This window comes from Hyperolius riggenbachi, chromosome 12 (assembly GCF_040937935.1).
Source record: "Hyperolius riggenbachi isolate aHypRig1 chromosome 12, aHypRig1.pri, whole genome shotgun sequence".
In the NCBI taxonomy this organism is placed as follows: Eukaryota; Metazoa; Chordata; class Amphibia; order Anura; family Hyperoliidae; genus Hyperolius; species Hyperolius riggenbachi.
The window spans coordinates 148,391,834-148,536,012 of NC_090657.1; the positions used below are offsets into that span (position 1 = coordinate 148,391,834).

Below are 144,179 nucleotides of genomic sequence, written 5' to 3' on the forward strand. Positions count from 1 at the left end.
TCTGCAGCCACACTAGCTCTTCAGTGACACCCTGCCACAGGCCTAATGGCAGTCCTAGGCCACTCACCTTTCCAGGCCTCTCCTGGATTATACGTACTGGAATCTAACTAACTTCAGCAGCTTCTCTACTGCACACAACCTTTGCAGCCTCTCTGCTGCACAGCTCCTCAGAAGCCTACTTGCTCCACACACAGCCAGCTGCATGCTGAGGAGTGCAGCCACTTATGCAATTCATGCACGTGAGACAATTAATCCCCTCTGTGCCAGACTCCCAATACATTCCAGTCTTGAATCCCAAACAAAACTGCATAACTGTGGTGTTGCTAACTTGCAATAACAGTAGCAGTTATTATCCAGGACAACTTCCAAATTCATACTCCAAACAAGCAGACATCTGCTCTGAATCTCACAGCACGTACATAAAAACTTGTAATAAAAGCAAGTGTATATGTTTGCGATACCTCTCTCCCAGTGATAGTTTTTTTCAACTTGCTATGGCGGCTGCTTTTAGTTGGGCAAATACTTATACATTTTTTTCGACCTCCTTTTGTGTTGAGTCACCTAACCATTGTGGAAGTGCATGCACCTTACCAGATAAGTGGATTCATCCCACTCCAGCCATATACAGTGGTTGCCGTTACATCAAACAAACATAATTGCAAGGTAAAAATGTTTAATTAAACAATTTAGTGTAAGGTCGCATTCACAGTGGGACGTTATGGTCGTACGCTATAAAGTCTTATAACGCAGCTTACCGCACTGTAATGCTAATTCTATGGGCCGTTCACAGTGCGACAAAGTCGCGTTGAAAAATGTTGCGTTGTAACTCACTGCTTGCAGTGGTTTACCTCTTAACGCAGACAAGTTGTGACTTTAACGTTGCGACTTTCATGTTGCATTAAAACGCAACATCCCACTGTGGATACAGCCTAAAGCTACACAAGCTACATACACACCCAGAATACATATTGCCTGAAATGGTAATTTGTGATGGTTGGAGGTGCAAGATTAGGAACAATTCTTCTGCATGGCAGCCTGTTCTGTTCTATGGAGACAGGAGTGTAAGGATGAGCAGAAAGTGTTTGGCAGTGGGCACAACACAGCGTTAACCAAAGATTTTCTGGCCTGCCCAATTACTGAAGGGGGTAGTCACAGATGTAAGGGGACTCCTCTGCAAATTTAACGTTAATCTGAAACAATAATTTGCGATGAGAAAAATCTAAGAGGTATATGTAGCTTTAGGCTACTAACGTAGTACAACAAATAAGAATTAATCTTTTACAGCCCTAGAGCTGCAGTAAACCCATATTTGATTGGATGAAGTGAACTACTGCGGTATTTAAATTAGCATATGAACCGTCTGAAAAAGGATGGTAATGGTAAAGGATGGTAATTAAAACTTGTGTTTCAAATCTACTGAGAAATAAAATTATTAAAGTGTAGGAGAGCTAAAGAACTGTGCAAAAAGAAAAAAAAAATCTGTAGGGGACTTCCTCTCAAAGACTATTCCATAAATAATGAGAGGTGGCCAGGTGCTGGAATTTGGATGACGAACCCCAGGAACCAGGAAAAGAAAACAGAAAACACCAGGAGTGCCAGATAGTGCAGTATTTCCAGGCAATGATATAATATGTAAAACAGATACCGTATACCTAAAAGACACACTGGACTACAAGACACACCCTAAGTTTAGAGGACAAAAACGAAGTGAAAAAAATTATATTAAACTGGTGCGTCCATGGTGCAGAGGCATCTTATGGACCTTCCCTCCGCCAATTATTTTCCCCCTTGTGCCTTTCTTGTAACTCGTGTCTTCCTGTGTCCTCTGTCCCCATGTTTTCTTTGTCAGGTGGTGCTTAGTGGGTCTGGAACATAGACCATATATGCATTTAAAATCAAAGCTGTGGGGACTGCATAGTTGCTGATGGAGACCTAAGAGAGTCTGCTAGGTTCCGGATGACCTGTGTTGGCATAGGTCCTGGCCTGCAGTCATCGCTGGTTGAAGATGCGGTGTCCTGCAGCTGGAGAGCTGTTGTACTGGCTGGCAGGTAGGAGTGGGCATGTAGGCTGCTATGTAGAGGCAGCTGCGATGTCCAGCAGCTGGATGGATAGCCAGACTGGTGTCCTCTGGGGGCCACCAACTTAGCTTCTGGTTTGAGGCCTAGCACGGGGCTGCCGGGGGGAAGACATGGAGGTGGGGCCTGGATGTGCAGAATTCAGGCGGCAGGCTTGTGGTGGTATGGCCAATCGACAGCGGTGTCCAGGGTATTTTCCGTGCGGCGGCAGGGGGCCAGGTGACAAGGCAAGGAGATGTACGGGAAGCCTCTGCAGGCAGGGGCGCTGTCGCTGACCGCCAATCACAGGTGTCTCCTCTCTGATAGCAGCCGGGGTCTCGAGGGCGGGACAAGTCTCTGTCATTGGGGCCAATCCCTGCACTCCCTGCTACTGAACAGTGATTGGCCCCAATGACAGAGACTTTTCCCACCCTCGAAAACCATCGGGTGCCATCAGCAAGGGAGGAGGGAGCAGGGAACGCTGTAATTAGTGGTCTAGGATTTGCTGACATTTTTTCAAAGCCATGTGGCTACTTTGTAGCCACTTCACGGCAACTGCAGCCTTCATCTTGGGTAAGTAATGGACAGTTGAGGGGGAGCATGGGGTATACTCACTAGAGGGGACATCGGGGGCAGGGACAGCGACACTGGAGGGGACATAAGGGGCAGGAGACAGCAACAATGGAGGGGACAGAGGGGCAAGGAACAGCAATGGGACTGAAGAGAAAGCACAGCGGACACTGAAGGGCACAAGGGAGACAGAAAATGTAGTATTCTGACTATAAGATGCACACTTTTTTCCCCCCACTTTTGGGGGCGAAAAAGTGTGTCTTATAGTCCAAAAATACAGTATTTCTTACAAACCTGGGTTGCTATTAGACAACCACAGTATTAGGTAGGTGGAGAATTCCATCTCCACACAGATTGGGTATCCTCTTCAGGATAGGTTGGGTCACAGTCCAGAAAAAGAACCACTGAGCAATTATCTCAGGGGACACCCCTGGGGGGAGAGGAAAATTTACACAAAATGAGAGGAGGCACCCCAATGTTGCATGCATTGGGTAAACGTGGGTAATGAAACAGCCTTACCTCAGGTAGGAGGTTTAAAGATAATTTTATTGGACAAGGAGAAATAAAATCATGAAAGTGTAGAACTTACAAGACACAGAACATTTATATCGCACTTTTCTCCTGGCGGACTTAAAAAGGCCAGAGCTGCAGCCACTAGGGGGCGATCTATAAGCGGCAGCAGCGTTAGGGAGTCTTACCTATACAGCTCAGAGTCCTCCGTTCCTTACTGAATAGGTGCTGTCTTACTGAACAGGAAGAGCAGAGATTTGAACCCTGGTCTTCTTATCCAATACACTATCCAGCTTAAGAACAACTGTGCAAAAACAAAATAAAAAAAAAAATCTATAGGCAACTTCCCTTCAAAGACTATTCCTTACATATGATTTGTTTGCACATTTCATGTAGTTTTTAGAACATTCGTTACACCGTTCCACATGCACGGCTATGCTTTCTTGGTCCTCTCATTCTAATATTTGTATTACGGTACATATTAGTTGTATTGGCTGCATTTCTCCACAGTAGAGGTAAGTCAACCACTACCTACTTTTTAAATGATTTTTTTTTTTTAACTTATTTTCAGGCACCTCCATCCTTCAGTGACTACTGAAGAAAGAGAAGTCTAGCATCAAAATACCGATAGAGATAAATTATAGCAAAACTCTTGGATGAATTGGGCCCATTTAGACTTCCATAGCAAAGAGCCGTAGAAGTAAACAATGCAAATTCACAGACTGAACTTGCTGTGAAAATACTTATTGGCAGCAGCAATTAAGATTATTATCGTTTACATAAATTGGAATTTTTGTGCTACCATTTTCCTCTGAAATGCTTATTCATGAAGTTATTACATCTGGAAGGCAGTATTTACTGGTATGTATGCATGCGTGCATACATACATACATACATACATGAAAAACAGTGTCTGGAAGCCGAAAAATGTCTCATCCTGCTCCTGCAAAACTTAAGGCGTTGGTAATTACTATGCCCCCTCCAGGCCCCCATGGACTTATGTGAAAGACTTAATTCGGCTGCCAAAGTACGTTGTTTATAATGTAATTTGGGCTCTATCTTTTGATAACACCCAAATTACTGTCTAAGCGCCACTATAGCTGTAATTCACATTAAGGCCTATGGCGGGGGCATGGTGCACCCTTATTTCCCTGCGCTGTCTCGGTATGCAGGTAGCATCAGTTACTCAATATTGGAAGGAATGCATCATGCTGTCATGGTGGCACACGTTTGTGAGCAAATTATAACTCGGATCAAAGCTTGCTGTAAAAACCATGCAAGAGATGAGGTAAATAGAGATTTTAATATTTTAATAAATTAATTAACAGACCACAATTTACCACAACCCACAATATAATTTGCTAATAAAGTAAGTCGGCTGACAGCTGTTCTTATGAATGAAGATGGTCAGAAATAGTAAAACTGGTTAGTTTTAAGAAACAAACAAAAACAATGCACTATTGTGCATTTTAGAAGTGCAAAATGTACGCATCACGACTCATACAGCTGTCATTTATGGAATTTACAGAACGCATTATGGTAGCCCCTATGAAACAAAGAGTTAAGTATATAGAACATGGCAGAGATGGGATTAAGCGATGGAAAGAGGAGAACATTTTTTTCTTTAAACGCTTAACTCTGTATAAGTCAAAGCAAAATAAGTAATGAGGAAGGCCATGGTCTACCATCATGTACTGTACTATGGCCTCTCTCTACACTGGTGCAAAGCCCAGAGGATGGCATTGAAGGAGAGTTGCTGGAAAATAGTATATAATCGTATATAAAGCTCCAATGAACAGTAAAAATGAATAATCCAATAAAAATGACTTATTTCTATAATAATTTCTGCTGGTTTCCATCTTCACTGTTTCTCTGTGATGCCAGAAGCTTCATCACTTCTGCCCTTTTCATTTTATTTTTTTCCCTCCCTACTGCTCCAGCTTACTGTCCCTCCCACAGCAAACATTATCATCTACACAACAGGCTTACATCAGTGTTAACTCTCCTAAAGGGAGGGGGGATTCATTTAACTTCTGGTCATAGTGTCTGAATCTCTTATCTGAAATAGGAAACTTTCTGTTATTTGCACACTGAGATAAGGTGGTTATTCTAGCTGGGAAAAAAAAACTTCCCACAATCCAGCGGGCATTGCACAATTCTGGCAGTTAGGCAAAGGCCCCCTGAACAGGAAAAAAATATTTAAATTATGGGACATATAGGGGGTCCCTATATATCCCACAATTATTATTATTATTATATTTATTTTTGGGAACTAACTTTGTTGGCAATTTTTTATTTTGGGATTCTAAAACATTCTGCCTCAAAGAAACTTAAAAAGCTTTAAATACCTTTAAAACTTTAGTTCACACTTTAATATTTAATTGCAATTCATGCAATTACCATATACAGTATACCCACATTTAAAATAGATTCAAGTATAAACTAAGCCCCACATTACCTGAGAAAACAACTGAAAATGATCAACTATAAAACGAAAAGGGGGCATCACTACCCCACCTCCATAATCACTCTACAACCACATGCAGAATACACATATGAAGCACACTAGTGGTATATTGCTATACGTTTGATTGTTCCATTTATCTGGTGTCCTCTGTTTAGTTGTTTCCCATCTGCTTGTCCTACCACCACCAATCTTTGTTCTGGATTCTGTGGTCAATGATAAGTGACAGAAGGTGGAGCTCAAAAGGTGGCTGAACAGCAAGAGTGCAAAAAAAACACATAGGAAGGCAAGAGACGAACAGAGAATTTGGACTGAAATATAGCAAAACCAATCTCTCTCTCGCACACACAATGTTTCATTTGCATGTGCAATGGCTGGAGAAGCATTGGGGTCAGTGGGAAATCCAGAGATGCTGCTCTGGCTTGACATGTACACATTGCATAGGAGCTGGGGTGGAGAATTTCTGACGCAAATATAAGTTGAGAGTTGATATACAGTGCTGAGGGCCTAACACCTCAGTTTATATTAGAGTTTACATTCCATTAAAATAATGCATTTAAAATTATACTGGAAAACTGTGTAGTGACTTATGCCAACAAAGGGTGGAGGCTGGGGGTGCAATCATAGTGCCGACAGAAAGACTGCTGGGGAAGGGAGAAGGAGAGTGCAAGGAGGCTGCAAGGTGGCAGTGATCAGTGATGAGGAGCTGCCCATCTGTGATCTGCTGCTAATAGTTTCTGCATTATCACTTCACAGGTAGGACTTACAAACGATGAACCGATATGAACGGCATGAAAATGTGAAATTTGATTACGTGGGAACAAGTGACTAATTTTCAAAGAGACCTTGTAGTGTTTGAGAAAATCAATTAAAAAAAATTGTTTTTCAAACCAGTAAAATTACACTTTGTCACACTACACGGAGGGCAAAGGGGGGCAGAGGTGACACAGTGGAGGGCCAGATAAGGCACTGGGAAACAGCTAAAGGTTTTGATTGGCTAAAGGCAACACCCTCACTTGGTCAGTGCCGATTTGTACATTAGGAAAAGTTTGATGGATTACAAAAAAGACCTACAAATCAAAGAGTCTATGGAAGTCCATGTGAAAAAACTGCTCATTGTTCTTGGTCTATCGAGTGGAGCAGAAATGGGTGATAAAGTTGATGTACGGAGGTGCCACTTCTTCACTAAAGACAGATGCCAGCACCTGCCAGTCCATGTCCATACACAGGAAGTAAACAAATGCTGCAGAGCCCAACAGGATACAGAAAGGATGATAGCCACTGGCTTCAACACAGCAGTTTCTTAGCCCCATAAAAGGTTTCGGCAGCATCTTCCTTCCACGCAGGATGCACCTCAATGGTACCATCTTCATATTGAGCTTGGGAAACACTGGTAGTTGGCCTCATTGATCTGTAGAAGATCACCATGATTTTAACACTAAAGTTCTGAACTGTTCAGTCACGTGTCCTCCTCTTCATCATCATCATCATCCCCTCCCCTGAGTAACATCTCCATGTCTGTGCTCAGAGATATCCTGTGCTCTTTGTGCATTTCCTCTCCTGGGTAAATAAGAAAAAACATTTGCATGAATGGTGATCTGTATCTCCTGAACAATGTACTGTAAGCAGAATGTCATATAAGCTTTAATATGTCTTAAAGGAGAACTCAAAGGCTTCAATTCATCAACAGGGATTCGATAGCTGAAATCCTTTCATTAAAAGTCCACTTTCGAGGGCTCAGTCTTGGGTGGTGAGAGTGCCTGGGGCCTGCCTGTTTTTCCTCTGCTGTATTTTTCACATATGTAAAGCTCAGCGATTTATCTTAGCGGTGATCAATCTGCTAGATACAGAGGACCTCAATTAAAGTCCCTGACAAAATCACAGGAAAAAGTCCACAGGAAGGTCAGCACCACCGAATTATAAAACGCTCTTTTATTGGAAAAAAATCAAAAAGCTATGATGTAGTTATTTTTGGCTCCTTGTAATGTTGAAGCCCTATTTAGTAACCATCAACCTTATTTTGGTGGAGAGACTTTTTGCAAATAGGGTGGGTTCACCATTCATGACAAGATCATATTATTTCTTTATTTAGTCTATTATAACGGGGCAAGCATGATGTTCCAGCTTTGACACTATTGAAGACATCCCACAAAGTAATCTGCAACGTTACTTAGATCATACACTTTCATAAGGCACATTTCTTAAGCACCAGAAGTTTAAGCAAAAATAGCAACTACTAATTAAAAAGACAAATATAATTCAAAGTATGACAGCAATAAACAGTTCTCATTCTATCTTAAGAATAAGAATGACATCTGCCCATTTATGCCTTGTGCTGGAGAATTATTTCCCAACATGTTAATTAGATTCATATTTCTTAACCTCTTGAGGACTGCAGTGCTAAACCCCCCTAGTGACTAGGCCATTTTTAGTGAAATGTGCCACTGCAGCTTTAAGACTAAGCTGCAGATGCGCACAACACAGCACACCAGTGATTTCCCCCCCTTTCTCCCCACCAACAGAGCTCTCTGTTGGTGGGGTCTGATCGCCCCCAGATTGTTTATTTTTTTTTTTTATAAATATTTTTGTTACTGTTTTTTTATCAAAAACAGTATGTCTCTTTAAACCTATTCCCTCCCTCCCTCCCCACAGCCAGTCAATTATGGCGATCGGCTGTCATAGGCTTCTGCCTATGAGAGCCGATCGCTCTCCAGTGTCCCAGGGGGACAGCCGTATCACACGGCTGTCCTCAGTACAGCGCTGCTGACGATCGCAGCGCTGTACATGCAAATAGACGGCGATCACGCCGTCTAACAGTCTCCCTGAAGGCGGGGCGGAATTCTGCCCCCCAAGCAGGAGATGTGCGCGCAGCCTGCGCGCGATCTCCTGCATTAGCTGGCCCTAGGACTTTACGCCAATCGGCGTTAGGCGGTCCTGGGGCTGCCGCCGCGGCCACGCCAATCGACGTGACGCGGTCGGAAACAGGTTAAAGAGACTCTGAAGCGAGAATAAATCTCGCTTCAGAGCTCATAGTTAGCAGGGGCATGTGTGCCCCTGCTAAAACGCCGCTATCCCGCGGCTAAACGGGGGTCCCTTCACCCCCGCAAAACTTGGTCGTAAAATTTTCTCTTCCTGGAGGCAGGGCTAACAGCTGCAGCCCTGCCTCTCAGCAAGTCTATCAGACGCGCATCGCCGCCTCTCCCCCGCCTCTCTCAGTGAAGGAAGACTGAGAGGAGCGGGAGAGAGGCCGAGTTACGCGTCTGATAGACGCGCATGAGGCAGGGCTGCGGCGGTTAGCCCTGCCCCAATGCGGAAGCGCTCCCCGGCTGTACGGAGGGGATATGGGGGTGAGGGGACCCCCGTTAAGCCGCGGGATAGCGGTGTTTTAGCAGGGGCACACATGCCCCTGCTATCTATGAGGTCTGAAGCGAGATTTATTCTCGCTTCAGACTCTCTTTAATGTCCCCAGGAAATTGACCTCATAACAAACCCTTGATCCATATAGCAGTAGAGTTTGAGTATGCTAATTTTTCATATTAAAGTATCTGGATCTATCCATATGGACTTACGGTATTTGAAGTAGTAGAAGATGCCCAACCTGTAAGTATTGTTTTCCCGCTAGACAGTGTTTATCGGGACGTGACCCAAAAATCATGGAGAAAGGATGTGCATAAGTGAAGCTCCCATTTCTTTTACCATATTAGAAAATCTAAACTAACTCCACATCTGTCCCATTTGCTTCTACAACTGACTGGGTAAACAACAAATACAAAAATGCCCACCATAAACACCAGGAACGTTGCATCGGTGGAGAGGAATCGCATCAGGTACATCGTATAGGGGAGGAACCACTAGACACCAGGAACACTGTACGAGGTGAGGAAGCAAGGACTCCTGGAAACCAGGTAAGCTGTATGGGGGCAGGGACCTTGACACCAGGTACACTTTCTGGTTGGGGGAGGGAACCTCAAAATATTAGGTACACTGTATGGGAAAGGGAGGACAGAGATGGCACAGTGTTCCAACTTAATTAAGAATGGTTTCAGGTTAAGAAGGCACCTACAGTACCTATTCGGTTTGTTAACTGGGTACTACCTGAATTTCGGTTAATACTTGGATTGGTTTATATTCAAGGACACAATAGGTTTATTTTCAGTTCAGGTTTGCTTTAAGTATTTTGCAGTGTCACAATGGGGATAATGTGGTATCTGAGTTGCTCTACCAGATTTACAATCCTAAATTACTTAATTAACTTCTGATGAAATTATACTTTCTTGTAATAACACATTAACTGTCCGGAGTTGGAATGTGTGGGGTTACACGAGGTGAAGAGGCACACAGTAGTCAACTACATCAATCACTACAAACCAAACATTATTGCATTGCAGGAGACATGTGACAAAGTGAAAGCCTTGGTTGGGCCTATGATGTCTGTTACTCACAATATTCTAGATTTTCAGATAACCTAGCAAGCTCATGGTAAACCAGAACTCCTAGGAGTGTGTAAGGGGCTATAAAGGACAAAAAAAAAACCCTCTTACTAAAATGCTATTAAAAACAGAAATTTGCTTTCTTAAAATAGAATGTATTTGCAATTATTCAGGATGGAGGAGTGTAGAGATGCTGAAATCCGATCTTGGATGAAATCCGGATAGTTGTTATTATTATTTAGTATTTATATAGCGCCGGCATATTACGCAGCGCTGTACAGTGTGTATATATATATATATATATATATATATATATATATATATATATATATATATATATATATATATATATATATATATATACATACTGTCGGCGCCTCCCACAATGCGGTCCAAGTGGCGGTCACGTGATTACAAAAACGTCCTCCTTCAGGTTGGAAGGAGGAAGTGTTTGTAGTCATGTGACGTGCGTGGACCTCATCCTGGGAGGCCCCGAGGGACGGACCTAAGAAGACGTCAGATAGGTAAGATTAACCCCACAGTACAGGTGATTTGATTTAACAGGATGATATCCGGATAACAACTATGCGGATTTCATCCAACATCGGATTTCAGCATCTCAAGAGGTGTCGCACAATGCATTACTTTTTGAATATGCAAATTATCACTTTGTTGTCCCTGATATCTAAACATACCGCCAGAACCACCAGAATGCAATGATATGTCAGCTTGTCAATTGTACAGCGCAACAAATAATCCAACATGTATCCATGCCATGCACTGTTGAGGACCAGCGGCTCTGGAGGTGTGTTTAGTGTGTTTTGCCATGCACTGTTGAGGACCAGCGGCTCTGGAGGTGTGTTTAATTATCATGTGTGTTTAGTTAACATGTATCCATGCCATGCACTGTTGAGGACCAGCGGCTCTGGAGGTGTGTTTAGTGTGTTTTGCCATGCACTGTTGAGGACCAGCGGCTCTGGAGGTGTGTTTAGTTATCAGGGACAACAAAGGAATGATCTTCATATACTGCAGAGATGCAATGTGGGAGACCTCATATGCTCACTCCAACATGAACAACTGCAAACACCATCTGTTATAAGAAGGCAATATTCTAGAGAAGTCTTCGTTTTAATTAATAGAACCACCCTCTTTCAAATACTAACTACAAAAACAGACCCTAAAGGGTACATATGTGTTTTAAAAGTGCAACACTGCAGGTGAACCATGATTCTACTTTTCTCATTACCTAAATATTTTTTACCTGTGAAAAAGAGACTAGAACATGTGCAACCCAGCACCAGTTCATTGTCCCAGCCTTAACAACAAACCTACTACTTTTAGGGCCCATTTCCACTATCGCAAACCCGCATGCGTTGCCCGCATGTGGATTCGCACAGCCGATGCAAGTGGGTGGCCCTGTTTCCACTTGTCAGTTTTGCTGTGCGTTTTTCTGTGCAGGATTTTTCTGCACAGCACAGCCCTCAGAATTCGCCTGCGTGTGGAATGCAGGCGAATCGCACGCAATGTATTTAATAGGGAAAGCGCATGCGTTTTCCCCATGCGTTTTTTGCCGTGAATTCGCATGCGATTTCGCATAGGTACCCATGTTAATTCACACAGGCAGTGACATGGTTAAAATCGCATCACCCTTACCTATGCGAGATCGCGGCAAAAAACGCATGCGGAATCGCAACTGCATGTGATTTGCCTGCGGTGATTCGCCGGCGATTCCGCAACGCAATAGTGGAAACGGGCCCTCACACCTTTGATGAATGAACTCTCCATAGTGGCTATCTAGAGACATCTTAACCACTTCAACCCAAAGCAGTTTTTACCTTAACGGACAAGAGCGATTTTCACCTTTCAGTGCTCATCCCTTTCATTTGCCAATAGCTTAATCACTACTAATCACAATGAAGTGATCTGTATCTTGTTTTTTTCATCACCAATTAGGCTTTTTGAGGTTGATATTTGTTTACAGCAATTACTTTATTTTCTATGCATTTTAAAGGGAAAACAAGCAAAACATGAAGAAATACACTATTTCTCCAATTTCATCCCTTATAGTTTTAATATAAACACTGCTACTGTACATAAAACCCACACATTTTATATGCATATTTGTCCTGGTTATCACAACATTTTAATTATGTCCCTAGTACAAAGTATGGTGACAATATAGTATTTGGACATACAGGTGTATTTTTCTATGGTGTTATTTTTCCCTCACTAATCTCAACTCTGCTTGTCATTAAGTGGTTAAAGTGAATCTGAGGTGAGCGTAATATAGAGGTTGCCATATTTATTTCCTCAATACCAGTTGCCTGGCAGTCCTGCTGATCTGGCATCAGTAGTAGTCATAACCCTAAAACTAGCTTGCGGCTAATCCAGTCAGACTTGAGACAAAACACCTGATCTACATGCTTGTTCATGGCATATGGCCTCCAGATTACTCTCCCCTTGGATTCCCTTTAAATCACAGCACTAATTTTAGACACTTTTCTTATCTACCCAAACGCTATGCAGATTCAATTTTTTTTAATTTCATTTCTACAACTATACACCCTCCTCCCATTGCTCTCTTTCTTAAAGCGGATCCGAGATGAAAAACTAAATATAACAAGTGACTTGTCTATACATCTTATGTAAAGTTTAGATAGTTTACACAGCAAATCTATCTTCAAACAGCTTCAACAGTATATTAATATGTTTTCCTGTGATACAATGGGAGCAGACATGTTTTCTGCTTGTCATTATTACACAATTACACACACAGGCAAGCTTATCTGTATCTAGGCATGCTAATCTGCATATTCTGTGAAAACTCCACTCTTATCTCCTCCATTACACAGGCAACTGATCTGTATCTGCACTGCAGCTCTCAGATTGTGAAAACTCTGCCTCTGAAATCTATAGCTAGCAACACCTTTTTCACCTGCCCAGACTGAAATCCCACAATCCCTTGCAAGCGCCAAGGCACTCTGGAGAAGCTGTGGGTGTGGTTTGTTTAGTTTATAGGAAATTAGGGTATTAAAACAAAACAAGTATTTGGCTTGAGGAATGCCCTATAAACTATATGTAAGGAACACAATTATGCAAGGAGTAAAAGTTCATCTCGGAACCATTTCTCCAAATCTTATCACCTCACACACTCCCTTCCTCTCTGTCTTAGGCACATATCCAACTTCAATTTAAGTTCTCCTGATAACCTTATTTCACTTCTTTCCCATTCTCCCTCACTTATATATGATTCCCGATGTAATGCCTGCTCTGTCTGTAAGAAATTCTGCCACATCCACAAGCCTTACATTTTGCTTAATGCTTCATACACACTTGAGATAAAAGTCTTTGGAAAAGGCAAGACACAGATCGATTTTACCCCCTTCCATGTAGTATGAGAGCCATACTCTACACAGTCTATTCTATGGAGCTGAACTCCCCATCAGATCAAATCTTTGCAAGATGTTGCACACACTCAAAAGATCAGTATCTGCAAAAGATCTGTTCCTGCAAAAGATCCGTTCCTGCAAAATGCATTAATAGTCTGCAGATCCTCATACACACCTTGTTTAACAGACAATCATCTGCAGATCATATCCACCAGGATGGATTTTCAGATCTGCAGATGATTGCCAGATATGCAGATGAAGTCTGTTAAACAAGGTGTGTATGGTGATCTGCAGATCTCATAGACTATGAATGCATTTTGCAGGAATGGATCTTTTGCAGGAACAGATCTTTTGCAGATAATGATATTTTGAGTGTGTATGGGCATCTTTGTGTGCAGCATCCTGCAAAGATTTTATCTGATGGGGAGTTCAGCTCCATAGAATAGACTGTGTAGGTATGGCTCTCATACTACATGGAATAGGGTAAAATTGGTCTGTGATCTTTCATTTTCCAAAGACTTTTATCTCAAGTGTGTATGAAGCATAAGGCTGTTACTTTCCTTGGAGTCTTTGAAACCTCCCTGACTCCATCTGACACTGTCTCACCTGCTGTGCTGTCTTAAAGAGACACTGAAGCAAAAAATAAATTATGATATAATGATTTGTATGCGTAGTACAGCTAAGAAATAAAATATTAGGAGCAGAGACATAAGTCTAATATTGTTTCCAGTACAGGAGGAGTTAAGAAACGCCAGTTATCTATGCAAAAAAGCCATTGAGCTCCACGTCTTTCAAAGTCGCAGAGAGCTCTGTCTTTTGAAGCTTGTTATCTCAAGTGTCTTTCAATACTTTCTTTTTCTCTGCAGAGATGCAAAAGTTCACTGGCCTGCTCTGCAAAATCATTTAGAATGCTGAGTAGTGTGTAAACTGCAAATATTAGAGAATGATGCAATGTTATAAAACACTATATAACTGAAAATAAAAATATGAGAAGATTTTCTTTGCTACTAATATTCTAGTAATTATCCATACTACACATACAATTCATTACATCATTTTTTTCCCGCTTCAGTGTCTCTTTAAGCAGGGTTATACTTTAGTCATACCCCTAGAAATGTAAATATAGTGGTGGTCATTCTTCTTTCTGATCACTGCTCACTCAAACCTGTTCTTTCTTACATCTATATATATCTGGCCAGCCATTGTGCAGTGGCTTACTCACATAGCCAATATGTGAACAACTATTTAAATAAAAAGAACACTATCAAAGTTTAACTTCTTTTCCTGATCCCCTTTAACCACTTAAGGACCGGGCTCACTTTCAGCTTTCTGTGCTGAGTGGACTCTACAGCCCACAGCACAGATCGTAATTGAGCCAGGGCGACCAGACTTCCCCCCCTTTTTTCCCCGGCTATTATGGTTCAGCGGGGGGGGGCTCCTCAAAGCCCTCTTCCGCAGCGATTTCCGCCCTCCCTCTACTTCCCTACCTCTCCCGTGGCTTGTGGGCTGCGCAGGACGGATATCCGTCCTGCGCCGTGTAGTATAGGCTTTAGCCTATCAGAATGCGGCGATCCCCGGCCAATCAGAGGCCGGGGATCGCCGATCTCATACGGCGCAGCAGCGCAGTATGATGTAAACAGCAGGGATTTCTTCCCCACGTGTTTACATTACGCGTGCGAGCTGCGATCGGCGGCTCGCACACTGTTCACGGAGACACCCTCCGTGAACTAGCATGGAAAGGCCGCTCGATCGAGCGGCCGTTTCCATGGGAAACCACTAACGACCCGCCGACGCCTATCGGCGTTAGGCGGTCGTTAAGTGGTTAATAGGCAGAAAGGACTTAGTAAAGATACATAGATGTATTTTTTTCTTTTACTACCACTGTCAGATCTTACATACGCAGTGCTAGGAGTGGAGTCTTGTGACGAGCTGTGCGTGGTAAGGCAACAAGAATGTTTAAGAAGTTCTCTGCCCTGTCCTGCTTGGATAAAAAATCTATGCTATGCTGCGGGCAGGCAGCTCTATTTAGATTTTCATTGAATGGTGAACTTCTTACACAGTCTTATGCAGGAGAACAGAGGCGCCAAAAGGATAAAAGGAAGCTAAATGAGCTTGAAAACCAAATTCTTGGTAAATAGAGGAGGTAGTGGTGGACTTACATCCTACAAGTAGACACACAACGACTGTAGCAAAGACAGTCAATATATTTTATTTATGAACTCCAAACATGCAACGCGTTTCACAGGTTTGATCCCGCTTCATCAGGCAATAACAACGGAGCAATAGCATATGTGGTCAGTAGAAGAGCCAGGCACCTCTTCTACACCTCTTTTTTCTTACACAGTCTACATGCAATCTGCCTCCGCCCACAGCATATCATGGATTGTTTATCCAATCAGGACATGGCAGAGGTAGAGAGCTTCTTACACATTCTTGTTGCCTTGCCACGCACAGACCGTCACCCGACTCCACTCCTAGCACTGCATATATAAGATCTGATAAAGTGACAGTGGTAGTAAAAGAAAAAGAAAATCTGTGTGCCATTACAAAGTCCCTTCTGCCTATTAAATAACAGCTGAAGTGAGAGGGATATGAAGGCTGCCATATTTATTTCCATGTAAGCAATGCCAGTTGCCTGGTCCTCCTGCTGATCCTCTGCCTCTAATACTATTAGCCATAGCCCCTGAACAAGCATGCAGCAGATCAGGTGTTTCTGACATTATTGTCAGATCTGACAAGACTAGCTGCATGCTTGTTTCTGGTGTTATTCAGATACTAGGGCAGAGAAATAGATCAGTAGGGCTGCCAGGCAACTGGTATTGATGGAAAGGAAATAAATATGGCAGCCTCCGTATACCTCTCCAGTGTTCTCCCCAGAATTTTTTTCCAGCTGGGTGGCATGAAAAATTAGCCGGGTTGGCGTGATGAAAGAATGCAGGGCCGGTGAGCCGATGACAGCCAGGTGCTCACTAAAACTAGCCGGGTGGAGCACCCGGCTAAAAGAGCCTAGGGAGAACACTGCTCTCACTTCAGTTAACCTTTAAAGAGGATCAGGAAAAAAAAGTAAAACTTAGATAGTGTTCCTTTAAATTTTTAGACTTTGTCCGGGTAGAATGTGAAATAACAGAACCTAGTTGGCCAAGTTCCGATGCCGTTTTCAAGAGTAGCAGAAGCGGCAAGAGCCAGCTGAGAGATAACTGAAGAGAAATGGTGAAGAGCTGGGACCTGAAGTCCCGAATGAGGGATCATAATAGGACAGAGCTCACAGATGAAATTTGAAGTGGACAGGTGAGCAGACATCAGACGAAAACAAATGGCATGGAGAGAAGGAGGTGCAGAGCAGAGTCCGGAAGGGAAAAGAGGTGAGAGAACGAGAGAAAGAGCGAGATTGAGAGAGAAAGAGAGAGAAAGAAAGAGCGAGAGAGAGAGAAAGAAAGAGTGAGAGAAGAGAGAGAGAGAGAGAGAGAGAGAGAGAGAGAGAGAGAGAGAGAGAGAGAGAGAGAGAGAGAGAAAGGAGGGGGCAGAGGATCTGGTATCAGTGGCCCTTCATGCCATGTCCTCTCCACCTGCTTACCACAGCTGTACTTTGCTCGCCGCTGCTACTGAAAAGCTTTGTTCGGGAGTTGGCCGGCTTGGTCCAAAAATGTCAATAAGCAGAAGTTGTGTTTGCATATTGGCCAGCCAGATCCTGAAATGGCCAACTTCAGGTTCTGACAGTAACATATACAATACGTATAGCAGGCAAACAGCCAATGAGATATGCTTTGTAGACCTCTCAGTTTAATATCATAACATACATTTTAAAATACACAGAAATGAACTGGACACTATGGTTTGGCGGAATGAAAAAGGGTTCAGGAATTTGTTACCAATCTGCATGCAAAATATAGTGTTATTGCTAAGGAAAGGGATATTGGGGAGTTTTATGAGATTCCTTTAAGTGTTTTCTTTCCATTATTCTGCCAACTAGGGGGTCTGATGAACAATAATCAATTCTAGAGAGTAGGGGAGAAGCAAAAAGGAAAACCCTGCAAGCAAGATCTGGTGTATTATCATTCACAGTTTTTCAGTTAACTATCATATACCGAATATACACATCAGTTATGTCAGGTTTCCTCTCCTCTGGTGTACCTATTATTCAGCCACCGGGAGATTTGGGCGCAGGGTAAAGCCGATAAAAGGCTCCTGCACAAGTCCCGGCAGCGTTAATTACTATTCCCCCTCCAGGTCGCCATGGTTGGTGGGGAAAGATGTAATTCAACTTCCAGCTATTGCTGGCGGTCAAATTAGTGTTTTTGTAAGTAATTTGTGCTCCATTATTTGACTCACAAATTACTCACTGAGCGTCGCTATAGCCGTAATTTCTATTACGGCCTATGGTGGCACCAGCTGCGGCCCAAATCTCCAGCGCTGTTTTTACAGTGCTCCCTCCTCTGATCTGAATGATGATAGCTTGTTTGCAAAAACATTACCAACACCCGCCGGTTATATGTGTGCAAAGTCTTGCAATTGCTTGTGAGGTTATGCATCGAGGAGGGGAGACTTTGCAGTTTGCAGTAGGAAAAGTGTGTGAGCAATTTTAAGTCACCTAACTTTGGTAACAGGAAATAACAGGCCTTATAGGTCATTAGTCTATATGAGCAGGTGCACAGATGAAGCCAGCACATCTACACAATTTCTCAATCTGAAACTAATTTCCAAAATGTAATACTTGCAATTTACGCCAATCGACATGATTGTTTTCAGAATTTGCTCTGCTGAATTCTGGGTTTAGATTGGCCTTAAGCTCATGTTTACCTTTGGAATTGGTGGTCTTGAGAGCGACATGCAAACCGATACCAGAGATACAGACTGCAAACCCCAACCAGTTAAGTAGACTCATTTTATCTCCCAGCAAATGTGTTGCCAAAAGCAGAACACAAAGTTCCTGAAAAAAAAATACAGAGTTATCAGTTCAACTTTATACCGTACAGGAAAATACGATTGTGGTTTCAGTGAAGGCTGAGTCTGAAGGCTTGCTGCAAGTTCTAGGTGAAAATAGCCTTGATAGTTTCTAGTTTGCTTAAAAGAACAGTGTAAAGTCCAGATGCAAGATAAGCAAGCAATGCAAGATAAGTATGCAAGCATACATAGTGCAATTGTCTTCACTGCTATAGAATGTTTGGTAAGGTAGATTCCTATCAGGAAATTCTGGCCATGCTCCTGCATCAGCCACTACGATGATAGGTCTACCCAGAATAGCTATTTTTAATATTCTGAATAGGATTAGGTTAATGTAAGTAGGGTGAAAAATATTATTACGATTTAGAATTTATATAGAGCTGACATATTTTGCAGTGCTTTACAGAGTACATAGTCACATCAATATTTTTCAGTTTACAAGGGTTCACAGTCCCTGGCCAACCAAGTGCCTCCTCACTGCACGTTTACACAAGCAGTACGTGAAAATTGGGGCCGCGAATGTGCAGTAGCCTCCGATTGGCCGTGACTGGCTACTTGATGGAGGGACTCGGACAGATGGCGCGGGCACAGGATGACTCTACGGAGCTGCAAGAAGCCCCAGGTAAATTAAACTGACTTTTATTTTGACTTTAGTAACCCTTTAAGTACACACACACACGACTATCCAGGTAGTCAGACACACTCATGCCTTCTCCTCCTTGGGTGCCCTGATTCTTCCAAGCTGCAGCACCGGTCCAGGATGAGAGTGTCATCTCTTGTCGCGGTGGTCATGTGGTAATGACTTGCTGTCAGCAGCAAAGGAAACACAGGACACCCAGGAGGTATCAGGTGATCGGCAGTGTCTCCAGCCTCTCTGTTCTCCGGGTGCATGTCTCTTCAGGAGAGGTATAGGTTCTTTGCCTTCTCCATTGCCTAGCTTCTTCTCTAATTCTGCTTGCGCCCCCTGCTCCACCCACTTTGCCACACTGCGCCCCGGGAGGTCCCACACTCCGCCAGCCCCCCAAAAAAGGCCCTGACCCCAGCGGCTAGCTAAAGAGCTACACACAGCACAGGAGCCACAGATTCCGACCACTGGCCTAGGCTATGATGTCATGCAGCCTTATTGGCCAGCACTCTGTGAAGTGGGCGCATGCATCACATGATCTTACAGAGGGGGAAAAAAATCCACAGTGACTCACCTTACCAGCAGTAAAATCGGTGGCATCACTGATAAATTTATGAACGTAAATAAGACTGATGCTAAGTTTTACAATGAGCAAACAGATTGAGTAATTTATAAGTGAAATAATAATATAAAAAAGCAATTTTAATCATTTATATTCAGTTGAGTTTAGGTGTGTATGCCGGTCCAATGAAGGAAGGAGGGAAAGAACATGGATCACCGTGCTGAATAGCAGAAGTCAGGAATGGATGCATTTTACCTTAAATATGCCAGCTATGGAAAGGGTGAGGCTGGAGGTCTTTGAAACTAGCAGAAACTCGGAATATCCCAGACCGAAAGCCAGCAGTCCACCTGCTCCAAGGGCTGCTAAAATAACAAACAGGTCCTGTACATCATCATAGCGAAACAACTGCTGGGATGTGGCCACATGCAGACCTGCAGAAACAAAGCACAATATGGAATCCGGGACCAGAAAAATCAAAGCTTCTAGTAGCTAACACACTGCACAAGCAGCTGTGTCTAGAGCTTCAGGTTGCTGCGTACATGAATATATGTGTGTGAGTGAAGGCCCATACACGCGCTTAATCAAAATGCCTAATTGTGGATGACAAAAGGTTTGTGGACGCGCGAAACAGACTAGACGAACAACTGGTAACAGGCGGTTTGCCCGATCCAACCGTCGAAACTACTCACATTACTGTTGTGCTGATATAACGCAGTTGGCTGTGTGTGTACTTGTTTTGAATGCGGCCATATCGTGCAGTCCGTCACTGCGCTTATGTGCGCAGTATGTAAATGAGTTGATTGTTTAGCTAGTTTAGTCGTGCGGACATACAAGTCTCGTTAACATGTTGTCGTGCAGTTCGTCATGTCGTCGTGTTGGTTGTGCGCTTGTTGAACGTGTACAAGGCTTGAGAAAGAAAAACAATAGAGTACTGTGCAAGACACAGACCTCAAGAACTATGCTAAATTGGTATACAACCCATGTATTGCTATGACAGAAACAATAGAAAATGGCTGTTTCTCACCTTCAATTCCTAAGAACAAAGGGAAAAGGCTGAGGAACATGAGTGGCTGTAAGTGAAACATGGTGTCTATTGGATTCTGTAAACCTGAAAAGTAATTGAAAAAAAGAGGATTCAAAAATAAATAATTTGTAGGCTTCTATTTCATGCCTTTTGACAAGGTATAACACAATAACACAATGTCAACACAATATTCTGCTTACTTTTTGACAAGGTCTGTAAACACAATATTCTGCTTTTGTGACACTTTCATGACAGAAAGTCACTTATTACTTTTGCTTGTAGGGCTTGGATAGCAACCTTCTTCTTATGATGTACCCAATGCATGCTTCCTGCCCACCCAATGCATGCTTCCTGTCCATGCATGGCTAGTTCCTATGTAACAATACTTCCCACAATGCTTCTTGGGCAAAGATCTTGACATATCTTAGACTTCACTGACAGGAGGGTTGCTTTTTACTAATAAAACCTAATATTATTGGTGTATTTTATGATATGATCACAATCTATCAAAATGCAAAATGAGTTTAGTTGTAGTATCCAATATTAACATTTTAGCAGCTACCGTCCTGGCTTGTAATTCTCTCTTCACCTCTGGAAGTCCCTACAGAGGAAGAATCACATGGGCTGAATGACTAGATGAAAAATAATAAGTAAAGGGAAGTCTAACCTTGCTGATCAATACACCATCAACATATATTTAGCGACAGGATACCAAGCTTTGGTCAGGGGCACCTACGGGCATTTTAATTGTTGCCTGATCTCACAACTATCTCAATATTATTTGGCAGGAAATATAAAGCACATCCATGATTAGAACTTGCAATGAATAGCTGCACTTACAGGATTTATGAGAAGAGTCCTAAAGCCTACACTAAAACTGTATTAAAAAAATGCTTTCTGTCCACTTTCCTGTACTTACCCAGCTCTGCCTTCTGCATGAGGATCTGAGTCAGAGTCCATCTGATCCCACCAAGACAGGAAGCAGCAAGGACCAAAAAGAATCCTCTGGTGTCAAACTGTGTCGACCTGAAAGTGAACATGAAGAGGCCTCCGGAAATGAGTAACACCACCAGGATAAGGGCCGGTCTCTGCAGAAAACAGCAAGCATCTTTGTCAGTAGATTCAATTCATTGTGTGACAAGCTGTACAGAGAAAATAAAAGATCAGCTAGAGAGTGAAAACAAAAGGATGCAATTTTTCTTTTTTTTTTTTAGAAGAATTATAATGGACTCCCCCCCCCCCCCCATTTTTCTTCAAAAGCTTACAATCTAAAAAGAATATTTGTACTAGAATAGCACTCAGAAGAAGCACACAAGTCAGTGCTAACCCCGTCCTCCACACTTTTCAAAATTATTAATCCAAATATAAAAATGTAGATGTTAAAAATAGTCAAAGTTGGTGATCATATGACTATAAAGGCCTTATACCTTCAACCCAGCTTGGACAGGAGATGCTTTAAAAAGAGCCCGAGGTGGGCTCAAGAAATTACAAGACAACTAGGCTACCTGATCCGGGGGGCTGAGCGGATCAGGTAGCCTTCAAAACCGCCGATTCTGTGGGTCGCAATGGCCCATTTTCACTTTTGTGACCTCTGGGTCACGACGCTGGAATGAGAGATCCGTTCTCTCAGTCACAGCGTGCAGGGAGGCGGGGGAGTGGCAGGGGGTGCGGCTTGAAAGAGAGCTGCCCAATAGCAGCTCTGGAAACCCTACAGGAACGCCCCTGGTGGGCGGTTTGAACAGGAAATCCCTCTCTCACGTTTACCTCCAAGATAGCGACAAATATTGTTGCCAATGGTGCGGCAGAGAGCAGAGGTGAGGGGACACAGAGGCATGACATGAGGCAGAGAACATGCCTCTGTGTCCCATCTTCCCCCCCAAAAAAACCACCTCAGGTTCTCTTTAAGGGGAACTAGAAATGAGAAGCATATGAGGGCTGCCATATGTATTTTCTTTTAAACAATCCCAGCTGCCTGGCTGTCCTGTCAAAATCACACACTTGTAACAAGCATGCTGCTAATCTTGTCAGATTTTTCTCAAAAACATCTAAGAGATGCTTGGTCAGGGTCTATGGCTACAAGTATTAAATGCAGGACAGCCAAGCAATGTGTATTGTGTGTATAAAACTATATAAATGTTATATACCTCTCATCAGGTGCCCTTAAAGAGAACCCGAGGTGTGTTTAAAGAATGTTATCTGCATCTGCATACAGAGGCTGGATCTGCCTATACAAGCCCAGCCTCTGTTGCTATCCCAAACCCCACTAAGGTCCCCCTGCGCTCTGCAATCCCTCATAAATCACAGCCGTGCTGTGAGGCTGTGTTTACATCTGTAGTGTCAGTCTCAGCTGCTCCCCCGCCTCCTGCATAGCTCCGGTCCCTGCCCCCGTCCCTTCCCTCCAATCAGCAGGGAGGGAAGGGATGCAGGCGGGGACTGAAGTTCTGCAGGAGGCGGGGAGAGCAGCAGACTGACACTATAGAGATAAACACAGCCAGTTCTGACAAGCTGTTTGTCAGCAGCGTGGCTGTGATTTATGAGGGATTGCAGAGTGCAGGGGGACCTTAGGGGGGTTTGGGATAGCAACAGAGGCTGGGCTGTATAGGCAGATCCAGCCTCTGTATGCAGATAATATTCTTCAAACCGACCTCGGGTCTGTAGCGGCGTCGGGGGAAAATGAATTAACCACTTTCCCCACCACTACAGTATATCTACGTCAGCTGTGGCACTCTCCAAGCCACAGCGACGTAGATATACTGACCTGCCTTAAGCCCGTTTGTGCAGGAACAGGTGCGCTTCAGAGCGCACCCCCCGGCACTGTCGGTTGCCTTACTAATTGGCAAAAGGGAACATGTTCCCTTGTAGCCAATTAGTGACCCCCCCCCCCCCCGCGGATGAACGATCACCGCTGTAGCAAACAGCGTGATCCTTCATCTCCCCCTCCTCCGTGCACAGATAGCTAAAAAAAAATGTAAATAAAGCCGCCTCTCTCACCTTACCTCGTTCCAGCGATGAGCCTGCAGCCTGAGCATCCGATCCCAGCTCTGAACTCAGCCGCGTATTGCCGGTGACCCGGGTCCCGGCTTGATGACGTCATAAGGTGAGAGAGGCGGCTTTATTTACATTTTTTTGGCATCTGTGCACGGAGGGGCTGCCTGATGGGGGGGGGGGGGGGGGGAGTGGACATACATCTGGCTATCCACACTGGGAGGGGGGGGGTTGGGGGTGTTGGGGGTGCAAAACAACTGCCAGGCATCTGGGTAACTGGGGGGGATGACATCTGACAATGGGGGATCATTTGGTTATCTGGGGGGGGGGGGGGGTAACCTAATACTGGGGGCACATCTGGCTATAATTGGTGGGGGGGGGGCAATTCTGGGGGCACATATGGCTATAATGGGGGGAATTTTATCCTGGGGACACAGCTGCCTATAATGAGGGGTGCCAATCCTGGCGGCGTTACTGTCTCTCTGTACTGGGGGGTGGTAGATACATGGGACACATCTGACTATATGGGGGTGCTGATATTGGGGTCACATCTGGCTAAACTGGGAAGGTTGGGCTGATACTCGGGGCACATCTGACTATATTAGGGGGGACATTAACTGGTGGAATGGTTTTATCACTGTGGCACTTTTTATTTTTAAACTGGAATTGTTAAAAACTGAGAAATAATGCATTTTTTAAAAAAATGTTGTTCCCTTTTTTCAATTAAAATGCCTAGAAAACAAAATTGTTCTTGGGACTAAATACCCCCCATTGAAAGCCTGGTTTGTCTTGAAAAAAACGATATATAGATCATTTAGGTGTAGTGAGTAGGGATAAAGCTATTGCTGATTGAATAGGGACACCGCTAAAGCGTCAAAACTGCTCTGGTCAATAAGGGGAAAACAAGGTCTGGATGCGAAGTGGTTAAAGTTACCCGGGGCTTCTAATGGTCCCCCACAGACATCCTGTGCCCACGCAGCCACTCCCCAATCCTCTGGCCTCGCCTCTGGTTCACTTCTGGAATTTCAGATGTTAAAGTCTGAAAACCACTGCGCGTGCGTTGCCGTGTCCTCACTGCCGCTGATGTCACCAGGAAGGTACTGCGCAAGCCCAGTATGGTCTGTGCCTGTGCCGTACGTTCCTGGTGACATCAGGGGGGGCGAGGACACGGCAACGCAAGCGCAGTGGTTTTCAGACTTTAAAGTCTGAAATTCTAGAAGTGAACTAGAGGCGGGGCCAAAGCATTGGGGAGTGGCTGCGCGGGCACAGGATGTCTGCGGGGGACCATTAGAAGCCCCTTGTAAGGTCAACTCATTTTCCCTCGACCCCCCTACAGTATCCCTTTAAGCAATCCCCTAAAGATGATCACTTTCTCACATGTATATTCTTCTATATGTGAAACAAGTAGATTAAAACAGGAAGTGGCAGTGACATATGAGCAGTCTGTAAACCTGACTGGCTGTTCCCAATCATGTTTCCCTCCTGCTTCTTGTGTAGGATAAAATGGAAAGCAGAAATTAAACATGATAACCTGATCAGCATTATGGAAGATGGGAACACTATATAAATCAATGATAATCAATCTGAAAGTGTAGGATTAGCTGAACATAATCACATGATGATTTATCACTTCTGTTTCCTGTTTTATTCTGCATGATTTTGTTCATAGGAGAATCTTCTGTAATCTCCATACTTGCAAAGCATCACTTCTATGAATGCTTATGGCATCAGTGACTTACCAGCTCCTCTAGCTTGAAGATTAGTGAGAAGAAAAGGATGAAGAGGACGGCTGAGGACTTTGTCATGGTGTACCTAGGGTAACAACATAAAAACACATGGAAAACTTAGGCACACAAAATATTCTTTTAACCTTTTTCTGATTTAAAGTAGACCTGAACTCCGAATTCACACTCTGCTCTAAAAGACACGCAACAGCATAATAACCTTTAAGCCCCCTTAAAGTGAATGGGAACCGCATTTAAAAAAATGAAACAGATACTTACCCAAGGAGAGGGAAGGCTCTGGGTCCTATAGAGCCTTCCGGCTCCTCTCCTGGTCCCCTCGATTCAGTGCTGGCTAAATTAGTCAAATACTGCTTTACCCACCCAAAGGAAGCTTCAGAAGTCTTCAGGGAGCCCGAGTGCTCCTGAGAAGGGCGGCCCTATATTGCACCTGCGCAAGCACGCTCTCTTGCGCGCTCACGCCTGTGCAGTATGGAGCCGCACGTCTTTGGGAGGACACGGCTCCCGAAGACTTCCAAATACCCTTTCGGTGGGGGATTGAAAACGAGGGGGAGCCAGCACAGGATAGAGAGCACTGAGAGAGGAGACGGAAGGCTCTATATGACCCAGAGCCTTCCCTCTCCTTAGGTAAGTATTTGCTTCATTTTTTTTTAAAAATGCGGTTCCCATTCACTTTAAGGACCAGAGACTGCTGGTACAAAAATGGCGGAATCCTGCCGAATCGCCGCACATACCCGGATCCTGGGCCACCCACTCTGCCGTCTCTATGACGGCAGAGCCCTGTGAGTGAGTCAGGAGCCGATTTCATTGGCTCCTGGCCCTGTCTTTATATGTAAGCGGCTTACATTGAAAGACAGGGCCAGAAGCCAATGAAATCGGCTCCTGACTCGCTCACAGGGCTCTGCCGTCATAGAGACAGGCAGAGCCAGTGAGCTGCGGCGAAGGACTGCGGGGAATAAGCGGCGAGATCGGTGGGAGCGACAGAAAAGGTGGATGCACGCAGCGGCGGCTAAGTGCCAGCCAGGTGACCACCAAAACAGGGCGTAGATTTCAATTAGCTCTGTCCTTAAGTCGTTAAAGAAAAAAATGTCCTTGCTACAGCGGATACAAATCCTGCAATAAATCTGCAGTGTGTCTACTTCCTGCTTTCATTGAAGCAGACATATTGACATAATTTGGGTAAAGAGGCACCCCAGTGTGAATAAAATTGGATTAAAAACAAGATAAAATCATAAAAAAAATAAAAAATGAGGTGGCTTACCTCAATGAGATCTTTTTATAGACAAATAAATATTTAGCACAAGCACCACGTTTTACAGGTCTACGCCCGCTTCCTCAGGCCAATAACAGTGCCAATTGCAAATAGCTGATCAGCTAAGGGAGCCTGCCATTTTTTCTGTCTCCTGTCTTTTTCTAGGGTGCTGAGACACCCCTACTACTCTACATATTGTTAACATCCTGTGTTTATAAATTCGCTGACTCAGCTGAGAGATCAAAGTATAGTGATGATTAGGCACAACTGACAGGGAATTAGATGGGAGATGGTTGCGGCTAAAGGTGTCACTCATCTTACCACTGTCAAGCAAAACTCTTCAAATATATAGGCCTGGTGCACACCAAAAACCGCTAGCAGATCCGCAAAATGCTAGCAGATTTTGAAACGGTTTTTCTTCTTTTTCTGTAGCGTTTCAGCTAGCATTTTGCGGTTTTGTGAAGCGTTTTTGGTGTAGTAGATTTCATGTATTGTTACAGTAAAGCTGTTACTGAACAGCTATTGTAACAAAAAACGGCTGGCAAACTGCTCTGAAGTGCCGTTTTTCAGAGCGGTTTGCGTTTTTCCTATACTTAACATTGAGGCAGAAACGCCTCCGCAATCCAAAATCTGCAGCAGCCCGGGAGTATGCGTTTCTGCAAAACGCCTCCCGCTCTGGTGTGCACCTGCCCATTGAAATACATTACCCTAGCGGATCCGCACCCGCAAGCGGATCGCAAACCGAAGCAGAACCGCTCTGGTGTGCACTAGGCCATACAGGGTGCATTTTTTAGGTTTCCCTTCTGTCTTGTGCAATAGTCCAGGTCCATTTTAACCCTCCTGGTGGTATAAAAAAATCCGCCAGGAGGGAGCGCAGCAGTTTTTTTTTAATTTTTTTTTTCTATATCATGTAGCGAGCCCAGGGCTCGCTACATGATAGCCGCTGCTCAGCGGCATCCCCCCGCCCTCCTCGGTCGCCTTCGGCGATCTCCGATCAGGAAATCCCGTTCAAAGAACAGGATTTCCTGGAGGGCTTCCCCCGTCGCCATGGCGACGGGCGGGATGACGTCACCGACGTCGGGACGTCATTGGGAGTCCCGGGCCACCCCTCGGCGCTGCCTGGCACTGATTGGCCAGGCAGCGCACGGGGTCTGGGGGCGGGGCCGTGCGCCGCACCGGATAGCGGCGATCGGGCGCGCGGCGGCGGCGATCGGGGTGCTAGCTGCGTCCAGCAAAAAAAAAATTAAACAAATCGGCCCAGCAGGGCCTGAGCGGCACCCTCCGGCGGCTTTACCGCCAAGGAGGTTAAAGCCTTCCAAGAAACAAAGCATTCCGCCACCCTCAGATAAATATCAGTTAAACGTTATACATATACTTGAACCCTCTTTAAACGTTGGTACTTGTGTAACCATTCCTATTATTTATTGTATTTATAAAGTGCCAACATATTACGCAGCGCTGGACAGTAAATATATACAATGATACAAGAATGACAGACGTAATAAGGTTATACAACATAGGTCAAAGTTATACAAGGAAAACAGTACAAAATACATGATCATGCGATATGGGCTGGTTAGGTAGGCCCAGTAATACAAGTACCAGTACATGCTGTCATAGGAAAGGAGCACATGACCCTGTAGATTACACTAGGGACGGGAGGACCCTCCAGAGGCTTACAATCTAAGGGATTCCTATGATTAAACTCACAATTTTCCTCAATCTCTGGGTGCTTGGCTGATCGGACTGTGCCCCAGATCCACCCATTTCTACAGCCCAGTACAGGGCAAAGAAAAAGACTGACAGGTCACCCACAATGGACTTCTTCTCTCAGAATCTCTTGTGGTTGGAAGTCTCCGTGGCAGTCTCATCTCCTTCCCATTCAGAACTGACAGAAGTTGAGTGACACCCTTAGCTGCAACCATCTCCCATCTAGGGCTGAGGAAAAGTGAGCTGTGGTCAAACCCCCACTCATTCAGAACTGCTGGTGGAAGAGCTGCAGCCTCAATCATGACTTTCTTCACAGCAAACTTTGGAAAGAGTAGCATCATGGACCATGGCCTCTTCAAGTCAACACTGGGAAACTCAGTTATCCACTACAATCACCCATCATACTCAACATCCCTGACTACGTCATGTTCCCTAATGTTCACTTCGTGAAAATGAAATGAATCAGTGCAGCAACCCCATGGGCAAGGCTTAATCGTCAATAGAGGTGATAGCAACAAAGAGTAGTGTCCTGCGCACAACTGGTCCCAGTACAGTAATCCAGACTCTGGGACAGCTCAGACAAAACTGAGGAAAAGCAACAGTGCCTTGTGAGGCCCGCCCTTTTAGAACCCCTAAATTTAGAATTGATAAGTTTTGTTGTAAAATCTGAAGTTCGGAATTGTGCAGTGTGGTGAATCAAAATAGAGTAGACTGCTTCTGGTGAAATCCAGCACAAAGGATGAATGCACTTACTTTTTCTAAACTTGTATATTGCATGTAACAAATGGTAACAAATGTTAACAGGAAGTAAGTGCATTCATCTTTGGGGAGGTTTCAACCTGAAGCTGTGCTGGATCTTTCCTTGGTTTGTGAGCGGAGGTTTCTTCCATCAGCCTGCTTAACCTCCTGAGCGATAATCCCGAGCTGAGCTCGGGGTATATCGCGCAGGAGGATTTCTCAGGCCCCGGTGGGCCGATTTGCATAATTTTTTTTTTGTTACACGCAGCTAGCACTTTGCTAGCTGCGTGTAACTTCCGATCGCCGCCGCCGATCCGCCGCTACCCGCCGTGCCGCGCAGCCCCCCCCCTCCCCCTTGCGCAGCCTGACAAATCAGTGCCAGGCAGCGCTGAGGGGTGGATCGGAACTCCCTCTGACGTCACGACGTCCATGACGTCGGTGACGTCATCCCGCCCCGTCGCCATGGCGACCGGGGAAGCACAGCAGGAAATCCCGTTCTGAACGGGATTTCCTGCTTACTCTGATCGCCGAAGGCGATCGGAGTGGGTGGGGGGATGCCGCTGCGTTGCGGCCATCATGTAGCGAGCCCTGGGCTCGCTACATGATTTAAAAAATAAAAAAATTTAAAAAAATAGTGCTGCGCCACCTCCTGGGCGATATAATTGTATCGCCCAGAGGGTTAAGTGCACAGACGGAAACTACAAGGAGACGTAGATTAATCAGGAAATTAAGCACAGCGCACCATTATGAACAGATTGAGCAGTAAAACTTACTGTATTATTACAGGGTTCTAAAAGGGCAGACCTCACAAGGTACTGATAACTTTTCCTCACTTTTGTCAGCAACTTTTCCCAGAGTCTGGGTCACTGCACTGAGGTCTATTGTGGGCAGGGACACTATTCTTTGTTGCCACGACCAGTGAAGTGTAGAAGAAGATTCCAGAAAGTATATTCATGTCAATGACAAAAGATGTATTGATTTAGGAGATGCTGTAATGAAGGTTCCATCCAACTTACAGTGACACAGTGATGTACAGGAAGCTCCAATTGGAAAGTCCAATATCCAGAGCAGTGGCCAAAGCTGAAGACAAGGAAAAAAAAAAAGAAAACACATTATAATAATAATTTGGACTGTGGCCGGCCAGAATGCAACATGACAAGACTCGGCTGGCCAAGTCACATGCTGGAGGAAAAAAAGATGGTGGGGAGGTCAACTGTATCTCTCAAGGGACACTTGAAACTATCCTATACAGCAGGGGTGCCTATTGGGTAGATCAGGAAGGACTTCATAGTAGATTGCGACCAGGGCTGTGGAGTCGGAGTCATGGAGTCGGGCAATTTTGGGTGCCTGGAGTCGGAGTCGGGAAAAAATGCACCGACTCCGACTCCTAATGAATTTGTAACTGTAATTCAAATAGAAAATATGATAAAATGTTCTATTTCTATGATAATGGTCATTAAAAATAATGTATATATACAGTGTATATACAGTAATAGCTGTGCTTAGTCCACAAAAATGAAATAAACCAATCAAAATTAGTTACTTGTGCTGCTTCAATAAGGCAGTCCCCGTATTTTTAAGGTCAGATATACATATCTGATTGTGACTGTATATATGATGTGTACACAGGAATCTCATATATACTAAATAACATCTATGCTGTAAGAATAAAGCCTGATGTGTAGCCGTGTCACTAATAGAGATGGTCAATGAGATGGAAATAATTCTGCACTGATGCTGATTTATGCAAATGTATGCACTCTCTTTGCTGATGAAATCAAATAATTTGATATGTTGTTAAAATTTGGTTTGGTGACTACAAATTAAAGGGTACCTGAGACGGATGAAAAGTAAAGTTTTATACATACCTGGGGCTTCCTCCAGCCCCCTTCAGGCTAATCAGTCCCTCGCTGTCCTCCTCCACCACCCGGATCTTCTGCTATGAGTCCTGGTAATTCAGCCAGTCAGCGCTGTCCGGCCGCATGCCGCTCCCACAGCCAGGAACATTCTGCACCTGCGCAATAGTGCTGCACAGGTGTAGTATGCTCCTGGCGGCGGAGTGTAGGCCTGAACGATTTTAGGAAAAGATTGATTTGAACGATTTCTGTTAGAAATTGCGATTTCGATTCGATTCACGATTTTTCTTAAAAACTACCGGTAGTCCTCCTCCTGCCGTGCTCTGTCCTGAGCTCGGCCACAAGGATCAGTTTGTGTGAACAATAGAGTCCTTCCATAGCTCAGCACTCCGCAGGACAGGCTTTGGCAAGATATAACACACACACTCACACTCACTGTGGTTCCATTCCTGCCAGGCTTGATAACTGGCCAAAGCCTGTCGTGCGGAGTGCAGAGCTGTGGAAGGACACTACTGTTCACACAAACTGATCCTTGTGGCCGGGCTCAGGACAGTGCAAAGCATGAGGACTAGATTTGAAGAAAAATCGTGAATACATATAAAATCGCATCACACAGTCCAGCTCACAGTCACCTCAGCTCAAATTGCCCACTGCCCAGCACACATCATCCTGTACACATACAGAATGGATGAGGCACACACAGGGTGTCAGCGTGATGTGCAGAGTTGCACTGATGTAGAGTGGCAAAGGAGGCGGAGCAGTGGTAAATCTTAGCCTGGTGGATGGCTGGTAGTAATATATATATATATATATATATATATATATATATATATATATATATATATATATATATATATATATATATATATATATATATAATTGTCGTGCACTACCTGGCCAAACTCTTTAGTGACAGTCCTGTCGCCTGCCCCAGCTGATGACACGCTAGGCGGAGGGAAACAGAGCGAGAGCCTGTGGGCGGAGTCTGCCGCCCACCCAGCTGATGATGTACTAGGCTGGGTGGAGTGAGAGTGAGTGAGAGCCGTGGCGGCCACCCGCCCAGATGATGACTCGCTAGTCGCTAGGCAAGGCGGAGGGAAAGAGGCAGTACCTGTGGGCGGAGTCCACCGCCCGCCCAGCTGATGATGTGCTAGGCTGGGCGGAGCAAGAGTGAGTGCCTGCTGCTGCAGCCGCCCGTCCACCGATGATGAAGATGCAAGGCGGAGGGAGAACACACTGATGACGTAGGGGGTAGAGGCGGCCACTAGGAAGGAGCTGGTGAGAGCTACTAAGCTGCCGCTGCAGAGCGGCAAGCAGGAGATGGACTGCCGGGCTGAACTAGTACACTGTTGCCAGTAAAATCGTGAAAAATCGTCACCTTCACGATCACGGAATCGTTGTTTCCGTGATCGCGATTTCGATCAAAAAACGATAAATCGTTCAGGCCTAGCGGAGTGTGTGCATGCGGACTACGCCCGACTGGCTCAAGTACCTGGACTCATAGCAGAAGATCCAGGTGGTGGTGGAGGACAACGAGGGACTGATTATCCAGAAGGCGGCTGGAGGAAGCCCCAAGTATGTATAAAACTTTAATTTCATCTGTCTCAGGTTTACTTTGTTACACAGTAGTACTATACTCTACATATGCACTCCCCACAGAGCTGCAGGGAATCCACTGAGAATGCTGTGCACATTGAACACAGAGGTGTTGTCTGTCACCCATAAACCTTGTTCAGATTGTGCATGAAGAATGTGTAATAGAGGAAGAATCTCCTCATTCCCCTGCAGAGTACCTGCACATCATTCTTACATGTACCCACACTTACATTGCCTAGGGCCTGATAGATGTTCTTTGTTCCGGTCTGTACCTTTTACAAGTACTCTTACCAAGGACTAGTTTTAGTCCAAAGGGAATAAATATTGCAGTCTACATAACCTTCTCACTTCAGTTGTCTTGTAAAATTCCTAAGCGTTTGCAGTTAAGAGACGAATTTCATGTTACATACTTTTAATCAACAAAATTGTAATATGCAAATTAGAGGAGTCGGAGTCGAGGAATCCATAAATGAGGAGTCGGAGTCGGTGGATTTTTGGACCGACTTCACAGCCCTGATTGCGACTGCACTACATTTTCCATTCTGTATATACAATTGTGCTCCTAACATTGTACATAGGTAGATCATTTTGACTTGCTAATTTGTAAAGTAGCTCACAAGATGAAAAAGTGTGCACACCTCTGTTATACAATATAAACATGCCTTTATGAGCAGAACGTTGTATTTACCTGTGGGGGCCACTTTTTTGAGGTAGTCTGACCACGGCAGGATTACTCGCGCCCGGCCGCTGTAGCAGGTCATCAGTGCCCGGCTTAGTGCTGACATGATGAAAATCATGAGGAGATGCACAAGTGTCATAAATAAAGGCAGGTGAAATCTCTGAAACAGGACCAGACAAAGAAAAATATAAACTTGTCCAATTTTTACTTCACAGAGTAAAGATACACACACACACAAACATAAAAATGTTGCATGTTTTTGTAAACTTCGGTTTTTAAAGAGAACGTAGAATTTTTGCCTGTTACATCCATAAGCAGAAAAGTTAATTTATTTTTATGGAAAGTTATATTTCAATAACCCAAATTTTCAAAAGGGATAGGTCAAATCCAGATAGAATTCATTAATGAGGACCGGTCCACAGAAAATCCTAACAAGCAAACAGATAAGCCGATATGGCCATACCAGGATTGAACATGCCCAAAATCATATCAACCATAGAGTGCTGGTGGGTGTAAAGGAAGAAGTCGCACAGCTGGGCATTTTTTAACCTGCACTCACCAGCACTCGATGGGATGTACAGCAAGTTTGATATGATTGTACATACATGATTTCATATTTATATAGCAATTTGATATGATTGTACATATACGTATATACTCGCATATAGGCCGAATTTTTCAGCACAAAAAATGTGCTGAAAAGTCACCCCCTCGGCCTATATGCGAGTCACCAACTTACTAAGTTGGTGTCTGTGGTGAGGAGTTGACCAGGCTGACCTACGGAGGAGATCAGAGAGCGCAGCGGTAAAGGCTTGAAGGCTGTGTAATGTCTGGCACACAGCGGAGCAACCTGCACTGTGGGCGGCCGAAAGGGGAGCGCAACATCTAATCTGCAGGCGAACGTCCGGATTACCTTATGGCAGGAGGGATCCGATGCCCAGGGGTGAATGCTGCATCAGTGGTCCGCGAGAGAGCAGAGCTGGATGTATGGACGGCTGGCCACATTCATAGCAGAAGCGCTCCCTGTACACATAATCTCGCTTGGCTGGGCAGAATCATAGAGGAGCACTTCTCCGTGCACTTACGGTAATCTTGCACTTCAGGAACTGCGAGATCATGTGCAGGAACCGCATATCGAGTGCATGGAGGAGTGCTCCTCTATGATTAGGGCTAGCCAAATGCGAGATTATGCTTTCGGGGAGCATATCTGCTATGACTGTGCCAGCCATCCATCCAGCTCTGCTCTCCCCCAGGTTTCTGATCACTCCAGCAGCATTCTCCATCGGTCCCCTCCTGCCATACGGTAACCCGGGCATCTGCATGCAGTTTAGCTGTTGCGCTCCCCTTCGGACACCCACAGTGCAGGTAAGCAGCATTTAACAGAAATTCAGCAATACCACTACTCATAATCCTCCCATATTCACTTTAATTAGAATGTGTTCTGTCATAATTGTACAGATTTAAATTTGCAATACCTCATTACCCCCCTGGTAAATTTGTCTGAATTTGAAAGTTGACTTTAGCTTAATTTGACTTCACTTTCCATTTAGCAGTATAACTGTACAAGATAAATGATAAGTCAGCCCAAGCATGTGAACTGTACACATGCACCTTCTGACAAAGGCCATGTGGATGGAATTCTGTGCGCAGGGTGCAGAAACAAGGTGCAGAGTATACAATTACCCCGATATGAAATGCAACAACCAACCCGTTGTCAGGAGGCACTGCATTTCCTACCCCCGGCTTATATGCGAGTCAATTATTTTGTTCTAATTTCTGGTGTAAAAGTTGGGTGGGGGGGGGGGGTCGGCTTATATGCGAGTCGGCTTATATGCGAATATATACGGTATTAATATTTCATATTTATATAGCGCTGACATCTTCCGCAGCGCTGTACAGAGTATATATAGTCTTGTCACTTAACTGCCCCTCGGAGGGGCACACAATCTAATCCCATACCTGTGTCAGGCTTGTCTGGTCAGTGACTACAGGTCAGGCTGTATGCCCATATGACCGACCTATAGCCCAGCCCGTAACACCCGCACAAACTCCTACCTAGCACAGAACTACAATAACCCTGCAGGTAGATGTAGCATACAGACTGACAGATAGTATCCACCAATCAGAACCAATAACAATCATACAAGGCGCAGTATCACAAGTGTAATAGTCACCTGAGGCCTGGAGGATGAGGCAATCCAGACGAGAGTTAGAGGACGGCAAGCAGGAGGAATGGTATGCAGTTCAGGCACTTTAGAGATAGCGTGGTCAGTACTAGTCAGTTGTCAGTCCAGGCAGCGTTCTTGCAAGTCCTTATCCAGGCAGAGGTCAATCCAGGCAGCGAACAGGCAAACTCCAGGTACTATAGCAGAGTCAGCAACGGGTGATCCAATAGAGCGTGGTCAGGATACAAGCAGAGTCGGCAACAGGAGTCAAAAGGTTTGTGAGCGCATACCCAGCAACAAGCCAAAAGCTAATGCTATCACGGGCGATGTCTGAGGCGCTCACCATGCTTAAATACAAGGACTAACCAATCAGAAACAAACAGAATTGAAAACAACCAATAGAGGCTCAGCATGTCAGCTAATTAGCTGACACGCAACACACACACAGTTATTGTTTACTGCAGTGGAGCGTGTACTGAAAGCGTGTCCGCCACCTATCCAATGGGAGCTGAGCGCCAGGCTGCGCTCCAGTGACGTAAGCGGTCTGCCGAGACCCGGAAGCTTGCGCCTCAGCCGGTTCTTGGCATTCCGCCGCCATGAGTGCCCTAAAGAGCTTACAACCTGAATGTTTTTGGGTTGTGGGAGGAAACCCATGCAGACACAGGGAGAAACTACAAACTCCACATATAGTGCCCTGGATGGGAGTCCCAGCACTGCAAAGCAAGAGTGCCAGCCACTACTCCACCGATCTGCTCCATGCTCTAGGTACAGTGCACTGCAAAAAAACAAAGCTCAATCCTAGTAGTGTCCTATCAGCCTGTTTGCTAGGATAACTACTCTATACACTGAGATACAAAGCACACCAGGTAATAGCCTAAGCCCTCTAAGCCAATCAGTCCCACTGCTGGTATACTGTGCACTGACAGCTGAGTACCTGACGCTTTGTTGTTCTACAACGCTTTCGTCTTAATCCAGTTTAATAAACTGAGAATGTGGAGTCCGAGTTGGATGATTTTTGTACCGACTCCACAGCCCTGCATCCTCAGGGGCTGAACTTTGATGGGCACAGTGCTTTTTTCAATCTAGATAACTATGTAACTATAAACATAGCACTGTCGGAATCTTAAAGAGAACCCGAGGTGGGTTTGAAGAATGTTATCTGCATACAGAGGCTGGATCTGCCTATACAGCCCAGCCTCTGTTGCTATCCCAAACCACCCTAAGGCCCCCCTGCACTCTGCAATCCCTCATAAATCACAGCCACGCTGCTGACAAACAGCTTGTCAGAGCTGGCTGTGTTTATCTCTATAGTGTCAGTCTGCTGCTCTCCCCGCCTCCTGCAGAACTCCAGTCCCCGCCTGCATCCCTTCCCTCCCTGCTGATTGGAGGGAAGGGATGGGGGCAGGGACCGGAGCTATGCAGGAGGCAGGGGAGCAGCTGAGACTGACACTACAGATGTAAACACAGCCTCACAGCACGGCTGTGATTTATGGGGGATTGCAGAGTGCAGGGGGACCTTAGGGGGGTTTGGGATAGCAACAGAGGCTGGGCTGTATAGGCAGATCCAGCCTCTGTATGCAGATAACATTCTTTAAACCCACCTCGGGTTCTCTTTAAGGTTCATACACACATCCAACTTAATGCACAACACCACCACCCACACAACAATTTGTCTACCTGACAAGTACGTACACGCACGCCAACCAAATAAACAACCAACTCACTTAAATACTGTGCACACAAGCTACATGACAAACTGCATACAAAAGAAAGGAAAATTGGGAGCCCTGAGTCTAGGCATATGTCGCTTTAATTAATCCAAGTATCAAAAAAGATCACAATCTATATATATCAAATTCATAAAAACCACCCCGATTAAAAAAGATGAAACATATAGTGGTATGGACCTGTAGACAAAAAAAGTCCTTATTGGAGTGCACTCCTATTCATAGACTTTTTGTATATATGCATATATTTCCCAAATCTTCAGGCCCAGTGAGTATAATGCTCCACATACTTGTATATTGGATGGAAAGTGCCCTGAGATAATTTTCATTACTGACCTTTTCAGCTAGGTGAAACCTCAATCAGATTACTGAGACAAGCGTTGCTTAGTTAGACTCACGTGACCCCCACTATTTTCACTGGAGTTCCTCTTTAACCACTTCACCACTGAGGGGTTTTACCCCTTGAGCAATTTTCACCTTTCAGCGCTCCTTCCATTCATTCGTCTATAACTTTATTGTTACTTATCGCAATGAAATGGACTATATCTTGTTTTTTTCGCCACCAATTAGGCTTTCTTTAGGTGGGACATTATGCCAAGAATTATTTTATTCTAAATGTGTTAATGGGAAAATAGGAAAAAAATGCGGGGAAAAAAATTATTATTTTTCAGTTTTCGGGCATTCTAGTTTTTAAACAATGCATGCTACTGTAATTAAAATCCATGAACTTTATTTGCCCATTTGTCCCGGTTATTACACCATTTAAATTATGTGCCTATCACAATGTTTGGCGCCAATATTTTATTTGGAAATAAAGGTGCATTTTTTTTTCAGTTTTGCATCCATCCCTAATTACAAGCCCATAGTTTATAAAGTAACAGTGTTGTACACTCTTGACATAAATACTTAAAGAGTTCAGTCCCTAAGGTAACTATTTGTTTTTTTTTATTGTAATTATTTTTTCTTTTTATTACAAAAAATACATTGGGGAGTGTGGGAGTTAATGAGTTAATTTATATTGTAAAATAATGTACCGTATATACTCGAGTATAAGCTGACCCGAGTATAAGTCGACCCCCCAAATTTTACCTTAAACCTTAAAATTTTTACCTTAAAATTCTGGGAAAAATGACGGACGCGAGTATAAGCCGGGGGTAGGAAATGAACCAGCTACTGGTGAGTCTCAATAGTCAAAATGAATAAGCACAGTGTACCAACCCGTACTTGCCAGCTGCTGTTTACAGTCGTGTGGGTGGTATCCATCTCCCCCTGCCAGAGGCAGAGTATAAGTACAGGCCTGCCCCATCCTTCCCAGCAAATACAGAGTAATTAATTAATATGTGAAGCTTTAATAACTGAAACTTTGCATGACCTGTGCTGACATGTGTACCAATAGAAGTTAAACTGTGATAGAGACACGCTGATTGCAGAAGTAAGCTGAAAGTGGACCTGAACTCTTGCGCAGGACAGAAGGAAAACAGAGAGAAATTCACCCTCTTTTGAAAGCACAGGATGTTAACCCTATGTCTGCTTCCACGAAAGCAGGAAGTAGACACACTGCAGACTTATTGAGGGATTTGTATCAGCTGAAATAAAGAAATGCTTTTCTTTAAAGGTTATTATGCTATTGTATATGTTTTACAGCAGAGAGGAAGTTCTGAGTTCAGGTCCGCTTTCTGATTGGCAGTGTAATAAGGCGCACCCCCACCTGGAGCTGAGCGGTGACGGCTTTTGTGAGTAAAGATTGATTTTCTGTGTGCCACCGTCCCATCCCTCCAAGCAGAGCAGAGCGAAGCAGCATGTATAGTGTGCAATGGTGAGCAGCAGGCTGCATTGCTCCCACCTGTTGTCTGTTGCTCGGGTCTCGGTATGTATGGTGGCTGCTTCCTCCTGAGTGTCTCCGCTATTTCTCTGTCCCCTCATGTCGCTTTCCCCTGCTGTCAGTGCCTCGGAACTCGGGTCACATAGAACGGGGCAAGGAATCCTCTTGAAACTGCTGGTCATAGCGTAGTCTTACTGCTATGGCTCCCTCTAGTGGCACCAATCTGCCACTGCAGGAGTCATAGCAATTAGACTACAACGAACAGTTTACAGAGGATTCCTTGCCCCGTGCTGTGTGACCCAAGCTCCGAGGCACTGACAGCGGGGAAAAGCGACATGAGGGGACAGAGAAATAGCGGAGACACTCAGGAGGAAGCAGCCACCATACATCCTGAGACCCAGGCAGCAGACAACAGGTGGGAGCAATGCAGCCAGGCTTCAGCTCAGATGCCGCCAGCTGCTCACCATAGCACACTATACATGCTGCTTCGCTCTGCTCTGCTTGGACGGGATGGGACAGCGGCACACAGAAAATCAATATTTACTCACAAAAGCCGTCACCGCTCAGCTCCGATGAGCCTGTGGCAGGTGGGGGTACACTTGGGGGGGTTGCTGTTTGTTAGAGACTCGAATATAAGCCGAGACCCCCAGTTTTGGGCCACTTTTTTGGGCCCAAAAACTCGGCTTATACTCGAGTATATACGGTATTTGTATAAGAAAAATGTTTTTGGGTGTAGTTTTACTTTTTGACCACAAGATGGCCACAGTAACTTTTTGTAAATGCGTCCTGTAAGCGTAAGAAGTTCAGGGAGGCCTTTTTTTCACAATGATCGCGCTGCTGCTCATAGAAGCAGCCGATCATTGCTGGGGGGCTGAGATCAACAAACGGGAACGGTTTTTCCCGTTCATTGATCTCCGGGCAAGTGGCCGGCGACGTACACGAGCACGTGAGCGCAGACAGCGGCGGGAGGTGCGTATATCTACGCCCCTGGCGGGCAAAGGGTGTAAAAGGGAGCGTAGATATACGCACCGCTGGTGGTAAAGTGGTTAAATTGACCGGGAATCTGCCTGTGGTTTATGGCAGCAAACAGATCTCTCATGATCAGAAAGAGATCTATTTCTTGGTTGATTGGCCGCCAAAATCGCTAGATGTATGTGTCCCTTTACACACGTGTTGTGAGCTCTGTCGAGGTTAAGTATTGGCAGTTATGGGCAACAAAATGTTTATCTTCTCATAAATCTGCTCTATGTACCTCATGCAGTATGTAGGGGAGCAGAGCTAGATATATTAAGAGAAACTGTCTGCAGATATTAAACTGTTAGTCATAACATTCACCTTCAGTAGCCATTTGTTGTAGAAGGTGATTCCAATGGAGAAGCAGTAATAGAAGAGGACCAGCCCCACCGTGAGGAAAACCTTCCATATGATGCCCCAACAGGGTAAACTCATCCTGTTACCCCCGTCAGCTCTTCCTCGCTTTACAGTGCAAGGCTGCAGAAAGCTGAAAAATAGACAGATTAAAAGGCAGATTATAAGCAGAAAAATACCCCCAAAAACCCAAACTGTTTGAAATTGAGATAACTGATGAATTAAGAAACTGTAATTTGCAACCGCACTGCACTCAGGATTTTTTGGTAATTTACACCAAGCAGTTTCATTTACGTTTTCGGCACAATTTTTCACGCAATCATTTGTTTTGGCATTGCTTAGCGTGGTTTGCCTTCTTAAAACAGAAGGCATTTGCGATAATTCAGATTTGAGTGTGTAACGGTGGTTACCCACAATGCACCACCGCTGAATATGCAAATGTATGCCCCTGAAGCCAGGCTTACATCCAGAACCACTGGTGTATAGCAAGCCCATAGCTTTAACCACTTAGAGCCGCCGCAATAAAATATCCTGCTGGAGCCTAATGGCCCCAGGATGTTTTAATGTGTCACTCGTCCTTGCCACCGCTGTGCACACCCACCGTTCATACCCACCATTACAAAGAGATTCGAGGAAGGGGAACAAACATTCCCCTAACCAATCGCAATGCCTGAAATGAATGGACATGACCTCGATCAGGGGCCATGCCCATTCATAAAGACAGGAAGAAGTAAAAGCATGAGTTAGTTTAAAAAAAAATAAACACTTCCTGAAAATCAGGATAGTGTTTGTAGCGCTATCTGGTGGCAAAAAGTTAAATTACACACACACTAAATATATTTATTAATAACAAAAAAAAACATTCCAACAGACCAGCGTTCTGGCACTAATAGGATATGCTGCTGTTCCGCCTGTGTCAGCTCAAGCGTGAACAAACCCTGAGTGGAGATTCAGCCCGCAGGAGAAACATGCTGAAATTGCAGGCGTTTTGCCGCACCGCGAAAAGAAAAGTAATGCTTTCCTATGGAGTTGCTGCATCTTCAAGAGCCATCTGAGATTCTGTATAGCGTATAGCGTTCAAAGCAACCCTGAAGTGACTACGAAACAAGCATTACTAAATGTTGCAGAGGGAAGTAGGGATGGGCTTTCGAGTCCAGACGGACTGGAAATCAGAATTCTAAGGAAGTCTAATGACTTCAGGTATGAAGGTATGGGTTTAACTTACCCAGAAGTCTTTAGGACGTCTGCGTTCCATTACGCCTCATGGGCATAATAAAAGCCACGTTCGAACACTCACTACTGCACATCCTACTTCCGGCTTAAAAGAGGAAGCACGGCAGTGAGTAACGCAATGCGGCTTTCATTTCGGAAGCACACGCGACCCTGAGTGCTTCCGAATACGGGTGCATCCGTACTGCATATGTGCAAACTTGGACTGGTGAGTACCCAGTACTGATCCACCAGTCTTCCTAAGTACTGGACTGGAGTGCATCCAAAGCCTGCACAAGGAGTCTCACAGGTGTATTCAACCTGCAGGATGAATAACTTTAGTGGGGAGAAAGCGGAGATACGAGGGTACGGAGAGAGGACCGGGAGGGCAAAAACCGGCTCATCCTGCTATTGCTAATTTCCCTGCAGCGTAGATGACTATTTCCCCTCCATGCCACCATGGACTCGGGGGTAAGATAAAATTCGGCTGCCAGCTATTGCTGGCGGCTGAATTGTACTGTGGTTTTTTTTATAACCCTTTGAGCGCCGATATAGCCATAATTCACAATGCAGTCTATGGCAGTGGTCATATGTCTGGCGCCCTTTTTTATATGTCTCGCTCTATGGAATCCACAGCCTTTCCTCTATGTAGGGGCACTATCTAACTTTTTTTTTGTCACTTCACGGTTGCCTGCAGTCAAATGCACATATTGACCACTTGCAAGAAATCGTCTGCCTTTCATGCAGATACAAGAGTGAGCTCTTACTCCTAGCTGAACATGAATTTTACAAGGACTGGTCAGATGTGGAAGGGCAAATGGTTATACCAGTAATCCACAATAGCCGTTACTAAATTCCCAAGAACTTTTGCTGTTGCACTACTAGCTAGTGTTGCTGTTCTAGTGATTATTATCCTGAATTTTTACTGTTTCCGTAAAGATGAACTCAATTCCTGGAGCCACTGTGCCTGAGTTTGCATATACATTTAAAGAGGAACTGTCACAAAAATCTTGAAATGTAAAACACATACAAATAAGAAGTACATTTCTCCCAGAGTAAAATTAGCGAGAAATTACTATTCTCCTATGTTGCTGTCACTTACAGTAGGTAGTAGAAATCTGACATTACCAACAGATTTTGGACTAGCCCATTTTCTCATAGGTCTCAGGGTTTTCTTTATTTTGGCAGTTGGACGGAGCAACTGTCATTCACCAAGTGCATTTAATAATAGTGTGCAGCGAGCAGGGAGGCTGGCCAGCATCTTTGTATTAATAATTTTCATAGAATGTCTTTATAAAGAATAAAGGCCATGCCAAGAATCCCCCATGAAGAAATGGACTAGCCCAAAACCTGTCGGTAATGTCAGATTTCTACTGCCTACTGTATCCAAAAATAGCAAGATGACCAACACCGGCCGTATTTTTAAAATACAGATGTTTATTCACCAAAAACACGGGAACAAAATGTAGCCAGCAACATCCAAAAAAGCTCAAGGATGTAAGTATAGCTAATTAGTATCCATTGCTCTTAGCTGCAGAAAAAAGCCAAAGACATCAATAGGACCTGGAATGTGCCTCCACTGCAGCCTAACCTGCCCCACAACGGACAGTTGCCGTTTCAAACGGATAGCTCATTGCTTTGTCAAGTGTTAAGCATGTCACCAGTGTCTACAACCCTTCTATTTATACTCCTCCCCACCATCCCATAGCCAATCCCCCAAAAGGCAAACCTAATGGGGAACTGAGAGCAATTCCACACCCCCACACATACCTGGACTAGGTAAACTTCAGTAGACCGATGGCACACTGCGCATCTCCGCCGTGCAACATGCGCCGACATAATCCTCCTATAGATACCTTAAAGCGGCGCATCCCCGCCGTGTAGTCAGCGCTGACGTCACAAGGGGAATCTCCCATCTAGACATCCCGCACAGGAACGTCTGCACTAATGGTTCTATTTGCGTTCCAACCGCATTTCCTTGTTTCCTGCCATCTAGTGGCAAAAATATATAATGGCCACCAGACTGGAAAATATATTAAATCCCCTATGTACCACCATCCTACTAGACCATGCGATATTAATCGGAAGGACATAATTACCACCACTAAATGTACAGGGGAATTCGGTAAAAAGAAGGAAAAGAGAGTAACCCAATCCTGTCGTGTGATCAGTGTGGAAAACCCCCTCAGTTCTCCCTAAGGAAGAAAAAAAAAGGGGGAAAAAATGCAAAAAAAGTTTTTATATAACAAAAAATAAAAATACAGAAATAGGGGAAAGGAAAATATTTAAAATGCTGACATTACCACATTGGGCACAGTCCTCACATGGGAAAGTCTCCATTCTCTTGATGCCTGCAAGTCTACTCTCAGAGGGACCCAGGTCAGATCTGACCAACTTGTCCCTTAGAGATGGTGCTCATCTAAAGGAGAACAAAGGCGGGTCCCGAAATTCAGGAACCCTTGGTAGGCCCTCCTTCAGAATGGACTATCGCTGTAATATAATCCTCAACTTGATTAGACACTGTACTGAATCTTGAGATAAAAGGAATTTTGCCTACACTACTCCTCCCTCTCCTACCATCTCTCAAATTATCATTTCTAGGTCTTAACACGCCCCCCGGGTAGCCCCTCTCCCTAAATCTCCCCCTCAACTCCTCCAAACGTAAACCGCAAGTATCTGACTCTGGTACTATACGTTCTACCCTCAACATCTGTGATTTAGGAATCGCACTTTTCTAAGAAATAGGATGGAAGGAATCAAAGTGTAATGTTGAATTCCTATCATGGGCTTTCTATATAGATAAGTACAGAATACTCCATTCTCACATCTAACCCGAACATCCAAAAACTCAATACATGTACTACTGACATGGGATGTTAACTTAATAAAGGGATATCTCGAGAGGAGTCCTAGGACAAAGGCATTAAGGCTCGAGCGTGGCCCCACCCACAGAAAAAAAAAATATCATCTATGTACCTTACCCACATCCTCGCATGACTGTGGAACAGCGGATGCGTATAAACAAATGCCTCCTCATACGCCTCCATGAAGATATTTGCGTAACATGGGGCCACGCTCGAGCCCATCGCCGTCCCCCGGACCTGTTCGAAAAAAACATCTCCAAAAAGAAAATAATTCATAGTTAACACTATTCGCAGGAGAGACATCAAAAGATTACAGTGTTGATAATCAAAATCAGAACGGGTGTCGAGAACATGTTGTATTACCTCCATCCCCTCCTGATGGGGGATGGAGGTGTACAAACTCTCCACATCCATTGTCACCATCAAAAGATCATCCACTGAAGGCGGTTGTACTTTAAGTAACTCCAAAAACATGCCCGTATCTCTCACATACGAGGCCTGTATTGAAAGATAAGGTTAAAGGACAGCATCCAAGAAAATTGCTAATGGAAATAATACCAAATCCACCCTGGAGACAATTGGTCTTCCAGGAGAATTCTGAAAATTCTTATGTATTTTTGGCAAAGTATAAAATACTGGTGTAATGGGATGCTTCTTGATTAGAAATTTTGCCAAAGCTTCATCAATAATCTTATCCATCAAGGCTTTTTGTACTATTTTACCTATCGTCCGTTAAATGAGGGGCAAAGGATCCCCCCCTCCAAATGGCTGTAGATAGAAGAGTCCTCCAATAAGAATTGAGTACTTCTAATATAGAAGGATCTATCCATAATGACTAATGCACCCCCCTTTTCAGACGATTTATTATCTCATCGGCGGACTGCAGGGCTTGCAAAGCCAATTTCTCAGTCTTGGAAAGATCATTTCTGTATCCATGATGTCTTCCATGTTTTAAATCACTCTCCAACCTCTTGATATCTTCCTTCACACATGAAATAAAGTTCTCAATTGTAGGGTTAAAAGGAGGGGTAAAGTCACTTTAGGGAGAGGGGCTACCCGGAGGGCATGTTAAGACCTAGAAATGATCATTTGAGAGATGGTAGGAGAGGGAGAAGTAGTGCAGGCAAAATTCCTTTTATCTCAAGATTCAGTATAGTGTCCAATCAAGTTAAGAGGATTATATTACAGCGATAGTCCATTCTGAAGGAGGGCCTACCAATGGTTCCTGAATTTCGGGACCGACTTTGTTCTCCTTTAGATGAGCACCAACGGACAAGTTGGTCAGATCTGACCTGGGTCCCTCTGAGAGTAGACTTGCAGGCATCAAGAGAAGGAGGACTTTCCCATGTAGGGACTGTGCCCAATGTGGTAATGTACAGGTGGGGGATTCTGTCCAACACCCTCTCATCACACAACAGGTCTGGGTTACTCTCTTTTCCTTCTTTTTACCAAATTCCCTTAGAGAATTTTCAGAATGTAATTCCAAATTTGTGGTTTATTGCATAAAATGCCTGTGTGGGCTATTATATGTGGGACAAACCACTCAAAGGGTGAAAGACAGAATCTCTGCTCATAAGTCAGCTATTCGGAAGAAACAAACAAGTAGTTTCTGCCCATTTTTTGGAAAGATTTCATGGGGTGGCTACCTTAAAATTTCAGGTTCATCGCCCAAGGAGGGGTGGTGAGAAGTTAAAATTACTCCTGAAAGCCGAAGCGTGGTGGATCAAGAAATTGGAAACCATGTATCCCCATGGTCTGAATAGAAAATATATCTGTCGATATTATGAATATGCATTGAGGGATCGTACCACCATTGCAACCTATCTGCATATTTATTATTTGTCACTCTTTTTGTCAGGTAGCATTTTAAATATTTTCCTTTCCCCTATTTCTGTATTTTTACTTTTTGTTATATAAAAACTTTTAGCATTTTTCCCCTTTTTTCCTTAAAGGACTTACGAGGCCAATATGGTAAAAAAAAAAGTTAAATACCTATTCAGTTTTACGATCGTTAGGGGCCTCCATCCGCATCCCCCTTCCATTCCGCCGCGCTTGTAAATCAATTCACCGACTCGTGGGGGTCCCGACCCAATCCCTCGGGTCGTCCTCTGCTGCCCCACTGAAGATGGGCACCAGGTCCGGCCGCGGCTGCGCAGTTCTCACAGCCGCAAGTGCGGCTGCGCAGCTCTAAGACCACCTTCGACCTCATTACCGGCTGTCTCGCGTACATAAAGCATTTAAGGAGAACTGAGGGAGATTTCCACACTGATCACCCAACAGGTCTGGGTTACTCTTTTCCTTCTTTTTACTGAATTCCCCTGTACATTTATTGGTGGTAATTATGTCCATCCAATTAATATCTCATGGTCTAGTACAGGCATGGGCAAACTTGGCCCTCCAGCTGTTAAGGAACTACAAGTCCCACAATGCATTGCAGGAGTCTGACAGCCACAGTCATGACAAAGGCAAATGCATTGTGGGACTTGTAGTTCCGTAACAGCTGGAGGGCCGAGTTTGCCCATGCCTGGTCTAGTAGGATGGTGGTACATAGGGGATTTAATATATTTTCCAGTCTGGTGGCCATTATATATTGTGGCCACTAGATGGCAGCAAACAAGGAAATGCGGTTGGAACGCAAATAGAACCATTAGTGCGGACGTTCCCGTGCGGGATGTCTAAATGGGAAGTTCCCCTTGTGACGCCAGCGCTGACTACACGGCGGGGATGCGCCGCTTCAAGGTATCTATAGGAGGATTATGTCTGCGCGTGTTGCGGGGCGGTGATGTGAAGTGTACCATCGGTCTATTGAAGTTCACCTAGTCCAGGTATGTGTGGGGGTGTGGAATTGCTCTCATTTCCCCATTAGGTTTGCCTTTTGGGCGACTGGCTATGGGATGGTGAGGAGGAGTATAAATAGAGGGGTTGTAGACACTGGTGACATGCTTAAAGGATACCCGAAGTGACATGTGACATGATAAGACATGTTTATGTACAGTGCCTAGCACACAAATAACTATGCTGTGTTCCTTTTTTCCTGTCTCTGTCTGAAAGAGTTAAATATCAGGTATGTAAGTGGCTGACTCATTCCTGACTCAGACAGGAAGTGACTGCAATGTGACCCTCACTGATAAGAATTTCCCCTTTTTATCTCTTCCTTGCTCTCAGAAGCCATTTTCTGCTAGGAAAGTGTTTCTATAGTTGGATTTTCTTATCAGTGAGGGTCACACTGTAGTCACTTCCTGTCTGAGTCATGACTGAGTCAGCCACTTACATACCTGATATTTACCCCTTTCAGACAGAGAAAGGAAAAAAGGAATACAGCCTAGTTATTTGTGTGCTAGGCACTGTACATACACATCTATCTCATCATGTCACTTGTCAGTTGGGGTATCCTTTAACACTTGACAAAGAACGGTCTATCCATTTCGAAACGGCAACTGTCCGTTGTGGGGCAGATTAGGCTGCAGTGGAGTCACATTCCAGGTCCTATTGATGTCTTTGGCTATTTTTTGCAGCTAAGAGCTATAAATACTAATGAGCTATACTTACATCCTTGAGCTTTTTTGGATATTGCTGGCTACGTTTTGTTCACATGTTTTTGGTGAATAAACATCTGTATTTTAAAAATACGGCCGGTGCTGGTCATTTTGCTATTTTTGCATTCTATTAAGTCTGTGCTAGCCACATGGACTAGACCAGTCACGACCGACAAGGCAAGTGAGGTGTGCTGTCCAAGAAGTACAAATACTGACTGCTTACTGTATGTGACAGCAACACAGGAGAATAGTAATTTCTGGCTCATTTTACTCTAGGAGAATTGTACTTCTTATTTGTATGGGTTTTAAATTTTAAGATTTTCACGACAGTTCCTCTTTAAGGACTGGTGCACACAAGAAGAGCTTTTCTGAGCACTGTGTGTGCGCGTGTATGTGTGCATGCGTGCGTACACACACACGCGAGCAATGTGATTTTGTAAAAATCTCCCATAGCATTGCATTAGCAAGAGCTTTTAAAATATCTAGCGTTTAAAAAGCTCTTCTGCTGTGCACCAGCCCTAACATGCATAGCAAAATGCATGCAGTGCTTAAAGTGTACCCGAGACGAATGAAAACAAAACTAAAAAAAAAATGTATACATACCTGGTGCTTGCTCCAGCCCCCTTCGGCCTGATCACTCCCTCCTCGCCATCCTCCACTGCCTGCAACCTCCACAATCCGGCCCAGTAATTCGGCACATGCGCAGTCCAGACACGCGCAATAAGCCCCCGACTCCCAAAGTTACTGTGTCAGATTGAGGAAGCAGAGAGTACAGCAAGGGACTAATCGGGGAAGGAGGAAGCCCCAGGTGTGTATAAAATGTTTTTATTCCTGTATATTATCTGGCTGATTAGAGCGCAGGGTGGGCTTAGGGGGGGGATTGAAATAGCAACAGAGGCTGGGCTGTATAGGTAGACCCAGCCTCTGTATGTGGATTGTATTCTTAGAATTTAAACTATACCAGTTGCCTGGCAGCCCTGCTGATTTATTTGCCTGCAGTAGTTTCTGAAAAACATCAGAATCACACCAGAAACAAGCATGCAACTAATCTTGGCAGATCTGACAATAATGTCAGAAATACCTGATCTGCTGCATAATTGTTCAGGGTCTTTAGCTAAGAGCTGTTTCACACTACAAGAGCAGTTTCTAAGCGCTGGTGATTTCAAAAGCTCTTGCTAATGTAATGCTATGTGTGTGTTCTTACCTGATCGATGTGATGTTATAAAAAGTCACCCAAAGCATTGCATTAGGCAAGGCTTTTCAAATCACTAACACTTAAAATACGCTTGTAGTGTAGTGAATGAGAGTGGTTGTACCAGGCTTTTATCGGCATTTACGCGAACGCAGCGTTCAGGTCCCGATTTTCCCTGGCGTTCAAGGCGACCCTGGACGCTGCATGTAGCGTCCTGGGGCAGTTAACCGCCACGGATAATGTTTCCCTAGGGGAAGAAAAACACAGACCACTTCGAAAGCTACGTGAAGGCTGCTGAAAGCCCGATGCCACACAAAGCCGGGCAGACGCCCGTGTGAACTAGCCCTTACATGGAAATTCAGACTCGACTTCAGTTAAGAGTACAGAAACAACTTACCCTAAATATGTAGACACATTTGACTTCTGGTAGGTCTGTTTCCATCAACATCTGTACAAGTCTCCACTGTCAACCCCCTCTCAGAGCAGTCCAAACTTTTACCTGGACAGATAAGACAGGATTCATGCAGGGCATTACTACCATATTGCATTGACACAATCCCCCTTACAATTACAAAATGCCTTTCATTCACTATTAATGGAAAGCAAAATAAATACAGAGCAGTAACTCTCAGTAAATAGCACTGAATGCATTAGCATGCATCCATATGGCTTTGCAAACACTGATCTGCCCTAAAGTAAACTGTGTGCAACACATGAGATTCCATCTCCGCAATTCAACATACAGAGTCACCTCATACACAGGAATAACCCACTTTATTATTACATATAGAGCAAACGACTGGTAACTAATACAGACGGACTATTCCACCTAGACAGCCACCCCTGTACCTCTCCTATTCTGCAAGGTATTAGTGTTGTCCGGATCATGAACGATTCGGATCTTTGATCCGAATCTATTTTATGAGTCGATCATCCGAATCATCAAAATGAACGATTCGAATCGCAAAAGGGGCGGGGCCAGGAGCGACACGCCCCCTCTCAGCGGGCAGCGGGGTCCTGGAAGCAGGGATCGCTCTGTTGGAAGGGAGGCAGCCTTGCAGGGAGAGAGGTAGATGAGAGAGAGGGGACATGGGTGCCACTGCCAGATATGTGTAGAGCACACATACTGGCTATAACGTGCTGCCCATTACAGGCTGGCTGTTCCGTAGTGCTGCACAGTGAACACATTGGAAGCTTTTGGCTCAGCACAGCTCAGTAACTTTGCAGACAGTGTGATTGAAAGGCAATATAATCCTCCTGCACTCGGCACTAAACAGCTGCACTTATCTTCTGGGAATGCTTTCTTTTACTGTGCGACCTTTTCTTTCAAAGTGTACAGATGAACATATAGGTGAAATATATGTAAAGCATATGACTTCAGCATGTGGGTATTACGTGCAAACATTTCTGCTCTCTGCTCGTCCCTCCTCCCGTCTCTGTCCACTCCCTGCCCTCTGTCCATCTTCTCCCCTTCTCTGTGTGTCCACCCCCCTCCCCTTCTCCTGTCCACAGACCTGTCCTGCTGTTCATTTCACCCCCGAATGCTTCCGGTAGTAAAATGATCCGAGATTCGGATCAAAGATCCGGATCTCTTCAATGATCCGATTCGAATCATCCGGATCATTGAAAAGATCCGAACTTCCCATCTCTACAAGGTATTCTTCTCATGCCAGACGTGGCTCAGCGCGCGGTGCATGCTGGGCGGAGTTTCCCTGCCTCACAGGCAACACGTCCTCTCCTCGCCGCCATATTAGTGGAGGCATGTGAAGATCTCAGTCATTAGTAGGACGTGGCGTTTGTTCAAGTAGCGGCGTGACGTCACAAATCCGGGTTCCGCTGGGTCTTGTTTGACAGAGGGCTTCGCTATATAAAAACTAAATATAAAGGGATTTCTTGTATTCTCTTCTATTTTGTTATTTCTACCATAGCTGCATAATTTAAAGAGGAACTTTAGCTAAGGATTGAAATTCATTGCAATCAATAGCTAACACCCCCCCCCCCCCTTCCAACGAAAAATATTTACCTTTTCCCGAATATATGGAGGGGGTGGGGGCTGTATGGCTGATATTTTGCATCATTGACAGCTTTTTCACCTGTTTTCAAGTTTATCTATATTGCATTTTTAAAGCAGAACTGAAAATAGTGCTAAAACAAAGTGTCACTTAGTTACCTAGGACTTCTGCAGCCTTCCTGTCCCAGGCCAGGCCTCAGTGATCCTCCGTTCTCCCGCTGCCAGCTATTTTCGTTAACGTCAACTTATAAGTCGAGGGTAACTACAACCACGTGCCCAGCATATCTTTTTCCACATTCCATCCCACAATAGCAATAGATGGAACGCAGAAAAAGATACACGTGGCTCGGGGCGCAGTTGCTAACTTAGAAGTCGATAGTAATGAAACTAGCTGGCGGCAGGAGAACGGAGGTTCGTGGAGGACTGGTGCGGAACAGGAAGGCTGCATGGGGCTGGCAGGAGCCCCAGCTAAGTGAAACACTTTGTTTTAGCACAATTTTCAGTTCCGCTTTAAGCTTCTAAAGATCAAAAAAATGTAATTAAGATACGAAAAATATTGCAATCGGTTAATCAGGAACAACTTACTTTGAGTGATTATTTTGCTTGTAAATGTGCTAAAATCTTATGTTTATCAATTAGGTGATTAAGAAGTTTCAGAAAGAAAATCAGGGCGAGGAAAGATTTTTAGGGGCAAACGATGACTAAATAATCTATAAACGAATATTGTAAAAAAAAAAAGTTTTCATGATGTTATTTTCTGCTGTATAGGACTCACTTTTTCTCTCAAAAAATAGGGAGAAAAAGTCCCTGCATCTTATACGGAAAAGAGTCCCTGACTTACGAACACCCGCAGCTACCAACCACCGACCTGCCGCCATAGGGGATGCCCTGCCTCTAACAACAATGCGTCATTAGAAGCATATTTACATAGTTATTTAGGTTGAAAAAAGACATATGTCCATCAAGTTCAACCAGAGAACAAAGTACAAAACCAGCTTGCTCCCTCACATATCCCTGTTGATCCAGAGGAAGGCAAAAAACTCTTACAAGGCATGCTCCAAAAGGGAAAAAATGCCTTCCCGACTCCAGATGGCAATCAGATAAAATCCCTGGATCAACACCACTGAGCATTACCAAGTAATTATAGCCATGGATGTCTTTCATCGCAAGGAAAGCATCTAAGCCCCTTTAAATGCAGATATAGAATTTGCCATAACTACTTCCTGTGGAAATGCATCGCACATCTTAATCACTCTTACTGTAAAGAACCCTTTCCTAAATAAATGGCTAAAACATTTTTCCTCCATTCGCAGATCATGTCCTCTAGTCCTTTGTGAAGGCCTAGGGACAAAAAGCTCATCCACCCAGCTTTTATATTGCCCTCTGATATATTTATACATGTTAATTAGATCCCCTCTGAGGCGTCTTTTTGTCTAGACTAAATAAACCCAGTTTATCGAACCTTTATTGGTAAGTAAGACCTTCCATCCCTCGTATCAATTTTGTTGCTTGTCTCTGCACCTGCTCTAAAACTGCAATATCTTTCCTGTAATGTGGTGCCCAGAACTGAATTCCATATTCCAAATGTGGCCTTACTAGAGAGTTAAACAGGGGCAATATGCTAGTAACTCGAGTTTTTATTTCCTTTTTAATGCATCCCAAAAGGTTATTAGCTTTAGCTGCAGCGGCTTGGCATTGAATACGATTATTTAGCTTATCGATGAGTAGTCTTAAGTCCTTCTCCAAGTTTGATGTCCCCGACTGTATCCCATTTATTTTGTATGGTGCTAGACCAGACATGGGCAAACTCAGCCCTCCAGCTGTTAAGGAACTACAAATTCCACAATGCATTTGCGTTTATGAGTCATGACTGTGGCTGTCAGACTCCTGCAATGCATTGTGGGACTTGTAGTTCCTTAACAGCTGGAGGGCCAAGTTTGCCCATACCTGTGCTAGACCATTGGCATGACTTTACATTTTTCAACATTGAATGTCATCTGCCATTTATGTCACATAAATGTGTCCATATAGCCATCCTATCCAGATCCTGTTGCAATATGTCACTATCTTCCTGAGAGTTGATGATTCTGCACAATTTTGTATCATCTGCAAAAAATAGCAACATTGCTCACTACTGCATCTACTAGGTCATTAATCAATAAATTGAAGAGCACTTGACCCAGAACAAACCCCTGTGGGACCCCACTGCTAACAGCCACCCATTTTGAGTATGATCCATTGACCACACCTCTGTTTTCTGTCCATTAGCCAGTTCCCTATCCATGCACACAGACTTTTCTCCAGTCCTTGCATCCTCAACTTTTGCACCAGACTTTTGTGGGGAACAGTGGCGAAGAACTTTGTAAAGTCCAAATAGATCACGTCTACAGCATTCCCAATATCCACGTTAGCGTCCACTACCTCATAAAAGCTGAGCATGTTAGTCAAACAGGATCTGTCTTTAGTAAACCCATGCTGATGGAAGCCGCACATAGAAGTCAGATGTCTGTAATCTCTGTGGACACATGGATTAGGTAAGCCAGCTGCTGCTTCACGCACGGGGATGGGTGGTATTTGGTCCAGGAGACACAAGTGCACAAGTGGGAAGGAGGAGAGGCACACACGTGGACACAAGAGGACACAGAACACCATTTGTACAAGATGCTCCTGCAATATGGACGCACCAGGTTTAGTTTAGTTTTCCCCAGTTTTTGTCCTTTAAACCTAGGTGCATCTTATATTCCAGACCTACTTATACGCGGCCTAAAAATACAGGTATTTTCACTACAATTCCTCATTAAAGAATTTCTGGCTTTATTATCTGTATGTTTGAAAAGCAGTTACTGTCACAGACCGCTAGGCCGGTCTGCGGGTGGGTCACTCGATCAGCGTCAGAAATCCTCTCACACGGTCATTTTATTCATCACGAAGGGTAACCCGCGTTCGCAATTTGATGAACCGACTCTTCGAGGGAGCGTTCGGATGCCAACGGATTCACCTCACACATACAATTCAAAGATCTGCCACCAAGCGAGTTACACAGCCCGCTATGGTAATTACTAGGACTTCGAGAACTCTCTATTAACCCTTAGCAGTATGCAGGAACCTGGGTCAGATCGTTATATCTGGGCCGGGTTCTCGCATACGGGTTATTAATGTATATTTCTATTAAACAGGGTAGCGAGTTCAGGAGAATAGGTACGATTGTGTAGGTTCAGCAACAGGTCATAACCGCTAAACGATTTTTAAAACGTTTAATAACAAAAATGCATTACATACACCAATTAACATATACTCACAGAGCTTAAAAATAAAAGGGAATAAAATCAGAAAATTCTTACTTAGTTATGCTGAGCAGTCCATTTGAAGAATGAAGAAAAGAGTTCAGTTTTAAAAGTAGGCCTTCAGGTTAAAAGTCCTTGAATCACAGCATGCTGCGGTTCTCCGTGGAACGCATGCTTGGACTTCCCTGGTCGATGAAATTTGGAGAACTGGGCAGGTTTGGTCCCACCCCACTTTTATATGACCTGAGTCTTGGGGCTGTCACTACCTGGGAAGTAGGTGTGTTTAAAGGAATACTTAAGGGAAACAAAAAAAAAATGACATTTACTCACCCGGGGCATCCCTCAGCCCCTTGAAGTTGGATGGTGCCCTCGCAGCCCCGCTCCGATCGTCCTGTCCCCGCCGGCGACTACTTCCGGGTTCGGCGACAGCCACCGACAGGCTGGGAACGCGGCTGATTTTCCGCGTTCCCACTCGCTATATGCTGCTATAGCGTATATAGCTACGCTATAGCAGCATATAGCGAGTGGAAACGCGGAAAATCAGCCGCGTTCCCAGCCTGTCGCCGAACCCGGAAGTAGCCGCCGGCGGGGACAGGACGATCGGAGCGGGGCTGCGAGGGCACCATCCAGCTTCAGGGGGCTGAGGGATGCCCCGGGTGAGTAAATGTCATTTTTTTTGTTTCCCTTAAGTATTCCTTTAAGGCGGGTTTACCTCCTAATTAGCAGGTTGCCGCCCCCCAGACTCAGAGCAAGAAATGTACCGATTAATAATCTGTAACTCCGCCCCAGATTGGCGCATTGCAAATCTGAGACTATATCCATAAGCGGCTTGCGACCCTGTATCAAACGAGGCTATACATGCATATTCTATCGCCTGCGCTTTACACAGGCAAGATAAAGTGGTTTCTCTATTGATTCCTGAAAGCCAGAAAATTATAATTCAGGTGAATGACAGAACTGTTTCCTAGGTATCAGGGAATGTAATTTTTGTCTAGTTGTGCCAAGCCTATTTTGAATTATTAATAAATTAACGTTCCCTTTGTTTGAGGCTATGAGCTTGAAGGGAATTTTGAATCTTACTGGTTCGAGCTGGTTTTTCTTTTGGGGGAAGATGAGCTGTGTAGCCAAATGGCTTCTCGGCAGGCGAGTTGGCCACTTGTGAAATTATTTCCTGACACAGGATGTGGGGGAAGGTTACTGTTGCTCTCAGTAAGAAGAGAGGAAAAAGGACATCTATTGTACATTTACACAAAACTGACAGTAATTGTGCACGACCATACGAAAATCGTTGGCGCTTGCGCACGACTTTCCGTAATGTTCGTCACTGTTACCTCTGCTCTGACGCAGTTTGTGTCTTGAGCAAACACAGGAATATAGATAGACAATGAAATGCAGACTATGCATACTTTCTGTGCAAATATATGTACCTTGAAAATGGACCAATTGGATCCTGCCGAAGTGGAACTCGATTGGTCTATTTTCAAGCTGCATACATTTGTATCAAATCAAAAAAATGCAATTCCTATGTATATTTACACACACTGAGATGCAAATAATTCTGGTTAATTTAAAGCAATAAGTATTCTTAGGAAAGCACTCACATGTGTAATTTTCTGCTATGGTAATGCTAACTGTGAAATTTGAGTGCGGATATTTGCTATTCTATATCCAAATTCTGGCTACTGGGCACTGACACCCAGAGTTCAGCTACCGTGTAGCCAAACTCCAGGTACCACTAGTGATAGTAGTAAGGGTTAGTCAGTGGTACACCACATTTGGCAACCATGTAGCCAAGCTCCCATTATTGGTGAAGGTAGTGGGCAGATAGTCGGGCACCCTAAATTCAGTTATGTACCTGAACTTCAGATGGCAGTGAGTGTGAGTAATCTGGCACCTGGGAGGCTATAATGTAGCAGATCCCTGGTTTAGTTTCAGCATGGCACTCACTATTAGTGTAAAGCATAGGCAGAAGAAGATTTGTTAGGTGGGGAAGGGGGTAAGGCATAGGTAAGGAGTTTAGCGGTGTGTGTGTGCGTGTGCGTGTGGGGAGGGGGGGGTTGTACGTTTTGGGCACAGGTAGGGTGGTTAGCATTTGACAAAGGGTAGGGGTGGTTAATGTTAATAGTTGTCTGCATGATCTAGCACCCAAATCACTCTTTTCCCTGTAAACATGGAGTCCTATCAAACCTGTATTTGTCACAAGTAATGTTAAATGGAGTTGGTAATTCTGGCTTGCATGCAAATTTAAAGTACCACCATTACTAAAAATTGTAACATTTAAAATACATGTACACATACTTAAGTACATTTTTCCTAAAGCATTATAAATTACAGATGTTGACCAGTCCTCTGGCAATTCTCAGCATTTCCTTTATTCATTACAAAAGCAATGTATAAAAAGCATTTATACAAGGATGCCAGCCTCCCTACTCGCTTATTTCAGTAGCTGGACTAAGCAAATACTGTTAATGCTTATGAAAATAGACACACAAAAAAAAAAACCACACTAAGAACCCGCCCAATGACTACTCCAAACCTATAGTACATATAAGCAATGTAGAAATAAAACAGATTTGTAGTTTACATTTGTACAAATGTGCATTTACATGTATACATACACTTACATTTGAAAAATTGTACAAATTTTTACAGTGCCAACCCTTTAAAAAGGGATCTGAGCAGCTCCAGCTTTCAAATAGCTTCTCTAACATGGCAGCCATTTCAGCTAACTACCACAGCTCTCTTTTCACTGCAGTTATCCAGCCTTGGTGTGAGGCTCAACAAGTCACTTCTCGCTTTGAAGTACAATCTACCCTCATCCTCCCACTTCCCTAATGCTTAAAGAGACTAAAGAAGGTATAAGAACTAATAGGATAGAAGAAATGAGGCTGCAATTTTTGTTAAAGTGCTCTGGATTACTGCAGCCTTTTCTAGTTGCACTGTCTCTGTAATATATCCAGTGGCGTCCCTACCATAGGGCGCAGGGGGGCGTGGCGCACCGGGTGACAGACACCCAGGGGGGGTGTCACCACGACTCCTCACAGCAGGAGGGTGAAAGCAGAGCTAGAAGGAGGGGCTGTGGGGGCAGCAGTGGGGAGGGGGGGGGAAATATTCCCCCCCTCCCTCACCTGGGACCCCTCCTTCTGCCTCTCTCCCCCTCCAATCCATAACTAACTGTCGGGAAGTGCAGGGGCGGCCGGAGGCGTGCTGAGAATTACTCACCTAATTTCCGCGTTCCAAGCGTAGAGCGCAGCGTCATGTCGTCACAGGTCTGTCTTCAACACCGCCAACTGTGCTTCCGCTAATCAGGAATCACAGTGGGCGGTGTTGAAGACAGACCTGTGACGACATGACGCTGTGCTCCACGCTTGGAACGTGGAAATTAGGTGAGTAATTCTCAGCACGCCTCCGGCCGCCCCTGCACTTCCCGACAATTAGCTATTGAGCGCGAGAGAAGCAGAAGGAGGGGTACCAGGTGAGGGAGGGGGGGGGGATATTTCCCCCCTCCCCACCGCTGCCCCCACTGCCCCTCCTAGCGCTGCTTTCACCCTCCTGGGGGCAACTATACTAGCTATACTGGGGGCAACTATACTAGCTATACTTACTGGGGGCAACTATACTGGCTGGGGGCAACTATACTAGCTATACTGGCAACTATACTAGCTATACTTACTGGGGGCAACTATACTAGCTATACTGGCTGGGGGCTACTATACTGGCAGGGGCTCCTATACTAGCTATACTGGCGGGGGCAACTATACTAGCTATACTGGCTGGGGGCAACTATACTAGCTATACTTACTGGGGGCAACTATACTAGCTATACTTACTGGGGGCAACTATACTAGCTATACTTACTGGGGGCAACTATACTAGCTATACTGGGGGCAACTATGCTAGCTATACTGGTGGTCACTATGCTAGCTATACTGGTGACCATTATACTACCTATACTGGGGCCCACTAGACTAGCTATACTGGGGACTACTATACCTACACTGGCTCCTGGCGCTACCTAAACTAGGGGGCACCTCTCACTACCTAAACTATCTAGGCCAACCTGCCCAGAATCACTGGCAAAAAGGCCACAGCATCACCCCCAGTCAGGCCAGCATTTACTTCAACCAGCCAGGCACAGCATCACCGCCAGCCAGGCACAGCCACAACATCATGACCAGGCCTTTCAGTCCACACATCATCCCCAATCCAGCCAAAAACAGTATTAGCAGCCAGTAGAGGAGAATTCAGAAGCCAGGTGAGGTGTCTACCATAATAAAGGGGCATTCTGCCCATTTATGTGAAATGCTGTCTATTTATGTGCCTTATGACTGCTGAATTTGTCTTGTTGGTGGCCTCATGATTGCTAACTGTTAGACTATGGGAAAAGCTGAATCATAATCATAAGACAATAGTCTTAAACCTACTTTAGCTTTTTAAAACAGAAAATTAAAACTGGGGGAAGGGGGTTTCTAAAACAATACATTTTTCAGGAGTAGGATGGATGAAATGGTTTATCTTCACAGTTTATTTTCAACTTGGATTTTCCATAATGTTCACGTATGAGTTAAAATGTTTGTATTTAGTTTAAATTGCTGTTGGCGCTTTGCGATAGATAAGTGACTTTTGGGTTGCAGTTTGAGCACTCTGCCTCCAAAAGGTTCGCCACCACTGTCCTAATCTAATGTCCCACCATTGCTAAGTTCATGTAAATTTGTCTCCACCTGTGACCACACCCACATTTTGATCCATGACCACACCCATTTTTCAGCACAGTCGCACAATGTATCCACATTTTTTGGCTAAGCGCGCCACACGTTGTCTTCCTGATTTGGGGGGGGGGGGGTCCTGTGGATAATCACCCCCGGGTGCCAAATACCCTAGGTACGCCACTGAATATATCTAATCTTTTTTGTCAAGCTGTCAACCCAGAGAGGAATGCACTGCCTCTGCTGTGATAGGGAGAAGTTATACACACCTCCTGCAGGCTCTGTGTGTGCTTTGTTTATCCCTCAGACTGTTCTCTACTCTCAATTTCAGCTTGTCACAGGCCCAGTGCACACCAAAACCGCTAGCAGATCTGCAAAATGCTAGCATTGCTCTGAAATCTCACAAAAACACCTAAGCATGTTTTCTAAACATGCCTAGCGTTTGTAGCAGATGTCATTGTTACAGTAAAAGCTGTTACTGAACAGTTTCTGTAACAAAACCACTCTGATCTAGCATTTTTCAGAGCGGTCTGCGTTTTTCCTATACTTTGCAGTTTACAGAAGCATTTCTGCCTCAATGTAAACGTGCAGGAGGCACGTTTGCGGTTTGCTAAAAACCTCAAACCGCTGGTGTGCACCATCCCATTGAAATACATTAGCCAAGCATTTCAACAGGTAGATGCGGTTGGCGGATCGCTGCTAAAACCGGTTGGTGTGCACTGGGTCTAAGTGAGGGAGCTGCTCACGCTAAGAAACTGAGAATCCCTAACTGGAGTGCAGATAATTCCCTATGTAATAAAAACTTGTTATATTCTGTATCATGAGATACACAGACATCACTTCCTGGTTAGCAGCCATGTTTTGTTTGTTAAAGAGGAACTGTAACGACAAAACGGCCCCTGGGGGGTACTCACCTCGGGTGGGGGAAGCCTCAGGATCCTAATGAGGCTTCCCACGCCGTCCTGCATCCCTCGGGGGTCTCGCTGTAGCCCTCCGTACAGCGGTGACGCAATATTTACCTTCCTGGCTCCTGCGCAGGCGCTCTGATGGCTGTCAGCGCCGAAGTAGGCGGAAATACCCGATCGCCGTCGGGTCTGCTCTACTGCGCAGGCGCAAGTTTCCGGCGCCTGCGCAGTAGAGCGGACCCGACGGAGATCGGGTATTTCCGTGCCGAAAGTCGCCACAGCGCCCCCGCTGGAGCCAGCAAAGGTAAATATTGAACTGACAGTCGGCACAATCGCCGGCTGTTCGGAGGGCTGCAGCGAGACCCCCGTGGGACAGAGGACGGCGTGGGAAGCCTCATTAGGATCCCGAGGCTTCCCCCACCCGAGGTGAGTACCCCCCAGGGGATGTTTTTCATCTTACAGAGTTTCTTTAACACTGCCTAACAGGAGATTAAGCCAGGATTGCAGCAAAAATGGCAAAGAGGGATCCAGGAGATAAGTGATTCCATCAGTATTTTTTATTGTACAAATTGTACAATACAGATTCTTATTAATGAGTTTGACTTAAAGAGAACCAGAGACGAAGCACCCTCATGTATTTTATTACATTTATCAGTGGGAACATGACAGTAAACACCTACCCTGCTTTTAGTTTTATTGTTCTCAGTCTAATCTGTTATCAACTGTGATAAGAATCCACCGACTATTCAGTCGAGGTTTGACCTGGAATCATTATAGCTGAGTCACTCTTCTGTGGAGTGTTTTCAAGCCCAAGCCTTCCCCCTCCTGGCTCAAATTTCATGCTTTACATACTGAGAGCTGTGAGGATATGGGAGGGGCTGATGCTGCAGGAAAAATCTCTGTCTAACAGACAAGTGTGGCTGTGTGATCTGTGTGCTCTGTCTGTGCAGCCAGTCATCATTATTATCTACTGTATGCAGTTTCATTCCTATGAGAGACACTTCCTACAGGCAGCCACACAGCGTGCCAGAATATGAAGTTGAAAAACACAGATGAAAGGCTACAGCAGCCCTTCTTGTCTATAGTCTCATATAGCCTATACAGCACATCCAGAACACCTCATAACCTGGAACAGAAGGAATATGAGCCGGCGGCCATATTGGATATTTCCTGGAGCAATAATGCATAAAAAGTACTCAAAAAGGCACACCAGAGTGGCAAAATGATCGGGTAGAGCATTTATTCTTTACAAGCTATCAACTGATATGTTTATTTTGTGTGAATCGTTCATCTCTGGTTCCCTTTAAGGACTTTGAATTTTAGCTTGTGATCATTTATCAGCCTTCCATTTTCTGTAGCTTATACCGACCGCTCAGCCGGTAAAATTATGGTCCTTAAATTTTAACCCTTAAAATGTAAATTAATAATGAACTGTATTTTAATTTCCTATCCAGCTGACCTGGGAGCTAAAAATGATGCTCAGTTCCTTTAATGCACTGGGTGAGTCAGTCAATAGGATAGGCTTTTATTGGCCCAATTCCAAGTTATTTATAATTTGCTGAGCCAGAATTTAGAACATCTCATCAATTGGGATAAAATCAACGACATGTACATTATCTGCACAAATTTGGTAATATTTGCATCTTTGTGTATATTCAAGTGTATCCCACTTTGTATTGGTCTTTCACATGGAATTTCAATAAAATTCATTCATGGTTGTGGCAGTAATCTGACAAAATGTCAAAAACTTTAAGGGGGCCAAATACTTTTGCAAACCACTGTATACTATTGAGGTAAATAGATAGCAATCTAATGTTCAATTTATACCGGGTCTACCAACTTACTCCAGTAGATAAACAATTGTGCATCTTTTCCACCCAGAGGAGATAGATAGAGATAGAACTAAGGTAAAGGTTTTAATATTTTGGCTTTGTAAGGGAAACTTCCCATTTGGAGTAAAGGAATATAACTGGAAATCATTCTACCCACAGCCAAGGCCAAACATATCCTTTTTCATCTAGTAGGCCAACATTCCTTTTGCACCTGTTCTGTACATTGCAAGTATAATCCAAGGGTTATGGTTACTAACATTTGGTAACATTTACATGCACAAACTGCACATGTAAATATTACAATGCATTACACAATTGCATACCTCATGCTTGCTGTGTACATCTAACATTTCTTCTATAAATGTACACTATATGCATGACAAGTCCCATCCTTCATTTTGTGTTTTAATATAGTTCTGGCATGGTTTGTAGCCCTTCACATATAGCATATGTTCAGATCTAACAGAGGAGCTCACAGTCTAATATAGACATCATGCATTCCAAAAAGGACCAGATATGTGCCAACCTCAGACTAAAGCCTATCTAGGCAGGTACTAGTCAATTCAGTTTCTTTGATACTTCCAACACAGGGAATGTGCAAATTCCACGAAGATCCTGTCGTGGCCTAGATTTGGACCTCAGTGGATAGCATTTTTCACATTGCTGCAGACTCATGTCTCCCTATTCAAATTTAAATTATCTTTTCCCATAAATTGCAACCCCCCCCCCCCCCCCCCCTCCATGGCCAGCTGCCCATTGAGTGGCAGGCCAAAAACACCCCCCCTCCCTGGCCAGCTATACACACGAAAAGGATGTGAGGAAGGCTAAATTTCTGTAAACCCAAAAACCTGCACATTTCTAAGGCTTTAGGCCTCTTTCACAGTGGGATGTTGAAAGTCACAAGTTATAAAAAAAAAAATTATAACGTAGACTAAATGCACAGCAATACAAAGTCTGTGCAACATTCACAGTGCACACGTGTGTAACGTGTAGCAATATTTAGAAAGTGCTGCATGCTGTGCATTTAGCAATACATTTGCTGTGTTGTGTTACATTTAAAAAAACCTTACTGAACATGTGCAACGCATGCGCCGTTTTTGTTCCATCAGTATGTGACGAAAATGGTGCACCAAGAGCCAATGCAGTGCAGAACAGCCAATTTCATAACCCATATGCGCTGCGTTAGGGGCACGTTGTGCAACTTTAACGTCGCATCAAACGCAACGTCCCACTGTGAAAGAGCCCTTAACATCTAAAGACAAGCAAAGCAACTCAGAGCATGCAGAAGTTTGCAGATGAGTACATGTCACATATAGAGCTAATACTAAGGTGAAGATCTACAGTCTTTACCTGCAATGGAAACCTGCGCTATTATAAATGCAGAAATGGTTACATCTGCATGCACAGCATCAGTCCAATCAGGTCCAGGCAGCTCACTCCTGCACATTAGCATGGTCCCAATCGGGCTCTGCTTTTCTGCTGAAGCCTGAGCACAGACTTCAAGTCCTTGTTTTGTGGAGTGAGACAGTGTTGAACAGGCAAATAACGGGTGTGGGTATAGCCTCTGGAAAATCCAAAGGCTTCCCATCTCCTGAGGCAAAATACCCATTAGGGGCACTTTTTCCTACAAGTACACAGGATGAAGAAAAAAAAAAAAAAAAAAAAAAAAGAAAATTTAGTAAAACAGGTAGCCTCCAATTTACTGTAGCAAGTAGACCTTTCCATTGCCATTCTGCCCTGGCTGCTGTACTGTTTTTTTCAGTTTTTAGAAAGTACCAGTTGCAAGTCACATGACCCCCCAGTGCCTGGAGTTGCAAGTTAGGTGGTAGCATGTTAGTGAAGGTTATATTGTAGTAAAGGTTATATTATTCAAAGTGCTTACTTTTACTACAAGTATTAAAGAGACTCTGTAACAAATTTTTCAGCCTTAGTTCTTCTATCCTATAATTTCCTATGCCTGTTCTAATCTGCTCTGGCTTACTGCAGTCTTTCCTAACTGCACTGTCTCTGTAATAAATCAATGTATCTTTCCTCTGTCCTGTTTGTCGGGCTAAAGCTTGATTGTGTGGAATGTGCAGGGCTGCTTGTGATTGGTAGAAGCGATACACACCCTCTGCAGGCCCCCTGCATACTCTGAATGACTCATACACTATGCTTAGCTGAGCCTATTAGAAGCTGGTTAGTTTGTTTGTAAACACTGCCTAAAACTGTTAATTACAAGCCAGGATTGCAGCAGAGAGTGGCAGAAACAGCACAGAGGGGCACAGGAGAAAATAAGGAATAGAATGGTATGCTTTTTATTGTAAGAATATTAGAGTACAGATTCTCTTTAAGTTAGATGTCGACTGCTTGGAAAACTATTAAGGTAGCTAGGCTGTTGGTTGGAGTAGGTAGATTAGGGGCTTGATTCACAAAGCCGTGCTAACTGTTTAGCACAGGAGTGCTAAACAGTTAGCACGTGCAGTGCTGTTCGCGGACTTGTGCGCGCGCAAGTCTGCGAACGGCACTTCACATGCTAACTGTTTAGCACTCCCGTGCTAAACAGTTAGCACGGCTTTGTGAATCAAGCCCTAGTTGCTCTGTATGAGTGATGAAACCTTCTAGAACACACAGATTATCCCGCTATGGTGAACGTCTTTTCTAGCTATAGTGGATAGTCCTTGAGTTAGATAATTCCAAGTTGCAAGATTATGCAAAGTTTGCATGCAAATTGGTCAAGTTACAAGCTGCATACATTTGCAGTCAAGCACTTCTAAAGTTCAATTGTGCCATTCTCAGAGTCTGCATGGTATTATGTCACTTTTGCATTTCATTGACCATCCCATCATACTACTGTGCACTGAATTTTTCTCACATAAAATATGCGCTACAAAGTCCAAATGAATATAAGTCTAGGTCTAAGGGTATGTATTCAATTTAGTAATGAAAATTCACATTAGCATGAATGATTGTGAATGGGATCTTTCATTAAATGAAAATTCTCATTTGTATGCAAACATACAGAATGCAAACAGGCTGTCATTTTCAGATTGTGATTTTACACAAGGGAAAAAAAAAAAAAAAAAACACCCAATGCACATTTTTGCAAGCGTTCTCTAGCAAAGAAAAATATATAATTCAGAAAATTGAAAAAAAGCATGAATTTTGAAGTGAAAACAATGCTATAGAGGAAATAGCTATGAGTGACATCAAAAGCTAATAGACTATTCATTTGCGATGTGATTGGGGAAATTATGGATGGCATGCTGCAGATATCTGCAGCACACATTTGATTCCCCTTAGATAGCTGCATCCAGAAGACAACTGGAAGTCAATGTGATCACATCTGGGCAGTTGAAATGGGCCCTTAAAGGGGAACTTCAGCCTAAACATACTGTCATTAAGTTACGTTATGTTAATTAAACTAGGTACTATAATCTTACCCACCCCGTTTTAAAAGTTAAAGGTTTGTGATTTCATGGGGCAGCCATCTTTTTTGTTGAGAGGTGACAGGGAGCATGACCGTGCCAACTGTCCTGTGTCATTATCACACCTCTGAGCTGCGCATGCTAGGAAAAAAAAAAAAAAAAAAAAAAAAAAAAAAAAAAAAGCAGCAGAAGAACAGAAATCACATACTTTGCACAGCATCAGAGGAAAAGTGCCAGGGCAGTTTTCTTCTGTGCAGCTAAACATGAGGCTTGGGTAAGAAAAAAAAAAATCTGATGCTGTGAAACTCCAATCCTTTAACAGTGCTGCCAAGTAGCTTTTTAGTCTGGAGGTTCACTTTAAAAGCAAAACCGAGGTGTGTATTTATACTCCTACTTATACCATGGTTAAATCTAAAACCTTCAATCTAGTTTACAAACTAGATTGATTATTATCTAACAACATTTACAAAAATTTTACTCTCTAATCAGTGGCAGCCTATTAAGTGTCCTGCAGTTAGGAGATGCAATACATTTGACATTTTTCTGCTACCCTCAGAAGGAGTATTCTGCCAGGAAAAAAAAAAAAAAATAATAATTCAGGCAGCAAAGCTGGTTAATAAGTTTTACACAGTACAGATGCAGGTTTATATCATGCAACCTGACATTGGTAGGTGCAATTTCCAGTACAAAAAAAAAATAATTCAAAAGATTAGTTAAAACAGGTGTAAAATAAAGTCACACCCATAATGTTCATTTGCTAATATTTTATTAGAAACTGCTAGCAGATTAAACACTTTAGATTATGCAGATAAATATAGTCATCTGGCTATAGCAGAATTTTACTAGGCGAGACCTCTGGTATGCTTTTAATGCTGTGACATAAGGTTTCTGGAAAGATCTCAACTGGCAGCATTCCTTTAACATTGAACAGCTTGTTAGGGAAGAGGTCCACATAAACAGCTCTCCGGCCAGCTCGGTAAGGGCAGAGGTGTAGTTCGATGGTCCATTTCTGTTTACTTTGTAGATATGGAATGCTGCAATTAAGACAAGACAGACAATTACTAGATAAGTGGTTTGCGGGCATGCTTCCAGCAAGTACCATAGTCATGTTTTATGTCCTCAAAAATGCCAAAAACTATTTTGCCCAACGAGTATTTTTCAATGGTGGTTATGTAAATTTGACATTGGAGGATTAGATATCTTGATGGCCTCCATTGCCCATAGACTCAAACACAAAAAGCTCCAAAGTTTAGCATTTCTCCAGGCCATACTTAAGCTATTACAATAGTCACTTGCTCTGACTGGCCCTGTATTTTCTACTGCAGTTTTTAAGTTGGACCTTTCTGGGTCCAACTTCCCTTTCAACATTACTGGCTCTTCTATACTAGATTCCACCTCAACCACAGTGGCCAATCATCCCTCCACAGCATGTTACCTATAGCCACACAGTTTTAGCCTAGTGTCAGGCACCCTTAAGCCATTGTAGGCAAGCCTGGCACCTGTCATTTTTTCCCAGATACACAGTACATGCAATTGTAGCCATTTAACCAGATGTAGTACAGACCGATTTCCAAGAAGGACAAAACCCCTTAGGCTACCACATTTTGAAAATGAACAAGGTTTACAAATATTTTGTGCTTTTCTAGTCATGCTGCAATCACAATGGCCTCAATTCACTAAGCTTATCTCCTGTCTTTAATAAACTCTTCTAGAGTTTTTACCATGGTGATAAGGCATGTAGTATTCAGGAAACATTTTACCTCAGGCAAACCTAAAGTTAACTAGTCTTTAAGTTAACTCTTTAATCCTTAAAATAACTCCAGAGTTAAAGACAGGCTGTTCATTAACTGCGTGTGAAAATAACTATGGAGGTAACGTAACTACAGAGGAGGTAAATTAACTACAGAAGAGGTAACATAAGGAATGAAGAGATAAGATAACTCCTACTGTGCGGAGGTAAGTTTTCTCTTGCCTTATCTCCAGCATGAGGTTAGTGAATTGAGGCCAATGTATACTGCAGGATTCCCAATAAGTCAGGTGATAAACCATGCAGAAGTATGGTAGTTAAGTTTTGGGATTTGTGGTCACTCACAACTTAGCATGTATTCCACAGCATTTATTGAAACCAGGTGCATCAGCTGCAAGTATAGCACAGCTGACAAGGGAATTAAGAGCTATTGAATATTGCTATACACATTCACGAGTGAATTGTGCATTTATGCCCAGTGCATTACTCTGTTTTTTAGATTTTCCTATGGGCTCTTTTCCACTATGAAACCCAACTGCATTTCAATTTCTACCATGAGACTGCGATTTAGCTACCATACTCAGAGCTCAAACACATACACATTGTGGCAGGACGACGATTGCACTTGGACCAAAAATCATGACAATCATAGCGGACTACTGGAAATTGCTGCCGTTTCCATTAGTTTAATGTACTTTGTGATCCATTAGCAATCAGAATCAAAAATCGCAGGGTAGCATAAAAAGGCCCATCACCTCCACCTTTATAAACCAGCACCAAGATGCCTCAAAATTACAAAAGTACTGCAGACAGGGCCAGGGAAACCAGCAGTGTTTGTGGACAAGTCTACATTGTCTGCCCCAGTTTTAGCCAACAGCATTGTCTGCCCCAGTTTTAGCCAACAGCATTGTCTGCCCCAGTTTTAGCCAACAGCAGCTGTCTGTTGACAATAGGGAATTGCACGCATTGTGAGAAAAAGCAACAGCGCTGGCATTTGTCACCCACAGCAGAAAACTGGCTGCGATTTTTGCAAGTGTGACCCCTGCTTAGAGTTGTGAAACTTTCACCCATTGGGTGATACATTACCAAATACATAATTAACTTTGATTTTAGTACCCCAATTTTAAATGGGTCTTAAAGTATTGTCTGTCCTAAGAGCTGAATAACCATATTGCACAATTACCTATCGGGGCTGGATTTTAACACCCCCCCCCCCCCCCCCATGAAAATATTCTAAGATGGATAGCTCAAATCCTTGCCTCAAGTCAACTGTCCTTAAAATACTACACTCAGGTCACTAAGAATGAGACAGTGATTAGAGACAAGGATTGCAGGGCAAGTGCCTGAGGTCAGTGATAGACAGATTGGACTACAAGCTCCTGAGGTCCATGATCTGAGGGGCGCACCTCTCCCACATAAGGTGCCTATAAGCACATTCCTATGGTGCCTTATGGAAAATCCAGACCTGGCTCCTATAAACATCTTTTGCTGAGAAATTGATAACCAGCTTTACAATGTCATTGCAGAGAAGCTTTGAGTCCTTAACCCTTACAGTAAGAAAATGAACATAATCCAATTCTGTTTAGAACTAGGCTTTGAACAGGTTTCTCATGTTACAGAAGACTTATGGTACCCCTCCAATGTACTTCCCAGAGGTATCAGCTAGCCTTGGAGTAGAGCTCAAACTGCTAGCCAGCCCTCTTGATGCCTCTACATTTGTTTCAAAGAGTTCCAACACCAGTTCTAAGGCCAAACCAACAGTTTGCCTACAAAATGTGTACCAACATTCACAGGTGGGGTAGTCTCCTCTGTTGAGACCTATAGCTTTGTGATTTTCAAAAAACATGGTGTTTGAAAGCAATGTTGACTGAGTTAAGCACTGTTCCAGCTCACGCTGGGATCCATTTAGTCACACCACTTAGCTTGATTGGGTTTTCAGACAGCCCAGTACTGTATATTCAGGGCAATGCAACAAGTCAATTTTTCACATACATCAGAAGGGTCCATGCAATGGTTTGCCGTTGACCTATTTTCCCACTTACTGAATACTTATTGGGTGTCTTGTTAGTCCACTTCCTTCCACAGTCACATCAATGTTCTCAAGAGCCTTAGGAAGGGGATTGATGAATGAAAGTCCTATAGATAAAATCTCATTGATCCATCCTTTAGGCTCTGCCTGTAAAATTAAAAAAAAAAAGTTTAAATGAATAAAAAGTGTAGTGTATAATATCCTGAAAAGAAAAAAGGTTTCAGAATTTTACCGTAATCTCAATGGGTGGAGCCATCAGCATCATCACTTCTTCCACTAGCAGTTTACCCCCTTTACCATCCTCACACAAAGCAACAACTTTGATCATGTTGTCCGTCGTTATGGCCTTCACATACTGATTGTATGTTATGGAGAACGGGATGAGTCTTTCTAGAGAGATAGACAAGACAGTGTGCTAATGAGATCGTACATTTTCTGCCTTAAGTGTTAATTTCCACATCCATTTCTAAATAGGCTTCCATTCCAATGCACAGCCTGATCTTAATGTCAGGCTTTGGCTATCCAATAGAGTCCATCCAGATCATACTGCAGTGCAAATCTGGACAGCATGCTGAAAATTTCTGTGGCTGGGGGTTTTGGGGACAGGCAGAAGGGGGTAATGCTGCAAATCTATATGGTGGAAACCAAAAAGGACAATCTTGAAACGTTTACAATACATACAATGCAAATCTGAGCGAGTAAAATGCACTATAACATTTTTAGGGCCCTTTTCCACTAGTGCTGAACCTTTGAAAGAAAGAAATCTGCAGCCTTTTCCCACAGTTAGGAGCACAAGGAAATGTTGCCCCTTTTCAATGGCTTTAAAGTTAACAGGTTGTTTTGGAGGGACTTCGTACATGGGCCATATTATAAACAAGCTTTATTAGGATAGCTGCAATTTTCAAAATTATATACCAGTGATGTTTAACCTTGACACTCCAGCTGTGAGTGACAAAACTACAAATCCCATCATGCCTCTGACATCTATAAGCATAACTGGGAGGCAGAGTAGTGCAATTCCTCTTGGGTCTTGTAGTTTCACCACAGCTGGAGAGCCAAGGTTAGCCATCACTGTTCTATACTCTGCATTAGGGATGGTCAGTGAGATGCATAAAACGTGAATCCACTCAAAATTAGCATCTTGGAATTAGTACAAAGTGGTGATGGGACAGTGAGATGCTGTTTGGAGGGACAGTGAAGAGTGAAGACTGTTGAACCATTGGAATGTTGGTTTTCATGGCATTTTTCAAACCCTGAATCGAACCTGCATCCAAGCACTTCTGGAGTTCCAACTCAGGACCAAGTTACTGCCCATGCACCACCTGCAGTTTCTCAGCCTATGCCACACTTAGGCCTCAATTCACGGAGCATTATCAAACATTTAACACTTTAACATTTGATAATTTACCTCATGGGTAAAAATCTAATTTTAAATTCACTAAGGTGTTATAGATTTATCGAATGTTACCGATAAAACGGTCAACAAATATATAACACCTTAGTGAATTCAAAAATGAGAGATTTTACCCATGAGGTAAATTATCAAACGTTTCATAAAGTGTTTGATAAATGTTTGATAATGCTCCGTGAATTGAGGCCTAAGGCTACGTTTCCACGTGTCACGTTTTTGATGCAAAAATCGTGGCAACAAATCAGCATGCAGTTGCGGTCTCGTTAGCATGCGGAATCGCTTGTGTTTTGAGATATGCGATTTTAACCATGTCAATGCCTTCAAGCATTGACATGCGTTTCTCTGCATTTTCGCTGAAAAACCCAAGACTAATATGCTTGCGGTTTTCTTATTTAGTTACATTACCAACGATTCGCGTGCAGGTGTGCAGCGTGAGAATTCTGATGGTTCTGCATGACAAACCACAGAATTCCGCACAAGTGGAAACAGTCCCATTATTTTTAATGGGTTATGCGAATCTGTATGCAGATTTGCTGTAGTGGAAACAGACCCTAAAGGCTCATACAGACTATAGTCTTTGGAAAATGAAAGATCAGACCAATCTTACCACCCCTTCATGTAGTATGAGAGCCATACCTTCAGTCTTTTCTATGGAGCGTAACTCCATCAGGGGGGGAGGGGGGAATCTTTGCAAGATGCTGCGCACAGATGTGTACAAACACAAATGATCAGTATCAGCAAAAGATCCATTCCTGAAAATTGCATTCATAGTCTGAGACTTATGCTGGATACACTGTGCGTTCGTGCACTCGATTTTCCCATCGATTCGTTTATTTCCAACATGTCCGATTTGGATTTTGATGGATCGTTAGGTCGATTCGCATGCAAAGTATGCCGAATAGACCTAACGATCCATCGGAATCCAAATCGGACATGTTGGAAACGAATCGACGGGAAAAGAGAGTGCGAACGCACCGTGTGTATCCAGCATAAGATCCTCATACACACCTTATTTAACTGACATTCATCTGCAGATCAGACAATCTTCAGATCTGAAAATCCATCCTGGTGGATCTGAACTGCAGATGAATGTCTGTTAAACAAGGTGTGTATGAGGATCTGCAGATATAGACTATGAATGCATTTTGCAGGAACAGATCTTTTGCAGATACTGATCTTTTGAATGTTTACAGCATCTTTGTGTGCAGCATCTTGCAAATATTTGTCTGATGGGAGTTCAGCTCCATAGAATAGACTGTAGGTATGGCTCTCATACTACATGGAAGGGGGTAAACAGAGCCGGGACAAGGTCCTCCAGCACCCAAGGCTGACACCAAAGTGCGCCCCTCCATCCCTGCCACCCGAGCCATCACACACTGATTGCTATTAGACTAAGAGGCGCCACAGGGCCCACAACCTCCCCAACACTTTAATCTCTAGTTATCTTCCTTGCAGTCACTGCCATGTATCCCCTTTATTTATTTCTGCTTCAAACACAATTAGGAATGACAGCTGAATGAATTCTGCGCCCCCTCCTACACTGCGCCCTGAGGCTGGAGCCTCTCCAGCCTATGCCTCGGCCCTGGGGGTAAAATTGGTCTGTGATCTTTAATTTTCCAAAGACTATGGTCTGATGTGTGCATGAGCCTTAACAGTCCAAGTGAACCTGTGTCCCAGTACAGCTCAGATAGGTTCACATTAGGCAGTTTGGCAAGATTTCATATGCAGATCTTCAGAGATACTCAATCCTAAGTAGTAGGGCCAGAAAGAAAAAAAAAAAAAACCTATGCAGGCATACCTTCCTTAGGACCCAGCACAACAGATTGGGCGTTCTGCAGAATTCTTTTCACCAGGGCATTCGTATGAACAATGGCAGTGGCTGTCATCTTGACCTGTAGACACAACTTCTCTGTACTTGCACTTTTGAGAGTTAGGTTGAAGATTAAATCCATACCAACATATTGGTCACAGCTCTGTGCAACTGTACCCTCAAGATGCATTTGAGGTAGTTCTACATCAGTAGCAGGTAGGATATGAACATCTGGCAACAGTGTGCTCAGCTTAGACTTTGCCTTTATAGCAACTTCCTTCTCTTTTGCAGTTCCTGGGGAAAAAAAAAAAAAAAAAGTAATCAGTGATGTTTGAATTTTTTTCTCCTCTGGTCTGGTGTATGAAGACAGGGGATGTACTGTATATTCCAGTGTATAAGACGACCCCCAACTTTGACTCTTGGACATTTGTATATTGTACGTACTGGTGCTATACTGTATAAACAGGTACAGATACTGGTGGTGTACTGTATGTGGTATCCAGTATCCAACCATGGCAAGTGATGTACCTTACCAGGTATTGGCTGGTTGTATACAAAGCCTTCCTAGTGAGGTACCCCCTCACCTCATCAGGACTGCATCAAGTCACTAGAGTTGGGCCGAACCTCCGATTTTAGGTTCGCGAACCGGGTTCGCGAACTTTCGCGGAACGTTCGGTTCGCGTTAAAGTTCGCGAACCGCAATAGACTTCAATGGGGATGCGAACTTTGAAAAAAAAAATTATGCTGGCCACAAAAGTGATGGAAAAGATGTTTCAAGGGGTCTAACACCTGGAGGGGGGCATGGCGGAGTGGGATACACGCCAAAAGTCCCCGGGAAAAATCTGGATTTGACGCAAAGCAGCGTTTTAAGGGCAGAAATCACATTGAATGCTAAATGACAGGCCTAAAGTGCTTTAAAACATCTTGCATGTGTATACATCAATCAGGTAGTGTAATTAAGGTACTGCTTCACACTGACACACCAAACTCACCGTGTAACGCACCGCAAACAGCTGTTTGTACTAGTGACGGCCGTGCTGGACTGGTGCGCACCATGGCGAGAGTGCAGGTTTTTGTGGCTTTACAGCCCATATGGTCGGCCTGGCTGATGTAGCTGAATGACAGAACAGTGACTGTCCAGCTGATCAAATTTGGTCTGACCACAATGAAGCAACGACCTTATTATCTTTTGTGTGCCCCGAGACACTCATCTAGGCGCCGGTCATTGCTTCATTGTGATACGCAAGCCCCTTCACCACGGCAAGGTAATGATCACGAAGGGGAATGGGCGCATGTACATGCCTTTTCTTTTGTTGTTGCAGCTGCCCTCAGTGCAGCCAGAAAAATTAGGCAGTCATGTACACGCACCATAAAAATTATTACAGCGGCCGCTGCTAGCAGCGGCCTAAAAAAATTCAGCAATCCGCCTGGAGTCCCGGACCCTGTTGGTGGTGGCGGAGAAGGTAGTGAAGCGGCCTGCAGGCAGACATGCTGTGTGGAGGGACTGGGAGCGACTTAGTCTTTTTGGGGCAGGCCAGGCAGCCAGTCACACGGCGTGCAGGCAGAGATGCTGTGTGTGCGGGGACTGACTTAGTCTTGGGGCGGGCAGCAGCCCTCCGGGATCCATGCCTCATTCATTTTGATAAAGGTGAGGTACTTAACACTTTTGTGACTTAGGCGACTTCTCTTCTCTGTGACAATGCCTCCAGCTGCGCTGAAGGTCCTCTCTGACAGGACGCTTGCGGCAGGGCAGGAGAGAAGTTGGATGGCAAATTGGGACAGCTCTGGCCACAGGTCAAGCCTGCGCACCCAGTAGTTCAAGGGTTCCTCATCGCTGTTCACAGCAGTGTCTACATCCACACTTAAGGCCAGGTAGTCGGCTACCTGCCGGTCGAGGCGTTGGTGGAGGGTGGATCCGGAAGGGCTACGGCGAGGCGTTGGACTAAAGAACGTCCGCATGTCCGACATCACCATGAGATCGCTGGAGCGTCCTGTCTTTGACTGCGTGGACACGGGAGGAGGATTAGTGGCAGTGGTACCTTGCTGGCGTTGTGCCGTCACATCACCCTTAAAGGCATTGTAAAGCATAGTTGACAGCTGGTTCTGCATATGCTGCATCCTTTCCACCTTCCGGTGAGTTGGTAACAGGTCCGCCACTTTGTGCCTGTACCGAGGGTCTAGTAGTGTGGCCACCCAGTACAGCTCATTCCCCTTGAGGTTTTTTATACGGGGATCCCTCAACAGGCAGGACAGCATAAAAGACGACATCTGCACAAAGTCGGATCCAGTACCCTCCATCTCCTCTTGCTCTTCCTCAGTGACGTCAGGTAAGTCAACCTCCTCCCCCCAGCCGCGAACAATACCACGGGAAGGTTGAGCAGCACAAGCCCCCTGCGACGCCTGCTGCGGTTGTTGTCCTGCCGCTGTCCCCTCCTCCTCCTCCTCCCCCAAAGAAACACCTTGCTCATCATCCTCTGAGTCTGACTCGTCTTCTGCACACGACCTCTCTTCTTCCTCCTCCTCCCCCCTCTGTGCTGCCGCAGGTGTTGAGGAAACAGCTGGGTCTGATGAAAATTGGTCCCATGCCTGTTCCTGCCGTAACGGTTCCTGGTCACGCTCATTCGCAGCTTCATCCGCCACTCTACGCACAGCACGCTCCAAGAAGTACGCGTAGGGAATTAAGTCGCTGATGGTGCCCTCACTGCGGCTCACCAGGTTGGTCACCTCCTCAAACGGCCGCATGAGCCTGCATGCATTTTTCATCAGTGTCCAGTTGTCGGGCCAGAACATCCCCATCTTCCCAGACTGTTTCGTTCTACTCCAGTTGTAGAGGTACTGGGTGACGGCTTTCTTCTGTTCTAGCAGGCGGGAGAACATGAGCAGGGTCGAGTTCCATCGAGTGGGGCTATCGCAAATGAGGCGTCTCACCGGCATGTTGTTTTTACGCTGAATTTCTGCAAATCGTGCCATGGCTGTGTAAGAGCGCCTCAAATGCCCACAGAACTTCCTGGCCTGCTTCAGGACATCCGCTAAGCCAGGGTACTTTGCCACAAATCTTTGAACCACTAGATTCATGACATGTGCCATGCAGGGTATGTGTGTCAGCTTCCCCATATGCAAAGCGGCAAGCAGATTGCTGCCGTTGTCGCACACCACGTTGCCTATCTCCAGGTGGTGCGGGGTCAGCCACTCATCCACCTGTTTCTTAAGAGCAGCCAGGAGAGCTGCTCCAGTGTGACTCTCCGCTTTGAGACAAGCCATGTCTAAGATGGCGTGACACCGTCGTACCTGGCATGCAGCATAGGCCCTGCGGAGCTGGGGCTGTGTAGCTGGAGAGGAGAACTGCCACTCAGCCAAGGAGGAGGAGGAGGACGACAGCGAAGAGCATGTAGCAGGAGGAGAGGAGGTGGCAGGAGGCCTGCCTGCAAGCCGTGGAGGTGTCACAATTTGGTCCGCCGCTTTCTGCTTGCCATCGTTCACCACCAGGTTCACCCAATGGGCTGTGTAGGTAATGTAGCGGCCCTGCCCGTGCTTGGCAGACCAGCCATCCGTGGTCAGGTGTACCCTTGACCCAACGCTCTTCGCAAGAGATGACACCACTTGCCTCTCAACTTCACGGTGCAGTTGGGGTATGGCCTTTCTCGAAAAATAAGTGCGGCCTGGCATCTTCCACTGCGGTGTTCCGATGGCCACAAATTTACGGAAGGCCTCAGAGTCCACCAGCCGGTATGGTAACAGCTGGCGAGCTAACAGTTCCGCCACGCCAGCTGTCAGACGCCGGGCAAGGGGGTGACTGGCCAAAAGTGGCTTCTTCCGCTCAAACATTTCCTTCACGGACACCTGACTGCTGCTGTGGGCAGAGGAGCAGGAACCGCTCAAGGGCAGAGGCGGAGTGGAGGAGGGTGCCTGTGAAGGTGCAAAGGAGAAAGCGGCAGAAGCAGATGATGCACCTGAAGGAGGAAGAGGAGAAGGAGGGTGACTTTTCTTTTGTGTGCTGCTGCTGCTTTTGCTCAGGTGGCCATCCCATTGCTGTTTGTGCCTTTTCTCCAGGTGCCTTCGTAAGGCACTTGTCCCTACGTGAGTGTTGGCCTTTCCACGGCTCAATTTTTGTTGGCAGAGCGAACAGATGGCTTTGGTCCGATCTGAGGCACACACATTAAAAAATTTCCACACCGCTGAGCCACCCTGGGATGTGGGCACTATGGGGACCTCAGCAGCTGATGCTGAAGGGCAAGTTGGCTGGCTGTACATAGGTGGCGATACATGGTGCCGGACTCTGCCACCAGCTGTTTCTGACGAAGAGCTGCCCCAGCTTCTTTCAGCAACTTCTCTCCTCCTACTACTCTCTGACTCCCCCTCTGAACTGTCCCCCTCTTCATCTCCTCTATTGGGAACATACAGAGGATCCCTATTACCGTCATCATCGTAGTCATCCTGCCCAGCTTCGCTTGCCTCAGACAAATCCAAACTTGCACCATCAGTAGGTCCTTCATCCTCCTGACACGTTACATCCATAGTGTTGCCGCGTAACTCAGACATATTAGCTGGTGAAAATTCATCTGGCTCTAACAACAATGGCTGTGCATCAGTGATTTCAACACTAAATAATTCTTGCGAAGTGTCAAATGCAGCGGAAGTGGTGCTAGTAGTAGCGCTGGTGGCTGAGCAAGATGAGGTGTTCTGTGTCGCTAAATACTCAACCACGTCCTGACAATCTTGGGAGGTGATGGGACGTGCCTTCTTCCGAGCACTGTACTGTGGGCCAGATCCACACGAAATTACATTTACACGACCTCGCGCAAACCTGCCGGGTGGCCTTCCTCTGCCTCTGCCACTACCTCTTCCTCTTCCTCTACCTGTTTTGTCCATATTGGGTATGCACGGAGTGGTATATCACACTGCGTGCACTCACGTAGGTAGGTGGGTTCACTTAACTGCACAGGTATGCGCACTGATGCGGTGGGTTCACTGAACAGAACAGGTATACAGTGGCGGGTTCACAGAACAGGTATACAGTGGCGGGTTCACAGAACAGGTATACAGTGGCGGGTCCACAGAACAGGTATACAGTGGCGGGTTCACAGAACAGGTATGCAGTGGCAGGATCACTGAACACAATAGGTATGCAGTGGCGTGTTCACTAAACAGGTATACAGTGGCGGGTCCACTGAACAGAACAGGTATACAGTGGCGGGTCCACTGAACAGAACAGGTATACAGTGGCGGGTTCACAGAACAGGTATACAGTGGCGGGTCCACTGAACAGAACAGGTATACAGTGGCGGGTTCACAGAACAGGTATGCAGTGGCAGGATCACTGAACACAATAGGTATGCAGTGGCGTGTTCACTAAACAGGTATACAGTGGCGGGTCCACTGAACAGAACAGGTATACAGTGGCGGGTCCACTGAACAGAACAGGTATACAGTGGCGGGTCCACTGAACAGAACAGGTATACAGTGGCGGGTTCACAGAACAGGTATACAGTGGCGGGTCCACTGAACAGAACAGGTATACAGTGGCGGGTTCACAGAACAGGTATGCAGTGGCAGGATCACTGAACACAATAGGTATGCAGTGGCGTGTTCACTAAACAGGTATACAGTGGCGGGTCCACTGAACAGAACAGGTATACAGTGGCGGGTTCACTGAACAGGTATACAGTGGCGGGTCCACTGAACAGAACAGGTATACAGTGGCGGGTTCACAGAACAGGTATGCAGTGGCAGGTTCACTGAACACAACAGGTATGCAGTGGCAGGTTCACTGAACACAACAGGTATGCAGTGGCAGGTTCACTGAACACAACAGGTATGCAGTGGCGGGTTCACTGAACAGGTATACAGTGGCGGGTCCACTGAACAGAACAGGTATACAGTGGCGGGTCCACTGAACAGAACAGGTATACAGTGGCGGGTCCACTGAACAGAACAGGTATACAGTGGCGGGTCCACTGAACAGAACAGGTATACAGTGGCGGGTCCACTGAACAGAACAGGTATACAGTGGCGGGTCCACTGAACAGAACAGGTATACAGTGGCGGGTCCACTGAACAGAACAGGTATACAGTGGCGGGTCCACTGAACAGGTATGCAGTGGCAGGATCACTGAACAGGTATGGAGTGGCAGGATCACAGTACAGGTATGCAGTGGGCTGAGGGCTCACTGAACAGAACAGGTATGCAGTGGCAGGATCACTGAACAGGTATGGAGTGGCAGGATCACAGTACAGGTATGCAGTGGGCTGAGGGCTCACTGAACAGAACAGGTATGCAGTGGCAGGATCACTGAACAGGTATGGAGTGGCAGGATCACAGTACAGGTATGCAGTGGGCTGAGGGCTCACTGAACAGAACAGGTATGCAGTGGCAGGATCACTGAACAGGTATGCAGTGGCAGGATCACTGAACAGGTATGCAGTGGCAGGATCACTGAACAGGTATGCAGTGGCAGGATCACTGAACAGGTATGCAGTGGCAGGATCACTGAACAGGTATGCAGTGGCAGGATCACTGAACAGGTATGCAGTGGGCTGAGGGCTCACTGAACAGAACAGGTATGCAGTGGCAGGATCACTGAACAGGTATGGAGTGGCAGGATCACAGTACAGGTATGCAGTGGGCTGAGGGCTCACTGAACAGAATAGGTATGCAGTGGCAGGATCACTGAACAGGTATGCAGTGGCAGGATCACTGAACAGGTATGCAGTGGCAGGATCACTGAACAGGTATGCAGTGGCAGGATCACTGAACAGGTATGCAGTGGCAGGATCACTGAACAGGTATGCAGTGGCAGGATCACTGAACAGGTATGCAGTGGCAGGATCACTGAACAGGTATGCAGTGGCAGGATCACAGTACAGGTATGCAGTGGGCTGAGGGCTCACTGAACAGAACAGGTATGCAGCCAGGAAGAAGTTAAGCCTAACTAATCTTTCCCTATATGAGAGACTGCAGCAGCTCGCCCTACTCTCACTAATGCAGGCACACGAGTGGCCGTAATGGCCGCCGCTGCCTGCCTTATATAAGGGGGGTGGGGCTCCAGGGGCTAGTGTAGCCTAATTACATCACAGTCAGCAGGCCCAGTGTAGCCAGAGGGTCAAAGTTGACCCTCAGTGCATTATGGGGCGAACCGAACTTCTTCCGCAAAAGGTTCGCGTGCGGTACCCGCACGCGAACCACCTACGTTCGCGCGAACCACGTTCGCCGGCGAACCGTTCGGCCCAACTCTACAAGTCACTTTTCAGGAATCCTGGTAAATTGATTTTCTTCTACCACACATGTACAACACCGTCCTTGCTGCTTTCATATGGGGGGGGGGGGGGGGGGGTTGCGGCCAGAGACAATTTGAGCTCCCCACCATATAAGGCAACTGAAGATTATGCTGTCCGACTCGGAAGTTTCAGCACCTGCCCTACAAGACGACTTGAGAAGATTTTCCAGGGTTAAAAAGTAGTTTTATATGCCAGAATATATTGTAGTTGCAAATAGTAGGAAACATTGAAAGCATGAATTTACAAGAATATAGAAGCAATATTGTTAGGAGTGTGCCTAATCTGTGTGGTTTGAGCAATTTGTGAACACAAAAGTTTTAAGTTATTGGTTATGTAAAGAAAATCCCATTTCATGGTTACCAGTATGTATTTCAGTTAATCATAATACCATTTAAAGTCTCAATTAAATCAAGATTTTATTTAGGATCATAAGTGACCACATACAGAAATATGGCAATTGGCAAACATGTAGATGGGGCATCTTAGGACCCAAGTGGCTTGCATAAGCTCTCAAACCACCCCATTTATATGAACTGTAATTCAATCCATGCCTTTCAAGGTAACCTTAAAGAGGAACTCTATTGTAAAATGAAACATTTTTTAATTTCACTGATTATGTATAAATTTAGTCAGTGTTTGCCCATTGTAAAATCTTTTAAATCCCTGATTTACATTCTAATATTACATGGTGACATTTTTACTGTTGGCAGGTGATGTAGGTGCTGCATGCTTTGACATTTGGAAAATGCTATAAACAGCCATTTCCCACAATGCAACAAGGTTCAGACTGGAAACTGCCAGGAGTACCATGGTCCTCAGCTTGCGGGAGGGGTTTCACCACAATATCAGTCATACAGCTCCCCCTGATGGCCTGTTTGTGAAAAGGAATAGATTTCTCTTGTAAAAGGGGGCATCAGCTACTGATTGGGATAAAGTTCAATTCTTGGTTGGAGTTCCTCTTTAAGGTTTTGCCTTCATGCTGCCCATTTTAAACACAATTACTGAAGTAAATTCAGTTACTAGCAGTTCCTACAAGCCTTACCAAAGGAAGAAAAATTGCCTCACCTTCAGGATATTTATAGTTTCCTGTAGTGTCGACACGTGTGTTAGAACAAATTGCCTTTGTGCTGGTGAATTTACCAATTGAATGCGTCTTCACCTGTACTTTTCTCCTCTCATGGCCACTGGTCACCCACAATACTTGGTCACCATTCATTTCACAAAAAACAAAAGGCGCTTCATAAGGCTGGTCCACATCACCTTCTTTAATAGAGTTTACAGAACATGGTCCTAAAGGATATTGACCTAAAAAGAACAAGTCACACAGTAAAGAGATAGGCATTTTCCCTATTAAACTGAAACGTTAAGTTCATATCTGTAGCCAGACACATTAGGTTAGACATTGTAAAGAGGGTGAGAACTCAAACATGAATGGGTCAGGTGAGGTGCTGTTATACAATTCTATCATGTACAAATAGAATATAGATTGGCAATACTAGACATGCCAGTTACAATGGATGCCATATGGTCAGGGTCGGACTGGGACACTGGGGGCCCACCAAAGAAATTTAAACCTGGGGCCCACACATCCCATGATTGCAGTGAAAAAAGGGTGTGACCATGCACTGGAAGGTGGGCGTGGTCATGATGTATTATGGACAGGGCCAAATGTACATGATCTTAGCAGTATTGTAATTCAGAGACACTGCTGCCCAGCAAAAACTTTGTATAGAGTCCCCTCCTTCAATATAAAGTAATGTCCTACTTTGCAGAGGTTGCGACCACAGAGGTTGCAAAGGATGCGACCGCATTGGGGCACTTGGGCCAAAGGGGCCCCGAAGGGCCCTCCCTCAACTATAGTATTACCTCTATTAGTCCTGTGCTCATAATCACTTCTATAGATTCTTTGAACAGTGGTAATCATTAACAAGCTATTTCCCATACCCTTCTTGCACCTCTGACACTGTAGTTGCCATTGGCAGGTTTTGGTGCATCGTATCAATTATGTATAGAGTGCTTGGGGGGCCCCATAGTAAAACTTGCATCAGGGCCCACAGCGCCTTAGCTACGCCACTGCTCTCAGCATGAGGGATTACAGCACTGAGAAGAGAATTTGTGCTGCAGGCAGCAATTGGAACTCTGTCAGACAAGGAGGGGGGCCCTCCAGAGACCTGGAGCCGGGGCCCACCGAAGGAAAAAAAAAAATCTGTACTACTGTGGGCCAGTCCGACCCTGCATATGGTCATGGATTCACACTATGACTGGGAGACTTAAAGGACTCACGAGGTGACATGTGACACAAGATAGTTATTTGTGTGCTAGGCACTGTACATACCCATGTCTGTTCTTTTTCTTTCTTTGCCTGAAAAAGTTATCCAGTATGTAAGTGGCAGTTCCTGTCCAGGTCAGACTCTAGTGTAAGGGCGCGATTCCACTAGAGCGGCGTGTGTCTGCAAGACGTCTCTTCCGGGTCCGCGGGGAAAACAGGAATCCCATCAGCCGTGCCATGCACGGCTATGGGATCCGCAGCCTCCTGCGCCGATTCGGATGGAAAAGCCGGCCGAAACACTAGCAGTAGTGATTCGGCCGGCGTTAGCATTGCACCCTATGGCAGAGTTTCCCCGCACTATTCGCCTGCGGGGAAACTGCGGATTTGCAGAGGTTTCCGCTCAAGTGGAAATGTGCCCTAACCCTCACTGATGAGGAATTGCAGCCATAAAACACTTGTGGCAGTAAACTACTTCTAAGAGCAGGAAAAAGATAAAGGCCAATAGTACATAGATTTTAGCCCTGGCATACTTCAATTAAGGTTTCATTGAGAAAAGGCCATGAAACAGTAAAACCTTAAAAAGTTGATTGAAATATAAAATAAAACTGCAGGGTAACTAAGTCATTTTTAGAAAAAGACAAATACAATTTCACTAGTTTCGTTTCACCTCGGGTGTCCTTAAAGGACACCCGAGGCGAAAAAAAAATTGCATCTTCCTCCTAAAAATGTAAATATAAAAACTGTTTAATATCTTAATCTACTTTTTAAAGAGACTAACAAATTTCAGCCTTATTTTTCTATCCTACAAGTTCCTAAACCTGTTCTAATGTGGTCTGGCTTACTGCAACCTTTTCTAGTTGCACTGTCTAACATAGCTAATCTTTCCTTTGTCGAGCCTTGTCAGCCCAGAGAGGAATGTGCTGTGATAGGGAGAAGTTATGCACATCTCCCCCACACCCCCTGCAGGCTCTGTGTACGAGTCACAGGGAGAGTCTCTGCTCACAGCCAGCCTGTCTGACCTTGCGAGCAGCTGTGAGTACAGAAAGATCAGATCAAAGCCCAGACAAGCAGCTAAGGCAACAAGTGGGAGAAATATTACAGCAGTGAAGTCATGTTTTAGAGGCGCCTCTGCAAATGGGCACCTGCTCTGATGATGTATTTTCTGTTTGGCGGCCATCTTCATCGTTTACAAAAACAGTGATTTTATCACCAAGAAAGCAGCAGGAGCAGCGAAAAATGTCAGAGGGGCTAGGAGAAGACTACAAACAGGCTGGAACGTTAATTTATGTAAGATTTTCACAGTACAGATTCTTTAAGTTTACTGTTTATTTTTGCTCAATGACCCAAAAAAAAAATAAAAAAAAATATATATGAACTATTGTTAATAAAATGTTCCTGCTCTCAGAAGACATTTTCTGCTAGGAAAGTGTTTTATAGTTGGAATTTATCAGTGAAGGTCACTCTGTAGTCTGACTCAGTCCTGACCCAGACAGGAACTGCCACTTTCATACCCGATTAACTTTCAGGCATAAAAAAAAAAAATAAAAAATAAAAAAAAAAAAATTGTATGCTAGGCCCTGTACATACACATTTGTCACCTCAGGTATCCTTTATGTAGTTGAAGAGTAGCCTATGGAACATGTATGGTACCATTGACTCTTCAAGTAGCTAGAATTCAGGACTTTGAGACCAGTCATGCCCAACCTACAGCCAGCGGGCCATTTGCGGCCCGCAAAGCTGGCTTGTGGCCCACGGAGGATCAGGTGATTGAGTCATAGGAACGTAGTGGGGATGTGGGTGTCATCTAGTGAAAAGATACAGGAGACAAGTGGGAGCCCAATGCTGTATGTCAAAAACGACGGAACGTAATAAAAGTAAGACACTACTCACAAAGGTGGGTTGCAGAGGGGCAACCGACCACAGGAAGCAGGTGGAGACAACCCGACTCCACTCGGGGTGGTCCCGAGGGACCTGGATGCAGTCGCTCTCCTTGGTAAAAGGGGACAGATGTCCGCCGTGGTCGAAGCCACCTGTTGTCTGTACCCACCCCTCAGATGGGTGAGGTAAGGGGGTATGATTGCACAATAAGGGTATAAGGTGCCCTGGTGTAATAAAAGCATCTAAAAAAAGGAAATAAATTTGAGGTAACTTAACTGACGAAAATTTGTATTTAACAAAGGTTATTAGCACAGGCAATGTGTTTCGTGGGTCAGAGCCCGCTTCCTCAGGCCAATAATCAGGCCAATAATCAGGCCAACAACTGTGCCAAACTAAATGACAGATTCAGCAAAGGGAGCCTCCTTGAGGCTCCCTTTGCTGAATCTCATTTAGTTTGGCATAGTTATTGGCCTGAGGAAGCGGGCTCTGACCCACGAAACTCGTTGCCTGTGCTAATAAAAACCTTTGTTAAATACTAAGATTTTTTCGTCTGAGGTAAGCTACCTCAAATTTCCCGTTTTTTAAACTGCTTTTAGATGCTTTTATTACACCAGGGCGCCCCTTATACCCTTATTGTGAGTCATAGGAACGAACATGCATACTCGCGTTCGTGTGACACTCAACTATTACAACATGAACGCAAGTATGCTTGTTTACCATCCTATGATGCAAACCATAGGAGGGCAAGTACACACACACACACATGCTGCGATAGAGACCTTTACCCATTGGTTGCTGCAGGAGCCACCCTCCCAATAGGAATCAGCCTACTTCCTATTGGGAGGTTCCTGCAGCAACCAATGGGTAAGGATAGGGAACAGGAACTGCTGTCAGGCTCTTCCCGTATGCTTTCCCTCTCTGCTCCAGCCAAGCAGCATTTCTGATTCCTGCTTTCCATGGCACTTCACAGCAATAGCTGAACACTCTGGTGATGCCATCCTGTGGAAAGCACTTCATGCAGCTCTGAGTGCTTCTCCAGTGCCAAAAGTCTGAGGCCAGCAAAAAGCAGACTAGCATATAAATTGTGACTGGTAGGTTTGCGAACAGAGACAAGAGCCAGTGTTTTACCAATTCCCCTGCTGCCATCGCTGTACCAATTATGCAAAGTTTGCAGTGTATATGCAACGACACAAAGAAAGTGGGCATCAAATGGTGATTACAATTCTTTGTTTCCTTCCCTCACCATGTTAACATTTACTAGAAAAATGTTAAAGATTCATATTTAACTGTTTATGGAAATGTTCAAGCCCACAAGAGATCTTGATATGAAGTGTGACCCTACCTAATAAAAACGCAAGTGTCACAGTATCCCATGTCCCTGTGCGTGTCCGTTAGTGTCTCTGCGTCCCTGCACATGCAGAGTGCAGAGGGGGTAGTGACGCGTGGCTTGCAGGGGAGGGTGGGGCCAAGGGCCGGGCATGTGCACGTAGTAGGCGCATGTGTGGTGACAGACCTAGAGCCAGTTTTGAAAACTGGTTTAGGTCGGCTAGTCAATATATAAAAATACACACAGGTACCACAACATGATGCAGCTGATAACTAGGGATGTTCAAATACCACTGAGGGGAATATAAAAATTTGTATAATGCTGCATGAACTCAGATTTAGATTTTAGCCTTTAAAAACCACCTGGCAGAGCTAATTTGGAAACCCCTTACCTTTTTCTTGTGGAGTAGCATCCAGAACTTGCCATCCATCATAAGTAGGACTAGAAAGATCCTTCCTGGCAAACCAAGCTTCATTCCATACATGAAAGTTCCTGTTAAAGACATAGCAATGGTACAATAAAGCTACATTCTACACCTCCCTGGGCATTGCCTAGAAGCCAGAAGTGGTAGGCAATTTGGGTGCCAGAGTTCAGCTAAAAGTGACAGCTATGGTAGAGTCTGGCTAATTCCAATTACTGGTGCTAGATAATACTTGCCTACAGTCAGCAACAGCAGTAAATATCTTGAACCCAATTTATCTTATGGTACTATTTAATGTAGGTCCATGCTCTACTGCCATAAAGCATGGGAATCCAGGCCCTGGATTGTCTGGTCCTAGAAAATGATATTAGGATTCCATAAGGGCTCTTTCACATCAGACAACGCGAACAGGAGCCGTTCTCCTGCACGCGTTGTCTGCCTGCGGTGTGTCGTTGGGTATCTGCGGTGCGACGCAATCAGCGACGGTAGCTGGTAAACCCGGCGGACAAGTCCGGCTCGTGGGTGCGTTGGAGGAAAAACTGCGCCCGGGTGCGTCAGAACCGCAACGCATCGAAACGCAGCGGCGAGTGTGAAAGGTAAAATGAAAGTCTATGGGCTTTCATCTTACCTTGGTTAACGCAAACGGCTTCCGTTTGCGTTAACGCACAAAGTCTGCCCTAATGTGAAAGAGCTCTAAAGCCACCGATCAGGCGAGTGGAAGGCAACCAGCAGTAACCATCAGGGTGTAGTCATTTAAGCAAAAGCCATTAAAGTGGACCTGAACTCTTGCACAGGACAGAAGTAAAGTAGGAATGCACCATGTATGTATAGGGAGTTTAGCCTGTCATAATTACCCCTCATCTGACAGATCACAAGTTGTAATTTGATCTTCAGCTGTGTCAGCTTCTGCCAGGATCTTAATATGTGCTTCCATGAAAGCAGGAAGTAAAGGTTTCTTTATTAGACAGACAAGACAGAACATTTATATCACGCTTTTCTCCTGGCGGACTCAAAGCACCAGTGCTGCAGCCACAAGGACATGCTCTATAGGCAGTAGCAGTGTTAGGGTGACTTGCCTAAGGTCTCCTACTGAATAGGTGCTGGATTACTGAACAGGCAGAGCAGAGATGCAAACCCAGGTCGCCTGTGTCAGAGGCAGAGCCCTTAACCATTACAGCTATTACAGCTGATAATCTGCATGGTCTTTAATTAAAGGGTATGCTGTTGCAAATGGGAAAGTTCTGAGTTCAGATCCAATTTGCAGGAGGTCTGCGTAACACTCCTTTGGTACCCTCTCCCACAGCAAGTCTTGTTCCAAGCCTGGAATGGTTCAGGGGACTAAGCTTGCACATTTCCCTTCCGCTTTAAAAACCAGCCAATACTAATGTTTAGCTTATTGAATGAACAAACTAAACTTCAATTGTATGCATCTGAACTTGTATCAATGGTTGTATAGTATGTTGAACAAAACTGCTCTTGTATCCATGCTCTGTTATTGTACAAAGCTACATAAGAGGGAACTATGCTGTAATACAAAAACTTGAACACAGCACTCATTTCTTTACATGGTCTAGTGCAATGCACAAGTAAAAATCCAAAACAGTGGTGGATGTTTAGGAGACACCCAGTTTGCACAATGGGAAAATTCATATTAAACCCCTTTAGTAGGCATGGCTGGATATCAAAGATATGCACATTTCTGACTATCATGCAGTTTGGAACACAGCCAAACTGACAAGTTCCAATCAAGACACAAAAGTGCAGTTACTCAATGCAGGTAAATTGCAATGTCTTGGGCCCATATGCAATTTTCTTCTGAATTATCTTCTAAGATCATTTATATTCTCCAAGAAACTTTAAGGCTACTTTCAGTGGGACATTACAGCCGCACGTTAGTGCAGCCTGTAACCAGGCCCAGCCCTAGACTTTTTGCCGCCCGAGGCAAGCTTTAAGCAAACTCTCCCAAGCCGTGGGTGTGAGGGGCCGCCGGAGCTGGAGGGGATAGCGGGCAGGAAGGGTATTTTGGGCATAGCAGCAGGGTGGAAGGCTGGACCCCCCCCCCTCCCCTCCAGCTTTAAAAAGTTGCGTGGCTGGCTGCAGCTGTAAGAGGCAATGGGGGGGGGGGGGGGGGGCTAGGAAAATCACTCACCTCTTCCTCGCCCCAGCCTAGCCTGCGCTCCACCTCCAGCTACGCCGCAGTCGTTGGAACGAGGAAGAGGTGAGTGATCCCCGCCCGTTGCCTCTTACAGCTGCAGCCAGCCATGCAACTTTTTAAAGGTGGAGGGGGAGCGGAGGACCCAGGCGAGGGAGGGGGTCCGGCCCCCCTCCCCGCCACTAGGCCCAATACCTCCTTCCTGCCTGCTATCCCCTCCAGCTCGGGCGGCCCCTCACACCCACGGACGGGCGTCGCCCCCCAGAAGTGCCACCTGAGGCAAAAGTCTCACCCCGCCTCATGGGTGGGGTGGCCCTGCCTGTAACGCAGCCCACTGCACAGCAATGAAAAGTCAGTGGGCTGTTCAGTGCCTACATTGCGTTACATTGTAACGCAGCAAGTTTTAAAAAAAAAAAAGTGCTGCATGCTGTGCATTACTGTTTGCGCATGCTCAGTGATGGAGGAGGTCTCCCCTCCTCCACGGCCAGCCACATGGCTAATATTCACTGCACTCAGAGACTTGTAGTGTTTACTTCCTGGAGTAGCTGCTCTGTGCGGCGATTGGCTGGCAGGACCACGTGGTCTCAGCATCACATTGCACAAAAAAAAGGCGCACCAAGAGCTGCATAACGCAGCTCTAGGTAGCGTCCTCATCCAGCACCACCAGGCATTGCGTTAGGGGCATGTTATGAGACCTTAACGTCCCCTAAAAAAACAACATCTTGGTGTGAAAGTAGCCTAAGTATCTAACAATTGGAAAAAAGTACCTCAAAGTAGGTCAAAGTGCTATCAAAATTTTGATTTGATTGTGGTTGAAAGGGCATTTTATGACAAGGTGTGGTAATATCACCTAGGAGATACTGAAAAAGTGAATTGCACATGGGTCCTTGTTCCCAATCTGTGCTCTGATGGCACCTGATCTCAACATTTTGAATCTGGTGTCAAGTGGAATACAAGTTCAGGCTTTAAAAGCAAACCTGAATAAAAGCCAAAGTATACACACCCCCAATGACTACAATGGTGAGTCAAGCCCCCCCTTTCACTTACTGGAAGTTCAAAAAGAAAAAAAAAAAACACAAGTTATTTAAGCAGGTTGAGAAGCATATTATAGAGATGAATACAATTTAGCACCAATTTTGGACACCTTCAAGGCCCATCTTAGGGGGGGGGGGGGGGGGGGGGAAGTTAAAATCAAGCTGTTGAGCATTGTAAGGAAGATATAAGGGAGAAAGACCCACATGTTTAATTTGCTTAGCTAAGGTTCATTGCATTACTACCAGGGGCATTTCTAGCATGTCACTTCCAGGCAAGAAGTCCTTTGTCACCCTGCACCCCCCCCCCCCCCAAAACCCAAATCCCACAGAGCCACGGCAACTGCAATTTTCATAATGAAACTGATGCACTGATTTGCAAGTTAATACAACAGTCTAAAAAAGCCCATACTCTAGTCAGCATGCATTAACCACTTCAAGAGAAACCATGACCAAGAATTGACCTTCATACCAATCAGTAGCAGATACCCCATTTTACATGAGAAAAATATTCCTTTTCACAAACAGATCAGGAGGCTCTGTATGGCTGATATTGTGGTGAAACCCCTCCCATAGGAAACTCGAGAATCATCCTTGGCAGTTTGAACCTTGTTGCATTGAGGGAAATGGCTGTTTACAACTGCCAAAAAAGCAGCATCTCCTAACAGTAAAATGTCACCATGTGTCAGAATGTAAGTCGGAGAGGAAAGATTTTAAAATGGGCAAACACTGACTGCTTCATTTTTTTACAATGGTTATCAATGATTTACTTTATTTTCACTGGAGTTAGCCTTTCAGGATGAGAGCAATTTTCACATATCAGTGATTTGAACCCAGGGAGACCTGGGTTCAAATCTCGGCTCTGCCTGTTCAGTAAGCCAGCACCTATTCAGTAAGGAGTTTCTTGGGCAAGTCTCCCTAACACTGCTACTGCCTACTGAGTGCACTCTAGTGGCTGCCTCACAAGCGCTTTGAGTCCGACAGGAGAAAGGAGCTATACAAATACTGCAATTATTAATTATATTCCCATTTGCTAACAGCATTACTGCTTATCACATGTAATATATATCTCTATATCGTGGAAGTTGAGACGTGCAGAAGCTTGTTTCTCAATCACGCAACAATGGCTGAATTGATTGGAATGAAATTTGGCACATTACCTGGAACATACAGTATACCTTCCATCCCCACACCCAAAAGTAGGCTGAGACATACAAAATTTCACTGGGAAAAATGTAAACTGCAGCCATTCTTACACTGGTAGGGTTCTCAAACTGCACAGTTGCTCACTGGGTGACTGGGATTAATATTCAGAAATGTGGGTGGAGCCTACAAAAGCCAATCAAGATTCACCTATTGATTTTCAAGTGTGATAATTACTGCCATTCTCACTGTTAATGGCACAAGCCTCAAACCTGGTACAGTTGGTCATTGGGTGACTGGGGTTCAAATACAGAAAGAGGGTGGAGCCACAGCCAGATTTGTTTCATTTCAATGCAAAGTGATGCCAAAGACTGCAGAGCTCACCAAGTCGGTAGTAATTGTTTGTTAGGGTTAGAAAAAGTGGGTGGGGCCAACACCAGTCAAATACATACCCAGGCAATGCTGGGCCAGCAGCTAGTATATAATGCTCAGGACAAATTAGGATTTTACTGTGATAGTTTTGTTTAGCAATTACCTTATTTTCTATGTAGGTTAAATAAAAATGCTAGTCCTCCCATTTACATCCATTATAGCTTTACAATAAACAGTGCTAATTAAGTTAACCAGGATGGATAAGCAAACATGTGGGTTTGTTAACATGTAGATTATGTTCCTAGTATAATGTATGGTGACAATATTGTGTTTGGAAATGGGTGTCTGGTGCAGCTTTCTCGTACACCATTGATTACAAGACCTTATTTGCAAAAAATTAGTAATAAATCCTCATGGCATACACATTAAGGGTTCGTTAACACTAGGGGTGTTTCACATTAAGGACTGGCGATTTTCGAAAGCACTTGTGCAATGATTGAGAATGTTAACATCTGAATGGTTAGTTCCCAATCCGCTCAAAGGTGCTGCTTGGGCCATGTGAGGCAATTCTGCCTCAAAAGTATAGGAAAAAAACGCTCACAAAATCGCTTTATGCAGCGATTGCGTGAGCATTTGAGAATGCATTTTTTGTATGTAATAGTATTTCAAAAAATTTGCATAATTTGTGTACATTTTGCGTTGATTCTCCTTAACATATGTAGCAATTTGTGTCAATAGTATATGCAAATCATAATTACGTATAAGCACAATTGCAAAAGTGTACGCAAAATCGTAATTTGTTAGTTACAATCACCACTAGTAACAAACTACTCAGATGTACACGTCCAGTTTGAATTAAGATAGGCTCTATATTCCATTAGCAATCTGCTGATAAAAATAGTATTGAAATGTATGGAGTGATTACAGGCCAGGCATAGTCAATTTCAATTGCCATACCAAAAGGGTCAGCGCTAACAATTCTGTGGATCTGTGCCATCACAGCCTAGCATAGTGGTAATTGCTGGTGCTTAGCATTTGATGCCACTTTTAAAATATTGCAGGGATGTGACTAGGGATTATATTTATACCTTGCGATTTGTGGAGTGTTGTGTAGTGATTTTACACTTTAGCCTAGAAGACATCAGCAAAGAAAAAAAAAAAAAAAAAAAAAAAAAAAAAAAAACTTTAGCCAAGTGCTAGCGTTTTAAAAGTGCTCTTGGGTGTGCACAAGGATGCGAGACTATTTGCAGTAGTTTCTAGATCAGAACACCTTACCATACACTGTTAGGACTGTACTTTTCATTTCCATCCTCATCAAAATACCGGTTGATAGTGAGAATTGCGTTATGAGCAGAAGAAAAGTTTGTGACGACCCGAGCAGGGATTCCTAGGCATCTGAGCACTAAAAACAGACACAGTACATAAGCCATTAGTTTCACCGATCTTTAGAAAGCAAAGATTCTATGAACGAATTCAAGTTATGAAATTATTTTATAAAGCATGTTCAGCTATCCTGGCTGGCTCCTTGTTTGGGCCTGAGCCCAATAATGCATTTGTGTCCAATTTTTAGCATCTGTAACATTGTGGAACTGAAATGCGAACTCCTTCATTAGTGGGTTCATGCTTAGAGACTGAAGTGAGAATAAATCTCACTTCAGAGCTCATAGTTAGCAGGGGCATGTGTGCCCCTGCTAAAACACCGCTATCCTGCGGCTAAACGGGGGTCCCTTCACCCCCAAACCCACCCCCGCAAAACTTGGGTCGTACATTTTCTCTTCCTGGAGGCAGGGCTAATGGCTGCAGCCCTGCCTCTAGTCGCGTCTATCAGACACGCATCGCCGCCTCTCCCCTGCCCCTCTCAGTGAAGGAAGACAGAGAGGCGGAGGTATGCGTCTGACGCGCAGGAGGCAGGGCTGCGGTGGTTAGCCCTGCCCCAATGTGCAAGCACTACCCGGCTGCACGGAGGAGATTTGGGGGTGAAGGGACCCCTGTTAATCCGCGGGATAACAGCGTTTTAGCAGGGGCACACATGCCCCTGCTATCTATGAGGTCTGAAGCGAGATTTATTCTCGCTTCAGACTATTCTTGCTTCAGACTCAAGCCTATGAGACTGAACATTAGCAGCTTGGTGGCGAGATAGAGATGCCAGCTGCTGTACAATTGCAGTAAGTCTTGTTTGTCTCAAAGTATCTACTTCAGTCTTGAATTAAAGCACAACTGAACAGAACACTGTTGAATACCTGGCTACCCTGCTGAGCTGTCTCCAATACCCTTACCCATAGACCCTGAAGAAGCATTCAGATCAGTTTTGTCTTGAGTCTCTGGCTCAACTACACTAAAAGTATGTGAATAATATAGTCAGACTTGAGTCAAGACACCACTACAACCAAAATTAGTAGGACTGCCAGGCAACTTGCAGGAGGTACAAACCAATCAGGCAATTCTCTTTAAGGGGCGGTGCACATCCAAGCTAGCCAGATGCATTTAGAAAGCTGTAGGAAGAATAAGGTTCTGTCATCTGGGAATGGTGCAGAGGTTATGCCAACCTCTGCACCTTATGCCTGAGGCAGAAGAATATACCCTTCGTGGTGTATGAAGAGCCTCTGGCTTAACTGGCCCTTGAAGCCACTAGACAACTATGTCTATAATATGGGTCAACCGCTTCCATACTTAAAATGGACTTTAGTGTTTACACACATTTAGACAGTGTTTGCTCACTGTAAAATCTTACTTCACCGCAGTTTACATTTGTGATGCCATCTTTACTGTGGCATTCTGCCCATACTGAGACCAGGATTAACAGTGTAAAGGTGGGTATGCAGAATATGTTCTGTTACTGCAGGACCGGTTAGGCTAGGCTCAGTGGTGTGTTGGGTTAAATGGCTGCTTTCTAATACTGCTTGCTGCAATGCACCACTTATGTAACAGTGTGGCAGGTGTGTTGCAGTGTAAAAGCGTGCTGCATCCTAATGCAGTGCGTTACTAAAAAAAAAAAAAAAAAGCCCGCAGTAAAGCACAGATTATATGCAAAATGTATGAGTAATGTGCTGTGTTCCTGCTGTTACAGCCACTGTGAACCTAGCCTTACCCACTTAACGACCGCCTAACGCCGATAGGCGGCGGCAGGTCTTAAGTGGTTTTACATGGAAACGGCCCTCGTTCGAGCAGCTGTTCCATGTCAGTTCAAGGTGTCTCCGTGAACAGCCTGCGAGCCTCTGATCGCAGCTCGCAGGCTAAATGTAAACACGCGGGAAAGAAATCCCCTGTGTTTACGTCGCACGGTGCAGCAGCGTCGTAAAGCAGATCGGTGATCCCCGGCCTCTGATAGGCTGAATCCTATCAGATGCCGCACATGGGAAGGAGGGGAGGGAGGGAAAGAGGGAGGGGAAATATTGCTGCGGAGGGGGGGCTTTGAGGAGCCCCCCCACTACATGCAGATGGCAGACCCCCCAGCAGGACAGCGCCCTAGTGGGGGAAAAAAAAAAAAAAAAAAAAAGGTGGGGGGTTAGAAGTCTGGTTGCCCTGGCTGCAACACAATCTGTGCTGGGGGCTGGAGAGCCCACATCAAGGAAAACAAGCCCGGTTCTTATGTGGTTAATGCCTGGTACACACAATGCAATTTTCTGTCAGATTGATGGTCCATTCAATTAGCTGACAGGTCTGATAATTCACATTTTGTATGGAAGTGAAAAACGATATAGGAATTCAGAATGGGAAATCATACATGGTTTCCACTGTCAGATGGAAAATTGCATTGTGTACCAGGCATTAGGGCTCAAACCCACCAGCAGCCTTTTCTAAGCACTAATGATTTGAAGAAGCTCTTGCTAATGCAACGCTATGGGGATTTTTATTAGCTCACTTCGCTCAAGTGGGATCACACCCACAGCATTACATTAGCAAGAGCTTTCCAAATCAACTGCTTAGTAATGTACTGCTAGTGGGTTCCAGGCCGCCATATTTCAAGATTATCCTCAACTATCCAGATTGCCATCTGGATATTTGGTTTATCAAGACAAGCATGCACTGGCTGGTTCGATTACGAGGTTCTCATTTTAGTAAAAAAAAAAAAAAAAAAGTACTTTGATTTAAAGATATGAAAGTGGGCTTGCCATCAAGTCATTGAGTATGTTGTAAATAGTTTACTGATCACTTTAACAGTTCAACCTTAGCAAGCTAGTATCAATGAACCTGTACAGAGCACTCCGCCATAAACCCAGCATTGTCCGCAGCTAACAGGTCTGCCCTTCTCCCAGTTATGGAGGATCTCAACACTTCCATTCCATCTTACAGGTGTGGCTTCTCTAGTGTAGCGCCCACTCCAGTCACCAACAACTCCATGGTCATCGAAACTGCTTATCTAGGGAGTAAGAAAATCCAATAACTTTCCCCATCCGTATTAGCAAGGCAAGCAAACATTCTATTACAGCAGTAAGAAGCTTAAGGCTGTATAAAAATGGACTTTCAATAAAAACAGGTTTTCCTACTTTATATGCCATATGGTTATATTTGCTTTTGTGCAAAAGTATTATTCATTTGGAAATTACGAGTTCAAAGTACAGTTTTTGCTCCTGGAGCTGCCTTTGCATTTTATTCAGAACTGATGGGAGAGAAAAAAAACAAAAAAACAAAAAAACTTTCACACTGGGGTGATGCTGTAATTTTAACTGCAGCTCAATGAAAGTCTAAAAATGCAGTGCAACAGAAGGGACATTTTGCCACTTCCGATGCAAGGATAATCCTTTACATGGTTTTGCAGCGACCCAGAAGTCATGCAAGTCTATGGTGGCGCAGGGATACACTTCCATATTGCAAAAACAAGTGCAAGAAAGTGTCACTTGTGTGGCTGTCAGCCAGGAGATTACCATGTACTTCTACTGTAATCCCCAAAGGCATGTTTTAGCACAGGGGTAGGGAACCTTGGCTCTCCAGCTGTGATAAAACTACAAATCCCAGCATGCATTTGCCTTTATTAATCGTGTGTGGCTGTCAGACTCCTGCAATGCATAGTGGGACTTGTAGTGCCTTAACAGCTGGAGAGCCAACATTCCCTACCCCTGTTTTAGCACATCCAGCCCCTGGGCCACACCACTGCCGCCAACTTGCAGTGTTAAACCGGCCTAAGAGATTAAGAATTCAGGTATGCAAATTGCAGTAGGGAAAAGCCCCACACCGCATAAAGGCATGCAGGGACAGCATTACATACACCTATCACGTTAGTCCAGATACTTTTGTAAAAAAAAAAAAAAAAAACAAAAAAAAAAAAAAACTACTAGGTCTCATAGGAAGTTCATTTACAATGCCATTTCTGCAGTAGTTAACTCACCATAGCAGTTAAAGTTCTTGCCACATAGGTAGGGTCACCCATGTGAGGAACATCTTTGGTAGTACTCTTGCTGCACTTTATACCCTTATTCAGGAGCTTTAGGCAGATGTTTAAGATGCCTTCTTCAAACTGAAAGAAGATAAGAAACTGCCATTTATTGATGACAAAGTGGTGCCTCAGTTTCCCACAAGCATGAAAGTCTCAAGAGTTTTTAAGCTGTGCAGCCATATATCCCTACAGCCTAAGGGCCCTTTTCCCACTAGCTTTGATCCAGGGGTGTTTAGGCATAAGCAGTACAGGCCATTGCCTTGGGCACCATGTTTGATTAAGCCCTGCCCCCTGAACCCCACCCCATGGGTATTACTTGCTTCTGCTTACCATAATTTGCAGGCAATTGCCACTGTGTACCTCTGCATCCATCTTTCCCCTTTGTGCCTCCTTCAGTCCCCTGTGCCTCTTCTGCCTCCTGTTCCCTTGTGTTACCTCTGCCACCTTCTGTCCTTTCTCCATGTGCCTCTGTAGTCCCCTGCACTTCCCTCCCTACTGCCCCTGCTACTGTCACCCTGTGCCTCTGTGTCCCCCTCCTGAAATCCCCCAGCCCAGTGTGTAAATGCAGAGAATAGCGCAGTAGAAGCTGTGCTCGCCTCTGTGCCAGAGTCCAGTGATGTGACTGACCATCCTGTGTCTCCTGCTCCCTCTAGTGCTGGCACCTCACATGTAATAATGTTACATGTGGTAGGAGATACTGGGCACTAGGCCAAGCGGACAGGCAGAAGCACTGGACTCGCAGAGAGCATAAAAACAGCTGCTGTGATATACTCAGCATTTACACACCAAGCTGGGGTAGTGCAGGTAGCGATGTGCAATGAAATGTGACAGGATCAGCAGGATGTTTGTATCTTGGACTACCTGCATCTTGGAACAAAAATAAAAACCCAAAAATTATGGAGGTTGATGGAAGGCAAGTTGCATGATTGCTACAACTAAGAGTCCTTTTTACACTGCAACCATAAATGTTAATTGCCACCACAATGAGGGGCTTAGAAGTGTACCAAGATGCTCAATGCCAAAATGTAAAAGAGATTAGCTAAGTACATCTTAATAGGCAATACAAGTTACATGCCAAGAGGATAATTCATATGACATTACCTGTCCAAAATCCCATGCTCTGTGTAATGGGTGAGAACTTGGTTTTCCATAGAAGATTATTCCAGTCTCATTGAGCACATACTCCATTCTGCCATCACTGTCTTTCATGTACGTGGCATCATCTACCGAGGGTTAACACAAGGATGAGAAGCAAGCCATAATGTTTAGCTTTTCTGCAACTTTATTCCAGTGGCCTGAAGACTCTGCAGCTGATCAAAATGTGTGTAGTAGGTTTTAAACTTTATTGCCCAATTTAACCCACTTCCATGGTGTAAGATTAACTATACGAGTGATGGCTAACCTTGGCACTCCAGCTGTGGCAGAACTACAAGTCCCATGAGGCATTGCAATATGCTGACAAGGTGGGGGGGGGCAGAGGCATGATGAGATTTGTAAGTTTTGTCATAGCTGGAGTGCCAAGGTTAGCCATAACCGACCTATACCATATATTCAAAATCCATTAACCCTCATACTACGTGGAGGTGGGTATGATTGACCATTTGGAGAAAAAAAAAAAAAAAAAAAAAAAAAGTCAAGTGTAGATTCTGTTTCTACTGAAGCGGCTATTCAGTGTGAAACACTTATTCAGTATTTCAAGTTAGTAATTGCTATGGAATGCCCAGGCGTGAATTTACATGACAGCAGCCTATAGGCACTGTTGCTCTGGCAACCTAGAATGGTCATCCATGAACCCATAAACCCCTGGCAAGTGTGCTGGCTGGCCCAGCTGTCACCCCTCCCTAACCTAGTGTATGTAGCCACAAGTGCCCCTTAGTATTAGGTAGCTAGAGGTGTCCCCAAGTATTAGGCAGCTAGAGTTGCCTTCTGGCTAAAGGGAGATCTGTTCAGTGGAATGCAGAGAGCCAGGTAAGTAACCTCACATTTATGCTCTGCTCAGGACTCTGCATAGGGAAAGAGGAAGGCACTTTGGGAGTGAGCTTCCTTTCCATCAGGTGCCTGTAGGCATGTGCCTAATGGTAGATCTGGCCCTGGGAATGCCCATTGTTAAATTTGTCAATAGTGCACCACCTTGTGATAACTGCATCAATACCAGTCCATAAGCATTAAAGGAACACCATCAATGAAAATGGCTTACTCTATATTAGTGTACACTTTACTAAAATGAGCCATAAATCACTTTTCTCCTATGTTGCTGTCACTTATAGTATAAATCTGACATTACAGACAGGTTTTTGGTTAGTTCATCTCTTGGGGGGGGGGGGGGGGGGGGTTGAGGGTTCTCTTTATTTTTAAAAGCACTTAGTTAATGGCAGTTGCTTTGCCCAACTGCCACAAAAAGTGTGCAGTGAGGTTGGCCAGCATCAATGTATACATTTTTCAGGGAATATAAATTTTTTTTTTATAAAGGCCATGCTGAGAATTCCCATGAAGAGATGGACTAGCCCAAAACCTGTCGGTAATGTCAGATTTCTACTACCTACTGTATGTGAAAGCAACATAGGAGAAAGGAAATTTACATTTTGGAGTAAAATGAGCCATAATTTATAGGAGTTTTAAATTAAGCTTTTTGTGACAGTTACTCTTTAAAAATCATCCATCCTCACAGCTCACAAACATACTTGACTGTCAGCATGCAGGAGACCTGAGGCGGTAACCAGTAACTAGATGAGCTGTAATATTGCTTGAACATAACTAGCAGGGAGATGTGTATACTCTTTTCCTGACTGACGAACTGGCTTGCTTCCAGGCTGCATCTACTATGTAGGCTGCTATGAGGGGGAGAGATTTTTTTTTACAAAGGCATTATCAGGATCTTAATCAGAGAACAGAAGACAAGAAGAACACATTGCTGGAATATTTTACCATCTGAATAAGATTTCAGCAAGGCGATTATTAAACTATACACTGAGGAGTTTCCCTGTGTAGGAAAATGGTTTAGCCCTTTAAGAGCCTGACACTTCTCTAAAACTGAGGATTTTTAATCAGAGGCAGAGCTGTGTGAGGCAGATTGCTCCTAGTACTTGTGGCAACGCGCGCCCCAACATAAGATCACTATGATTGCCGACGGATCATAGTGATCACTTGAGCTGCGGCGGTAAGAAGAGGATCCACTCACCTTCCGATGATCAGCGCTTCCCTCTGCTCTGGCCGACATCCCTGCTGTATTGATGCTAAGTGGCGGGTCCTGGCTTGATATCATCAAGCCGCGACCCGGGACTTAGCATCAGTACGAGCTAGGAAGCCAGCGAGAGAGGAGGTGTCTACAGCTGTTATCGCTGGAGCCTGACAGGTAAGTAAAGACTGCCATCAATACGGCGACACCTGGCCACATGGGGGGACCAAAGCTAAGTGCCCACAGTAGGGATCCAGCTGCCTGACCCCTCTGTATGTAAAATGCCTGGTCCTCAAGGGTGGTAGGCAGCCGGCCCTGAAGGGGTTAATGTTGCATTACAACACAAAGTCCCACAATGACTGAGGCCTAAAAGTATTAGAAGCAGAGGATCAGCACGATAGCAAGGACACTTGTATTAGCAGCCTCCATATCCCACTTGCCTTAGTTGTCCTTTAAATTCTCCATGGTATGGATCACTAGGGTGTGTCAGGTGGTATGTCTAGGAGGTGCCCCTCTGAGATGTACATCATGTACAGTATATTGTGTTGTGCAATGTAGGTCACCTTGTTTAACATCTGCCACCTACATCTTATAACTCCTTTACCTAGAAAGAAAGATAATTTTAGCCATGTTATGAGAAACATGTAAACCCCACAAGTCAACATTAAATACAGATGTGGGAAATTACCTGTACACCAGGGGTTAAAGAGCAGAATGAATTCACCAAGGTTTTTATATGTATGGTTCTCCCTAGAGGTGAATTTCACACCCATATGATACAGTCCAATTGCTGCATCAGCTGGAGATTTGATTGTAAGAGTCATGGAGGTCTCACTGTCAGCAACTGAGGTCACATGCCAAGGTTTCCCACCATCAGAGCTGGTTATTGGCACGATTATTTTAGAGTTAGTGTGATGAGAGCCTAGGAAGGAGGTGAGAAAAAAAAAATTAGCAGTTGGCAGGAATCTACCTAGGAATTGGTTAATTAACCTAAACATTTGTATACTAAGGGGGAAAAAAAAAAAAAAAAAAAAAAAAAAAAAAAAAAAAGCTGTACATGTAGGTTCCATTTTCTATAGTGAAATTTGCCCAACCAGCTCAGAATTTGCACTCCGACATTTTGCTTTACCTGTCTCAGCCCACCAGCTGAGGTGGTCTTCAGTCCTCACAGGCTTGTTAAATACAAGATGGATTGAGAATAGGTCACCTCTCCTTACAACAAGGCTGTTGGTCATGTAGTCATTTGTTCGATGCGCTGCATGGTTGGCACTTTGCAAGAGGTCTGAACTCATAACGTGCAAGCCTGAAAGACCAGAAATTCAGATGCAGCATACAACAATGGGGTCAATTCATAAAGCATTCCCACATGGGGTAATGCTCAAAACAGCTGACTTTACCAAACACTTAGCAAAATGTCAATTCATAAAAGCTGTTACTGCATGAAAAGCTGAAATTCCTGAGCAGTGAGGTAAATTACCGCCTTATGCGATGATTATCTCAACACATCACTAAATGTCAATTCATAAAGATTAGAGCAGGTGGTATTGGGGTAGAGAATACTGCTTGCTTTGAAGTGGTGATAAGGGTGTGGATAAGAGCAAAGGTAATGGAGACCGATCTCCCAGGCAGCAGCGGTGAGAGCAGACAAAAAAAAAAAGACTTTCAGAATACACCAGGCTGCGTTTAACCTCTTGGGTACCTGTTTTCAGATACCTTTCACATCAGAAAGCCTGCATGTGTAACATTTCTTGAAGTTCTAAGCTGCTCGTTTAGAAAGTCAAATAGATTCAGGGAAAACAGATGCAGTTTGCACATCTAAAGGAAAGTTGGAGATGCCCCTTATTGTAACACTGTCTTTGCAGGAGAAAATCTATCAACTTAGGCCCGGTTCACATTAGCGGTTGTTTGCCAAACGGACCGGATGACCTGACCGGATCCGGACCAGATCCGGATCGGAACCGTACGGTTCTGATCCGGATCCGGTCAGGTTGCATCAGGTGGTAATCAGGATGCGATCCGGATCCGTTTGGCAAAATATACGTAAAAAAAAAAAAAAAAAAGGTTGGGGTCTGGGAGGTCAGCAGAAGGGGGACCTGTGGAATCAGGCCCTCTGCTGTTTAGCACTCACCTCCACCTCCGACATGCTGCCAACATCCTGCCAACACCTCCAGCTCGTGCTGCTCCACTCCAAAATGCTTGCCCATGTGTCCCCAGCCAATATCGCCGCAAAAATCCGCATAGGAAGTGGGGTAGAAGATCCGGATTTCTCAGCCAGTGTGTTGTGCGGCCTCCGGTTCCCATTTGTTTGTATTGGCCGGATGGTGCAGTCCGGCTCCACCCCGGATACGGCTGCCGGAGGGGCCGGATGAAAAAATAGCGCATGTTGGAACGGAGGCCGGGGCCCGGATCCGGTCCGGTTCTGCAGAACGGACCCATGTGAACGGACGCATAGGCTTTAATTGCTATGCCGTGCGTCCGTTCCGTCCGTTCTGCAGGCGGTGCGGCTCCGGCACGGCGATTCCGGAGGGCCACCGCAAGTGTGAACCGGGCCTAAGGCAGCACCGCTAGTTTAGTTTGGGAAATCCTCAAACTTTTATCACAAGTGTAAAAATTTTTATGAATTAGCACACAAAAGTCTAATGCACCAAATGCGGCATTTTCCCTGTACAGCCTTTTATTTTAAATTGACCCACAAGGGGCTCTTCATAAATTACCAAAGTTATAGAAAAAAAAAATGCTGAAGCAGAATAGTTCTTTAGCAGAGAGTGGAACCAGTTGCTGCATGATTCACTAGTGCACAGGTGTCAAACAAGGCCTGCCGGCTAAATGCATCCCTCCTTGCCATCCTCTGCAGCCCTTGAGAGCTTTAAACATGCGCGATTGTAAGCAGTAAAAGGACAGCAAACCAGTGAAAAAGTGTTTCTGGTTAAAACAGTGTCCACTTGAGCTCTGGTGCAGCAACAACCCACCGGAACCCCAGAAAAATGAGCATGGGGCCCTCTTCCTAAGAACCAAAAAGCCCAAAGTGCCCTCACAGTCACTCACTAATCCTCTGGTCCCCCGCTGCCAGCTAGTTTCGTTTTTGCCGACAAGCCCGTCAGGATTGGCCATGCATAGCTTTTCCCGCATTCCCGACTGTAATTAGCGCTATTGCAGGCCGCAACGCATACAAAAACGAAACTAGCTGGCAGTGGGGGACCAGAGGATTAGTGAGTGGCTGCAAGGGCACAAGACTGCTGCAGGGGGCTGGTAGAAGCCCCAGGTGAGTAAAAAAAAAAATTCTTTCTGGCTTAAGGTTCACTTTAAAGCTGCAGTGGCCCAATTAAGTAATAATGGCCTGGTCACTAGGGGGGGGTTAACGCCGCAGTCCAAGTGGGTAGAGGACATCTGAGGTAACAATGCTTTACTTACCGTATATTACGGCGTATAAGACGACCCTGAAACTTTTCCATTTAAAATATAGAGTTTGGGATATACTCGCTGTATAAGACTACCTCTCTTCCAACGCACACCAAATAAAAACAAACAAACATCATATACTGGTGCTGTACTGTATGTGGTACCCAGTATATGGGCGATTGACTGGTTGGATTGGTCAACTCTCCCTCTCTCTAAGTGTATTGGTCAGCTCTCCTTGTCTACCTGTTTATCAGAGCGGTATGGAAGAATAGATCTGCTGTGCCCATAAAACATGCCTCCTTTACCCTTCTGGCCCACCCTTGTATGGTATTTATCTCCTTCTCTGCCTCTCTCATCTCGCACATGTGCACCTGCGCCACTTCAATACAGTCCTCAGCAACGAGATCTGAGAGTCGGTAACAGGATAGGGTTTATCACCCAGCATCAATGGCAGCCGGCGTATAAGACGACCCCTGACTCTTCAAAAGATTTTCAAGGGTTAAAAAGTAGTCTTATACGCAGGAATATACAGTACCTGGGACCTCCTCCAGCCCCTAGAAGTCTGTGATCATTGCTGCAGTTCTGCAGACTACCGGCCCCATAGCAGGTTGGGGCTTCTGTGCTTGTGTAGGCATTCTGCACATGCTGGGTCAGTAAGCACCATGGCATAGACAGGACTGTGCAGAACAGTGATAAAGGACACTCTTGGATAAAGGTTTTAGAATGAATTTCACATCTGGTTTAATGCTCATGTAGGTTTTTTTCCCCCTATAGTGAAGTTTTAACCCTACCAGTAAGTTAACCACTTTGGAGGGGGTTAGAATTATACTGGAGGTGGTTTGTCACACTGTCTTTGGGGATTAAGCAAGACATGAGCAGCTTCCTGTAGGTAACAAATGATGCACCCACTAACCACATACAGAGTTGCCTGAAATGACAGAACTATGGCAATTGAACAACATTGCTAAGGGCAGGATCTAGATGCATTTCTGCTGCCCAGCAATCTGTACAGTTCTGGGGTGCCCACCCTGATAATCACATCCATTCAATATAGAAGCACAAGCTGAAAATACTTGTCTGCTACATGAAGCATGATATATGGTATCATTTTAACGGGGGAAAGCAAAATATCTTTTGAGGACTTTTAGAATTGTGGCAATTTTCATGTTAAAAAAAAAAAAAAAAAAAAAAATTAATGAAGGTGAAAGTGGAAAAGTAGCATAATTTCTCCCTATATAATGCCTATAAAATAAGCAATAACGTTATTGCTGTCCCAATGGAGACACAGCTGAGGTCCACAATTGTCAGGAACCTTAAAGGGTAAACCCCCCCCCACCTGAAGTGGTTAAACAACCACACAGCCCATTCAAACACTGGTAACTAGAGGCTGACCACAAGATGCAAATCCAACTCAAGATTGCAAAACACATTCCATGTTGCTTGAATCTAGACCAGTCACATTCATCAGAAACTAAATCCTATTTGTCAAATTGCAACATTTTGCACACCAGCCTCTATAATAAAACCCCGTTGTCTCTGCGTCCCATGTCCGTGTGTGTCCCTGCGTTCTGCGCATGTGCCGCAGGGACAGCCCTTGGACGGGAGCAGGACAGGCAGGGGGCCAGGCACGCGGCGGTCATGTGAGGGAAGGTTTAAACAGACCCAGAGCCAGTTTTTAAAACTGGCTTAGGTCTACTAGTTCACATATAATAGACGGGAAAATACTCATGCGCCAAAAATACACTTGTATAATTAGCAGGCAGTGCCAGAGAGGAGTCACAAGATTTTAATCAAGACAATGGGCTCTATTCACAATCGCGCATGCGGCAAGTAGTTAAGTCAGAAATAAGGTACCCCTTTATTGCAAATTTTGATTTTTTTTTGTGGAAATGTTTGTGAATAGACACCATTCATGCAGTTTTAAGTCAAAAACCATTAAATTCTGGCATATAAGACTACTTTTTAAGCCCTTGAAAGTCATCTGAAAAGTCAGGGGGTCATCTTTATACACCAGGGTGTCATTGATGCCGGGTGATACACCCTATCCTGTTACAGTCTCAGATCTCACTCATGAGGACTGCAGTGACATGTACAGGCGCACATGTGCAAGATCTGAGAGGCAGAGAAGGAGGTAAATACGATACAAGGGCAGGCCAGAAGGGTGAAAGAGAGGGGTTTTATGGGCACAGCATGATCTTTTCTTCCATACTCCAACCAGTCCATTCCATACTCCAACCAGTCAAGCGCCTATATACTGTTATATACTGGGTACCACATAGAGTCACCTTATTTGCTGCAATATACAGTATTAAAAGAACTATAAAAGCTAACCAGCTTCAACAAGGATTTCCCATGCCCTACTTATTAAAACGTTTCTTACTTACTTGTGGAACATGAAAAACTTTCTGCAGGCATCTTCTGTTGCTTAGAGGTACCACAACTGTAAGAAACCCTCCAGAGCAGGTCTGGCTAAGCATAATCACTGAACTTCAGTCCAAACACTGCTTATATAGTTTGCAGATAGCAGCAATGGGGTGTGGCCACATTGCTTTCAATTAGAGATGGTCAGTGGGATGTAAAACATTCCAAATTGATGCAGGATTATGCAAATCTGTATTCAAAATTATGCAGCTTGGAAGTGGACCAATCAATTTAAATCTGGGCGGGACTTGACTTGGTCCATTTTCAGGCCTCCTTTCCACGGACTGTCGAGCTGTGTGCTCAGCAAGCAGTTACCAGGCAGAAGTAAGCAGTTACCACACAGCAACAAGCAGTTACTAGGCAGCAGTGAGCAGTTGAGAGAGTTTAAAAGGCATTTCACTGCCTATCAACAGTTCGTGGAAAGGAGGCCTAAAGCTGCATATATTTGCCTAAACATTTACTTACATTTGCATAAATTCAGAAGTATTTGCATATTATTGATCATCCCTACTTTCTTTCACATTCACAAAAATGTTTCGAAGTGCCAGTAAAGGTCGTTAATAGTGCGGTAACATGGTGGTAATAGTGAAAAAGTCATTACATGTTCATCATTACAAATGTGGAATATGTGCATAAAATATTGTTTTCTGTGGAAAAATTCTGAAGTAAAGCAAACACAGCTCAAAAGGTTCTACACTGCATGTAATTGGATGTGAAGTGAAAAAAGCGCCAGGTACTTATAGGTGATAAAAAAATTGGTAACGATGAAATAATGCACTCCTTTTTCATTATGAATGTCATTTTTTTTGCAGAATTTAAGGCCTCTTTCACAGTGCAACGAAATGTTTCAACGCAGACTAACGCACAGAAATACTAAGACTGTGCGACATTTTGTGACAGTGCACATGTTGCGTTTGTGTGCAACGTGTAGCTTTATTAGAAAGTGCTGCTTGCTGTGCGTTTACTAATGAATTTATGTGCGTTATGTGTGTTGCACATGCTCAGTAATGTTTTTTTTTTTTTTAATGTAACGTATGCGCCGTTTTCGTTCCATCATAAAGAAAACATCCAAGTTAAAGTTTATATGCGTTGCGTTAGGGCCGCGTTGTGCGACCTTAATGTTGCACTGAAACGCAACGTCCTACTGTGAAAGAGGCCTCAGTCTAAAACAATGTTTCGACATGTTACTGCACTAGTAACAGTAATTTCAGGTGGAAAACATTGGGCTCTATTCACAATCACACATGTGGTAAGGTAAGGGCTCGTTAACACTACAGGCGCTTTTTCATTTTTCAAGCACTGGCGATTTTTCACCACGCTTTCCTACGCACTAGGATTGGAGCGTTCCGTTCACTTTCAGATCTGAAAAGCGATGCATGGACCATTTTCGGGGCGATTCCGCCTCAATGAAGATATAGGAAAAACGTTCACAAAATCGCTTTGTACAGCGATTGCGGTCGCGTTTCTAAGAATAAATACAATTATTATTTAGTATTTATATAGCGCCGACATATTACGCAGCGCTGTACAGTGTATATATATATTGTCTTGTCACTAACTGTCCCTCAAAGGAGCTCACAATCTAATCCCTACCATTGCCATATGTCTATATTATGAAGTGTAAGTACTGTAGTCTAGGGCCAATTTTTAGGGGGAGCCAATTAACTTATCTGTATGTTTTTGGAATGTGGGAGGAAACCAGAGTACCCGGAGGAAACCCACGCAGACACGGAGAGAACATACAAACTCTTTGCAGATAGTGCCCTGGTTGGGATTCGAACCAGGGACTCAGCGCTGCAAGGCGAGAGAGCTAACTACTACGCCACTGTGCTGCCCACAATGGGTTCTATTCACAATCACACATGCGGTAAAAGATTTTTTACCGCTATATAATCGCCAGTGATAATTTTCACATTTTTTCCACATTCACTAAAAATGTTCCGCATGTTTCCCGCATGCGGGAACAATGCGTAAAAAATTTGGGAAACATGCGTAATTACAACACGCAGAAACCATGTGGAAAAAAAGTGGCATAAAAAACGTGTCCAAAAAAACAAAATTTAGGCTACTCACACACTAAGACGTTGCGTTTTAGGGGACGTTATGGTCGCATAACGTGCCCCTAAAGCAACGCCTGTTGCTCCTGGATGTGGACGTCAGAGTGAGCCGTGTTGTGCAGCTCACTCTGGCGTCCGTGATGCCGTGATGCGTACTCTTGGACGCATGCGACATCACGTGGTCCCGCCGGCCAATCACCGCACAGAATGGCGCTCCAGGAAGTAAACACTGCACGTCACACCGTGCAGTGAATATTAATTAGCCATGACCTCCTCCTCCACCACTACTGAGCATGTGCGCACAGTCTAACGCGGCTTAGCTGCGCATAACGCACAGCATGCAGCACTCTCAACGGACGTGCTGCGTTACAATGCAGCGCAACATGGGCACTGTGAACAGCCCATTGAATTTTCATTACTGTCCGGTGGGCTGCGTTACAGGCTGCACTAACGTGCGCCTGTAACGTCTTAATGTGAAAGCAGCCTTAAAGTCTAGCAAATACAGCACTCAAGGCTCCAGACTCCATTTAGGCTACTTTCCCACCAAGACGTTGCGTTTTAGGGGACGTTATGGTCGCATAATGTGCCCCTAACTCAACGCATGGTGGTATTAAAGTTGGATGTCAGATTGAGCTGCTTTATGCAGCTCTCAAAGCAGCCCTCAAAGCAGCCGCTCCAGGTTAGTGATAGAAAGTCCGGATCTTTTTAAGGATTCGGATCATTTGAATCGGATAATTGAAAAGATCCGGATCTTTGAACCGAATCATTTGAATCATTTTACTAGGGAAACAGACTGGGTGAAATGACTAGCAGGACAAGACTTTCCCTGCAGGTGGAGGACGTGTTTTTCTGAGCTTCTGGAGTTCCAGAGGGGGTCCCATCAGGCTTGTTTCCAGACTGACTTGGAGGCTTCTTTTCTGGACACTTTTTGACCTGAAGTCCCTGCTCCGGGCCTTTACCGGGCAGGGGCTTTCCTACACTAAATGGCCGCTCCAGGCATGGAGCGGCCAGCTCATGCCCCCCCTACCACTACCAATTACCAGGGGGATGATGGTGGTTCCTCTTCGGATGGTTTGGCGGTCGACAACGTCCTTGGTTGGCTGTGCGCTGTAAAAAATTGCGAAGACACGCTTAAGCAATTAAAATGGATCTTTGCTAAAGCCAAACACAGATATGGAGTGAGTTGGAAGCCTGAGTACCTCCACACCAACAAGGAGCTAGCTGGGCTGAGAAAGGGGATCCGAGCCCAGAAGGCGAAGCTTGCTGAGCTGGAAAAGGTTGGAGGGCCCTTTGCAGAGCGGCTGGTGCATGAGAAGCGTTTTAAAAAAATGCTCCAGCCAGAAGCTGATATCGACAGTGAGGAGGAGGAGGTGGAAGATGAGGAATGTATGATTGTGGAGAAAGGCAGCACCACTTGTGATGCCCCCCTGGGGGTGAAACCGGAGGATCCTCAAGACACCCCTACCCAAACCCCAATTCCCCTGGGGCAAAGTGAGGTCGCTGAGGGTGCCCAGGAGAGTGGAGGAGCAGGCCTACTGGATGCCATCAGGGTGCTGGAAGGTGAGGGGGTGCCGGTAGAGTCAGTACCCGACTCTGTGGTGGGTGCCCGGGGAATGTTGATGGTGCCTGCGCTGCTGCTCCTGCTGCTGAGGGTCCCGGCAGCATGCCTGCTGTGGGGGCCTCTGGTGGGGGTGTGGGTGCTGTCGGCACTCAGGCTGTAATGGCCGTGCCCCTCTCTGGCTTGTCTGAAGAGAGGGAGACTAGCGGGGCTGTAGTGGCCCCCCCCGGGTGTCCGCACAAAGTTGCCCCCCGATGGAGTGCTGGGTGGTACTGGGGGACCCTTACCTGGGGCCTTGGTGGTGCCTGGTACGAGATTGGAGAGTGACTAGTGCACCCAGAGTCCTGGGGAAAGCCTGCCATTGCAAGGCCGCATGGAGCAAGATGGAGCTGAGGAAATCATCCCACAAGGGGGAGCGGCTATGCAAGTGGAAGTGCAGCTTGGACCTGCTAGCCTCGCTGAGAGTGGGGAGGAGTACAAAGAACTTGAGCAATTGGCCCAGGAACTCTGCCCTGAAGCAGAATCCACAGGAGACACTTCTGGTGATGTTAACCAGGGACCCCAGGTGGATGGCAGCGGAACTGTTCGCTTCAAGGATGGTGAGGACAGCTTTTCTTTACTTCCTAGGAAGAAAAGGGGGAAGAAAGGAAGAAATAAAGTTAGTAAGGCGGTGAAGCTGGCTATTGGAGGCAGGAGTGATGCCGCCAGCCAGTTAGTAGTTGAAGAAACTGACTTATCCTCCATGGAGGAGGAAGAACTGGAAAGTGATGGGGGTGTGGGAGAGATGTCTGAGCTTTCTAATGCTGAGGGGCAGACGGGGGTGGGTCCCAATAAAAGGGATAAGAAAGCTTTCTTCCAAGACCAAGAAGGTGGTGATGTATTGGTATTGCAAGGGGAAGAAAAAGCCAGGAGCAGAAGGGTACATACAAGCTCTTTAGATATTCTTTTTGAAAGAAATTTGTTTTCCTTTTCCGACTCAGAGAGTGATCTGAGTGGCGAGGAAAGGAAGAAAAAGAAAAAAGGGGGAAAAAACATCTAGAGCCTCCACCTGTGGTCAAGAGTGACTTAGTCGCGGAATTCAAAACAATGGACTTGACCTTCAGGTTAGAAAAGAGTAGATTAATTGTGATTGATGAACACATTAATGAGGCGGTGATTCAAGCGGTGGAACCGGGGGGCAATTACTCAGGCTTGCATCTGGTGGGCACGGGTGATCCCAATTGTGGCTTCCAAATGGAGTTTAGGGCCGAAGGGAAGAGGGTGTTGGTGGAAAATGAACTGATCAAGAGATTTGACTTTCAGGGCAAACAAATATCCATGGCAACCATTTTTGGGTTGGGCCCTAATGCCCCCAGATACAAGCCTCCGCTTCCCCCTGCTTCCACCGTTGATGCTGTTGAAGTTCCCAGGGGGGGAGATGATGCGGTCAGTAATGATCAGGGTGTCTCTAATGAGGAGACTGGAGTTGGTGCTGGTGGGGGTGCTGTTGAGCCGGAGGTGCCAGAGTTGGAGAGCGTGACGAGAGTGGGTTTTCCTGCTCTGGGACCGGCTGCTAACCCTGGGGCCCTCGTTCCTCTGGCAGCTTCGGCTCAGGCTTCTCCCCCAGCCCAGCCTATGTCGTATTCCAGGGCAGCAAGAAGCTCGAATTCTGGGAGAAGAGTCTTGGCTCCCCTGGAGACAGGATCAGAGGCTCACTGCCCAGGTTGGCGGAATGTGGTGCGTTTAAAATGGGAACATACTTCTGCAATCCCTAACAAGAGGGAGTTTGTTAAATACCTATTAGACCTGGGGATTAAGCCATGCGACTTGTTCGCAAACCTGGCTCCAGGGGACCCCCCTCAGTACTACGATGTGAGCTTTCTCTCACAACATGGGATAGAGGCGTTTCTGGAGGAGAGGTTGAGGGAGTCTGTCAATAATCAGTGGCATGGCTTCACAGTGCTCCCTCTCTCCAGACAGTCCCTAGAGAGAAAGGCTCACATCGTGGTGCAGAATGAGAGCATCCCGGTTCGTGACCTGATGACCTGGGTCCAGCACTATGCCGATGTCATGTCCCCGCCACACCGAGTCCTGGACGACCTGGGGATATGGTGGGGGAATATGAGGTGGCGATAAAGCTCCATGTGAAGGAGGGATCGTCACCCATATTCCCCGCTCCGCCCTTATAGGACATGATAAGATCATTACATATTACCCAGGTCAGCCCAGGACCTGTAATCGGTGTGGCAAGAGGGGACATCTCGCTAGTGGATGTCCCAACCCCAGGTGTAGTAGGTGCCAAGAGTTTAGGCACTCTGCCAGTTCGTGCAAAAAAATAAAGTGCAATTTTTGCTTTGAATTCGGACACCCCTATACAAAGTGCCCGGTCTCTTGGACTACTATGCCTGAGGATCTCAGGAAGGCCATGCTGGAACGTATGGATGAGGAGGATCAGGCTGTCTCTGTGTCTTCTCCTGTTGTTTCCATCCAGCCTGTTCCAGCACCTAATGTTTCTGTGTCCTGTGACACCCCATCCTCTGTGGTCCCCTCCCCCCCCCCCCCTGGTTCTCCTCAGACCGGCATGGCCCCTGTAGGGCAGACTGGATGCAGGTCATCGGCTCACATCTGGGATGCTGCTCATGGGGGGAGAGACTCTTCTCCCAAACCGCAGCGACCTAGGCCCCAAACTAGGTCACAAAAGGGTCGTGGAAAAGGGGATGGTCCTGGATCATCCTCCTCTGCGCCCCCAAAAATCTCCCATCCCCTGTTCCCTATCACTTTGAGCCCCCTCCCTCCTCCCTCCCTCTTCCTGCCCTCCTTCCGCCGGCACTTCCCCCTCCTACCCCACCTCCTCCTGCCCTTCCTTCCTCTCCCTCCCCTCCTGACACCCTGTTAACCTCCCTCCTCCTCCGGTCTTTGATCCTGATGCTCAGCTTTCCCTTCCTGCTGAGTCAGTTCATCTCCCCTCTTCTCCTCCGTCAAAGGCGTGGCTCCCTGGTTTCACAGGCGTCTTCCTGGCGCCTCGGGGTAGGGAGCACCTGATGGAGGAGGAAAGGTGGTATTTGGAGGAGAGGCTCCGGAACAGGAAGAAGAGGAGGGGTGGCAAGGTCAAGAGATCCTCTTCTCTGGAGAAGAGAGAAGCAAAGCGAGAACAACTTGTTGTGAAAAGACAAGGGGTTAGGATTTCAAATAGGTATGAGGTCCTGGCCTCCGGTCCCCTCTCCTCCGAAGAGGAGGACATGGATTTAGAAGGGGCAGATACTGTCTGAGGGGTAGTGTATTTTGTGTTCATGTATTTTCTTTTCTTGTTGATGTTGTCCTTTGATTTCAGTTTATTGTCCACGTGTAAGGAAGTACAAAGGGATGCCTAAATTATTCTGATGGCTGTTCCCCCACCACTCATGTTGGTAACAATCAATGTTGCCAGCATCAAAATTCCCAGAGCTCGAAAATTGGCTTTTTCGATTTTGGCTGGCCTTGAGGCTGATATTTTTTTCCTGCAGGAGACCAGGCTCACCTCTCTGGCTGACCTATGGTCGGCTGAGAGGGACTGGTTGGCCGGTCCGAGTTTTTGGTCTCTTGCGGGAGAGCCTGGTAGTGGTGTGGCGGTCCTTTTTAGGGCAGAGATGGTAACATGCCGGCCAGTAATTGAGGTGGAGATGGGTAGGTGCCTGGTCTTGGACGTCTGTGTGAGGGGGCAGGGCCTCAGGCTTATAAACATCTATGCCCACCCCAAGTCTAAAGGGGAGAGGAAGCGCCTTTTCACACAGGTCAGGATATTCCTTTTTTCCGCCTACCCTGTGATCCTGGGTGGTGATTTTAACACCGTCACTAGGGCCAAGGACAGGGCAAGCGTCCAGGTAGGCGTTGACAGTAGGTATTTAGCTAGATTAGTTGATGTGGTTGATTTGGTGGATGTGCACATTCGTCATTCACCAAATCTCACGGGGTTCACCTTATATAGAGGTAGTAGTAGGTCTAGGATAGGTTTTTTGTTTCAGAGAGCCTCATCACTTCAACTCCCAAGTTGTTGGCGGTGGAGTTCTCTGATCACCTTGTTCTGTCGGTGGGCTTGAATGCTTCAGATGCTCCTCCCAGAGGTAAGGGTATTTGGAGGATGAATTCGTCCCTGCTACTGGAAGATGAGATGAGACAATCCTTTAAAGGAGTTTTTTCAAGCACAGGTTTCCATCCTGGACTGCTTTAACAATAGGTCTGAGTGGTGGGAAGAGGTCAAAAAACATGTTGCCAGATTTTTCAAGGGTCTAGCGATCCGTAGAAGTGTTGATAGAAATCTCGCTTACCAACACCTAAGGGAGAAGTTGAACATACTCGTTTCTGAGGGCGGAGATCCGGGGGAGATCTCTGAGGTCAAACTTCACCTCAAGCAGCAGCAGTATGATCGGTTGGCTTCTTTGACTCTGGAAAGGGATCGTGGTAAATACCACTCGCCTGATCCTTACCAGAGTTTCAAACAAAGTTCAGCGTTTAAGACGGTCCATGGTCTCAGGGATGGTTCGGGGTCTCTGGCAAAGTCCAGGTCGGAGATCCTATCCATCGCTAGAGAGTTTTACGCTGATCTGCTTGGGGAGAAGCCACTTGACCAGGCAAGGATGAAAGACTTCTTGGCCTCCATACCAGGTCTGGGAGATGTGGTTGTTTCTGCCATAGACTTGACAACTGAGATCACTGTAGATGAAGTAGCGAGGGCCATTTGTGGTCTCACGCCCAAAAAGACTCCAGGGCCAGATGGACTGACGGCCGAATTTTATAAGGCTTTCACATCTATCTTGGCCCCTTAATTGGCCGGTGTGTTCAATGACTGTCTCGCTGAGGGCCAGTTACCACCCTCCATGAGACAATCTGCAGTGATCTTGTTGTCAAAAGGGCGTGACCCTGAGATGATTGAGAACTGCGTCCCATCAGCCTTCTCAACATCGACAGGAAGATCCTGGCAAAGATTTTGTTCTGGCGATTGTCCCAGGTAACAGATGTTCTTTCCCGCCATCAGCACTGTGCCGTTTCGGGCAGGAGTACGCCCTCACCGCTGTTGGCTGTCTGGGAACTCCTGGAACGCTGCAGGGCTGAAGGCTGGGGAAAGTTCCTGCTGACATTGGACCAGTCTAAGGCTTTTGATCGAGTCAACCACAAGTACCTGTGGCGATTACTTGCATACGGTTTGCAGGGTGGGTTTGTGAATTCGCTACGGACTTTGTACAAAGAGGCTGAGAGTTTCATGCTCATCAATGGATGGGTCGGCCAACCTTTTGAGGTGAGCTCGCGGGTCCGCCAGGGTTGTCCACTGAGTTCTCTACTATATGTGTTTGCCATCGACCCCTTCGTGAGAAGGCTAGAGGGCAGCACGCTTGGTGGGGTTCCGGTGGGTATCTCTGGTGTCTAATCTCTGAAGGTGGTGGCTTATGCCGATGATGTCACCGTGGTGATCTCTAAAGCGGAGGAGGCGTTGGTGGTTGCTGAAGAGATCTCCCAGTTCTCATTAGCATCTGGTTCAAAGATCAATCCGGATAAATGTGAAACTTTCTGGATGGGCAAAGCTGAAGAGTCCTTTGTGCTTTCCGGTTCCTTTCCCGTGCCTCAGGAGGAAATCAAGATCCTTGGCATCAAATTCGGCCCAGGCGACTACGGCCTGCGAAATTGGGAATGCAAACTGAATGATGTCAACACTAAAGTGACTCGTTGGAAGGGTTGGAATTTGACCCTTAGGGAAAGGGTTGACTTGATCAAGATCTATCTGGTTCCAATAATGTTGTATGTCAGCTATGTTGCGATTTTGCCAGCATCTCTGTACACCAGGGTCAATAGCCTGTTTTTCCTGATGTTATGGGGAAACAGGCTAAACCATGTGCGTCGGAACATTACCTACAAAACTAGGCGGGAGGGTGGCCTAGGTATGGTCAACCCGATTTGTTTTTTTTTCTCTCTGATCTTTATCAAATACAATCTTGGTAGTTTGTTGGCAGAGAGCCGGCCTAGTTGGGTAGGTATCTTTCAGACTTAGTGTGAGCCTTTCCTCGGGGAATGAAAGAGCGGTGGCCCAGTGAAAAATCTGAGAGCACGTCATGGCTACCTTCCGGCCTATGTTATGTCTTGCATGAAAAAAACTACTGCAGTGGGGATTGACGGTGGAAGACATCAGATCGGTTGAGAGGAAGGTCCTCTTGACTAGGTTGGTGGACTCCTACTATCCTGACTCACTGGCCTTAAAGGGATACTGTAGGGGGTCGGGGGAAAATGAGCTGAACTTACCCGGGGCTTCTAATGGTCCCCCGCAGACATCCTGTGTTGGCGCAGCCACTCACCGATGCTCCGGCCCCGCCTCCAGTTCACTTCTGGAATTTCTGACTTTAAAGTCAGAAAACCACTGCGCCTGCACGCCCGTGTCCTCGCTCCCGCTGATGTCACCAGGAGTGTACTGCGCAGACACAGATCATACTGGGCCTGCGCTGTGCGCTCTTGATGACATCAGCGGGATCGAGGACACGGCAACGCAGGCGCAGTGGTTTTCAGACTTTAAAGTCTGAAATTCCAGAAGTGAACCGGAGGCGGGGCCGGAGCATCGGTGAGTCGCTGCGCCAACACAGGATGTCTGTGGGGGACCGTTAAAAGCCCCGGGTAAGTTCAACTCATTTTCCCCTGACCCCCCTACAGTATCCCTTTAAGGGATTGCCCAGGCACAATTTTGGAGGAGGGCTTGTGATTACTTAATTCGCCGCGAGTGCCGAACAAATTGTGGGACATCGCCTGGCTTACCTTCCAGGGCAAGCTTTACGTTGGGGAGAACATGAAGTGTCGGGATGTGGCGGACCGTGTTTGTCCTCGACAGGGGTGCACTGTTGAGGAGGACATGGACCATTTCCTGATGTCATGCCCTTTCAATGTAGAGGTGTACAAACAGGTGGGGAGGGCTCTAGGTATTCCATTTCTGGAGCATCTTAGTTATGCTGAGTGGGCGTATGGAGCTTTCAATCAGCGCCAGGGCTTTGATTTGTGCATGTTATATGTAGTCAGCTTAGTGGTTAGGAGACACACATGGTTGTCACGGTCACGGTGTGACTTAACTATTAGAAAGAAAGACTTGCCTGTCCAGGTGGTGGTGAACAGCATTCTGGGTGAGGTGGGGACCATTCGGTTCTTGGAGAGGAAGAAACTGGGGAGAGGAGCTTGGGTTCTGGCGTGGCAGAACATCAAGCCTCCTTGAGCTGGTGGAACCTCTCCTGGGTGTTGGAGGCCTATCTCTTTCTTTTCACCTTAGATTTAAAGGGAGTTGCCCTGTCTGGTTGTCTTTTTTCTTTTTTGTCCTGTCTGTTGTGATCTTTAGTTTGGTGTATTGTAAGCTGGAACTTATTATATCCTAAATACTTGGGCGTAAAAGTCCCAACTGTATGGATGCGTGTATGCATGGTGTAATGTGGGTAGTTGTCCTCTTCACTTTTGGTGGTGGTGTATGTTGTGTATTTTTTTTTTTTGTCTGGGTGACTCGTCAGTATGAGTGTGGTGTGAGTGCTACCTCCTCAGCAGTGATTGATATGTATACCTTGTTATCTGATGGTATTTTCTTGTTTATTCTTAGCGCATACTTATGCTATATGTATTTTTCTGTTATTGAAGAAACTCATGTGAATTTTGAGTTTATATTGGATGGCATACTTTTAAATTATTTATTATTTGTCCTGTATGCTGTATGTCATGGTTTTCTTAATAAAAAATATCTCCCTGCACTGTACATTCTGTATGTTCCTGTTTCTTCCAGACAGACATCCACTGTGAACCGAAACGTTCATTGTGGTGATCCGGATGATTCGACTCACAAAAAAGATCTGGATCAAATGAACGATTCGTTCATGATCCGGACAACACTACGAGTTCCACCACGAGCACAGGCGTCCGAGCCATTAGGCAGCTATAAATTTTCGCCTAAGGCGACAGGAAGAGGCAAGGGCGCTTCTGCACTGAGTAGTGAGAGAAGAAATGCCTCTCAGCTGACTCAGGTGTCAGTTTACACAGCAGCAGCGGGGCTGACTGGACTTCAGCTCAATGATTCAAAGAACCACAGTAATGAATGAGTCAGTGAGAGAAGGCACTCATCCTAGTCAGGGATCCGAGGATTACAGCATCATCAGCTCCTGAGTCCAACTCCTGAGAATTCAGTCCCTCTCTCTCTGCTACTGCTAACTGCGTGGATGTAGAGACTGTGTAGCAGCCAGGCATTGACTTCCCCCCAGGCCGCCTTTCATTCAATAATTTAGGGTTGGTCCTGTGTCTGCTGTATTCAGGTTTGTTGATGTAAGGCAATGTAAAATACTAGGCTAGCTGATAAAAGTGCAATTAGAGGGCAGGCTAGCTGGTAAATATACACAGCATGATGTAGAACTCGTCTGGAGGGTCAGTGGGAAAAAATCTGTCTGGTCTCTCTCCATTGTTATAATGACTGCATGTGCAGATAAGGTCTTAAACAGGTTGAAAAGTTTTGACAGTCCCTAGACTCCAGGAGGGCTGCTTGCTGACTTGTGTAAGAGATTGGCAGGGACAGCAGTCCTATTACCAGCAACTAGTCTCTGTGTAATGTGGGACTGCAATACAGATAAACTGCTCCATCTCAGGCTATTCTCAGTCTCACTCCACTCCTCCTATCTCTGTATGTGTATAGTGTATGTCTACTGTGTGCTGTGTACAGTGTGCTCTGTGTGTGTGTGTGTGTGTGTGTGTGTGTGTGTGTGTGTGTGTGTGTGTGTGTGTGTGTGTGTGTGTGTGTGTGTTGTGTGCAGTGTGTGTACTGTGTGTGTGTGTGTGTATGTTGTGTGCAGTGTGTGTACTGTGTGTGTGTGTGTGTGTGTGTGTGTACTGTGTGTGTGTGTGTGTGTGTGTGTGTACTGTGCTGTGCGTGTCTAAAGTGTGTGTGTGTGTGTGTACTGTGTATAGTGTGTATGTTGTGTGCAGTGTGTGTACTGTGTGTGTGTGTGTATGTTGTGTGCAGTGTGTGTACTGTGTGTGTGTGTGTATAGTGTGTGTACTGTGCTGTGCATGTCTAGTGTGTGTGTGTGTGTACTGTGTATAGTGTGTATGTTGTGTGCAGTGTGTGTACTGTGTGTGTGTGTGTGTATGTTGTGTGCAGTGTGTGTACTGTGTGTGTGTGTGTATAGTGTGTGTACTGTGCTGTGCATGTCTTGTGTGTGTGTGTGTGTGTGTGTGTGTGCAGTGTGTGTACTGTGTGTGTGTGTGTGTGTGTGTGTGTACACTGTGTGTGTGTGTACTGTGTGTGGTGTGTGTGAGTGCATGCCGCAATAAGTATATTTTATGGTGAAACGCTCTGCTGCATAACAACTATTTTCTGGTGAACCCATGCCGCAATAAGTACATTTTCTGGTGAAACGCTGCTGCATTATGATTTTCGGGAGTCTTGGGGGTGGGGTTCACCACAGGAGTGGTGTTCACCATGAGGGGTGCGGGGTATGGGACTGGGGGCAATCACGTGGGGGGGGGGGGTGCCACAGGATTTCTCGCCTGGAGTGACAAAATGGCTAGAGACGCCCCTGACCACGAGTCACCACAGTGCAGTGAATATTAATTAGCCATGTGGCTGGCCGCGGTGGAGGAGGGGAGACCTCCTCCTCCAACATTACTGAGCATGTGCAAACAGTCTAACGTGGCTTAGCCCAGTATAACATACAGCATGCAGCACTTTGTTTAAACGTGTTGTGTTACTATGTAAGGCAACTTGTGCACTGTGAACAGCACATTGATTTTACAGTTCTGTGAGTTAGGCTGCGTTACTGGCTGCTGTAACGTGGGACTTTAACGTCCCACTGTGAAACCAGCTTTAAATCAATGAAACATAGCAAAGAAATGAACAGCGCTACTTAAAAACAGATGAGTGCTTACCTGCAAAAAAGTGCACACCCCACTCATGGGATTCAAATACACAATGAGCATACACATGACCTGTCTACCACTTGGAGGATGTTAGTTTCCACTAACAATTTTGTGATGAAACGCGGAAAAGCCGCTGTCTCTCAAGGCGAGGCGGCTGTTTCCGCGTCCAGCATGGCGTCACAACGCGGAAAAAACGCTGCATGCCGCTTAGGCAGAGCGGCGGAATCCGCATTGGAGGCGGCTCCCGCACTCAGTTCACTGGATACATTGCAAGACAGTACTGGTGTGGCTGGGACTGATAGTCCACCAAGATTCAGACTTACACGCGCGCGAGCACAGAGGCAGAGTTTAAATAGCTGTTAGAAGGGAGTCGGCTGACCAGCTGGGTCAGCTGACAAATTCCACTGCTCCCATTGGACCAGCAATTAGGGAGGTCCTGGAAAGGTCCTAGAGTATATATACTGCTGGTTGTTCACTTGCTCTTTGTCTGGCGTGCGATCACACACGTGGGAGCACCCAGATCCGTAGTCAGATCCGCAAGTGTGCCGGGACCAGCTGGAGCTGTAATCCTACACTTAGCTAGATTCTGTTGATAGCTAAAGTACTAGTTTGATTGTGATTATCTGTTATGACTTTTGCCTGCCTTGACTACCCTTCTGAACTCTGATCTTGTACCTCGTTATTTCTGATACTCTGTTGCCGAACCCCGGCTCGCTCCTAGACTTTGTTTCTGCCTCCTGATTTTGTACCCCGATATATCTGATACCCCGTTGCCGAACCCTGCCTGTACTTTGACTCTGCCTTTGTCTGCTGATCTTGTACTTTATCTGTCTGTGTGTTTACGACTTGGCTTGTCCGACCTCGAGAACCGACCTTACCGTTAGAGGCGGTTCCTCGCTCTGTTAGCGATCCTTCCTCCTGAGGGTCACTTTCAGATATACCTTCCTACTGTCAGTCTGACTCCTCCCGTCTTGGAGAGCTCAGGTCTGCGGAAGGAATCTGTGCAGTACTCCTTGCTGCATTGAGGCCTTGTCCTCTAAGTGTTACAGTTACACCAAACACTACACTCTACTCAGGTGAACAGAGGTTAGTTTGTATATCGGATTATCGGTGAGACTGCAGATCACTTATAATCTGGTATATATCTGTATTTCCGGTGATACTGCAGATCACCGGTAATCAGATACTCTCTGCGCCCACCGATCGTTACAGAACGCCAGACCCAAATACAAAATGGACGCAAACACTGATTGTCTGGGTGTACTTGCCACTTCGGTGGACAACATCAATTAAGTACTGGGCACCCACATGACTCTTATTGATGCCCTATCAGGGTCTGTACAAATCCTCCAGACATCAGTGGATCATGTGCGATCCTCTCCTAGCTCTGACATACGTATGCCTGTACCTGAAAGCTTTTCCGGCCACAGATCTGACTTCCGGAATTTTAGGAGTAGAGTATTGTCCTATTTTGAGTTGAGACCCCAATCTTCGGGTACTGAGACCCAGAGGGTCACGTTTATAAAGACTTTGTTGTCCGGCGACTCCCAGTCTTGGGCATATAGCCTGCCCGCCGGAGACAAAGCTCTTACCTCTGTAGAGGAATTCTTTAACGCTATGGCAGTAATTTACGACGATTCGGACCTTGCTTCGACTTCTGAGCGGAAGCTCAAGCTTTTGCGTCAAGGCGAAGGTCCGGTCGAAGATTACGCGGCCGAGTTTAGGAGGTGGTCAGTTACGGCCAGGTGGGACACTTATGCCCTATTAGATCGTTTCTTGTCAGGGCTGTCCGATGAGGTCTCTGATTTGATGTTAAGCCAGCCCGAGCCTAGAACAGTCGATGAGGCCATCTCAGCGGCCATCCGAATCGACCGCAGGCTGCGCTACCAAAAACAGACCAGAGGTAGTTCCCGTGTCAGAGGGGTATCTTACACTACGGTCCCAGTGACTCCACCTCCTACTATTGCACCTTCTCCCGTCTTGCCTCCATCCGAGCCAATACAGATTGCTCGGTCAAAATTGACCCAGGTAGAGCGAAGACGGAGAATGACCGAACAGCTGTGTCTGTACTGTGCTGAAGGGGGGCATATAGTACAAAACTGCCCTAACAAGCCGGGAAGATGCTACCGTTTAGGAGTGGTAGGGGGTAGCACCCTAGGTGCCCGGCTCATACCCTTAAACGAAAAACGTTTGCTCCTTCCCTGTATGATTACATGGGGGGACAAATCTGAAGCCACAGAAGCCTTTGTTGATTCAGGCTCCGCGGCTAACTTTATGAGTTCAGAGTTTGCAGAAAAGTTGGGCATTCCGCTCACCTCAGTAAAACCACCTATCCAGGTTACTGCTGTGGACGACTCCCCGCTGCAAAGGGACCGTCCGCTGTCTCAGACACCAGAGGTGGAAGTCACTATTGGGGTTCTGCATAATGAAAGTCTAAGTTTCTTTGTATTACACATGACCACCTCCACAATTGTTTTAGGAATGCCCTGGCTGCAGCTCCATTCGCCACAGATTAATTGGGCTACAGGACAATTAACTAGTTGGTCAGACTTCTGTTCCCAACAGTGTCTAGGGAAGGTGACTTTAGGTCAGACCAAGTTGCATGTGGAGGGGGTTCCCGAGCAATACTCCGAGTTCTCGGATGTATTCTGTCCCAAGGCTGCTGACAAGTTACCTCCTCATCGCCCTTTCGATTGCCCCATCGATCTCCGTGCCGGTTGTATGCCCCCTAGGGGTCACTTGTATAATTTGTCTGGACCAGAGAAAATAGCGATGCAGGAGTACATTCGTGACAATTTAGCCAAAGGGTTCATTCGCCCCTCTCGGTCGCCTGCAGGGGCCGGTTTCTTTTTTGTTAAGAAAAAAGACGGAGGGCTGCGACCATGCATCGACTACCGTGGCCTGAATAAAATCACGGTGAAGAATCGTTATCCGTTACCATTGATAGACGATTTATTTACGCAAGTCACGAACGCTAAGATCTTTTCAAAATTAGATCTGAGGGGTGCATACAACCTGGTCCGCATTAGAAAGGGTGATGAATGGAAGACGGCCTTCAACACTCCCGACGGGCATTACGAGTACTTAGTGATGCCCTTCGGGTTGTGCAATGCGCCAGCCGTCTTTCAAGAATTAATCAACGAGGTATTCAGGGAGGTGTTGGGTAGATTTGTACTAGTATACCTTGACGATATACTAATCTATTCCAACAACCTCCCCGAGCACAGGGTCCACGTTAAATTTGTGTTGGACAAATTGAGGCAAAATATGCTGTATGCCAAGGTGGAGAAATGTATTTTCGAGGTGACCACTGTCACATTTTTAGGGTATGTGATCTCCACCTCAGGCCTGTCAATGGATCCTGCCAAGGTCACAGCTGTCCTGGAATGGCCACAGCCAGTGGGGTTGAAGCCCCTGCAAAGATTTTTAGGTTTTGCGAATTACTATAGGAGGTTCATAAAGGGATACTCCACGATAATTGCCCCTCTTACCAGTCTCACAAAAAAGGGGGCAGATACCAACCACTGGTCTCCTGAGGCTGTGGCAGCTTTTTCTCACTTGAAAAAATTGTTTTGCTCTGCACCCATATTGAGACACGTAGACACCTCTTACCCATTCATTGTGGAGGTTGATGCCTCAGAAGTTGGAGTAGGGGCTGTGCTGTCTCAACGCTCTGGGCTGCAGGGGAGGTTGCACCCGTGTGCCTATTTCTCTCGGAGGTTTTCACCGGCAGAGAAAAACTACGACATAGGCAACCGGGAACTTCTGGCCATTAAATTGGCATTTGAAGAATGGCGCCACTGGTTAGAAGGGGCAGAACACACGATCACGGTGTATACTGATCACAAGAATCTGGAATACATCGAGGGGGCTAAGAGACTAAGTCCCCGACAGGCCCGTTGGTCGTTATTTTTTACGAGGTTCAGATTTATTATCACATACACTCCAGGCAGCAAAAACATCAAGGCAGATGCCCTGTCCAGATGTTTCGAATTAGAGACAGCACAGCCCCCCGCTCCTGAGTCCATCATCCCGCAGAGGCTGGTGTTAGCAGCCACAGAGACCTGGGAGGATTGGACAAAGGTTTTGGGTCCCTTTCAGCAAGATGTCCCTGAGGGGAAACCGGAGGGGGTCTTGTTTATCCCACTGTTTTTTCGTCTACAGGTCTTACAAATGTTTCACGCCCATAAGAGTGCTGGTCACCCTGGTGCTGCCAGAACGCAGGATCTGATTGCCAGGTGTGCTTGGTGGCCTTCTATGGCAACAGACTGCAAGGAATATGTCAGGGAATGTGCGGTATGTGCCAAAAGTAAACCCTCCCGGCAGGCACCTGTCGGTACCTTACAGCCTTTGCCCGCCCCGAGTGAACCATGGACCCACTTGTCCATGGATTTTGTGGGTGAGCTCCCCAGGTCTGAAGGCATGTCGGTCATTTGGGTGGTAGTCGACCGCTTCAGCAAAATGGCCCATTTCGTGCCTTTGAAAGGACTCCCCTCGGCCCAAGAATTGGCTGACCTATTCATCGTCCACATTTTCCGGCTGCACGGCATTCCGGAGAACATTGTGTCCGATCGGGGAGTCCAATTTATCTCTAAATTCTGGAGGGCATTCTGCCACCAAATGGGCATGAAGCTGTCTTTCTCGTCAGGCTACCACCCACAGACGAATGGGCAGACTGAACGAATTAATCAGTCTTTAGAACAGTTTTTAAGATGTTACGTTGCGGAGGCACAGAATGACTGGGTGAAGTTTCTGGCTTTTGCAGAATTTGCGCAGAATAATTTAAAGAGTTCTTCTTCTGGTTTTTCCCCGTTCCAGATTGTGACAGGGAGGTCGCCCAAGTTCTCCCCTTTGCCAGTTGCCTCTTCTCCATTCCCAGCGCTGGAGGATTGGCAGAGGTCACTCAGAAACAATTGGGGAATTGTTAGAGATAATTTGCAGAAAGCGTTCCAAAGTCAAAAGGGTCAAGCGGACAAGAGACGTTCCATGGAATGGAAGTTTCAGCCAGGGGATTTAGTCTGGGTGTCCACACGTCACTTGACCCTGAAGCAGCCTTCTGCCAAACTGGGCCCCAGGTTTGTGGGTCCGTTTTCTGTGACCAAAAAGATCAACAACGTCACTTATACCGTTGATCTCCCCGCCAGCATGCGTGGGGTGAGATCATTTCACGTATCCCTGCTCAAACCAGCAGTCCATGTGGGCCCTACTCCTCCTCCTCCTCCTCCTGTCCTGGTGGATAGTCATCCTGAGTTCGAAGTAGAGAAAATTTTGGACTCTCGCATTGTCCAGAACTCGGTACAGTATCTGGTACACTGGAAGGGATATGGCATTGAGGAGAGACAGTGGGTACCGGGGACTCGCATGCATGCGGATGAGTTGAGGAAAGAGTTTCATGCCTTACACCCCGAGAAGCCTGGTAGGAGTTGTCCGGAGTCCACTCCTCGGGGGGGGGGGTACTGTGATGAAACGCGGAAAAGCCGCTGTCTCTCAAGGCGAGGCGGCTGTTTCCGCGTCCAGCATGGTGTCACAACGCGGAAAAAACGCCGCATGCCGCTTAGGCAGAGCGGCGGAATCCGCATTGGAGGCGGCTCCCGCACTCAGTTCACTGGATACATTGCAAGACAGTACTGGTGTGGCTGGGACTGATAGTCCACCAAGATTCAGACTTACACGCGCGCGAGCACAGAGGCAGAGTTTAAATAGCTGTTAGAAGGGAGTCGGCTGACCAGCTGGGTCAGCTGACAAATTCCACTGCTCCCATTGGACCAGCAATTAGGGAGGTCCTGGAAAGGTCCTAGAGTATATATACTGCTGGTTGTTCACTTGCTCTTTGTCTGGCGTGCGATCACACACGTGGGAGCACCCAGATCCGTAGTCAGATCCGCAAGTGTGCCGGGACCAGCTGGAGCTGTAATCCTACACTTAGCTAGATTCTGTTGATAGCTAAAGTACTAGTTTGATTGTGATTATCTGTTATGACTTTTGCCTGCCTTGACTACCCTTCTGAACTCTGATCTTGTACCTCGTTATTTCTGATACTCTGTTGCCGAACCCCGGCTCGCTCCTAGACTCTGTTTCTGCCTCCTGATTTTGTACCCCGATATATCTGATACCCCGTTGCCGAACCCTGCCTGTACTTTGACTCTGCCTTTGTCTGCTGATCTTGTACTTTATCTGTCTGTGTGTTTACGACTTGGCTTGTCCGACCTCGAGAACCGACCTTACCGTTAGAGGCGGTTCCTCGCTCTGTTAGCGATCCTTCCTCCTGAGGGTCACTTTCAGATATACCTTCCTACTGTCAGTCTGACTCCTCCCGTCTTGGAGAGCTCAGGTCTGCGGAAGGAATCTGTGCAGTACTCCTTGCTGCATTGAGGCCTTGTCCTCTAAGTGTTACAGTTACACCAAACACTACACTCTACTCAGGTGAACAGAGGTTAGTTTGTATATCGGATTATCGGTGAGACTGCAGATCACTTATAATCTGGTATATATCTGTATTTCCGGTGATACTGCAGATCACCGGTAATCAGATACTCTCTGCGCCCACCGATCGTTACAAATTTGCAATTTGTTAGGTACTCGTCCCTCCCACTATCGAAGAAGTCTTTCCTCCTTGGGAGGGGACCTAACACTAACTAAATTCTACCTATGCATATGCATAGCCTGGGCGCGCTACCAGTAAAATTGAGAATTGCGCAAAAAAAGTGGGATCAGCGCATCACCAGGCCGCCTCTGAATGGCCTCAGCTCAGAGATGCGCTGAGCCCCCCCAGAAACTGCAAACGCACCTTGAACCCAAACAGAGGCTCTGCATATACACCAAAGGAAAACTATTAAGTGGGAGCAGCTGACCAGAAATAAATCAATCAAACATAGCAAAGAAATGAACAGCGCTACTTAAAAACAGATGAGTGCTTACCTGCAAAAAAGTGCACACCCCACTCATGGGATTCAAATACACAATGAGCATACACATGACCTGTCTACCACTTGGAGGATGTTAGTTTCCACTAACAATTTGCAATTTGTTAGGTACTCGTCCCTCCCACTATCGAAGAAGTCTTTCCTCCTTGGGAGGGGACCTAACACTAACTAAATTCTACCTATGCATATGCATAGCCTGGGCGCGCTACCAGTAAAATTGAGAATTGCGCAAAAAAAGTGGGATCAGCGCATCACCAGGCCGCCTCTGAATGGCCTCAGCTCAGAGATGCGCTGAGCCCCCCCAGAAACTGCAAACGCACCTTGAACCCAAACAGAGGCTCTGCATATACACCAAAGGAAAACTATTAAGTGGGAGCAGCTGACCAGAAATAAATCAATCAAACATAGCAAAGAAATGAACAGCGCTACTTAAAAACAGATGAGTGCTTACCTGCAAAAAAGTGCACACCCCACTCATGGGATTCAAATACACAATGAGCATACACATGACCTGTCTACCACTTGGAGGATGTTAGTTTCCACTAACAATTTGCAATTTGTTAGGTACTCGTCCCTCCCACTATCGAAGAAGTCTTTCCTCCTTGGGAGGGGACCTAACACTAACTAAATTCTACCTATGCATATGCATAGCCTGGGCGCGCTACCAGTAAAATTGAGAATTGCGCAAAAAAAGTGGGATCAGCGCATCACCAGGCCGCCTCTGAATGGCCTCAGCTCAGAGATGCGCTGAGCCCCCCCAGAAACTGCAAACGCACCTTGAACCCAAACAGAGGCTCTGCATATACACCAAAGGAAAACTATTGAGTGGGAGCAGCTGACCAGAAATAAATCAATCAAACATAGCAAAGAAATGAACAGCGCTACTTAAAAACAGATGAGTGCTTACCTGCAAAAAAGTGCACACCCCACTCATGGGATTCAAATACACAATGAGCATACACATGACCTGTCTACCACTTGGAGGATGTTAGTTTCCACTAACAATTTGCAATTTGTTAGGTACTCGTCCCTTTGAATCCCATGAGTGGGGTGTGCACTTTTTTGCAGGTAAGCACTCATCTGTTTTAAGTAGCGCTGTTCATTTCTTTGCTATGTTTGATTGATTTATTTCTGGTCAGCTGCTCCCACTTAATAGTTTTCCTTTGGTGTATATGCAGAGCCTCTGTTTGGGTTCAAGGTGCGTTTGCAGTTTCTGGGGGGGCTCAGCGCATCTCTGAGCTGAGGCCATTCAGAGGCGGCCTGGTGATGCGCTGATCCCACTTTTTTTGCGCAATTCTCAATTTTACTGGTAGCGCGCCCAGGCTATGCATATGCATAGGTAGAATTTAGTTAGTGTTAGGTCCCCTCCCATGGAGGAAAGACTTCTTCGACAGTGGGAGGGACAAGTACCTAACAAATTGCAAATTGTTAGTGGAACTAACATCCTCCAAGTGGTAGACAGGTCGTGTATGCTCATTGTGTATTTGAATCCCATGAGTGGGGTGTGCACTTTTTTGCAGGTAAGCACTCATCTGTTTTTAAGTAGCGCTGTTCATTTCTTTGCTATGTTTGATTGATTTATTTCTGGTCAGCTGCTCCCACTTAATAGTTTTCCTTTGGTTTATATGCAGAGCCTCTGTTTGGGTTCAAGGTGCGTTTGCAGTTTCTGGGGGGGCTCAGCGCATCTCTGAGCTGAGGCCATTCAGAGGCGGCCTGGTGATGCGCTGATCCCACTTTTTTTGCGCAATTCTCAATTTTACTGGTAGCGCGCCCAGGCTATGCATATGCATAGGTAGAATTTAGTTAGTGTTAGGTCCCCTCCCATGGAGGAAAGACTTCTTCGACAGTGGGAGGGACAAGTACCTAACAAATTGCAAATTGTTAGTGAAACTAACATCCTCCAAGTGGTAGACAGGTCGTGTATGCTCATTGTGTATTTGAATCCCATGAGTGGGGTGTGCACTTTTTTGCAGGTAAGCACTCATCTGTTTTTAAGTAGCGCTGTTCATTTCTTTGCTATGTTTGATTGATTTATTTCTGGTCAGCTGCTCCCACTTAATAGTTTTCCTTTGGTGTATATGCAGAGCCTCTGTTTGGGTTCAAGGTGCGTTTGCAGTTTCTGGGGGGGCTCAGCGCATCTCTGAGCTGAGGCCATTCAGAGGCGGCCTGGTGATGCGCTGATCCCACTTTTTTTGCGCAATTCTCAATTTTACTGGTAGCGCGCCCAGGCTATGCATATGCATAGGTAGAATTTAGTTAGTGTTAGGTCCCCTCCCATGGAGGAAAGACTTCTTCGACAGTGGGAGGGACAAGTACCTAACAAATTGCAAATTGTTAGTGAAACTAACATGCTCCAAGTGGTAGACAGGTCGTGTATGCTCATTGTGTATTTGAATCCCATGAGTGGGGTGTGCACTTTTTTGCAGGTAAGCACTCATCTGTTTTTTAAGTAGCGCTGTTCATTTCTTTGCTAGCTTTAAATCAATGGGAAGCGAAATATATTACCAAGTACTAGTAGTTGATAAGAAATCGGTAGGTAAGTCAGAAATAAGGCGCCCCTTTTTTTTGTGAATTTATATTTTTTGCGGGAATTACCGACTTTTGCTGACTTTTACCGCATTTTTTAAGCATGCGGGTAAACAATGCGTACAATTTTACGCATGCGGTAAATAATCATGTGTAAAAATTTGTGAATGTCAAGATGGTCTTTTTTCAGTCGGGAATTTACCGCAAGTGCTTTTTCGCATGCGGAAAATGATTGTGAATAGAGCCCAATGTATTTATTCTGTTCTGGGTCAAAGAGAATTAAAAAAACGCTCTATAAAAGCGCTTGGAAAAGCGATTTTAACAAACGCACTGATCACCCAAGCAAACACCCAAAGCGAACGCTAACACGATTGGAATGCAATGGGCTCTATTCACATTCACACATGCGGTAATAGATTTTTTTTACCACTATATTACCGCCAGTGATAGTTTCCACATTTTTTCCACATTTGGCTCTATTCACAATCATTTTCGGCATGCGGAAATGCACTTGCGGTAAATTCTCGACTGAAAAAAGACCATCTTGACATTCACAAATTTTTACGCATGATTATTTACTGATGCGTAAAAAATGCAATAAAATTCCGCAAAAGTCAGTAAAAGTCATTAATTTCCGCAAAAAAAAAATATTAATTCACAAAAAAGGGGCGCCTTATTTCTGACTTTACTACCGATTTTTTTTTTTTTTTTTTTTTTTTTTTTATCACCTACTAGTACGTGGTGATATATTTTGCTTCCCATTGACTTAAGGCTGCTTTCACAGTGGGACGTTACAGGCGCACGTTAGAGCAGCCTGTAACGCAGCCCAACTCACAGCAATGAAAAATCAATGGGCTGTTCACAGTGCCCACGTTGCGTTACAGGGTAACGCTGCACGTTCTATGGAAGTGCAGCATGCTGTGCGTTATACGCGGCCTTTAGCCATGTTAGGCTGTTTACACATGCTCCGTAATATGTTTATTTTTTGGGGGGCCGGAGAGGAGGAGTGGAGAGTCCGCGATTGCGGCCAGCCACATGGCTAATTAATATTCACTGCACTGCAGTGTTTACTTCCTGGATCAGCCGCTTATTGGCTGGCGGGACCATGTGATGTGGAGTGTTCTGCTCACGTGGTCTCCACCGGTGCATGCGTCAAAAAGTACCCATCACGGACGCATCAAGAGCCGCTTAACGCGGCTCTGTAGCGTCCTCTAATACCACACCACCACCATGCGTTACGTTAGGGGACGTTATGCGACCTTAACGTCCCCTCTAACGCAACGTCCAAGTGTGAAAGAGCCCTAAATGGAGTATGGAGCCTTGAGTGCTGTGTTTGCTGGACTTTAATATTTTATTTTTTTTTGGACAAGTTTTTTTTATGCCACTTTTTTTACGCATGGTTCCCGCATGCGAGAAACATGCGGAAAGTTTTAGTGAATGTGGAAAAAATGCGAAAATTATCACTGGCGGTAATATAGCGGTGAAAAATCTCTTACCGCATGCGTGATTGTGAATAGAGCCCATTCACTAAAAATTTCCACATGCGGGAACAATGCGTTAAAAAAATTGGGGAAACATGCATAATTACATAGTAAACATGTGTAAAAGAAGTGGCATAAAAACTTGTCAAAAAATGTTTTTTTTTAAAGTCCAGCAAACACAGTACTCAAGGCTCCTGACTCAATTTAAGTCAATGGGAAGCAAAAATATATCACCAAGTACTAGAAGGCAGGGATGCTCAACTTCGGCTTCGGGTGAAACCCGGATAGTTGCTATCCGGATTTTCACCCTCCTAAATGCAATCAGCTGGGCAGGGAGGGGGGGGTCAATCTTACCTCTCTGACGTCTTCTTTGGTCCGTCCCTTGGCACCTCCCACGATGCGCTCCAAGCCTGCGCCACTATCCGGGTTTCACCCGAATCCGAAGTTGAGCATTCCTGCTAGTAGAGATGTCCCGAACGGTTCGCCAGCGAATGGTTCCCGGCGAACTTCGGTGGTTCACGTTCGCCTGCCAAAGGCAAACATTCCCGGAAGTTCGATTCATCCCATAATGCTCTATTGAGCAGAACTTTGACCCTCTACATCACAATCAGCAGGCACATTGTTGCCAATCAGACTGCACTCACTCCTGGAGCCCCACCCCCCTTATAAAAGGCAAGGTCCTTGTGCCATTTGACTCACTCGTCTGCCTACACTAATTAGTTAAGGGACAGCTGCTACACACACTCTGCTAGGGAGAGTTTAATTAGCCCCCTCCTCCCGGAGGGATGAGGGTCTCATCTGCTAGGGAATTACAGTATTTCAAAAGCTAGCTTACATACCGTGGCTGGGAATTGAACCCAGGTCTCAGTGTATGGTAGGTAACTAACATATCTATTATACCACCAACACTGCTAGCTGAAGCTAGCTTAGCATGTACCATTTATGCTCAATCCAAAAGAAAAATTAGACAAGACAAATAACATTTATATCACGCTTTTCTCCTGGCAGACTCAAAGCGCCAGAGCTGCAGCCACTAGTGCATGCTCTATAGGCAGTAGCAGTGTTAGGAAGACTTGCCTAAGGTCTCCTACTGAATAGGTACTGGCTTACTGAACAGACAGAGCCAAGATTCGAACCCTGGTCTCCTGTGTCAGAGGCAGAGCCCTTAACCATTACACCATCCTGCCACTGCTTAAGGATTTGTAGCCAGGCATGGCCTTGCCTTTTGTGTTCAACAGTTGTCCAAAGAGAACCCCAGATAGCCAGGTAGATTAATCTCTCTCTCCCTCTCTCTCTCTCTCTCTCTCTAGTAGGGATGGTCACCGCTTTCCGCGGAATTGTATTTTTTAGCATAAATGGATTGAGCATAAATGGTACATGCTGGGCTGGCTTCAGCATGTAGTGTTGGTGGTACAGTGGCACTGTACCACCAACACTACATACTAAAGCCAGCCCAGCATGTACCATTTATGCTCAATCCATTTATGCTCAAAAATACAATTCCGCGGAAAGCGGTGACCATCCCTACTAGAGAGAGAGAGAGAGAGAGAGAGATGAATCTACTTGGCTATCTGGGGTTCTCTTTGGACAACTGTTGAACACAAAAGGCAAGGCCATGTCTGGCTACAAATCCTTAAGCAGTGCCTGGATTGTGTAATGGTTAAGGGCTCTGCCTCTGACACAGGAGACTAGGGATCAAATCTCGGCTGTGTCTGTTCAATAATCCAGCACCTATTCAGTAGGAGACCTTAGGCAAGTCTTCCTAACACTGCTACTGCCTATAAAGCGTGCCCTAGTGGCTGCAGCTCTGGCGCTTTGAGTCCGCCAGGAGAAAAGCGCGATATAAATGTTAATTGTCTTGTCTAATTTTTCTCTTGACAACTGTCGAACACAAAAGGCAAGACCTTGTGGAACGCAGCGTGACCAAGCGTCCTGGTGGACGCGAAATGGCCGTCGCCGACCCTTCTACAGCCCTGAGCACCCACCTCCACTGCATCCCGCACAGCCCCGCCATGGGACAACAGGTGATAGCTGTTTGATGTTTATACGGCACAAGTTGTTTTGAAAATAAACAAGCTGAATGACGGATGGTGCCCGAATCTGCTTCTTATCCACAACCAGTTACGATTTACTTCCTTCCTGTCACATATGCGAGGCACACGTCAGTGGCTGATTGTTTAAAACAGTATAACTAGTCATTTATAGCGGGAGTCTTGGTCTCACTCTCTCCCTATCCATTGATCCATCCTGCCTTATATAGGAGTGCCACACTCACTTCCCTTTGTACAATATCGAACACAAAAGGCAAGGCCATGCCTGGCTACAAATCCTTAAGCAGTGGCTGGATGGTGTAATGGTTAGGGGCTCTGCCTCCGACACAGGAGACCAGAGTTCAAATCTTGGCTCTGGCTGTTCAGTAAGCCAGCACCTATTCAGTAGGAGACCTTAGGCAAGTCTTCCTGCTACTGCCTATAGAGCGTGCCCTAGTGGCTGCAGCTCTGGCCCTTTGAGTCTGCCAGGAGAAAAGCGTGATATAAATGTTATTTGTCTTGTCTAATTTTTCTCTTGGATTGAGCATAAATGGTACATGGTAGGCTAGCTTCAGCTAGTAGTGTTGGTGGTATAATGGATATGTTAGTTACCTACCATACACTGAGACCTAGGTTCATTTCCCAGCCACGGTATGTAAGCTGGCTTTTGATATACTATAATTCCCTGGCAGATGAGACCCTCCGGTGGAAGGGTATTAGATGTCTCATATCATTTTTCCAGCCAGTAGACATTTTTCTAAATTTTTAAGTTCGCCTCCCCATTGAAGTCTATTGCGGTTCGCAAACTTTTTCGCGAACCAAACTTTCCGCGGAGGTTCGCGAACAGGGTTCGCGAACCGAAAATCGGAGGTTCGCGACATCACTACTTGCTAGTAGGTGATATAAAATTGGTAGTTAATTCAGAAATAATGCACACCTTTTTGTTTGTGAATTTTGATTTTTTTGCAGGAATTACTGACTTTTGCAGACTGTTACCGCACTTTTTACGCATGCAGTAAACATGAGTAAAATTTTGTCAATGTCAAGATGGTCTTTTTTTCAGTCATGAATTTACCGCAAGTGCATTTCCACATGTGGAAAATGATTGTGAATAGAGCCAAATGGGCTCTATTCACAATCACACATGCGGTAAGAGATTTTTTACCGCTATATTACCGCCAGTGATAATTTTCACATTTTTTCCACATTCACTAAAAACGTTCCGCATGTTTCCCACATCCGCGAACAATGCGTAAAAAATTTGGGAAACATGCGTACAAATATGTTTACATAGTAAACATGCAGAGACCATGTGGAAAATAAGTGGCATAAAAAAACTTGTCCAAAAAAAAATTAAAGTCCAGCAAACACAGCACTCAAGGCTCCAGACTTCATTTAAGTCAATGGGAAGCGAAATACATCACCAAGTTTTTTTTTTTAATCTTGATTTTTTGCGGGAATTACTGACTTTTGCGGACTTTTACCGCATTTTTTTACGCATGCGGGTAAACAATGCGTACAATTTTACGCATGCGGTAAATGATCATGCGTAAAAATTGTGAATGTCAAGATGGTCTTTTTTCAGTCGGGAATTTACTGCAAGTGCATTTCCGCATGCGAAAAATGATTGTGACTAGAGCTCAATGTGAAGAAAATTTGCTCAAAAAGATAGAGAAATGAGAGTTGTTGGATAGAGTAATCAGATGAGACTTATCAGTACATATGCACTCCAGATATCTTTAACCGCTTTACCCCCGCGCGTACGTATTTCTCCGCCCCTTTTTCCATCCTTTAACAACCAGGGACGGAGAAACACGTACTTTCCGCGTTCCCGACGCTGCCCGCGCTCCCGCTCGTAAACACACCACCCGCCGCTAGTAAACACGCCGCCGCCCGCTCGCCCAGAGATCAATGAACGGGAAAATCCATTCCCGTTCGTTGATCTAAGCCCCGCAATGATCAGCTGCTCTCCTATGGGCAGCGCGATCATTGTGAGAAAAAACTCACGTGTCCAGCCTCCTTATACTTCCTCCAAGCTTCCGGAAGGAAGCTTGGAGGTCGCATTAAAACAAAAAGTTACTGTGGCCATCTTGTGGCCAAATAGTAAACTACACCCTACACATTTTTCACATACAAATAAACGACTTTTACACATAAAATTAACTCATTACCTCCCACACTCCCCATTTTTTTTTTTTTTGTAATAAAAAAAAAAATTAAAAAATTTACAATTAAAAAAAATACATAAATAGTTACCTTAGGGACTGAACTTTTTAAATATTTATGTCAAGAGGGTATAACACTGTTACTTTATAAACTATGGGCTTGTAATTAGGGATGGACGCAAAAATGAAAAAAATGCACCTTTATTTCCAAATAAAATATTGGCGCCAAACATTGTGATAGGGACATAATTTAAATGGTTTTATAACCGGGACAAAAGGGCAAATACGTTTCATGGGTTTTAATTACAGTAGCATGCATTATTTAAAAACTATAATGGCCGAAAACTGAAAAATAATTATTTTTTTCCCCACATTTTTCCTATTTTCCCATTAAAACACATTTAGAAAAAAATAATTCTTGGCATAATGTCCCACCTAAAGAAAGCCTAATTGGTGGCGGAAAAAACAAGATATAGTTCATTTCATTGCGATAAGTAATGATAAAGTTATAGACGAATGAATGGAAGGAGCGCTGAAAGGTGAAAATTGCTCTGGTGCTCAGGGGGTAAAACCCCTCAGTGGTGAAGTGGTTAATATTGTACAAAATAACAATGAGCAGATCAAGATTTGAGGGAGATTTTACACTCCAGACCAGACGAGCAAAAAATGTAAAGGATAATTTGGTACATACCCTACACACAAAAAAACGTAAAGATACCACAAGGGGACCTGGTTAGGAAACACCTAAAAGCAGGGCCAGAATTGTACTTTTTGCCAGCCAAGGCCCATTATCACTTGCTGCCCCCTGATGAACAGACCCTACCTCCCAAAAAAAACAATCCATACACACCTTTTTCCCAGCAAGAGCAGCTGGGCTTCCAAGATTAAAGAACTGAATAGCCATTATACCCCCTGGATACAAATTAAATAGCCAATGCCTCCCTAGGGTCAAGAATTGAGCAGCCATGCGCTGTAAGATTAAATTGTTAAGTAGTCACCTGCTCCCAGTTAAAACAATCATGTATTCACGTGCCTATAGATAAAGGAATGTAGTAGTCATATGCCTCAGGCCAGCTTCAGACTATGGATTGGCAGAAAAAACAAAAACATGCCTTCTGGGATTACCACGTTAATATGCGGTAATCCCCTACTGGCTCAGATCCAAACAGGAAGTGACGCTTGCTTGCAGTCACTTCCTGATATGGAAATATGGAAGCACACGGAAGAGTACAAAAATACACTTCCGTGCATGCACATCACAACGCCAGCATTTTACCCTATGTCGCCATAGACTTATATGACTTTCGGCCCACCACACGTCGTTACAGAAGTCGCACGGTAACGTTGGTATGTCCGTGCGGTAGATCGGCGACTTTTCGCACAATGCATGCTGTATGAAACCACCCATAGGCTTTCATTAGCATAGTGTGGTGCAGTAAAATGACCCACAGCACCAGTGTGGAAGGGCCCTCAGGATAAAAGAATCAAGTAGTCACATACCTCCCGATTAGTGTTGGGCGAACAGTGTTCGCCACTGTTCGGGTTCTGCAGAACATCACCCTGTTCGGGTGATGTTCGAGTTCGGCCGAACACCTGATGGTGTTCGGCCAAACTGTTCGGCCATATGGCCGAACTAAGAGCGCATGGCCGAACGTTACCTGAACGTTCGGTAGCGCTGTGATTGGCCGAACGGGTCACGTGGTTCGGACCCGAACGCGCTCTGATTGGTCAAATGGGTCACGTGGTTCGGGTAAATAAATACCCGATCCACGTCATTTCTCCGCCATTTGTCTGTGGGTTTAGCTTTGGGTAGGCAGGCAGGGTAGTTCTCTCTCCAGCCAGGCTAGCCAGGGTCCCCCGGTCATTGTGTCGCTGCTGGGAAAAGTAGTACACCGCTCACCCACACTATATAGCATTGTGTTTACTGCCACTCTGTGTCTCTCTGCTGGGAACAGTAGTACACCGCTCACCCTGTATAGCATTGTGCTCTGTGTCGCTGCTGGGAATAGTAGTACACCGCTCACCCACACTATATAGCATTGTGTTTACTGCCACTCTGTGTGTCTGCTGGGAACAGTAGTACACCGCTCACCCTGTATAGCATTGTGCTCTGTGTCACTGCTGGGAATAGTAGTACACCGCTCACCCACACTATATAGCATTGTGTTTACTGCCACTCTGTGTCTCTGCTGGGAACAGTAGTACACCGCTCACCCTGTATAGCATTGTGCTCTGTGTCGCTGCTGGGAATAGTAGTACACCGCTCACCCACACTATATAGCATTGTGTTTACTGCCACTCTGTGTGTCTGCTGGGAACAGTAGTACACCGCTCACCCTGTATAGCATTGTGCTCTGTGTCGCTGCTGGGAATAGTAGTACACCGCTCACCCACACTATATAGCATTGTGTTTACTGCCACTCTGTGTCTCTGCTGGGAACAGTAGTACACCGCTCACCCACCACTGTATAGCATTGTGCTCTGTGTCGCTGCTGGGAATAGTAGTACACCGCTCACCCACCACTGTATAGCATTGTGCTCTGTGTCGCTGCTGGGAACAGTAGTACACCGCTCACCCACCACTGTATAGCATTGTGCTCTGTGTCGCTGCTGGGAATAGTAGTACACCGCTCACCCGCCACTGTATAGCATTTCTGTACTGCCACTGTACTGCTGCCAGTCAGCGTGTACTTTTACTGATAAGTGAAATGAAGAAGAAATCCTGTGAAAGAGGGAGGGGCAAGGGAAGAGGTGTTCCCTCTGACGGTTCACGTACAGGCCACAGTGGAGCACCGAAGAAAACCCACTCAATACCGCCCATCTTGTCCAGGAAATCAACCCTCACAAATCCAAAAGAACAGGATCAGATAATTAATTGGATGACCTCTCAAGCGTCCAGCAGTGGGTTAAGCAGCACCAGCACATCACGCACGAGGTCCTAGTCCTCAGCCAGTTACAAGGAGCCAGTGGGCACAAAGCTGACACAACCGGCAGCGACACCACGCACACAACTGCCAAATAACCAGTCCGAAGAATTTCCTCAGGACACAATGGGGTATTCGCAGGAGCTATTCCCAGCCCAACAAAGTTCCACCTTTCAAAGGTCAATGGAACAGCCAGAAATTTTGTGCCCGGATTCACAACCATTGACTGTGGGAAATGCACCGCGCACTAAAATGCAAGGCGAGTCCGAGGATGCTGGGTTAGCGTTGCCGGTCCCTTTTTATGGAACCTCTTATCTTTATTACATTTATGACTGCATGGCGGCAAAAAGCATGCTATCCGCACGCTTCTTGTCCTCATGCAAGGCCTGGGTTGTTGCGTCTCAAAGCGTGGTCTTCTCCTCCTGCGCCTCCTCCTGTTCCATCACGTGTGCTGCTGCTGGGTTAGCGTTGCCGGTCCCTGTTTATGGAACCTCTTATCTTTATTACATTTATGACTGCATGGCGGCAAAATGCATGCTACCTGTGCAAAGAAAACAGACATTTCCCGCATTTAAAAGACAGTTTTCCCTTTGAGACTTTAAAATCGATTTTCTCAAAAACTATAAGCTCTTTTTGCTAAAAAATTTTCCCTCTTGTACCCACTCCCAAGGTGCACATACCCTGTAAATTTGGGGTATGTAGCATGTAAGGAGGCTTTACAAAGCACTAAAGTTCGGGTCCCCATTGACTTCTATTATGTTCGGAGTTCGGCGTGAACACTCGAACATCGCGGCCATGTTCGGCAAACGTTCGCGAACCCGAACATCAAGGTGTTCGCCCAACACTACTCCAGATCAAAGAATCAAGTAGTCACATACCTCCAGATAAAATTATTAAGTAGTTACAAGTATCCAGATAAACAGTCACATGCCTCCAGACAAAAGAATTAAGCAGTCAAGTGTCTCAAGATAAATTAATGAAACAGCAAGTTGCCTCAAGATGAAAAAAACAAAAACATAGCCATGTGCCCCTAGATATCAGTATTGATTAGCCAGATGCTCCCCCCCCCCACACACACAAACTTCAGTATAAGTTGCCAGATGTCCCCCCCCCGCCCCCAGTATAGGTAGACAGATGACCCCCGCCCCAGTATAGGTACCCCCAAATTCTGCCCCCTCCCCTCACAGTACAGGTAAGAGATGCCCCCCCCACCCCATTATACAGTAGGTGGCCATATGACCTCCTCCCCCAGTACAGTGTACGTAGCTAGAGTTGGGCCGAACCTCTGATTTTAGGTTCGCGAACCGGGTTCCCGAACTTTGGCGGAACGTTCGGTTCGCGTTAAAGTTCGCGAACCGCAATAGACTTCAATGGGGATGCGAACTTTGGAAAAAAAAAAATTATGCTGGCCACAAAAGTGATGGAAAAGATGTTTCAAGGGGTCTAACACCTGGAGGGGGGCATGGCGGAGTGGGATACACGCCAAAAGTCCCCGGGAAAAATCTGGATTTGACGCAAAGCAGCGTTTTAAGGGCAGAAATCACATTGAATGCTAAATGACAGGCCTAAAGTGCTTTAAAACATCTTGCATGTGTATACATCAATCAGGTAGTGTAATTAAGGTACTGCTTCACACTGACACACCAAACTCACCGTGTAACGCACCGCAAACAGCTGTTTGTGTAGTGACGGCCGTGCTGGACTGGTGCGCACCATGGCGAGAGTGCAGGTTTTGGTGGCTTTACAGCCCATATGGTCGCCTGGCTGATGTAGCTGAATGACAGAACAGTGACTGTCCAGCTGATCAAATTTGGTCTGACCACAATGAAGCAACGACCTTATTATCTTTTGTGTGCCCCCCGTGACACTCATCTAGGCGCCGGTCATTGCTTCATTGTGATACGCAAGCCCCTTCACCACGGCAAGGTAATGATCACGAAGGGGAATGGGCGCATGTACATGCCTTTTCTTTTGTTGTTGCAGCTGCCCGCAGTGCAGCCAGAAAAATTAGGCAGTCATGTACACGCACCAGAAAAATTATTACAGCGGCCGCTGCTAGCAGCGGCCTAAAAAATTCAGCAATCCGCCTGGAGTCCCGGACCCTGTTGGTGGTGGCGGAGAAGGTAGTCAAGCGGCCTGCAGGCAGACATGCTGTGTGGAGGGACAGGCCAGGCAGCCAGTGACACGGCGTGCAAGCAGAGATGCTGTGTGTGCGGGGACTGACTTAGTCTTGGGGCGAGCAGCAGCCCTCCGGGATCCATGCCTCATTCATTTTGATAAAGGTGAGGTACTTAACACTTTTGCGACTTCTCTTCTCAGTGACAATGCCTCCAGCTGCGCTGAAGGTCCTTTCTGACAGGACGCTTGCGGCAGGGCAGGAGAGAAGTTGGATGGCAAATTGGGACAGCTCTGGCCACAGGTCAAGCCTGCGCACCCAGTAGTTCAAGGGTTCCTCATCGCTGTTCACAGCAGTGTCTACATCCACACTTAAGGCCAGGTAGTCGGCTACCTGCCGTTCCAGGCGTTGGTGGAGGGTGGATCCGGAAGGGCTACGGCGAGGCGTTGGACTAAAGAACATCCGCATGTCCGACATCACTGAACAGTACAGGTATACAGTGGCGGGTTCACTGAACACAACAGGTATGCAGTGGCGGGTTCACTGAACAGAACAGGTATACAGTGGTGGGTTGAATGAACACAACAGGTATGTAGTGGCGGCTTCACTGAACAGGTATACAGTGGCGGGTTCACTGAACAGAACAGGTATACAGTGGCAGGTTCACTGAACAGAACAGGTATGCAGTGGCGGGTTCACTGAACAGAACAGGTATACAGTAGCGGGTCCACTGAACAGAACAGGTATGCAGTGGTGGGTTCACTGAACAGTACAGGTATACAGTGGCGGGTTCACTGAACAGAACAGGTATACAGTAGCGGGTCCACTGAACAGAACAGGTATGCAGTGGCGGGTTCACTGAACAGTACAGGTATACAGTGGCGGGTTCACAGAACAGGTATGCAGTGGCAGGTTCACTGAACAGAACAGGTATGCAGTGGCGGGTTCACTGAACAGGTATACAGTGGCGGGTTCACTGAACAGAACAGGTATACAGTGGCGGGTCCACTGAACAGAACAGGTATGCAGTGGCGGGTTCACAGAACAGGTATGCAGTGGCAGGTTCACTGAACACAACAGGTATGCAGTGGCGGGTTCACTGAACAGGTATACAGTGGTGGGTCCACTGAACAGAACAGGTATGCAGTGGCAGGTTCACTGAACACAATAGGTATGCAGTGGTGGGTTCACTGAACAGGTATGCAGTGGTGGGTTCACAGAACACGTATGCAGTGGCGGGTTCACTGAACAGGTATGCAGTGGCAGGTTCACTGAACAGGTATGCAGTGGTGGGTTCACTGAACAGGTATGCAGTGGTGGGTTCACAGTACAGGTATGCAGTGGTGGGTTCACAGTACAGGTATGCAGTGGTGGGTTCACAGAACAGGTATGCAGTGGTGGGTTCACAGAACAGGTATGCAGTGTTGGGTTCACTGAACAGGTATGCAGTGGTGGGTTCACAGTACAGGTATGCAGTGGTGGGTTCACAGAACAGGTATGCAGCCAGGAACAAGCTAAGCCTAACTAATCTTTCCCTATGAGAGACAGTCTGCAGCAGCTCGCCCTACTCTCACTAATGCAGGCACACGAGTGACCTTAATGGCCGCCGCTGCCTGCCTTATATAAGGGGGGTGGGGCTCCAGGGGCTAGTGTAGCCTAATTGGCTACACTGGGCCTGCTGACTGTAGAGGGTCAAAGTTGACCCTCCATGTGCATTATGGGGCGAACCGAACTTCCACAAAGGTTCGCCTGCGGGACGCGAACGCGAACCACGGAAGTTCGCATGGAACCGTTCGCAGGCGAACCGTTCGGCCCAACTCTATACGTAGCCACATGAGCTCACCCCTAGTATAGTACAAGTAGCCAGCTGACGCCTCTACCCTGGTAAAGTACAGGCAGCTAAATGACTTCTCCACCCCTCCCTCCAGTAAGTACAGGTAGCCAGATGACCTCTCAATTCCCCCTCCCCCCTCTTCCCAGTAAAGTACAGGTAGTCAGATGCCAAACAAAGAAATGCCTATAGATGGAGTCAATCGACACTTGCACTTTTATGTACATATTTTTGAAGTTGCATCAGCTGATTGACAGAAAACACTATTTGCACAGAGGACCACTGTCATTTTTGATATAAATCGGCTGATAACTCCCTTTATAAAAGTGACAGAAATGATCGCAACGGTTGGGCAAGGCTCTCTAATGCTCTTGGTCACCTGTCCTGTGGAGAGTGCCCTAAGCCTGCAGCTCTGGAGTACTTCTAGTCCGCCCAGACAAAAGTGCAATATTAATGTTTTGTGTCTTGTCTTGATTGACACTTTGCATGGCAAGTCCATGATCAGTAGATGGCCAAACAGTCTTCTCCAGTTTAAAAGTGAAGCACATTATTTACTTTTGTGCCACAGGGTTATGAACATTGTGTGGCTTCAGAGAACTTTGTAGTGTCCGTGTCCGCAAAGCCAGAGCTTCGGTTACTTCTGCAGCAAACAAACAAGGTGCTTCTGGTCAGGTTGCAAACTGCGCCAGAGGTTCATTGCCAGTGTGCTGCAAAACCACAATACATGTGTACCATTATGATTGCTGGGAACATGCTATTCAAATCAGTCCATGGATAATTGCAGAAGTGCTGGTTACATTAAAAAATTGAAACATGATGAACCTCAGTGTAACTAGGGATGGCCCAGCCTTGGAGAACTCATGGAGAAGCACATGATCAGTTTGATCAGCTGATAGATTTGTAAGGATCTGATTTGCTGGTCATGATCATGTGTTAAACCAGGAAGTCATCACAGCAAATCTGAGGCTTAAAAATCTATCAGCTGATCAAACTGATCATGTGCTTTTCCATGAGTTCCCAAAGGCTGGGCCATCTCTAAGTGTAACAAGGCGTATATGTAAGAAAGGAGAACTGAGAGCCCAATATAGTGTAGTAAATATTGGCAATTGGGTATATTGAACATGTATAAATATATACTCACAAACCAGGGCTACCTCCAGGCAACCACTGTGTAAGCAGGTGAGGAGATTAACCTGTCCCCACTCAGGATTAAGAAGTCGCTCTCTATAGATAGGAGTGAAAGGGGTATCCCCCTCCACCAGGGGTGGATTTCAATGATAACGTAATGTAGAACAGAGGCGCCACCAGGATAAAAACAGCTATTAAAAAGTATAAAAGTGCTTTGGAGGCAGTGGTGGATTTACCTCCTGCAAGCAGATACAAAAAACTGTGTTACATAGTTACATAGTTACATAGTTACTTTGGTTGAAAAAAGACATACGTCCATCCAGTTCAACCAGTACAAAGTACAACTCCAGCCTGCTCCCTCACATATCCCTGTTGATCCAGAGGAAGGCGAAAAAACCCTTACAAGGTAAAAATTCCTTCCCGACTCCAGATGGCAATCAGATAAAATCCCTGGATCAACATCATTGGCATTACCTAGTAATTGTAGCCATGGATGTCATTCAACGCAAGGAAAGCATCTAAGCCCCCTTTAAATGCAGGTATAGAGTTTGCCATAACGACTTCCTGTGGCAATGCATTCCACATCATTAATCACTCTTACTGTAAAGAACCCTTTCCTAAATAAATGGCTAAAACGTTTTTCCTCCATGCGCAGATCATGTCCTCTAGTCCTTTGAGAAGGCCTAGGGACAAAAAGCTCATCCGCTAAGCTATTATATTGCCCTCTGATGTATTTATACATGTTAATTAGATCTCCTCTAAGGCGTCTTTTCTCTAGACTAAATAAACCCAGTTTATCTAACCTTTCTTGGTAAGTGAGACCTTCCATCCCACGTATCAATTTTGTTGCTCGTCTCTGCACCTGCTCTAAAACTGCAATATCTTTTTTGTAATGTGGTGCCCAGAACTGAATTCCATATTCCAGATGTGGCCTTACTAGAGAGTTAAACAGGGGCAATATTATGCTAGCATCTCGAGTTTTTATTTCCCTTTTAATGCATCCCAAAATTTTGTTAGCTTTAGCTGCAGCGGCTTGGCATTGAGTACGATTATTTAACTTGTTGTCGATGAGTACTCCTAAGTCCTTCTCCAAGTTTGATGTTCCCAACTGTATCCCATTTATTTTGTATGGTGTTAGACCATTGGTACGACCAAAATGCATGACTTTACATTTGTCAACATTGAATTTCATCTGCCATGTATGTGCCCATATAGCCATCCTATCCAGATCCTGTTGCAATATAACACTATCTTCCTTAGAGTTGATGATTCTGCACAATTTTGTATCATCTGCAAAAATAGCAACATTGCTCACTACTGTATCCACTAGGTCATTAATAAATAAATGTGTGTTCAAGACAAGTAAAATTGATCAGTAAACTCCAGGGGTTTCGCCTGGGGGAGTGTACCAATAAATTTTACTTGTCTTGAACACACAGTTTTTTGTGTCTGCTTGCAGGAGGTAAATCCACCACTGCCTCCAAAGCACTTTTATAATTCTTAATAACTGTTTTTATCATGTTGGCGCCTCTGTTCTACATTACGTTATCAGTGTAACAAGGAGCTGTGTTTCAGAGGCTACATCCTTACACAAGAGGATTTCCATCCTCTGCAAGCAGGGCTGGGCCGAGGCAGAGGCGCGAGAGGCTCCAGCCTCAGGGCGCAGTGTAGGAGGGGGCGCACAACTCACTCAGCTATCATTCCCCTATTGTGTTTGAAGCAAACAGAGAGATAAGAAAATGGGATACATGGCAGTGACTGCAAGCCAGATAACTAGAGATTAAGGTGTCGGGGCCCTGGGGCTCCTCTTAGTCTAATAGCAATCAGTGTGTGACAGCTGGGGTGGGAGGGATGGAGGGGCGCACTTGGGTGTCTCAGCCTTGGGTGCTGGAAGACCTTGTCCCGAACATGGAACACATTGTATACTTTAGGAAGTTTTTTAAAAAGAAATAATATTTTCTTTCAAATACATCACTGATCACAGTGGCTATAAGTATTGGAGGCAGAGGATCAGCAGGATAGCCAGATGACTGGTATTGTTTTAAAGTAAACAAAAATGGCAGCCTCCACGTTCCCTCACCTCAGGTTCCCATAAACAAAAAAGATATACTCTATATATTATAAATGGAAATAACACTGGTCAAGCAGGTAAGAACAATAGAAGGGCCTAAAGGAAATCTGAGGTGCAGCAAAGGTAGTAAGGAGTGTAAATACTTGTATAGATACAATCCCAAATTTGTCCTGCACTGCATTGTTTAGCTGTAAACCCTTCTGGACTAGGCCCCGACCCCTGTGGGTTGGGACCTTTAACCCAGATCCAGTATGGCTGTTGAATACACAGTGCTTCTCTCACCTCTCTGCTGGAGTCCAGTGCTGTGAGTCTATCTTCTCCTTTCATCTCTCCCTCTAGCGCCTGGCATCTCCTGCATGTCAATAGAAAAAGAAAAACTCAGGTACACATGGGTCACAAGCCAACTTAATGTACAAAAAAATGGGTTTTATTGATATATAATTAAGGCATAAATTATCTAATGTACTCAATGAAAATAAGACATCACAACATAGATTCAATCATTTAAAATCCAACATGAAAGCTGATAATTTAGCCATAAAAACAGCTAATATCTGTAGGATAACCATAATAAGCTATCTTGATGCATCCAAATATAAATGTCATCAACATATGTCCAAGCATTCACAATGGTGCCATGCAGTTTAACTTGGTGGGGTCCCCCTCTCTTTGTTTTATGCATATAGATGTAATGTATCACAAGCCTTCCTAAAATGGAGATAAAAGTCCCATACAGGATGCCTGACCTCAGCAAATAACAGTCTATTGCAAGCCCAGGCGTATACAGAGGCTTCAGTCCATAAACCAGTTGGTTAGGGTAATCTCACCACAAAGTTTCCTCGGTGCTGCTTTCCCTCTTTTTGTGGATCCAGGGGCAGGCTATTCAGTATTGTTCATCGCTGCACCCATGTAGCATAGTGCATATCCCATTCCTGCTATAAGGCTGCTGTCACCCGCCTCTCGCCAGAGTAAGCTGCGGGGAATACAAACGTGGAGACGCCGTCACTTGTGGCTGACACCAGCACAATAACATTACTCCAGAGTCACGCTGTCTTGGCTCCGCGCTGCATGTCACATGATTACACACAACATAAGTGAGATGTCTCCACC

At 45.4% G+C, this 144,179-nt stretch overlaps 2 protein-coding genes across 7 annotated transcripts; both read right to left on the reverse strand.

The window, feature by feature from the left end:
* Nucleotides 1-3,158: 3,158 nt before the first annotated feature.
* SLC35C2 (solute carrier family 35 member C2) lies at nt 3,159-50,680 on the reverse strand. Of its 6 annotated transcripts, none has more exons than XM_068264393.1 (12): nt 50,525-50,680; nt 49,408-49,509; nt 44,400-44,536; nt 40,177-40,342; nt 33,137-33,287; nt 30,013-30,076; nt 25,294-25,366; nt 21,489-21,657; nt 20,570-20,653; nt 19,801-19,976; nt 18,215-18,344; nt 3,159-7,158 (listed from the first exon to the last, which is right to left on the reverse strand). In XM_068264393.1, exons 2-12 carry the CDS (start codon nt 49,456-49,458, stop codon nt 7,058-7,060), a joined length of 1,302 nt encoding a protein of 433 aa, XP_068120494.1. In that variant the 5' UTR covers nt 49,459-49,509; nt 50,525-50,680; the 3' UTR covers nt 3,159-7,057. The 6 variants fall into 6 exon arrangements, with proteins under 6 accessions (XP_068120494.1, XP_068120493.1, XP_068120495.1 ...); XM_068264392.1 differs by lacking the exon at nt 50,525-50,680 and adding an exon at nt 49,860-49,893; XM_068264394.1 differs by lacking the exon at nt 50,525-50,680 and adding an exon at nt 49,828-49,852.
* Nucleotides 50,681-65,923: 15,243 nt separating this feature from the next.
* Nucleotides 65,924-104,390, reverse strand: LOC137540992 (protein-glutamine gamma-glutamyltransferase E-like). The gene is made up of 14 exons (XM_068262149.1): nt 104,353-104,390; nt 99,699-99,872; nt 99,258-99,491; nt 99,156-99,173; nt 96,496-96,617; nt 95,347-95,475; nt 94,212-94,380; nt 91,296-91,422; nt 85,293-85,393; nt 80,493-80,732; nt 72,141-72,446; nt 69,164-69,321; nt 68,945-69,078; nt 65,924-66,189 (listed from the first exon to the last, which is right to left on the reverse strand). Exons 1-14 carry the CDS (start codon nt 104,381-104,383, stop codon nt 65,982-65,984), a joined length of 2,151 nt encoding a protein of 716 aa, XP_068118250.1. The 5' UTR covers nt 104,384-104,390; the 3' UTR covers nt 65,924-65,981.
* Nucleotides 104,391-144,179: the final 39,789 nt, after the last annotated feature.

What these genes read in the sequence shown, in the direction of transcription:
- SLC35C2 (XM_068264393.1), bottom strand. Translation starts at nt 49,458, where the DNA reads ATGTTGATGGAAACAGACCTACCAGAAGTCAAATGTGTCTACATATTT. An exon ending in ACAGTCATGCGAGGATGTGG is followed by an intron (nt 40,343 to 44,399) that starts GTAAGGTACATA and finishes TCTATTTTTCAG; the next exon opens with CTTTCTGCAGCCTTGCACTG. An exon ending in CATGCAGAAGGCAGAGCTGG is followed by an intron (nt 20,654 to 21,488) that starts GTAAGTACAGGA and finishes ATTACTTTTCAG; the next exon opens with GTTTACAGAATCCAATAGAC.
- LOC137540992 (XM_068262149.1), bottom strand. Translation starts at nt 104,383, where the DNA reads ATGCCTGCAGAAAGTTTTTCATGTTCCACAA. An exon ending in CAAGAACTTTAACTGCTATG is followed by an intron (nt 94,381 to 95,346) that starts GTGAGTTAACTA and finishes CTTACTCCCTAG; the next exon opens with ATAAGCAGTTTCGATGACCA. An exon ending in TACAGTCCTAACAGTGTATG is followed by an intron (nt 85,394 to 91,295) that starts GTAAGGTGTTCT and finishes TGTCTTTAACAG; the next exon opens with GAACTTTCATGTATGGAATG.